At 44.5% G+C, this 121,896-nt stretch overlaps 2 protein-coding genes across 2 annotated transcripts; both read right to left on the bottom strand.

The window, feature by feature from the left end:
* Positions 1-22,764: 22,764 nt before the first annotated feature.
* LOC141050955 (uncharacterized) lies at positions 22,765-34,806 on the bottom strand. Its single transcript, XM_073547680.1, has 6 exons — positions 34,513-34,806; positions 34,204-34,383; positions 34,007-34,130; positions 33,826-33,923; positions 28,172-28,262; positions 22,765-25,927 (listed from the first exon to the last, which is right to left on the bottom strand). The coding sequence occupies exons 1-6, from the start codon at positions 34,693-34,695 to the stop codon at positions 25,251-25,253; spliced, it is 1,353 nt and encodes a 450-aa protein (XP_073403781.1). The 5' UTR covers positions 34,696-34,806; the 3' UTR covers positions 22,765-25,250.
* Positions 34,807-52,391: 17,585 nt separating this feature from the next.
* Positions 52,392-114,621, bottom strand: LOC141050959 (uncharacterized). Its single transcript, XM_073547686.1, has 7 exons — positions 114,195-114,621; positions 113,886-114,065; positions 113,680-113,803; positions 113,499-113,596; positions 111,295-111,379; positions 100,824-101,919; positions 52,392-58,631 (listed from the first exon to the last, which is right to left on the bottom strand). Exons 1-7 carry the CDS (start codon positions 114,375-114,377, stop codon positions 57,824-57,826), a joined length of 2,574 nt encoding a protein of 857 aa, XP_073403787.1. The 5' UTR covers positions 114,378-114,621; the 3' UTR covers positions 52,392-57,823.
* Positions 114,622-121,896: the final 7,275 nt, after the last annotated feature.

A 121,896-nucleotide genomic window follows, 5' to 3' on the forward strand; every position in this document is an offset into this window, starting at 1 on the left:
GCCATGTGAGCGGATCATGATATGTCCTGCATCGGGAGGCTCAGGTGGGCACTACAATGGGAGCCGGGCTGCTATAGTATCTTTATAGAATCTTTCTTTATTTCTTTCTCTCTTTTTCTTTCTTTCTCTGTTCTTTCTCATTCTCTGTTCTGTCTTTCCCTCATTTTCTTTCTCTCTCTCTCTGTTCTTTCTTTCTTTCTCTCTCTAATCTTTCTTTTTTCTTTCTCTCTCTCTGTTCTTTCTTTCCCCTCTTTCTTTCTTTTTCTTTCCTCTCTGTCTTTCTTTCTGTTCTTTCTTTCTTTTCTTTACTTCTTTCTCTCTATTCTTTCTCTGTCTCTCTCTGTTCTTTCTTTCCCCTCTTTCTTTCTCTCTCTATTCTTTCTCTGTCTCTCTCAGTTCTTTCTTTCCCCTCTTTCTCTCTCTCTCTGTTCTTTCACTGTCTCTCTCTGTTCTTTCTTTCTATTTTCCCTCTTTCTTTCTTTCTCTTTTTTCTTTTTTCTCTCTCTCTCTGTTTTCTCTCTTCCTTAGTGCCAGTCAGTGTGCCCATAATGCCAGCCACTGTGCCCTCAGTACAAGTCAATGTGATCAGCAGTGCTAAATGGGTGCGATTAGGCGTGGTCATGGGTGTGACTAGTTGTGGAATGGGTGTGGCCGGGCATGGCCTAAAATTTACAGCGGCGCGCTGCGCGCGCCGCAGTCTTTGTCCCTCTTACCCTTCCTCAAAAGTTGGGAGGTATGATAGGGGCAGCTATGACCAGGGGGTCTGGTTGCCCAATGGATAGCAGTTCTGCCAGGAATTCTGTCACCGTGCGTACAAAAGGGGACAGAGCTTTGGGAGGAGTACTGTACCTAAAAGCAATAAATAGGACTGAGCTGAAATACTGGATACAGCTGTGACTACATGGTATATAGTCATGTTAATCTCTCACTGCTTGTAACCTACAACTGTACAAAAATATTATATAGTCACCATGTGACTAGTGGGCCTGTGTAACTTCAAATGCCAGGGCTGAATTTTAGTCCCAGTCCAGCCCTGGTCCTCGGGCCACACAGTCATTTTTGTGGTCGTGGACCGCTTTTCCAAAATGGCCCACTTCATCCCTCTGTCCGGATTACCTTCCGCTCCTGAGCTGGCGAGAATTTTTATATCTCATATCGTCCGAATTCATGGCTTTCCAAGCATATTGTCTCAGACAGAGGGTTTCAGTTTACCTCGCGATTCTGGAGGGCTCTATGCAAGCTGATGGAAGTAACGTTGGACTTTTCCTCCGCTTATCATCCTCAATCTAATGGACAAGCGGAATGTACGAACCAAATTCTCGTAGCGTATCTCCGACATTTTTCCAACGCCCACCAGAACAATTGGTCCAGCTTGCTCCCTTGGGCCGAATTCGCCTACAACAATCATACCAGCGAGTCCTCCGCCAAGTCACCTTTCTTTATTGTTTACAGGCAACATCCTGGTGTACCTCTGCTGGTACTCCCGGCCTCGGTTGTGCCGGTGGCCGATCTTCTGACCGAGGAGTTCTCCAGGGTCTGGCAGGAGACCAAAACCGCACTTGAACGAGCACGTGACGGATTCAAAAGACACGCCGATAAGAGACGCCTGGATTCCCCGTTGTACCATCCCGGGGATAAGGTTTGGCTGTCTTCAAAATTTGTCCACCTCAAAATTCCCTCTTATAAACTAGGTCCCCGGTACATCGGACCCTTTGAGGTTTTAGCTCGCATTAATGACGTTGCCTACAAACTTAAACTCCCCGCTTCGCTACGGATTCTTAACTCATTCCATGTTTCCCTCTTGAAACCGGTCATACTTAAGCAGTTCCACGCTTCCGCTAGCCGTGCCCCCGTGCCCGTTTCCGCACAGGATGTCTTTGAGGTTAAGGAGATTCTTGCCATGAAAAGGTCTAGAGGTAAAACCTTTTTTTTAATTGACTGGAAAAGTTTTGGCCCAGAGGAGAGGTCTTGGGAACCCTGGGAGAACAGTCAAGCCCTTCAAATTTTAGCTAAGTTTCTTTCCGGCCTTAAGAGGAGGGGGCATAAAAGAGGGGGTACTGTCACGCTTACCGCTCCCGCTGGCCCCACGCCCGCCGCCTCCACCGTGCTCTCTGCTCCTACCGCTGCTTCCATTTCAGGCTCCCCGTTGCCCGTGGCCTTTGGGCGCGCACGCCGCTCTCAGCACGCTCCTGCAGCAGGTGCGCGTTCACCTGTACTCCTGCCCTCCACCCCGTGGTCAGTCTCAGTGCTCTACCCGGGGCGCATGCGCACCTCGCGCCCCAGATCCCAGTGCAGGCTAAGCCATGCCGTCTCCCCGCCTCCATGACCCTGCTGACCTGACCTGGAACTCCTGTTTCTATAAGAGGCAGCCTCTCCCTCTGATCACTGCCTGATCATCACTCGTGTGTAGCTAGTGACCCTGGTCCCTTGTCTGCCTGCCTTCTCTGTTCTTCCTACTGCGTCACTCCTTCCCCTATCTTGTTTATCCTGTTTAACCTGCTCCTTGTGTTTTTCTCAGTGCCTGCCATCTCGTGTCCTCTCCCAGCCTGTGTCTTCGTTCAGCCCGTGTCTCATCGTTCCTGCCGTGCTTGCCCGAATCCTCTGGCCCGCAACCCAGTGTTCCAGTCCTGCTAACCAGTGTCTTCGTCCCCTCTGTTTGCCTTGGTTCCAGTCCTGCACATCTGTCCGCCTGCCTATCTCCAGCTGTGTCTCCTCTGTCCTCCTCGGGTACCAGCTGCCGTGGTGAGTAGTTTCCCCTGGGCCTGTTCCTAACGCTCACTGTATAGGGGGCAGTCCACCTGGTCGCTCGCCCAGGGGAGGTTCGCTTACCACAGTCCAGTGGGTTCACCCTTGGGAACCATCACAAAATGTAACAATAATTGATGATTCAGAATATAGCGGTATGCCTCGTTTTGACCTAATCCTGAGTCTTTTTCAAGCATCACAATAAGAAAGGTACAGAGATATGTACATGCTACAGCTCTTTTGTGAGGACTGGCTAGTTGATCATAAGGTGAGCACAGCAGTACAACCAACGCTAAATGAGGCAACGGTGCGTAAATAATACACTGGTGTGTGTAAGAGGGTACTTATTTCGGAGTTCTGTAGTGGTTGGGCAGACTTGCATGGTAGGGTGCTAAAATACATGCCACATGACTGATTTAGATAAGGACTATAGTGTCATAGCTGCATATGATGGGGTGTATACAAGGAGAAGAAAGGAGAAGGGATTAAGGGTTAGTAATAGTATTTAGGGTAATACCAACCTATGAATAAGTGCTCTCTAGATATTATATTACTAACCATTGATTTTCTTTAATCAGCCATTTCAGAGACCTAACAGAAAATCACAGCTATCGAGAACCAACCTTCTTCCATAATATCTCCTGCTGACTGAGAAAACTTGAAATCTAAAGTTAACAGAAGCATTGATGAACATAGTACCATCCTCCAGGAAAGAAAGAAGAAGTCTAAGTTGAAAAGATATTATGAGGACTATCATCAAGAACGAGTCTACAGGTGGCACGAACCCCAACATGGCGATCCAACTACAGAAGAAGACAAGGTTCTTTCAGTTCTGTCAGCAATGGTTCTACAGGATCACAATACCAAGGCCATTTTTATCGAAGCGCCAGCCAAGGGGGGCCACGCGACCGCCAGGAGGAGACTGACACGGAGGGGCACCCGCAAATACAGGAGAACACATGACAACGAAATCAAAGGTAATGCCACCAACAAAGTCATTAACATTTTGTCATACACCCTATGTCCCAACAAACTGACTGTACTTCAACGTGGACTCTCCTTTTGACCAACCCCACCATGTGATAAATTTAAACTTGACTAAGATCTTCAAACACTTCCACCGCAGTATAAGAAACCATGGTGAACAGAACCCCTCCAGTATGGGGTGTTTCTGTTCCGGACTTTACGAACACCAAAATGCGATATCGATATGTAAGCACTTTTAGTCCACCACGGATTTACCATGCTACAGAGGCATGGATATATTTAATTCAGAAAGAGGACAATAACATATTGAGAGAACAGAACAGAGGAGCATTCCCCACTCACAACAATTTACCCAAAATTGAAAGGAAAGCCACTGAGTCTCTTAAACCAATAAAAACATCATTATAAAACCCGCAGATAAAGAAGGGCCTATTATAGCTATGGATTGTACCCACTGCCTTAATGAAATTTCATGCCAATTCTCAGACAGCTCAGCTTACAAACCTATCTCCAATGATCCATCATTTTCCATTAGAAATAAAATCAAGGTGCAGCCAGGTGCCGGCGATGTAATGTACAGTTATTTTTTTTATGATACAACAAAAGGACTTCGCTATACTTTATCTTTTGTTTTGCTGTTTTGCCATAAAGACCATGTTTATTTTGTTAAACCGTGCCGTGGTTTATGCTGTCTTATAATAAACCAGCAGGTGACTTACACAAGAAGCGTTCCTGTGTCTACCTTTGCAAACAGTGAGTCTACCCCTCACAGTGTATACTAATAAAATTTATTTTAGGAGAATTCTCACATATTTGCTATAATAGTTTCCCCGAGTCAAACTGTGGATCATTGATTCAGCAACAGCAACTTTATCGGGATCGTCATAAATGAGCCTCAAATAAGAAAAAAAGTCAAGTGAGGAAAGCACTGGATAATCCTCAGACATGGAAAATGCCCAAGCCTGAGTATTTCCATGGAGCAATGACAGAAAAATTCCCACATGTTGACTCCGTACTCAAGATGAGGCAGGACGGAAGCGAAAAATCAACATACATAAAGAAAAATGGAAAATGTACTTCGGTTCCCATTTAAAGAATCTGGCAAATCTACCTTAGGCTCAGAGAGTGGTTTAAGGTGTAGTATAACCTGCGTATCAGCAGTTAACACATACTGTTGTTGCTGCTTGATATCTGCCACCTCCGACGACAAAGACCACAATTGCGTGGTCAAGGTATCCACAGCATTCATGATGACTTCTGAGCACACAAAAAATGGAGTGGGCTGGTGATAAATGCTATGCTAGAGTAGCAACTCATTTGGGAAACTAGGTAAGAAACAAAAAAACTGCAACTGATCCTGCCAGTTCCTGTACAAGCTAGATATCCTGACCCACAATCCCTAATGGTTCCTGTGTGAGCAGAGAAAGCCCTATCCACAGCCTAGAAAATTCTAGCTTGGACCTAAACTGTCTGAAAGGCTGTTGAGTGCCTCACATTCCTGTTAAAGAATTGGAGGGAAGTGCAGTGTAAATTAACCTCAAAAGTGAAAGTGGTCTGAAAAAAAAATAAAAGATCCCAGAGTGAGTAAAGAAAACCATGAAATACAAAATAAAGTATAAAGTATGTTCTGTTAGATAACGTGCTGCCTACTTCCTAAAAAGAAACAGAAGGTACATGCAGAAAAAAACAAACGGCAAGCAGAAAAACTCTAGAAGGAATTTCACTGACTGGCCTTAAACTATAGCCGAACATCCAAAAGAAACTATCAACAGCAGGAAATGCCAGCACAGGGACAGAATATAAAGCAGCACCAGATTGTCCCCTACCTGGTTACTTCCTGATTGTGGGGAGGTTGGAGAAACATTGAAAAGCACAACTGGAAGAGGTCAGGAACATCTTAAGGAAGCTGGGCTGGATTTTGAATACACAAACATCAAGACTAAGGCCAGTAAAAATCCAGTCATTTTAAGGCCTTATACTAAACTCCGAGAACCAGGGTTGCCTTCTTCCCAAGGGAAAAAGACAAAGTAGTATCCCTGGTGTCAGTGGTAATGGACAATCCAGTAATGACATTGAGGGAAGCAATGTCACTAGTGGGTACTCTGACTCCCTGTATCCTGGCAGTGTTATGGGCCAAGTTACATACAAGACAGCTTCAATTCGAGATAATGTCAGCATAAAAGTGATTAGGAGGGTGTTTCTAAGGAAGGTTAAATCTTTCTTCTGTAACTAGAAATTCCCTCTCTTGGTGATTAGACATGCGAAATATGTAAGCAGGAGTTCCATGGATGCCCAGACTCGGCAATATCTTTACCACAGATGCAAGCAAGACAGGTTGGGGGGCATATTTGAAAGATCATGCACTACAGGGTCTCTGGTCAGTTTACGAGAGGGAAAACCTGAAGGAGCTATGGGCAGCACGGAAAGCAGTGAAGGGTTCCTTACCTCTCTCCACAGCCGACATGTCCATATTATATCAGAAATTCGGTCTACAGTTGGGTATATGAATCATCGGGGGAACAAGAGCTCACTTTCTGATGAAAGTGATAAAAGGTCTTATCCAACTGTCAGAACACCTTCTCTCCCTGACAGCGTTACACATAAAGGGGATAGAGAACAACAGGGCAGATTTCCTATCTCGAAACCGGCTAAGCCAAGGGTAATGGGCCCTCAATTCAAAAGTGTTTTTAGCAGATAATACATGTATGGGAACTTCCAGAGATAGATCTGTTCACAAACAAACAAAACAGGAAGGTGGAGAATTTATGCTCTCTGAATCCAAAAGAAAGCTATCATAATGTATACACCCTTCAGATTCCTTTGGATTTCGGGATGGCGTATGCATGTACTCCAATAGTAATGATTCCAACGGTTTTGCGGAAGATCAGGGAGGATCGTGCGAGGGGGATTGTTCTGTCCAGCAATATAATTGCTGTCTGAATTTTAGTCATATTTTTATGTCTCTGTTAATACAGACATTGTATTTTTTGTGCCTATTAATCCTTCCTATATTTTATATTGTAAGGTAACAGCACCATCTGATGGCGGTTTAGTGTATAGATTCTAGTTTAATTTGCAATGTATTATGGGAAGTTCCTAGGGCATTGTGGGATTGTTCCTGTTGCATTGTGGTTTTATTATGACACTGTGAAGGGAACAGCAGCCATTGTTCCTCCATGCTTCTGAGGAGAAAACACACCACTCATTTTTCTTCATGCTCCTTAAACAGCCTGCTCTAAGCAAAGTTGGTAAGCCACTAGGTGTTACAGTCCTGTGTTTATCAATACGTTTGCTGTACTAAGCAGGTAATCATTAGTTTTTATTACCTCGTTACCTGTGTATTATGTTATGAATGAGTCACCGAAGGAGGAAAAAACAAAAATACAAGCTAAGTCCAGAAAACCGGAGAGGTTGGTAGCTATCGGATTGCAGACCCCTGATCCTATCCACAACAACTAACAGTAGCCGTGGGGGGTTCCTACGATGCCCTAGACCCCTCGATCACAGCCGGAGAACTAAATAGGCCTAAAGAAAGGGGAAATCTAAACTGCCCCAGAGCAGACCCCAAAGCAATAGGCAGCCCCCAACATATAATGACGGGGAAGCAAGATGAAAACACTAACACAGATAGAAAGATAGGTTGAGCAAACGATGGGGCCCAAGCTAACTAAAAGGACAGGATAGAAAAGCTGCTGTCTGCAATCCGTAAAAAACCCTACCAAAAAATGTCCCAACCATCTGATAGGAAAAACAGGCCCTGAAGTCGCTAGGACTTCAAAAAGACTATATCAGCACTCAGGTAAATTCTGAAGACAGAGCAAAGAGACAAACTGATCAGAGACAAAAATGGAACTCAGCACACCCCCGACCGGGGATGGCTGAACTCCAAAAAACAAGGTAAACAAAACAAAACTAATAAGTTCACTAGCAGAGCAAAAACTTATCTTTGGGAAGCAGGAATCAGACTGGTCTCCAAGAATCCAGCAGAGAAATCACCAGCGACTCAGAAGGGCGTCGGCTGCCTTATATCCAGTCAGAATTTCCTGTTACCCAGTCATCATCTACCAGATCAGGTGTTTGGTAATCAGCCTCACTACCTTCCTTCACCAGAAGAGGGAGTTCATCAGACATCGACGGTGAAGGGGAAAATGAACTCACAACAGTATTACCTCATGTTACCTGTATATTACCTCATATTACTATGTATTGCAGACTATCTGTATTTTATGAACTGTGCAGTTATGTATTCTGAAATGCTTCTGTTATTGCATCCTATAGTTTCACCTTTTCCTGTCACATCTACAATCAATAAAGAAGGTTACAACTTACAGCCTCTTTTTCTTAAAGAAGACAGGGGGTTTAGCTACATGTCTCATTACACACCGTGCGAACATGTATGAGGACAATATAGTGATACTGATAGTTCCATTATGGCCAAAAAAAAAATTGGTTTTCCTTGATCAGTCTAACGTCAGTGTCCAATCCATGGATCTTGCCGGAGATCCTGGATCTACTCATTCAAGGTCCAATCTGTCATTCCCAATTGAAATGTTTCCATCTGACAGCATGGAATTTAAAAAAAGCACAATTGAGGCAAAAAGATTTTCCCCAGGGTTAATTTCCACTTTATTAAAAGTAGGAAACACGAAACAACAAAGATATATGGCAGGACTTGGAAAAAGTTTTCTGACTTTTCAGGAGAAAAACTAGAGGGTAAAGTTCCAATTAAAGCCATTTTGGATTTTTTACAGAAAGGGCTAGGGTTAGGTACTAGTACCATTAAGATTCAGATTTCAGACCTGGGAGCCTTACATGATTATATTCTGGCAGCTAACAGGTGGATATGTAGAATCATAAGATCCTGTGACAGATCTACACAAGTCTTTGATCCAAGAATTCCTCCTTAGGATCTAAATTTGGTTCTTGAAGCATTAACCTAGGGTCTGTTCAAACCATTACAGGAGTCATCGACTAAGTATCGTACCCTGAAAGCAATAATATTAGTAGTATTGACCTCGGCTTGTAGAGTTAGTGATATGATATACAGGCCCTATCAGTTAGCTCTTCTATACTCAGGTTTATTATGATAGACTTTTGTTGAGACCAGATCCAACCTACAGTTGTGGCCAAAAGTATTGACACCCCTGCAATTCTGTCAGGTAATACTCAGTTTCTTCCTGAAAATGATTGCAAACACAAATTCTTTGGTATTATTATCTTCATTAAATTTGTCTTAAATGAAAAAACACAAAAGAGAATGAAGCAAAAAGTAAAACATTGATCATTTCACACAAAACTCCAAAAATGGGCCAGACAAAAGTATTGGCACCCTCAGCCTAATACTTGGTTGCACAACCTTTAGCCAAAATAACTGCGACCAACCGCTTCCGGTAACCATCAATAAGTTTCTTACAATGCTCTGCTGGAATTTTAGACCATTCTTCTTTGGCAAACTGCTCCAGGTCCCTGATATTTGAAGGGTGCCTTCTCCAAACTGCCATTTTTAGATCTCTCCACAGGTGTTCTATGGGATTCAGGTCTGGACTCATTGCTGGCCATCTTAGAAGTCTCCAGTGCTTTCTCTCAAACCATTTTCTAGTGCTTTTTGAAGTGTGTTTTGGGTCATTGTCCTGCTGGAAGACCCATGACCTCTGAGGGAGACCCAGCTTTCTCACACTGGGCCCTACATTATGCTGCAAAATTTGTTGGTAGTCTTCAGACTTCATAATGCCATGCACACGGTCAAGCAGTCCAGTTCCAGAGGCAGCAAAGCAACCCCAAAATATCAGGGAACCTCCGCCATGTTTGACTGTAGGGACCGTGTTCTTTTCTTTGAATGCCTCTTTTTTTCTCCTGTAAACTCTATGTTTATGCCTTTGCCCAAAAAGCTCTACTTTTGTCTCATCTGACCAGAGAACATTCTTCCAAAACGTTTTAGGCTTTTTCAGGTAAGTTTTGGCAAACTCCAGCCTGGCTTTTTTAATGTCTCGAGGTAAGAAGTGGGGTCTTCCTGGGTCTCCTACCATACGGTCCCTTTTCATTCAGACGCCGACGGATAGTACGGGTTAACACTGTTGTACCCTCGGACTGCAGGGCAGCTTGAACTTGTTTGGATATTAGTCGAGGTTCTTTATCCAACATCCGCACAATCTTGCGTTGAAATCTCTTGTCAATTTTTCTTTTCCGTCCACATCTAGGGAGATTAGCCACAGTGCCATGGGTTTTAAACTTCTTGATGACACTGCGCACGGTAGACACAGGAACATTCAGGTCTTTGGAGATGGACTTGTAGCCTTGAGATTGCTCATGCTTCCTCACAATTTGGTTTCTCAAGTCCTCAGACAATTCTTTGGTCTTCTTTCTTTTCGCCATGCTCAATGTGGTACACACAAGGACACAGGACAGAGGTTGAGTCAACTTTAATCCATGTCAACTGGCTGCAAGTGTGATTTAGTTATTGCCAACACCTGTTAGGTGCCACAGGTAAGTTACAGGTGCTGTTAATTACACAAATTAGAGAAACATCACATGATTTTTCAAACAGTGCCAATACTTTTGTCCATCCTCTTTTTTATGTTTGGTGTGGAATTATATCCAATTTGGCTTTAGGACAATTCTTCTTGTGTTTTTTCATTTAAGATAAATTAAACGAAGATAATACCAAAGAATTTGTGTTTGCAATGATTTTCAGGAAGAAACTGAGTATTGTCTGACAGAATTGCAGGGGTGTCAATACTTTTGGCCACTACTGTATCTCCTAAAAGTAGTTATGAGGTTTCATAGGAGTAAGAAGATCATACTACCTTCCTTTAATAATAATCCTAGGAACCTTAAAGACAAGTTTCACAGTCTAGATGTCAAAAGGACATCTCCTGCTCTCCTGCTGTCTGTCTATGAAGGACACACAGTGCGTCACCCAGCTTTGCACATAGACTTGCCTCTGCACCTAGCATTCACATGGTATGTCCATCCACCCAGCTCTCCTGCTGTCTGTCTATGAAGGACACACAGTGCGTCACCCAGCTTTGCACATAGACTTGCCTCTGCACCTAGCATTCACATGGTATGTCCATCCACCCAGCTCTCCTGCTCTCCTGCTGTCTGTCTATGAAGGACACACAGTGCGTCACCCAGCTTTGCACATAGACTTGCCTCTGCACCTAGCATTCACATGGTATGCCTTTCAGCTAACCCCAGCTTACCCCAGTGTTATTTATGACCTTGTTTACTCTGGCTTGATCATATACATCTGGTCCACTCTTAATTGTCTGGCCAAGATGAGCAGAGACCACTCCTCTCTGCTTCACACCTGACTGCACTTAGTTGTACATATATTGCAGAGTACAAGTCTGCATAGACTTCAGTCTGCATTGTGATTGCTATAAGTGTGTGCTAGAAGTGTGAAGATTAATTTAAGAATTAAAACCAGAAGGATGAATACAGACTGTGCCCTGCTACCTGCCACCATCGCACTCTAACAAGCATCTCTATTCTTCCGACAGGTATGTCCATCCACCCAGCTCTCCTGCTCTCCTGCTGTCTGTCTATGAAGGACACACAGTGCGTCACCCAGCTTTGCACATAGACTTGCCTCTGCACCTAGCATTCACATGGTATGTCCATCCACCCAGCTCTCCTGCTCTCCTGCTGTCTGTCTATGAAGGACACACAGTGCGTCACCCAGCTTTGCACATAGACTTGCCTCTGCACCTAGCATTCACATGGTATGTCCATCCACCCAGCTCTCCTGCTGTCTGTCTATGAAGGACACACAGTGCGTCACCCAGCTTTGCACATAGACTTGCCTCTGCACCTAGCATTCACATGGTATGTCCATCCACCCAGCTCTCCTGCTCTCCTGCTGTCTGTCTATGAAGGACACACAGTGCGTCACCCAGCTTTGCACATAGACTTGCCTCTGCACCTAGCATTCACATGGTATGCCTTTCAGCTAACCCCAGCTTACCCCAGTGTTATTTATGACCTTGTTTACTCTGGCTTGATCATATACATCTGGTCCACTCTTAATTGTCTGGCCAAGATGAGCAGAGACCACTCCTCTCTGCTTCACACCTGACTGCACTTAGTTGTACATATATTGCAGAGTACAAGTCTGCATAGACTTCAGTCTGCATTGTGATTGCTATAAGTGTGTGCTAGAAGTGTGAAGATTAATTTAAGAATTAAAACCAGAATTGAACCAGAAGGGAACTGAAGGTAACTGTACACAGTCACTGTAAACAATGTTTCTGTTTGTTGTCACTTTCACCCCAATAATCCTTCACTTTCTGCTAATTCCCCTAATCCCTACTCCTAGTAAGGAACTGTTCATCTCTTCTTCAATCCTCCCCATCCACCTCACCTCCGCCTCAAAACTGTTCCTTAACATACAATCCTCTGTCTCCAAACACAGACAGCCCCCTCATGCCCTCTCCTGCTCCCACCTGGTAACACTTTCTCTGCTCCTTCTCACTGCTGGTGATATCTCTCCAAATCCTGGTCCTCCTCACCACATTCCCACAGTCATTTCTACCTCCCATCCACGCTCTATCACAACCTTCCGTAACCTCTCCAACCTTATACCCATTCACCCAGCCCCCGCTTCCCCAGTCCCACTAACAGGAGCTCTGTGGAACGCTCGCTCTGTCTGCAACAAGCTTTCCTACATCCATGATCTTTTTGTTACTACCAAACTCTCCTTCCTCGCCATCACCGAAACCTGGCTCACCCCTTCTGACACAGCCTCTCCTGCTGCACTTTCGTATGGCGGCTTCCACCTTTCTCACACCCCCCGCCCCAGCAGCAAACATGGTGGAGGAGTTGGTTTTCTCCTGTCAGATACCTGCTCCTTCACCCCAATCCCACTGCCACCCTCTGTTACCCTCCCTTCCTTTGAGGTGCACTCTGTGCGCATCTACTCCCCCTCCAACCTCCAACTGGCTGTCATCTACCGGCCCCCAGGGCCAGCCACCACCTTCTTTGACCACTTCACCACCTGGTTACTTCATTTCCTTTCCGCGGACATCCCTACTATCATCATGGGCGACTTCAACATCCCCATTGACACTTCCCTCTCAGCTGCCACTAAACTTCTATCTCTCACTTCCTCCTTCGGCCTCACTCAATGGTCTTCTACAGCCACCCACAAAGATGGCCACACACTGGACCTCATCTTCACCCGCCTCTGCTCCCTATCTAACCTCTCTAACTCACCTCTTCCTCTCTCTGACCACAACCTGCTCACATTCTCTTCCCTCTTCACTCCATGTCTACAATCCCCACCCCACAAACTTTCACACCCTCGCAGGAATCTTAAACACCTTGACCTACACTCATTCTCCGAATCCCTCCTCCCTCTTACAGATATAAGTTCCTTACACAATGCGGATGACGCTGCCGCTCTATATAACACCACAATAGCTGTAGCTTTGGAATCCGCTGCCCCACTTACACATACCAAAACTCGCAAAATCAACAGACAGCCCTGGCACACCAGCCTGACCAAAGAGCTGAGGCGAGCTTCCAGGGCTGCTGAGCGCAGATGGAAAAGATCCCACTCCAACGAGCATTTCATCGCATTCAAACAGTCCCTCACTACTTTCAAGACCACACTCGCCACAGCTAAACAAACCTACTTCTCATCTCTCATATCCTCCCTGTCTCACAACCCTAAACAGTTATTCAACACCTTCAATTCTCTCCTCCGCCCCCCAGCACCTCCTCCCTCCCCACTCATCTCAGCTGAAGACTTTGCCTCATTTTTCAAGCAGAAAATTGATAACATCAGGGACAGTTTTGGTCAACAACCCCCAGAGCCCTTCCTCCCGACTTCCCAGCCCTCCACCTTCAAAACCAACTTCTCCACCATTACAGAAGATCGACTCTCCACTCTACTCTCAAGATCACATCTCACCACCTGTGCACTCGACCCGATCCCATCCCACTTCATCCCAAACCTCACCACAGTCTTCATCCCAACCCTAACCCATCTCTTCAACCTATCACTAACAACTGGTGTTTTCCCCTCAAGCTTTAAACATGCCTCCATCACACCTATCCTCAAAAAACCCTCTCTTGACCCATCCTCTGCATCTAGCTATCGCCCTATATCACTTCTCCCATACGCCTCCAAGCTACTGGAACAACACGTCTACCTTGAACTGTCCTCCCATCTCTCTTCTTGCTCCCTCTTCGACCGCTTACAATCTGGCTTCCGGTCACACCACTCCACTGAAACTGCCCTTACTAAGGTCACCAATGACCTCTTAACTGCCAAGAGCAAGCGACACTACTCTGTCCTCCTCCTCCTGGACCTGTCGGCTGCCTTTGACACAGTGGACCATTCCCTATTATTACAGACCCTCTCATCCCTCGGCATCACAGACTTGGCCCTCTCCTGGATCTCATCATACCTAACAGACCGGACATTCAGCGTCTCCCACTCACACACCACCTCCTCACCTCGCCCCCTATCTGTCGGAGTCCCACAAGGTTCAGTCCTAGGGCCCCTGCTGTTCTCTATTTACACCTTTGGCCTGGGACAGCTCATAGAATCTCATGGCTTTCAGTATCATCTTTATGCTGATGACACACAGATCTACATCTCTGGACCAGATATCACCTCCCTACTAACCAGAATCCCTCAATGTCTGTCCACTATTTCATCCTTCTTCTCCACTAGATATCTGAAACTCAACATGGACAAAACAGAATTCATCATCTTTCCCCCATCTCACGTGACCCCCCCTACGAACCTATCAATTACAGTAAATGACTGCCCACTCTCCCCAGTCCCACAAGCTCGCTGCCTCGGAGTAATCCTTGATGCTGATCTCTCCTTCAAACCACATATCCAAACCCTTTCCACTTCCTGCCGACTTCAACTCAAAAATATTTCACGCATCCGTTCATTCCTCACCCAAGAATCTGCAAAAACCCTAGTCCATGCCCTCATCATCTCTCGCCTTGACTACTGCAACCTCATGCTCTGCGGCCTCCCCTCAAACACTCTCGCACCCCTCCAATCTATTCTAAACTCTGCTGCCCGGCTAATCCACCTGTCCCCCCGCTATTCCCCAGCTTCTCCCCTCTGTCAATCCCTTCACTGGCTCCCAATTGCCCAGAGACTCCATTACAAAACCCTAACCATGACATACAAAGCCATCCACAACGTGTCTCCTCCATACATCTGTGACCTCGTCTCCCGGTACTTTCCTGCACGCAACCTCCGATCCTCACAAGATCTCCTTCTCTACTCCCCTCTTATCTCCTCTTCCCACAATCGCATACAAGATTTCTCTCGCGCATCACCCCTACTCTGGAACTCTCTACCACAACATATCAGACTCTCACCTACCATCGAAACCTTCAAAAAGAGCCTGAAGACCCACCTCTTCCGACAAGCCTATAACCTGCAGTAACCACCGATCGACCAAACCGCTGCACGACCAGCTCTACCCTCGCCTACTGTATTATCACCCATCCCTCGAAGATTGTGAGCCCTCGCGGGCAGGGTCCTCTCTCCTCCTGTACCAGTTATGACTTGTATTGTTTAAGATTATTGTACTTGTTTTTATGTATACCCCCCTCACATGTAAAGCGCCATGGAATAAATGGCGCTATAACAATAAATAATAATAATAATAATAATAATAATAATATGTCAGTAATGAGTCAGTGGCGGAAGAGTCAGTGTTTGTTCATAGCCTTTCAGGGCTCTAGGAAGGTGTGTAACGAGTCAAAACATACCATTGCAAGATGGATTAGAGAAGCCATTAGGTTAGCTTACTCTGACAATGATGTTACAGTTCAAGAGGGCATTAAGGATCATTACACCAGAGCTGTTGCGACCTCTTGGGCAGAGGTATCCATTGACCAGATATGTAAGGCAGCCACATGGTCCTCATCTTCAACATTCTTTAGGCATTATAGATTGGATCCAGGCTCGGTCTGGCCTGGTGGGGTACCGGGTAAATGCCCGGTGGGCCCCAAGGGTCGCGGGGGGCCCTTTAAATTTGCTGCCCCTTTAAGTGTTTTGGCCCTTTAAGAGCCGCAGGGACACGCCGCGTGCGTGCACATACCTTAGCGTGGCCGCAGCGCACGGTCGGGCGGCGACCCCCTGGCTGGCTGGTTGGCTCCAGCTCCTGACAGTCTGTGATAAGACTGATGATGAGTCACTCACCGCTCCTCTCACCCTGGCTGCCGCGTGACCTTGCTGCTGCAGACAGTTGGTTCACAACAGCGGAGTGGCCTGTTCTTGATGGGCAGTGACAACCGCCCCGCGCTCTTATTTCCTCTTCTGTAGCTGGCTGCGGCCTGGCTAATAGCAGCGCCAGCACACAGAGAAGAGGACCCTGCCGGCCCGCCGCGCTCTGCAGTGCTCGTCCTGCTGCTCCCGCTACGTCTGCGCCTCATTGTGTACACAGCCCTCGGGTCCGGTGAGTAGAAAATAGTAGGGGAAGGGCAGAGTCAGGGTCTGTGCCGCGTCCAGTGTCCTCGGCTGTGTGGTGGTGGTGGTGGAGCCCATAATATACTGTATGGAGGCGCATGGGGGCCCATAATATACTGTATGGAGGAGCAGGAGGCCCATAATATACTGTATGGAGGTGCATGGGGGCCCATAATATACTGTATGGGGGTGCATGGGGGCCATAATATACTGTATGGAGGAGCAGGGGGCCCATAATATACTGTATGGAGGTGCATGGGGGCCCATAATATACTGTATGGTGGAGCATAGGACCCATAATATACTGTATGGAGGTGCATGGGGGCCATAATATACTGTATGGATGAGCAGGGGGCCCATAATATACTGTATGGAGGTGCATGGGGGCCATAATATACTGTATGGAGGCGCATGGGGGCCATAATATACTGTATGGAGGTGCATGGGGCTGCACTCTGCAGTGCTCATCCTGCTGCTCCTGCTCCCTCTGCGCCTCAGTGTGTATACAGCCCTCCAGTCCGGTGAGTAGAAAATAGTAGGGGAAGGGGAGAGTCAGGGTCTGTGCCGCGTCCAGTGTCCTCGGCTGTGTGGTGGTGGTGGAGCCCATAATATACTGTATGGAGGCCATGGGGGCCCATAATATACTGTATGGAGGAGCAGGAGGCCCATAATATACTGTATGGAGGAGCAGGGGCCCATAATATACTGTATGGAGGTGCATGGGGGCCCATAATATACTGTATGGAGGTGCATGGGGGCCATAATATACTATTTGGAGGTGCATGGGGGCCATAATATACTGTATGGAGGAGCAGGGGGTCCATAATATACCGCATGGATGTGCATGGGGGCCATAATATACTGTATGGAGGAGCAGGGGGCCCATAATATACTGTATGGAGGAGGGGAGGCCATAATGTGCTGCATGGAGGAGCAGGGGGGCCATAGAATGCTGCATGGAGGAGCAAGGGGGCCCATAATGTGCTGCATGGAGGAGCAGGGGAGGCGATAATGTGCTGCATGGAGGAGCAGGGGGGCCATAGTATGCTGGAGGAGCAAGGGGGGCTGGGGGCCCATATTGTGCTGCATGGAGGAGCAGGGAAGGTCATAGTATGCTGCATGGAGGAGCAGGGGAGGCCATAATGTGCTGCATGGAGGAGCAGGGGAGGCCATAATGTGCTGCATGGAGGAGCAGGGGAGGCCATGTGCTGCATGGAGGAGCAGGGGGCCATAATATGCTGCATGGAGGAGCAGGGGAGGCCATAATATGCTGCATGGAGGAGCAAGGGGGCCATAGTATGCTGCATGGAGGAGCAGGGGGGCTGGGGCCCCATAATGTGCTGCATGGAGGAGCAGGGGAGGCCATAATGTGCTGCATGGAGGAGCAGCGGAGCCATAATGTGCTGCATGGAGGAGCAGGGGGGGCCATAATGTGCTGCATGGAGGAGCAGGGGGGGCCATAATGTGCTGCAATGAGGAGCAGGGGAGCCATAATGTGCTGCATGGAGGAGCAGGGGGCCAATAATACTGTATGACAGAGCAGGAGCCCCATAATACTGTGTGGAGGAGGATTATATGGTGACCATAATATTGTATGGCGGACTATGTGGTTGCACATAATACTGTATGGCAGACAATGTAGTTGCCCATAATACTGTATGGCGAACTACAGTATGTGGTTGCCCATAATATTGTATGGTAGACTATGTGGGTGCTCATAATACTGTATTGCAGACTATGTGGTTGCCCATAATACTGTATGGTGGACTATGTGGTTGCCCATAATACTGTATTTCGGACTATGTGGTTGCCCATAATACTGTATGGCGGACTATGTGGTTGTCCATAATACTGTATGGCGGACTATGTGGTTGCCCATAATACTGTATGGCGGACTATGTGGTTGTCCATAATACTGTATGGTTGACTATGTGGTTGCCCATAATACTGTATGGCGGACTATGTGGTTGCCCATAATAATGTATGGCGGACGATGTGGTTGCCCATAATATTGTATGGTGGACTATGTGGTTGTCCATAATATTGTATGGCGGACTATGTTGACCCAATCGGCAGAATGTGGAGCTTTTATCCCCATTAGACTGGAGTGGCATGTCTGACTTGATCACTGATCCATTCATTCCCTCAGTGGCTGCACTTGTTTTTTTATAGAAGCCCCAAAGAGAATGAATGGAGCTTCGGTCAGATATCCCACCTGCCGCTGCATTTTAAAATGGGGATAAGTGTCCTATCAGAGATAAAACTTCCTCATTCTTCCAATCGGTGCAGTTTATAATTGTCGGACCTAAGTGATCACCTATCCTGTGGAGCCCATGGATCGGTGATAACTTGTGTTAACCAAAGAACCCCATTTGTTGTGAGTTAATTTTCTCCTTCACCATTGAGGTCTGATGAACTCCCTCTTCTGGTGAAGGAAGGTAGTGAGGCTGATTACCAAGCATCTGGGCAGGATGATGATGACTGGGTGACGGGAATTGCTGACTGGATATAAGGCAGCCGACGCCCTTCTGCCTTGCTAGTGATCTCTCTCAGGGATTCTAGGAGACCAGTCTGATTCCTGCTCCTCAAAAGCTAAGTTTTCTGCTGTGCTTTTTGCATTTGTGTTTTGGTTTTTTGTTTTGCCTTGTTTTTCTGGATTTCTGCCATTCCCTGCTGGAGTGAGCTGAATTCCTTTTTGCTCTGTCTTCAGAAAATACCTGAGTACTGATATAGTCTTTTTGAAGCCTAGCGTCTTCAGGGCTTTTTTCCCTATCAGCTGTTGGCTCTTGTTTTGATAGGGTTTTGGCGGATTACAGACAGCAGCTTTTCTATCCTGTCCTATGTAGTTAGCTTGGGCCCCATCGTTTGCTCTGCCTATCTTTCTATCTGTGTGAGTGTTTTTTCATCTTGCTTCACTGTCATTATATGTTGGGGGCTGCCTATTGCTTTGGGGTCTGCTCTGGGGCAGTTTAGATTTCCCTTTCTGTCTTTAGGCTATGTAGTTCTCCGGCTGTGATCGAGGGGTCTAGGGCTCCGTAGGAACCCCCCACGGCTACTGCTAGTTGTTGTTGATAGGTTCAGGGGTCTGTAATCCGATAGCTGCCAACTTCTCTGGTTTTCTGGACTTAGCTAGTATTTCTGTTTTTGCCTCCTACGGTGACTCATTCATAACACCCATTAATGTAAGCTACTGTAATTATACATCCCAGTTATGGGGGCGCACAGTAGATGTGCAGGAGCGGCCTGTGTTTTACAGCCAATGCTCCTCTATAATGGGGATAACGACTGACAGATATTTGCATATAACTGTAGGGTGGGCCCCTAGAGTCCATTCCCCTGGTGGGCCACAGATACCCCAGTCCGACCCTGATTGGATCTATCCTCCTCTGCTAACCTAACCTTTGGTAGAAGGGTGCTGTAAGCCGTGGTCCCTCAATAAGGTGGATGAATTTCTCTATAAATCTCTCAGGTTTACTGTCATGGGTTTTTTTTTATAATCGTTTTTTCCCAAAGCCCATGACAGCACCCTTCCCCACCTCTATAACTGTGTTTAGTGCTCACTATAGTTTGTGTTGGGTGAAACAATAATTATATATACAATCAACACCAAATTATTTGAAGGTCCTTTCATGCTCTGTAACCCACCTGATGCAGGGGAGAGGTACCGCCATTTTATTTCATTAGGTTTAATATCCTTGGCGGGAGTATCTCTCTCTCAAGTGTGTTGTCATGGGCTCTGGAAAAACCAATTGCCTGTAAGTAATTTTAGTATTTTCTGTTCAAGAAATATCGTTCCTGGGGTTCAATGTATTGGTTGTATTGCTTAAGATGGATCCTGGGAAGGTGCAGGCCATAACTGAATGGGTTTAACCTCGTGACCTTAAAGCATTGCAACGTTTTCTAGGATTCACCAATTACTATAGAAAGTTTCTTATAGGTTTTTTGTAGATCATTAAAACTCTTACTGCTCTAGTCAGTATGGTGATTGACAACTCAGCCATCCAATCAGATGCTGGGGCGTTCTGAGCTGTCAGTGTCTTGAATGACAGTTCAGCTGTCTAATCAAGGAGTTCCGGGGCTTCACCCATGTGTCTTCCGTTCAGAGTAATTACCAGACTATTTAGCCAGCTCTCTGCCTTAGATTGCTGCCAATTGTAAAGCAAAACACAAAACAAATATCCTAAAATAAAAAAGTAAAAAATAAATTGCAAAAATTGCATGAAAGTAGTAATAATAATAAGGGTATTTAGTTAACATAATTTTGATAAAATAATGTACAAGCCATCCCACCACGTCATGGCAACCCTTGTGGGACAGTCCTAACTCTTGTATTTAAATGGAATCTGTCACCTGGATTTGGCGGGCTATTTAAATGAGGTCTGTCCGGTCCGATGGGCTGTGTTTCGGATCTTTGCCGCCTCCCCATCCTTGGATGCCGTCCGCAGTTTTTTCATGAATAGGAGTAGGTGTCCGCCATCTTTCGCGCGTGCGCTAAGCACTCTTGGCTTGCGCACGCGCAGTATGCTTTGCCCAACTGCTGGCAAAGTCAAAAAGCCTTACTGCGCATGCGCCAGTTAACTAAGCCCCAGAAGTATTTTGCTTTGTTCTGGGGCCTAGTTAACCGGCGCATGCGCAGTAAGGCTTTTTGGCTTTGCCTGCAGTTGGGCAAGCATACTGCGCGTGTGCGAGCCAAGAATGCTTAGCGCACGCGCGAAAGATGGCAGACACCTACTCCTATTCATGAAAAAACTGCGGACGGCGGCCAAGGATGGGGAGGCGGCAAAGATCCGAAACACCGCCCATCGGACCGGACAGACCTCATTTAAATAGCCCGCCAAAACCAGGTGACAGATTCCCTTTAAAACCTTTCCACTTGTCAAGTGACGTAAATGTCAACAAGGACAAAAGGACTGAACCACCAGTAATAGCATAGGCCAGACAGGATGGATTTTCCAACTCAGAAACAGGGCGGTCACACCCTTATATGCACTGAATGCACACTGAACTAAATGAGAAATTGGGTCTGAGCTGAAAAAGTAAATTAATGTGTATGCATATGAACACATTATTTTGATCAAAATTATGCTAACTAAATACCATTATTATTATTACTACTGGGAATCCATGCAAAGAGAAAAGGTCGCACTCATCGAGATGAAAGTTTCACTGATTTATTGACATATCATGAACATGTCAAGTTGGGGGAGTGACATAAGGAGTGCAAGGAAGGCTGACAACGGCCGTTTCGCGCTGCTCGAGCGCTTCAACGGGTCAACTTTCATCTCGATGAGTGCGACCTTTTCTCTTTGCATGGATTCCCAGGATTGACTGTTTCCAGGTCTGGCACCCGAGATTCCCAGCTGCTGGGCTTCTGTACGCCGCTCATCATTTGAAGTCACACGGTAACAGCGGTGCCGTCCGCTTTTTATCTTGAGTTTTGTGATTATTATTACTACCTTCATGAAATTTTTGCAATTTATTTTTTACTTTATTTTAGGACATTTGTTTTGTGTTTTGTTTTTGGTTTTCTCTGTGTATAGGTCATGTGTTCATATGCATTTACATTTTGCATACACATTAATTTACTTTTTCAGCTCAGACCCAGTTTCTCATGCTGCCAATTGTGGCCTTGCTCAAAAAGTGTGTGTTTGCTCTGTATTCCTAGTATTTTATTCTGATCTTTGCTTCTCGACCTTGGATTTGCCTTAACCATTCGTTTGCTAAACCCTTTTGTCTTCATCCACTACCTTCTTGGAATTCTGACCTTGGACTGTTACCTGACTATGCCTTTATCTCACCCCTCTGCCTATGACATATCCCCCTGGCTTTTGACCACTTGAGGGGAGTGGTCTTTGTTTTTAATAGGATTTCCTGTCTGCATTGTTCTTGGTATGACTAAGCAGGTTAAATAGTCATAACGTGACATTTGTTACTGCTTTTCCCGACATGTATATGGAATTTTAATTAAGATTAAATAAAGAATTCAATTTTTCTTTATATATAAATCCAGCAGCCATTTTTCTATATTTATATTCACTTCCTGACGCTCACATGTTTTCTATGCAGATTTCAGGACTGTTGAACACACAAAAGGAATTGGTAACGGTGAGCATATTTTTAGAAGTTTTGCACTAGTCATGTCAAAATATTTACACTATTAGTCGCGTTGGGGTCATGGGGTCCCAGTTTTCATATTGAAAAATAAACAATATATTAAAGAATTTTTACTTTTTTTTTAAGAACCTAAGGTACAGCATCTTAGCTAAACGAAAATATAACATTTTTACTAATCAACAAGATTTAAACCTCTACTTTTATACTAAGAAAAAACAAGTAATTATTTGGTACAAGAATCACATATCTTCTTATGGAGCTCATTGCACATACATTTCTTACAATTATCGCATTTGGTTTTGGTTTTTTTCAGTCACTAGATCTCACATATAAATGACATTGAGCTACTTACAGAAAAGAAGTCTCTGTGTCATTATAGAACTTTCTTTTCAGGAAACATGGCAATTTCGAAATTTCTGCTTTGATATTATGAGCTCTTACGAATTCCATCAAAAAAAAACTTTCAGAAATTCTCTTAGGCTAATTTTAGTCTTGTCAGTCATATTATAAATAACAAACATTTATTACTGATACATTGAAGAGATGAAAAAATATGACCAATGGCCATCTCTTACTGTTCAAAGCGACGGTTTATGTTTTGCAGTTTTGTCTGTATCAACGCCACCCTTTGTTTTGTTGTAAAAGTCTATTATTTCCTGCTTCTTGTCATCATCTTCATATGTAACTTTATCATGATGTATAGGGGAGAGTACTAGAAATGCCTTGGATTTTCCTTGCTGTGGCACGTATAGTTGATGTAGCGTCACTAAAGACGGAGGAGTGCCCAAACTAGGAATCTACCAAAACGGAAATTACCTACCTTCCATACTTGTGAAAATATGACAAAAACAAACTTGATTAGGGTCCAATGGACTCCACGCAACTAATTAAAGTCTAACTAATACATACAAATGTTAAATATTTTATAGAAATCACGATTGCAATTGCTTTTTTAGAACAAATGGTTATTGGTAATTATATACACTGCTAAAAAAAATAAAGGGAACACGTAAACAACATAATGTAACTCCAAGTCAATCACACTTCTGTGAAATCAACCTGTCTAGTTATGAAGCAACACTGATTGTGAATCAAATTCTCCGACTGTTGTGCAAATGGAACAGACAAAGGGCAGAAATGATAGGCAATTAGCAAGACATCCAATATAAAGGAGTGGTTCTACAGGTTGTGACCACAGACCATTTCTCTGTTTTCATACATGTTGGCTGTCGTTTTGGTCTTTTTTGCATTTTGTCAATGCTCTCAACCCTAGAGGTACAGTAATCTAAGGCGGTGTCTATGACCAACAGAAGTTGCTCAGGTAGTACACCTAATCCAGGATGGCACATCAATGCGAGCTGTGGCAAGAAGGGTAAAGCCCCCGTCTCAAATAGCGAGATCGCTAGCTAGATCGCTGTTGCGTCACCGATTTGTGACGCAACAGCGATCTCGCTGTGTGTGAAACATAGCGGCAATCGGGCCCCTGCTGCGATGTCGCTGATCGTGCTCGAATGTCCTGGGCCATTTTTTGATCGCTGGTGTCCCGCTAGCCAGCATGCATCGCTGTGTTTGACAGGATCAACGACAAACGACCTCAATACTACAGGTGTGAGAGACAGGGTCGCAACGACCATCGTATTGTTCCATATCGTTGCTGCGTCGCTGTTGAGATCTGACTGTTTGACATCTCACCAGCGACCTCGTAGTGACGCACCAGCGATCCCTACCAGGTCGCATAGATGTCGGCATCACTGGTGCGTCGCCAAGTGTGACGGTACCCCATCTGTTTCTGTCAGTACAGTGTCCAGAGCATGGAGCAGATACTAGGAGACAGGCCAGTACATCAGGAGATGTGGAGGGGGCCGTAGGAGGGCAACAACCCAGCAGCAGGACTGCTACCTCCTCCTCTGTGCAAGAGTCCTGCAAAATGATCTCCAGCAGGCCACCAACATCTATGTGTCTGCTCAAATTGTCAGAAACAGACTCGATGACGGTGGCATGAGGGTAGATTTGACATTGGTGCCCTGTGCACTTCACAGATGAGACAGGTTCACACTAAGCACATGCGACAGACGTGACGTAGTCTGCAGGTGCCGTGGAGAACATTCTGCTGCCTGCAACATCCTCCAGCATGACCAGTATGGCAGTGGGTCAGTAATGGTGTGGGGAGGCATTTCTTTGGAGAGCCACACAGCCCTTCATATGTTAGTCAGAGGTACCCTGCCTGCCATTAGGTACCAGGTTGAGATCCTTAGACCCATTGTGAGACCATATGCAGGTGCAGTGGGCCCTGGGTTCCTTCTGATGCATGACAATGCTAGGTCTCATGTGCCTGAAGTGTGTCAGTAGTACATGCATGATGAAGGCATTGATGCTATAAACTGGCCTGCCCATTGCCCAGACTTGAATTCAATGGAGCACATCATGACTCATTCTATCCACCAACGCCATATTGCATCTCAGACTGTGCAGGAGTTGACTGATCCTTTAATTCAAGTCTGGGAGGAGATCCCTTAGAACATACGCCACATCATCAGGAGCATGCACAGGCATTATAGGGAGCTCATGCAGGCACGTGGAGGACACACACACACTACTGATCATCATTTATTTGTCTTGAAGCATTTCCACTGAAGTTGGATCAGCCTGTAATTGCTTTTCCACTTTGATTTTGAGTATCATTCCAAATCCAGAAATTAATTTGGATTTACATTGATCATTTCTATGTTTCACTGATCCCAATGCATTCCATTATGTAATAAATAAAGATTTGCAACTGGAACATTTCATAGATATCTAGGATGTGGTATGTTAGTGTTCCTTTTATTTTTTGAGCAGTGTACATGTTCTAATAATCATTTAGTTCTCTAAATTGTTTTCCCTTTCTCTTGTAGAAAAGAAACCTTACTTGATTATAACTTGTAATATTTCTTTAACATGTTGACAATGTAATGATTTATAACAAAAGTAGCTTCTCTACTGTGTGAGTTCTTTCATGTTTAACAAGATCGTATTTCCGGGTAAAACATTTCCCACATTCTAAACATGAAAATTGCATCTCCAATATGTGAGTTCTCTGATGCCTAACAAGTTGTGATTTATCTAGAAAACATTTCTCACATTCTGAACATGAAAATGGTTTCTCCCCTGTGTGAATTCTCTGATGTCTAACAAGATGTGCTTTATCAATAAAACATTTCCCACACTCCGAACATGAAAATGGCTTTTCCCCTGTGTGAGTTCTATGATGTGTAAGAAGATGGGATTTATCTATAAAACATTTCCCACATTCCGAACATGAAAATGGCTTTTCTCCAGTGTGAGCTCTCTGATGTCTAAGAAGATTTGATCTTTGATTAAAACAATCCCCACATTCTGAACATAAAAATGGTTTCTCCCCTGTGTGAGTTCTTTGATGTGTAAGAAGAATTTTTTTCTCACTAAAACACTTCCCACATTCTGAGCATGAAAATGGCTTCTCCCCTGTGTGAATTTTTTCATGTGAAACAAGATGTGCTTTCCTTTTAAAAGACTTTCCACATTTTAAACATGAAAATAGTTTCTTCCCTGAGTGACTTCTCGTATGTGAAAGAAATCTTGAATTAATACTGTGACATTTCCTGGTCCCGTCATCTGCCAAGAATAACATTTATAATTTGTCAATAACAATGCATTAAAATTATATTAATATGTATATTATTCTATATGATTTCCATACAATCTATAGTAGAATTCAGCTTTAAACTGATTAAGACAGTATTTCTGCCCAGTTACGATTAAGACAGTAGACTACTACTGAAGGACTAGTAGATTATGATGTTAGGCCACCAGAGGTTGCGCTTTTTCAATATTTTCTCTTCTCTGTTGAAGCCGTCTTCTCTATAGGTTCTGGTTTCATTTCACCTGTCACCAATCAGTTGCAGTTTTATGCTCAGTGGACCCTCATTTAGTTAACTGTAAGTCAGTGCTATTAGGTGGTGTCCATCTCTTATACACTTCATGATCGGTATATACATTCATCTAGCATAGAGTATAGCAGTATGGTCATGTAAAAAAAGCCATCATTTTGGTGTAAATGTAGGTGTTATAAAAAAAAAAAAAGGAACTAAGCGATAGAAGTTGTTTATACTATCTTTTATCTGTTTTATATGTAACGGAAGTCAGCAGAAAGCAGTGTCTTCTGTCATCTATGGTAACGACATATGTGACTAAGATTCTGTGGTAAGAAAGTATTTTAGCATTGAGCTATCCTGCTCATCAGAAACCCTCATAGATTTTTTTTACCTCTTTCACATTCAAGCTTTTTCCCCTCGGGATGTTTCTCCAGCGCTGCTCACATGATATGTTTTGATTTCTCATAAACTAGCACAGCTGAAGTTACGTTACCCCCCCACCTTCTTCAATTTCTGTGGCCGTTTACCACAACCAAGCAAACGCACTGCCAAGCAGGTATATGATTTCTCCATCATCCTTCCCCTCTCCATGGGACATATTCACACTATGAAGTTCTGCGTCATAAAAATATTGGTGTCTGGTGGTTCTCGACCAAAAAAAATGGTAACATACACAATTCTGATTCAGTTAATGAACCAGGATATTTCGTGTAATAGAAGGTGGCTTCTGTACCTGTCTGAAATGTAAATCTAAAGCTGCACAAAGAGCCAAACAAGTCTGCAATGGACACATCAGGTGCATGTCCATACACCATTTTTGTAAATGAAGGCGTGGAATTAAAGAGTGAATTAAAAACAATAATTTTTTATCACATATGTAACCTATAAAGTAATAAAAATGAATCAAGTGCAAAATTTCTTGCAGAATATAATAACATGATTGTACAAACATGAGAAAGGGAACCAAAATCTTTAAAAGGTCAAAAAAAACAAAAAAACAGGCACCTAAAGTCTTTAATAAGGTGAAAAATATACTATGTGATATGATCAGAGAGGATGGTAGTAGGTTTACAAAAAGCAGAGTAATACGGGAAATTGCAGACGTCTGCAGTAGATCACCATATACCGTATTTTCCGGCGTATAAGACGACCAGGCGTATAAGACGACCCGCCAACTTTTCCAGTTAAAATAGTAAATCTTCTTAAAAGTCGGGGGATCTTCTTATACGATTGTGTCATCTTATATGGCGGGTGCGGAGCAATCTTCATATGGCGGGGGAGTGGTCCCGGTGAAGAAAGGAGGGTGTAAGTGGAGTTAACATCCTCCTTTTACCTCATTGGTGGCAGCGGTGCTGCGGGTCTCTGTGCTCTGGGGATCGGGATGAGATCTGAATCTGAGCTCGCGCGGGCTCTGGCGGCCATTTTCCCGGAGGCCACCGCATCGCAGCAATGGAGCTGCCTGGGCCTCCGGGCTATGGGGAAATGCCGGAGAAGCCCCAACGCTGGACAGAGAGCCACCGCAGCCGCCCCCCAGCACAGCGCCCCCACGCTGGACAAACAGGAGCTGCCGCCGCCAACCCCCAGCACAGGGCCGCAACACTGCTGAAGGAGGAGCCGCCGCACCGCTGCCACCAATGAGGTAAAAGGGGATGATAACACCATCTACACCCTCCCTTCTTCATCGGGACCACTCCCTCGCCATATGCACTCGGCGTATAAGACGACACCCGGCTATAAGACGACCCCCGACTTTTAAGCAGATTTTCAGGGGTTAAAAAGTCATCTTATACGCCGGAAAATACGGTACTGTAATATAATAATTATCATGTGCCGCAAGACAGATAATGTAAACTGACCAGATATGTGCAAGAGATGAAATGTCAGAATATGTCACAAGAATAAGCATATATCATTATGTGCACAAACATGGAGCCAACCCCGTCGTGCGTTTCCAGCGCTGATTGTTTTTAGGTGTTATACTCACCTGTGCGGTTATCTGTAGGAATCTCCTCCTTACGCCGCTCATCACCCCTCAGATATGTCTCTGTGGTATTAATATTGGTCAGATCTTTGCTCTGAATCAGATGGAGAAGTAGTAAGAAAAGATTCAGAAGAACAGAAAAGCCCATAAATTATCATGACGATGATAAAATGACAGCAGTAGTCATCACATAGCTGCAGGTTTCCTGTATAAATCCGACCTGTCAGCTCCTAATTCTAACCTCCAGTCTCCATAACTAGAAAACTCTGAGAAGATCCAGACACCATCTAATGTCTATGATCAGCTTTATCCTGTCATCTCCACCAAGTATAAAACATACACTGAATGGCCACAATACTAGAGACACCAATCTAGTGATGTTTTGTCTTCAGATCTTCAGCAACTCAGATTGTAATAGATTCTACTAGATAAAGAATTAGCTCTGCAGGAGTATTGGCCTATCCACAAATAAGATGGAGATAATGACATGTTGTGAACAGTCTCTTTTACCTCATCTTGGAGGTGCTCTATAGGATTAATACAAAAAATGTGTCTGGGCCCTCCTTTTATGGCGACAAAGCTATATATATTATATATACAGCTCTGGCAAAAATGAATAGACCACTGCAAAATTTTCAGTTTGTCTGATTTTTCACTTTATAGGTATATTTTTGAGTAAAATGTAAATAGATCTTTTATTCTATAAACTACTGACAACATGTCTCCGAATTTCTAAATTTTGTATTTATTTTCAGAAAATCAGAAATGGGTCAAAATAATAAAAAAATGCAGTGCTTGCCGACCTCACATAATGCTAAGAAAACAAGTTCATAATCATTGAGAAACAACAATACTAATGTTTTAACTCAGGAAGAGTTCTAAAATCAATATTTTGTGGAATAACCATGATTTTTAATCACAGCTTTCATGCGTCTTGGCATGCCTTCCACCAGTCTTTCACACTGCTTTTGGGTGACCTTATGCCACTCCTGGTGCAAAAATTTAAGCAGCTCTTCTTTGTTTGATGGCTTGTGACTATCCATCTTCCTCTTGATTACATTCCAGAGGTTTTCAATGGGGTTCAGGTCTGGAGATTGGGCTGGCCAAGACAGGGATTTGATGTGGTGGGCCTTCATCCACACATTGGTTGACCTAGCTATGTGGTATGGCGCATTGTCCTGCTTGAAAAATCAGTCCTCAGAGTTGGGGAACATTGCCTGAGCAGAAGGAATCAACTGTTTTTCCAGGATAACCTTGTATGTGGCTTGATTCATACATACTTCACAAAGATTAACCTGCCCAATTCCAGCCTTGCTGAAGCATCCCCAAATCATCACAGATCCTAAACCAAATTTCACAGTGGGTGCAAGACACTGTGGCTTGTACGCCTCTTCAGGTCTCCGTCTAACCATTAGATAACCAGGGCAAAGCTGAAAATTAGACTCATCACAGAAGATTACCTTACTCCAGTCTTCTATGGTCCAATCCTTGTGGTCTTTGGCAAACTTCAGCCTGGCTCTCCTTTGCTTCTCATTGATGAAAGGCTTTTTTCCACCTTTACATGACTTGAGCCCTGCCTCTAGGAACCTGTTACGAACTGTTCTTGCCGTGCACTTCACTCCAGCTGCCATTTGCCATTCATTTTGTAGGTCACTTGATGTCATCCTGCAGTTGTTGAGTGACATTCGAATTTGATGACGGTCATCCCGATCAGTGGAGAGTCGTTTTCACCCTCTGCCGGTCTGTAGTTTTGTTGTCCCCAATATCTGCTGTAATGGACTGCCGTCTTAGAAATTTTAAGGATGGAGGCAACATGACGCTCACTGTATCCCTCTGCTAGTAAAACCAGAATTAAGCCCTTCTTTTCCTCACTCAAGACTTTTCAACTCCTTTTGCATGGTTAAAAGTTATTTTTTCATTCCTTTTACTTTTGGGATATTGCTAGCACTTGTTTTGCCATCCAGCTTGTCCTATTGCAAGAGGATTGTGAACACCACAGCAGGGTTTTTTTTATACTTTCCGTCATTAAATAAGATTTGGTTCAGGTGATCACCTAATCAGAAGCACATTAAGTAGAATGAGGTGTACTCTGGTTGGAATTCAACTGACACTGGAATGGAATGGCTGTCAGACACGTAGAGAAGCTGATTTTTATAAAACTGTGCAGTGGTCTCTTAACTTTTGCCAGAGCTGTATATATATATATAAATATATATATATATATATATATATATATACACACACAATATATATAGCCACGCACACATACATACATATACACTGCTCGAAAAAATAAAGGAAGCACTTAAACAGCAAAATATAACTCCAAGTAAATCAAACTTCTGTGAAATCAAACTGTCCACTTAGGAAGCAACACTAATTGACTATCAATTTCACACGCTGTCTTGCAAATGGAATAGACAACAGACGGAAATTATTGGCAATTATCAAGACACCCTCATTGGTTCTGCAGGTGGGGACCACAGACCACATCTCAGTACCAAGGCTTTCTGGCTGATGTTTTGATCACTTTTGAAATTTGATTGTGCTTTCACACTCGTGGTAGCATGAGACGGACTCTACAACCCACACAAGTGGCTCAGGTAGTGCAGCTCATCCAGGATAGCACATCAATGCGAGCTGTGACAAGAAGGTTTGCTGTTATGAGTTCAGTTTCCCCTTCACCATTGAGGTCTGATGAACTCCCTCTTCTGGTGAAGGAAGGTAGTGAGGCTGATTACCAAGCACCTGAGCTGGGAGAGGATGACTGGGCGACGGGGATCTCTGACTGGATATAAGGCAGCCGACGCCCTTCTGCCTCGCTGGTGATTTCTCTGTGGAATTCTAGGAGACCAGTCTGATTCCTGCTCCTCAAAAGCTAAGTTTTCTGCTTTGCCTTTTTGCATTTGTGTTTTGGTTTTAGTTTGCCTTGCTTTTCTGGATTCTGCCATTCCCTGCTGGGGTGAGCTGAATTCCTTTTTGTCGGTTTGCTCTGTCTTCAGAAAATACCTGAGTACTGACATAGTCTTTTTGAAGCCTAGCGTCTTCAGGGCCTTTTTCCCTGTCAGTCTGTTGGCTCTAATTTTGATAGGGTTTTTCGTGGATTGCAGACAGCAGCTTTCCTATCCTGTCCTATCTAGTTAGCTTTGGCCCCATCATTTGCTCAGTCTATCTTTCTATCTGTGTTAGTGTTTTTTCATCTTGCTTCACCATCATTATATGTTGGGGGCTGCCTATTGCTTTGGGGTCTGCTCTGGGGCAGTTTAGATTTCCCTTTCTGTCTTTAGGCTAGGCAGTTCTCTGGCTGTGATCGAGGGGTCTAGGGCATCGTAGGAACCCCCCACGGCTACTGCTAGTTGTTGTTGATAGGTTCAGGGGTCTGCAATCCGATAGCTGCCAACTTCTCTGGTTTTCTGGACTTAGCTAGCATTTCTGTTTTTGCCTCCTACGGTGACTCATTCATAACAGTTTGCTGTGTCTGTCAGCATAGTGTCCAGAGGCTGGAGGCGCTACCAGGAGACAAGCCAGTACACAGCTAATCCAGGATGGCACATCAATGCTAGCTGTGGCAAGAAGGTTAACTGTTTCTGTTAGCACAGTGTCCAGAGCATAGAGCAGATACAAGGAGACAGGCCAATACACCAGGAGTCATGGATGGGGCTGTAGGAGGGCAACAACCCAGCAGCAGCACCGCTACCTTCTCCTTTTTGCAAGGAGGAACATTAGGAGCACTGCCAGAGCCCTGCAAAATGACCTCCAGCAGGCCACAAATGTGCAGGTGTCTGCACAAACGGTTACAAACCGACTCCAAGAGGATGATCTGAAGGCCCGACGTCCACAGATGGGGGTTGTGCTCACAGCCCAACACTGTGCAGGACGTTTGGCATTTGCCTCAGAACACTAGGATTGGCAAATTCACCACTGGCGTCCTGTGCTGTTCATAGATGAAAGCAGGTTCACACTGAGCACATGTGACAGACGTGACAGAGTCTGGAAAAGACATGGAGAGCGATCTGCTGCCTGCAACATCATTCAGCATGACCGGTTTGGCAGTGGGTCAGTAATGGTGTGGGGTGGCATTTCTTTGGAGGGCCGCACAGCCCTCCATGTGTTTGTCAGAGGTAGCCTGACTGCTATTAGGTACCGAGATGAGATCCTCAGACCCCTTGTGAGACCATATGCTGGTGCAGTTGGCCCTGGGTTCCTCCTAATGCAGGACAATGCCAGACCTCATGTGGCTGGAGTGTGTCAGCAGTTCCTGCAAAATGAAGGCATTGGAGCTATGGACTGGCCTGCCCCTTACCCAGACTTGAATCCGATTAAGCACACCTGGGACATCATGTCTCACTCCATCCACCAATGTCACGTTGCACCACAGACTGTCTAGGAGTTGAAGGGTGCATTAGTCGAGGTCTGGGAGGAGATCCCTCAGGAGACCATCCGTCGCCTCATCAGGAGCATGCCCAGGCGTTGTACGGTAGGGAGGTCATACAGGCACGTGGAGGCCACACACAATACGGAGTATCATTTTGACTTGTTTTAAGGACATTACATTCCACTTTATTTTTGTGTGTGACAACAAATCCAGGCCTCCATTAGTTAATAAATTTGATTTCCATTGATGATTTTTGTGTGATTTTGCTGTCAGCACATTCAACTTTGTACAGAACAAAGTTTTTCAATGAAAATATTTCATTCATTCAGAGCTAGGATGTGTTATTTGAGTGTTCCCTTTATTTTTTTGAGCAGTGTATATTACATAGTCTCCTTTATTATGTATATTGTCGTGCCTTGTACAGTGCCCTCTCTTGCTATGTACAGCACCGTCCCTTACATACTGGATTATGTAGAGCCTTGTTTTTTTATTACATGCCATCCTCTCTTGTTAGATATATAATGCAATGATGGTTGATGGAGCATGGGAAAGCTTCTTTTCTAATGGAGGAGTTAATGAACTGGTAGTCTGGCCATCGGCTCCTCCATCAGCAGTCATTTTATATCTAACAAGAGAGCAGACTATGTAATAAAAGAGGGCGCTGTGAATAACAAAAATAACAATAATACACTATGTAAGAGACAGCACTGTACATATTAGCAGACGAAGCTATATAATAGGAGATGGAATATATAACTAGAGAGGATGGTACAGTACGTATTAAGGGACAGTGTTATACATAACAAAAGAGGAAACTATGTAACTAAGGATGGTGTTACACATAATAAGTGAGTACACTATATACTAATGGACTGTGCTATACATATAAAGTGGCTACACCATATACTGAGGGATAGTGCTATAAATAATAAGCGAGTACACTACATACTAAGGGACTGTGCTATACAGAAGTGAGTACACTATATACTAAGGGACTGTGTTAAGCATAATAAGTGGGATAGGAAAAAAGTGGTCAGACAATCCGCGCTGCGAAACACTATGAACAATTATTATTACAGTGGTCTTTGTTCGACGTGTTTCAAAGTTTCACAGAACTCCTTCCTCAGGAAAAAAATACCTTAATGGTAAAAAAGTGTTGGTGTCTCTAATAAATTGGCCATTCAGTGTATAATACTGATGGATAAAACTAGACTGAACATAAGACCTTCACAGCAACCTAAACATCATAGGGAATATCTCACAACACTTTCTCTGCATCTACCTGATGAGCCTGAGGAACATTGGGATCTTCTTGTTTACAGTCCCATGGAAGAAGAGGACGGTGACATCTCTTTGGTGTTGTCCTCTCACTGGATAGAACTGGAGGAAACACATACAGGGACTAAATTAATTTGTAACATACAGATAATTATAGGCCGTGTGTATTTAGTCCTGTCTATTACCTGGTGATGTGAGGGGCTGGGGAACCTCCATCATGACGTCCTTGTACAGATCTTTGTGTCCTTCTAAATACTCCCACTCCTCCATGGAGAAATAGACGGTGACATCCTGACACCTTATAGGAACCTGACACATACAATGATACCGTCATCCCCCGATCCCTTCATAGCATTACTGTATAATGTCCCAGCAGTGTCACCTCTCCAGTCAGCAGCTCAATCATCTTGTAGGTGAGTTCTAGGATCTTCTGCTCATTGATGTCCTCATGTATCAGGGGGTGAGGAGGAGGCCCCGTGATTGGGCTCAGGGGTCTTCCCCATCCCTCAGACACAGGGGCCTGACAGCGCTCCCTAGAGGTCTTCTTCACTACTGTGTAATCCTGGTTATGGAGAGACACATTAATAAACCTCACTACAGACATTTCCAGAGTCCTCACCTCTCCAGTTCTCTCCATCTGTTATTCCCATAGATAAGAATGATGTAATGTGACGTCATCAGAATCTCTCACCTCTCCAGTAAGCCGGAAGAGGATCTCTAGGGTGAGGTGTAATATCCTCTCCGCCATCTTGTCCCTGTCCCTCTCCATCCTTGTAGGGTCAATCAGGAGAATTCTCTTATATAGAAGATCTCCACTGAAAGGATCCGATATTGTAAGGACCTGAATGGGGAGAAGATGACGATGTAACATCATAAAGATCCCATGTAAGAAATCTCCGGAGCTGTTACCGGCTTCACATGATCACTACATCCAGTCATGGCCCCGTCCTGCCCCCGGTATAACACACAGTCCCATTATAGTCACATACAGAGATTTATCCCAGGCTCAGCACTGAGGGGGTTACTGCTGCCTGCCCAGTAATGGGGAATCTCCAGCACCTACCTCCACCTGCAGAGCCGCACACCACATATATGGCTGCTCTGTGCGCACAGGACCTGGGATGAGGTCACAGGAGGGGAGGAGTCAGGGGTCGCATGATCAGGGGCCTCAGTGTATGGCCGGGGTTACACATGCGAGTGCAATGAGAGAAACTCGCATTAATACCCGGTATTGCCACCGCCGGTTCGGACCGGAGCATTTAGTTGCGTAGAAATACATGCAGCCGCACACTCTGGTCCCATTTGCAGGCGGCAGTGCCGGGTATTGATGTGAGAGACTCGCACGAGTTTCTTGCATTGCCCTCGCAAGTGTGACGCCAGCCTATGCTGGACTCTGCTGTGCTGGTTGTCATGGTGCTGGATGAAGGGAAGTTTATGTGTGGAGTCAGGAGGGGTTTACAGAGGGTGGATGTAACAGAGCCGTGTGTGTGCGAGGTGTACGGAGCGGAAGCGTGTGTGTACGAGGTGAACTGAGAGGAGCTGTGCATGTACGATGTGTATGGAGTGGAGCCATGTGTGTATGACGTGTCCGGAGCTGTGTGTGTATGACGTGTATGGAGCAGAGCCATGTGTGTACGACGTGTATGGAGCGGAGCCGTGTGTGTACGATGTATACAGAGCGGAGCCGTGTGTGTACGATGTATACAGAGCGGAGCCGTGTGTGTATGACGTTTACGGAGTGTTTGACATGATAAGTCAGACATAAGTTGTACAGTGACATCTTGGTAAAGATTAGAGTCCATCTTCTGAGCCTTATTTAGAATGCTCTCTTTCTGTTTATATCTGTGAACCCAGCCTACTACATAATGTGGCTTTCAGGCATCTGTGGGATGAGAACCTTGACCTATGAGCTCTGTCCAGTTCCAACATGGAGTCAAGGGGTAAACCATTAAGGAAATGTTCCTCTACAGCAGACCTGGTCAAAGTGCGGACCACAGGCCACATCCGGCCCTCTAGCTGTCTCAGTCTGGCCAGCGTACCGAGACAGCCGTGGGGTTGGAAATCAGAGGTCCACGGGCCGCACGATGCCTGCCTGGCCGCTCGCTATTTCCATGTGCACCGTGGCTCTGCGCGGCGCTGCTGACTCTAGCGGAGACGGGGCCTCCGGCCACTTCCTCCACCAATCAGCGTGTGAAACAGCTGATGCGATGAAATGATGTCATTGTGTCAGCTGTTTACTCCGGAGAGTCCGCACACTGGAGGCAGGAAGTGAGGGAGAGAAGCACAGCACCAGGGAATGGGACGAGGTTAGTATGTGGTGTTTTTTTTTCATTATATGTATGGGCTATTTGGGTGGGCATGGGGAGACTATAGGGGTGACATGGTGCTGCGCACATGGAGGGGGTGATATGGCGCTGCACACATGGAGTTCAGTTGTGCAAGAAAGATGGAAGTCCAGAGGTTAATCGGCAAATAGAAGAGATTGAAACAAGAGTTCGCACAATCTTAGGTGAATTTCCCCAATCCTGGACGCAAATCAACAATGCAGTAGTCGTGCCAGTTCTAACGTTCCCGCAGTTGACAATGCCAGAAACATCAGAGACATTGAATTCTCCTGAAGAAGAGCAGTTAACCCTAGCTGCAGATGCTTTGCCTGCTTCGGATCAAGAGGACTCACCCCCTGCCATCAGTGAGCTAGTCGTACCCCTGGTAGGTTCAAACAGTCACAGAAAATCATCCAGTAATCCTGTATTGCATAAATCCTACCGCAGTACTGTCAGCAATGAGCCAGTCACACATGAAGTAAATGTACAAGGTCACATAATGTCAGCAGGTGGCCCAGTATTGTGTAGATCCCAGCGTAGTACACGGGACAGACCCCTAGATGCTATAAATTCAACTTATAAAGTACTTCCCTAGAGTTTGAAACTGTACATATGTGAAAGTATGCCTCAATGTAACATTGTTTAAAATAGTTGGAAAGGTTTGCCCCTACATGGACTAATGTGAGACCCAGTAACCACTACGCTTAATTGCCTACAAAAGCTATTGTAAGAACTGACTGACTGGAGTTGAATCAAAGTGTGCACTTCCAGGAGACCTCAAGAACCGCTGGCATGGATGAAGAGAATATAGTTAGGTCCATATATATTTGGACAGAGACAACATTTTTCTAATTTTGGTTCTAGACATTACCACAATGAATTTTAAACAAACCAATTCAGATGCAGTTAAAGTTCAGACTTTCAGCTTTCATTTAAGGGTATCCACATTAAAACTGGATGAAGGTTTTAGGAGTTTCAGCTCCTTAACATGTGCCACCCTGTTTTTAAAGGGACCAAAAGTAATTGGACAATTGACTCCGAGGCTATTTCATGGACAATCCCTTCGTTATGTCATTCTCAATTAAGCAGATAAAAGGCCTGGAGTTGATTTGAGGTGTGGTGCTTGCATTTGGAAGGTTTTGCTGTGAAGGAAACGTGGTCAAAGGAGCTCTCCATGCAGGTGAAACAAGCCATCCTTAAGCTGCAAAAACAGAAAAAAACCCATCCAAGAAATTGCTACAACATTAGGAGTGGCAAAATCTACAGTTTGGTACATCCTGAGAAAGAAAGAAAGCACTGGTGAACTCATCAATGTAAAAAGACCTGGGCGCCCACGGAAGACAACAGTGGTGGATGATCGCAGAATAATCTCCAGGGTGAAGAGAAACCCCTTCACAACAGCCAACCAAGTGAACAACACTCTCCAGTAGGTAGGCGTATCAATATCTAAATCTACCATAAAGATAAGACTGCATGAAAGTAAATACAGAGGGTTCACTGCACGGTGCAAGCCACTTATAAGCATCAAGAATCAAAAGGCTAGACTGGACTTTGCTAAAAAAAATCTAAAAAAGCCAGCACAGTTCTGGAAGAACATTCTTTGCAGATGAAACCAAGATCAACTTCTACCAGAATGATGGAAAGAGAAAAGTATGGCGAAGGCGTGGTACAGCTCATGATCCAAAGCATACCACATCATCTGTAAAAGACGGCGGAGGCAGTGTGATGGCTTGGGCATGCATGGCTGCCAGTAGCACTCAGTCACTAGTGTTTATTGATGATGTGACTGTTAGGAGTCAGGTTCCTGCGTCTGCTCTGCAGGAATCCAGACCCTTACATTTTGCAGTCTCTTGCTCTTTATCTACCGCAGAGGAGATAGCCTTGCAGCAAATCTCTCCAGGGGCTAAGTCCCTCTGTCCTCCTACTGAGCATGCTCATGAGACGGTTTCCCATTGGAGATCGGGAGTCATGTGCTCAGGTCCTGCTCCAGATCTCATTGGTCCATCTCGGAGATCTGGAAGCTTCCGAAAGGTCCCGGCTGCTATAAAAAAGGCACGTGGCCGTTCCGCCATGCGCTAGTATAGACTATACTGCTATGTTTGAATGGTGACGGATGTATGATTCTGGTGACTGACTTATTATGAAACCCCTTTCTTCTGATATTACGCATTTGGTTACGGAATCAGTTCAGTAGTCTGCGCCAGTCTGTGGCAAGCCTTAGGCCACTGTGCACACCGCACCTCTGTGCTAGCGTCCAACATAGCGCCTGCTTTGTAGCTGTGTCGTCTAGCGGCAGTGTCCTGCACCGCGCTGCAGTTGCAGCCCTTCTTGGCGTTCGCAGTAGCGACGCCACACACACGGTAGGTCTAGACGGACGCAGCCCCTCTGTCTTGGTTCCTGCTCCTGTGACCTTATACCGCGTGTGCATTTACCTGAGGCCTGTGACTCTAACGGTTCAGCCTTTTGTATGTTTTTGTTGCGGCGCCTCTGTGTGTGAACAGAGCCCGCTCTGCACACTTCAGGTGAAGTTGAACCCGTGCCCAATACATCACCATATTGCTCGTCTGCCATTACTCAGCAGCGGTTGTAACTCCTACTGCACGGTGGACCCCGAGTGGCGAACACACTTTATTATTTTTATTTAGTGCGTTCCGCCGTTCCTAACATTATACTAGCGCCAGGGTCTGGCTAGTGATGGCAGATCAGCAGCAACTCCTTCAGTGCATTCGCCAGCTAGAGGGCCGGTTGGCTACTCTTGAGTGTTATCGCAGCGGCGAAGTCGTTGGAGGCTGCTGTACAGGCCATCGCAGAGGCGTTTTCTTGCATGTCCACGTCCTCCCACGCACCGACAGTTACCCGCCTCCCGTTGCACGATAAATTTTCTGGCGATGGCGCCTCCTGTAGGGGTTTCGTCAGCCAGTGCTCTATCCAGCTGGAGTTACTGGCTGCGTGATTTCCTACTGAGCAGGCCAAGGTGGGGTTTATTGTTTCCCTTCTGTCGGGCAAGGCGTTGGAGTGGGCTATGCCACTATGGGAGCGTGGTGACCCAGAGGTTCGGACCGCTGCTCAGTTTTTAACAGCTATTAAGCAGGTCTTCCTGGGACCATGGGTCACGCAAGACACCTTTCTACAGCTACTGGCTTTGACTCAGGGATCCCTCTCGGTTAGTCAGTGTGCCGTTCGTTTTTGGACACTGGCTTCCGAGCTGGAGTGGTCTGACAAAGCCCTCATCCCTGTGTTTTGGAGAGGTTTAGCTGAGCATGTTAAGGATGCTCTTTCTATCAGAGAGATTCCTGCAAGTCTGGAGGAGCTGATTGCCATTGCCACCCGTATTGATCTCTGTTTTTCGGAGCGCGGGCTGGAGCATGCTCAATCCAGACGGAAGGTTACTCCGGCTCCCAACCTCTTTGAACCTCTGGAATCACCCGAGCCAGAGTGTTCACTCCCAAAGCCCATGGAGGTGTCTCGTGCCAGTCTCGAGGCGCGTCGGATACTAAGTTCCACTTGTGGCTGCCACTGTCAGCACTCTGTTCACCAGGATAACGGGGCCCCGCAATGGCCAAACTCTGTGCCGCCGGGCAAGACCTTTGTCCCCCCTCGCCTTCGGCCGAAGGTCCTCGCGTGGGCACACGCGTCCAGGACGGGTGGTCAATGTGGCTACATGCAGATCACAAAACTCCTGGCAGGGTCGTATTGGTGGCCGCACAGGGCTCGGGACATTAAGAAATATAGTCAGGCATGCGCCTAGTGTGCTCTGGCAAGCTTCCTTAAACAGAAAGTGGAGACGTTCGCTGACACACAGCGGCATCCCACTTCAACTTATGCTCTGGGCGGTTTTGCAGCTCCCGTTGTCTCCCACGTGTCCCTTCTTAAACCTGGCGATCTTGCCGCCTCTCATACCTTCCATGTGTCCCGGTTTTCCGTGTCACCTACCGGGACATCAGACTTGCCTTCGGACGAGTCTGAGGCCTATGCCTCTGATGGGCACAGGGTGGTGGATTGGAAGGCTCAGAGAGGAGGGGGCCCTAGGAGGGGGGGTAATGTTAGGAGTCAGGTTCCTGCGTCTGCTCTGCAGGAATCCAGACCCTTACATTCTGCGGTCTCTTGCTCTTTATCTACCGCAGAGGAGATTGCCTTGCAGCAAATCTCTCCAGGGGCTAAGTCCCTCTGTCCTCCTACTGAGCATGCTCATGAGACGGTTTCCCATTGGAGATCGGGAGTCATGTGCTCAGGTCCTGCTCCAGATCTCATTGGTCCATCTCGGAGATCTGTTAGCTTCCGGGAAGGTCCCGACTGCTATAAAAAGCGCGCATGGCCGTTCTGCAATACGCTAGTGTAGACTATACTGCTATGTGTGAATGGTGACGGATGTATGATTCTGGTGACTGACTTATTATGAAACCCCTTCACTCTGATATTACACATGTGGTTAGGGAATTAGTTCAGTAGTCTGCACCAGTCTGTGGCAAGTCTTAGGCCACTGTGCACACCGCACCTCTGCGCTATCGTCTGACATAGCGCCTGCTTTGTAGCTGTGTCGTCCAGCGGCAGTGTCCTGCGCCGCGCTGCAGTTACAGCCCTTCTTGGCGTTCGCAGTAGCAGCGCTACACAGAAGGTAGGTCTAGACGGACGCAGCCGCTCTGTCTTAGTTCCTGCTCCTGTGACCTTGTACCATGTGTGCATTTACCTGAGGCCTGTGACTCTAACAGGCTCAGCCTTTTTGTATGTTTTTGTTGCAGCGCCTCTGGGAGAAGTTGAACCCGTGTGCATTATATCGCCATATTGCTCGTCTGCCATTACTCAGCAGCGCTTGTAACTCCTACTGCACGGTGGACCCCGAGCGCCAAACGCACTTTATTATTATTTTTATTTAGTGCGTTCCACCGTTCCTAACAGTGACACAGGACAGAAGCAGCCGAATGAATTCTGAGGTATTCAGAGCCATACTGTGTGCTCAGATCCAGCCAAACTGATTGGTTGTTGTTTCATACTACAGATGGATAATGACCCAAAACATAAAGCCAAAGCAACCCAGGAGTTTGTTAAATCAAAGATGTGGAATATTCTTGAATGTCCAAGTCAGTCACCTGATCTCAACCCACTTGAGCATGCATTTCACTTGTTAAAGACTAAACTTCAGACAGAAAGGCCCACAAACAAACAGCAACTGAAAACCACCGCAGTGAAGGCCTGGCAGAGCATCAAAAAGGAGGAAACACAGCGTTTGGTGATGTCCATGAGTTCAAGATTTCAGGCAGTCATTGCCAACAAAGGGTTTTCAACCAAGTACTGGAAATGAACATTTTATTTACAATTATTTAATCTGTCCAATTACTTTTGGTCCCTTTAAAAATAGGGTGGCACTTGTTAAGGAGCTGAAACTACTAAACCCTTCATCCAATTTTAATGTGGATACCCTCAAATGAAAGCTGAAAGTCTGAACTTCAACTGCATCTGAATTGTTTTGTTTAAAATACATTGTGGTAATGTCTAGAACCAAAATTAGAAAAATGTTGTCTCTGTCCAAATATATATGGACCTAACTGTACAAATATGGTCTGTGTGCCTTGTAGCCACACACAAGGATGATAACTCAAACTAAAAATTGGTTTAGGGCGGTGATCCACCAACGCACTGTTCAACGTTTTTATGTTTTAATTTTTTTATGCAATGTTTGTTATTATGAACATGTGTTAATTGTTAATAACTTGCCTTGTATGTCTTTACAGTCCAGGGCATACTGTGATTTACTAGGGGGGAATGTGGCGCCCTGGCATTCTGGCTGCCACAATAGTATTGCCTTCCTAGCCGATAGTGGTATCATGTTTGGAAGTAAATGGAGCTCCCTACACTAGGCAAACAATGCATCCACACCCAAGCCCATCCCTGACCAGAAGGGGGAGCACAAGCACCTAGTTTGTAAGGTCATTGCCCCTTCTGGCTGAGGGGAGGAGCAAGAGAAAGTGTAAGGATTCCAGATTTCCCTTTTGAACCTGTTGGCCCTTATCCAAGATGGAGTCTTGTATCTCGCCCTGTCATGGAACTTCCTGTCTGTCCTGTTATTTAAGACTGGGTCGTGTGTTACTCCTTGCCTGAGTATCTTGTTCTGTTGGCTCCTGAGCTCCTGCCCATTGTGCTGGTGAAGTCCCTGCTACTGCTGCTCATTACTTGGTAGTTTGTCTCGCCTCATTCAGCTGCCTTCCATTCTCTGTGTGCTCTTGGATCCTAACCGGGGTTGCCTATTGACCAGAATACTTGGGTGCTGTCTCTCGCCTCAGAAGCTGCTGCGGTTAGTAAGAAATGTAACTTTTTTATATCTTCTGGACTACGTCTGTTGGGCTGTGTGTGCGGTACTTGTCAGCCCTGAAAGGTACCTTTAGAGACCTTCCCCTGTCTACGCTTCTACGTATTATTGGACTCCCACAAACAAGTGCCATATGCACGTGTGATCAAGTTATTGCTGGACTCCCTTGTCTAAGTACTGTGAACATTTCCACCACCTCCTTGCTGGATAACCATGTTTAAGTACTGTATATTCATACCCACTGATATCTCTAATGTACTTCCTCGTTTAAGTGTCTCGCGCACTCCTGGGTCTTATCCTTGCTGGACTGGTTTGTTTTAGCAGTCGCGTCCAGCTATTCAGTTTTCTGTGATTTACTACTGTATATTGTGCTGAGCACCTCGTTTCAATTGCAGGAATATCGGTGTTAGTTCTGTTTGCATTTCTGTTTTGTTTAAATACATCTTTTTGCTGCATCTTTGTTCTCAGACTGGTTTTATCCCATACAAAAACCTACAAAAGACAAAATGAAAAAAACCCTGCTATAATTAAATAAGTAAAAAGCAAAAGTGCATTTGGATCATACAGAGTTCTTAGTAATACTGTATTTGATCAAACATAGCATAAAAGCTGTCCCATCATCGACAAGGTGACTCTGTGGTCGGGGCAGTCCTACACTGTCTAGTATTAATAACCTTATCATGTGTCAAAGTTGACGTCTGTGTGAATAAGGGCAGACAAGGACCGGGTCCCAACCACTAGGACACCAGTCAGGGGAAGCCTTTAAATACAATTTCCAAGCTCAATTTTTGTGCTTTTTCTTTGTATTTTTGCATTCTGTGCAAGCTGGGGTTTGGCCTCCCTCTCCTGAGCTGGAAATTGTATTTAAAGGCTTCCCCTGACTGGTGTCCTAGTGGTTGGGACCTGGTCCTTGTCTGCCCTTATTCACACAGACGTCAACTTTGACACATGATAAGGTTATTAATACCAGACAGTGTAGGACCGCCCCGACCACAGAGTCACCTTGTCAATGGTGGGACGGCTTTTATGCTATGTTTGATCAAATATAGTAATACTAAGAACTCTGTATGATTCAAATGCACGTTTGCTTTTTACTTATTTAATTATAGCAGGGTTTTTTTCATTTTGTCTTTTGTAGGTTTTTGTATGCTTTTTGGCCATGTGAACATGCAATTATATGCTGCATGTGTACCAACTCAAACCAAGCTCAATTTTTGTGCTTTTTCTTGGTTTTAGCCCATGTTATCAAATTCCTTATTACCTACATAATTATTACAGAGAGAAGAGTGTAGTGTGGAGGAAGGAAAGGGAAGAAAGAGAGCACATTGAGTTTCCAGGGGTGAGAGCGATGGACGGCTCACCCTAGAATTACAAAGAGGACCAGACTCCTGGGCTACCAGCGATTACAGATCCTGGGAGCAGAATCTGGAGCTGCTGCAGAATAGACAAGCAGGGAGTATATCAGCTCATAAGCTGTTGAATCTTCAAACAGACGGACATAGAAAGGAAGGTTCATTCTACCCACTTAGTGGAGTGGACTCCAGCTGCTTCCAGACTAGCTGGATCCTCGACCTAGTCACCAGAACCCCTGGATTCAACCTGCGTCTACCATCAGTAAAGGTAAAGTCTGAATTCCTTCGCCTCCTTGCTTCTTTCTGCAGCACTGCTATCTACAACTCCCATCATCACCCCAGGGACATGCTCTTGCTGTGGAGAGTGATCCATCTTGCTGCATTACCATCTATCCCATGGGGACCCAACCTCATCTGGCGCTACGATACAACCATAAACTATTATCCCTTGTAAATACTCCCCTTTCATTTGTCTGGTCAAGGCCACGGTGTTGGGCAATTGCCACTGTGATATCCCCAATAGACTGCCTGCCAGCTAGCTAGGCAGTTGTATATCAGTCCACACAGGGAGAGAAATGTGACAGTAAAGAACAGTCATGTAACACAATGGAACAGTAGAGTGAAATAAGACAGTTATGCAGGCATTGAAGCGGTTAAAACTCAGGTAATTGTAACTTTTCTGTCCAGGGAAAGATTGATTAAAGGGTCTACTCCCACATTGGCACCGACAACAGCGGCGCTTGCAGTCTCTACAGTCTCTCCTCTGAATGAAGTTGGGACCTCAGGTGTTAAAGCAAGGAGCAGGGAGATGCTGCGAACTTGAGTCTCCCCTGCTCTGAGTCTCTGTAAGATACACTGTCTGTCTCTCTGCAGGAACGATGGGAAGTCTCTTTACCACACTCAGGTGCCCCGGCTTGTCACTGCACTGTCAGGGGGAAGTCTCCTCTAGTCACGGAGGCTACCGGGTCCACGTACTCACATGCAGTGCTCTCAACGCCTCGTTCTTCAGACTCAGTCCCTAGATCCGGGGATCTCTCTCTCTCTGGGAGCGCGGTGCCGCAGCCTGCTCTGTCTGGCGTGCCCTGCTGTCCCAGGCGCGCTCTGCTTTCGCGCCCTTTCCCTGCACAGCTTCCTGTCCAGCACCCCTCCTCTCTTGTCACAGCCCCCCACGGACACATGGTTCAGTCGGTCCGGGCCCGAATGTCTTTTCCTCGGCAACCCTGCTGTCTGGCTAGGCGGTTCTGGATACGGAGCAGGAAAGGCAACCTCTTTTAGACTTTTCTTCCTCTTCACCCCCTTACATAGCTAGCTAGTGTCCGGTGTGGCTGTTAAATTTAGCTTCCAGCATGTTTTTGGTCATTACTGATGTCCACAGACAAAGCCAGCAGGGCACATGTCCTACAAGTGTGTTGTGCACTACTGCTACTGTGCTCCATGCACGAGTATAGCATTCTAAATCTTATTTTTTCACTAGCTAAATGTGAAACAGCCTGATGTATACCACCTTGTCATATAGAGCTGTGGTGATATGAAACTGTCTGCAAACCAAAGGCACATTAAAAAACATTATAATTTCTGTTTCTGAATATGATAAAGCCTGTCATATTCCATGTTGTCATTTTGTGGCGGTGATATGAACCTTTCTGCAGACCTAACAAGTATTAAAAAAACGTACAATTTTTTCTGTTGCTAAATCGGAAACAGCCTGCTGTATTACACTTTGTAATTTTATGGCAGTGATATGAAGCTGTCTGCAGACCTCAAGCACATTAAAATATATATAATTTTTGATGATAAACGTGATACAGCCCGCTATATCCAACTTTTTTATTTAGTGGCATTGAAATTGTTCTGTGTGCAGAGCTGTTGCAAATTAAAATTAATTTTTTTTACAAACATGATACAGCAGCTGAGATCTCAGTTTGAAATTGTTTTGAACCTATCTTCTAGATTATATGCATCTTTGGCATCCAATTTCTCACTGTCATCTTTTATACCTATCTTCTGACGAGCATCAAATGCTCTCTGGTAATTGGTGTTAGGTAAATGAGTAATCGTTGTAGGCTGGATCCTGGATCTCGTACTTCCCATAGCCGCCCTGTTATTGATCTTGTATGTTCCCATTCCCGCCGTCATCATGGCCCTTTTCCTGATCAGTTCATCTAACGACACGTCGGACCATATTTCTCCAGTAAACTTGCACCTTACCAGCAGCCACTGCAGGAAAGAGGGCGTTCCAATGCCACGGACAATCTTCTAGATTATACAGACCTCACCCACACTAAAAATATTTTTTTTATGTTACTAACCTTATGCAGAAGGGGAGATCTCAGTTTCAAATTGTTGTAAGCATCTAGCCAATGTTATAAACAATAGAAATCCCATATAGGCTGCTACAATACCAGAAGGTAGAAACAAAAGAGTTTGTCCACCCCTGGCAGAGGCCACATCAGCTCCAACAATTAAATGAGAACCAGAGAAAAAAAGGAGCAAATGATGGAATACAAAAAATATCAATCAATTTTATTAAATAACATGTAAAGTGCACAAAGTCATAATAAGGTGCCAATTAATATGCAGATGAAAACACACCCATGACAGCCCACTCCTCCAACCAAGATGGAAAAAAAACCCCTCATATGTATGGTAGACGCCATAATTGTAATTACATACCCAGGATATATGTATCCCTATCAAAATATAATGCCTTGTGGCCGGAAGTAAAGTTTATCAGATCCCAAAGCCAGGTCAATAAGGGAAAGAGCCACAATATGCCCTAAGGGTAAGTCAGCCTGCACATTGGATAATTATCTGTGTTTATTGCTAGCCCCAAAGTGTATGCAAAGTATAGGAGCTTACCGGAGGGTGCAGAAGGAGGAGGGGCACCTGGCAGTGAATCCCCCGTTTCGCGGCACACAAGACCGCTTTGCCAAGAGGAGATGGTGAAAGGTCTCCACAGGACCTTCAAATACCCCATGACCCTGGTCACGTCACCAGGATCCACCAATGAGTGTGGCGCCATCGGCGCATGCGCCCTGAGGACGGCAGGTCCTGCTGCACAGAACGGGCGTCATGCAGCACACACAACCACCGGTCAAAAGACCAGCGCACAGGTCGTGGTGGAAGGGGGATTAGGCTTGGTGCTCAAGGTGTTTGGGTAAGTCTTTAGGCTGCAGGGGTCCATCCTGCCGCACTGCGCCAAGTGTAACAATGGTAACCGGGGGGGGGGTAGTTGTGGCCGGGCTATTTAAAGGTAAAGTACAGAGTCCACTGAACACACAGCAAGTACCCTTGTCCCTTGTACATGTAATACGGGATTGATGCTGTTTTTTCCCACAGGTTACCTTCTCTTCTTCTGGTAACAGCAGTCCAGGCAAATAAGGGTCCAGAAGGCATCTGTATTCCAACAGGGAAAAGAATTCTTTAATAAACAGTAGTAACAAGAAGAATAAGGGCACAAGTACACCACTGGTTTTCCTACTCTCTCCGTCACGCTCTCCAACCGCAACAGCTGCTGCAGCCGAAGATTAGAGGAATTTCACGCACCAGGATAACCCCTTCAGAATCGGGGACCCTTCCAGAGTCCTGGGATCGTGTTGCAGTCCTTAGCCCTTTTTGTCCAGTCCTTGGTTAGGAGCAACAGACCTCCCTCGTCTAGGGGGTCTGGTAGTGCCCCGTCCTGAAAACACGTCTGCACGGGTCAACGTGCCTGGGCAGTTCTAAGTAAGCATCATCTTCTCCGCAGCTCTTGTGGAATATGAACTCATATGCAGAGGGACTGAGAAGTTGAGGCTGTGTTATAATAAATAATGATGACGATATGACAAGTGTTGAGTGCAAGTGCTCATTACTTGAGTTTGCATCGGGTGCTCTGGTATGCAAAGAGTATCACGGATACCTGCATGTTTTTTTTGGGTGTCTAACAGCCACAAAACATGTGGGGCAAGGACTCGAGTATGTCACATATACACCGAATATCACGGGTGCTCACCAGAGCACCTGATGCAAACTAGAGTAGTGATCACTTGTGTTCAACACTAATGACAACCTAATGTTATCAATTTCTGTGTCGTATCTGTAGGTTCAAAATGCTCACTATACCCCTGGATAAAGTCCTTGAGGGATGTGGTTTCTAAATTGTTGTCTTTTGTGGAGGTTTCCACTGTTTAGGCACATCAGGGGCTCTCCAAACGCAACATGGTGTCCGCTTACTATTCCAGACAATTTTGTGTTCAAAAAGTCAAACTGTGCTCCTTCTCTTCTGAGCCCTGCCTTGCATACTCAGGAGAAACTGGGACTAAAATAACATTTTTGTGAGGAAAATGTGATTTTTTTTTATTTTCATGGCTCAACTATATAAACTTCAAGGTGCTCACCGCACATCTAAATACATTCCTTGAGGGGTCTAGTTTCTAAAATAGGGTCTCTTGTGTGGGGTTTTCCACTATTTAGGCACATGGCATCAGCTAATTTTGCCAGCAAATTTTATATTTAAAAAGTCAAATTATGCTGCTTCCCTTCCAAGCCCTGTGGGGTGTCCAAATAGTACTTTTCTCCCACATATGGGGTAGCTGCATACTCAGGATAAATTGAACAACATATTTTGAGGTCCATTTTTTCCTCTTACCCTTGAAAAAATAAAAAATAAAAAATTGGGTCCAAAGTAAAATTTTGATGAACAAAAAGTTAAATGTTCATTTTTTTTTCCACATTTCAAAAATTCTCACTTGAGGGGTTAATAAACTTCTTGAATGTGATTTTGAGCAACTTGTGGGGGTACAGTTTTTAGAATGAATGGTCTATATGACAGAAAATACCTCAAATTGACACTAAAGTAACTTCAAATGTGCTGCAGTCCCTAAAAAAATGGTTTTGCAAATTTTGTTGGAAACATGAGAAATCGCTGGTCAACTATTAACCCTTATAACTTCCTAAGAAAAAAAATTTGTTTAAAAAATTGTGCTGATGTAAAGTAGACATGTGAGAAATGTTATTCATTAACTATTTTGTATGACATTTCTCTGATTTAAGTACATAAGAATTCAAAGTTTGAAAATTGCTAAATTTTCACCAAATTTCTGGGTTTTTTTTTCACAAATAAACTCAAGTCATATCAAAGAAATTTTACCACTATCATGAAGTATAATATGTCACGAAAAAACAGTCTCAGAATCAGTGGGATCCGTTGAAGCATTCCAGAGTTATCTCATAAAGTGACAGTGGTCAGAATTGTCAAAATTGGCCTGGCTATTAACATGCAAACCACCCTGGGGGGTAAAGGGGTTAAATATCACAGAAATATACCCAGACCACGTAATATGTATGCCTGAGAAATGTAATCCTACCAAATTTTTAAATGCTTTTTTTTCAGTTTTATAGATCACAGGAAATGTACCCCTGACAATTGAATAGTGTATGGATGAGAACTCTAATCCAGCTACATTTTTACACTTTACTGGAGTGTTAGATACCACAGAACACCTGAAACTGTATGGCTGAGAAATGTAACCCTGCAAAATAATCGCTTTTTTGGAGTGCTGTACAGAAAAAAATTAATCTATAACACAAAATAATGTATGGGTAACAAATTTAACCCAGGCAAAAAAATAATTTTTATATAACAAAATTGATAACAAGTGTTATATAACACAAAAAAGTAACATAAATCAAGTAATACTCGATGGATCAAAAATTATAATTTTTTTCATCCCCCCCGCCAAAAAAATGTAGCTATATATTTGACAACATACTGCACCGCCCTAATCCCTGTCTACTGATCGTATTCAGCCACTCTCCCAGCTCCTGCGAATCTCTCCCCCTTCTTAGGCTAAATGAAGATCGTATGTGATACAAACAAACAGCAAATCAAATGATAAAACTGGTGAAGGGCAGTTAGTACGATAGCTCAGCTTCAGCACCAGTATCAACACTACAGGCCTCTAATCCATTATACTGTGCACACAGGCCTGGACAAGCACTCGATTTCTCCAATACAAAAAGAGTCACAGAGCTGTGCAATGGCATCAGTTTGCTGTTCCGGGTGGCGCGTGTTCTTTTATAACCCTTGATTATGTCACACGGCCAGCCACTCACAGTAATGCCACAAACAAGCTGACTACGACATTGCAGTGACGTGCAGGCAATCCCTGCATGCTTATTGGCTGTGTAACAGGTGCTAAAAATGTGGAGCGGGAATTTGAGTTTTACTTAGAGCACCACCCATTACTCGCCGCGTAACGAGTACATCCGAGCAAGGTGATAATCGAGCGATAACTAAGTATAATTGAGCATATTTTCTCATTCGTAGTTATTATCCATAAACATTAAGATTAAAGCAACATCAGCAAAGTTGGGTCTGATATTTATTGGTGCGAATGGGATTCTAGAGGTAGCCTTTAGATTAAGACTTCTTCGGACGCATCACATCCCAAATGTATTCCGCAAATCCTTCATTGTCTAGTCACTGGTATCTGACTTGGCTTTGCGTCCTTTGGTTTCTGTCAATTGTGGTTTGGAGAACGAGGTGTAGAGGATCGTGGATTATCAGAAGGTTTGAAATTCACTCCAATATCTTGTTCATTATCCTGGGTTTCAGCTTGTTCCATGAAGGCTGATCATCTAGTCAGAGCCTTCCATCATTGGTGTCCTGGGAAACCTAGGTTGCAGTGCTCCCTCCCAGAAGAGGGGGTACTGTCACAATTTCTCCTATCAGTGTGTCTCTACACAGTGAATGAAAATTCTGCCATCCAGTCTAGGACAGGGGCGTACTGAGCGGTCAGTGTCAAGTGATAGCTTAGCTGTCCAGTCAGGACTAGGGTGTGCTGAGGCTTCATCCATGTGTTTCCTGTTTGCAGCAGGGCTGCCACTAGGAATTTTGGTGCCCCATACTGGCAACATTTATTGGGTCCCCCTTGAGACCCAGGCTTCACCCCCAGTTCCGCCTCCACCCTAGCTCCTCCTCCACCACGCGAACCTTCCAAAATCCCTCCACCCTTTCTTGGAAACGGCTGAGCTGCAGGTGGAGACAGTCAGCATACTGGTACTGTGCAGCACAGTCTGATGACAAAAAGGATAGGACAATGACTGAGCTGCAGGTGGAGACAGTCATCAGCATGCTGGTACTGTGCAGCACAATCTGTGCTGCCTAAAAGGATAGGACAACGGCTGAGCTGCAGGTGGAGACTGTGGAGAGTCAACAATGTGCCTACTGGAGATTTGTCCCCCTGGCTCCATCATCAGCACAGCCACCACACCACCAGAGACGTCGGAGAGCGAGAGACAGACACAGACTACTTACCTTAACTTGCTCGCTCGCCTCCACCTCGTGACTCTGCCTGCCGTCTGCACCTTGCCGTCCCGCCGCCATCTTCTGCGACTGCTCCCAGTCCCACGTGGTGCGCACACACAGCTCTGCTCTGGAATGAGGAAGTGGAGCAGAGCAGCATCGGGGGGGAGGGGCCCGGCAAGCACTGGGTCATGATTTAATATAAAGCAGCAGCCGGGCTGCCAGCGTGCTCGGGCGCCGGGCGGGCCCCCCCTAATCACCGGGCACCACACACTTGTAAAGGCTGTCATGCCCTGATGGCGGCCCTGGTTTGGAGTGATACATTTCCCACATTCTGAACATTTCCCACATTTTCTTCTCATTAAAACATTTTTCACATTCTTAGCATGAAACTGGCTTCTCCTCTGAGGTTTTTCATGTGAAACAAAATGTGATTTCCTTTTTTAAAAAAATCCCATTGTAAACATGAAAATAACTACTTCCCTGAGTGACTTTGCCGATGTGAAAGAAATCTTGATTTAACACTGTAACATTTCCCAGATTCTGAATATAAAAATGGTTTCTCCCCTGTGTGAGCTACTTCATGTTCATCAGTACTTTTGTGGTTTTGCTTTTCAAATTTTCCTTTAATGAAGCAGAAAAAAGGATCTGTTGAAAAGGATCAGATGGTAGATTTTGCCTAAGAGCTTAAGGTGAATCTGGGATAATTACATGTTCTTCATATGTATCTGATGTGATACCATGATCACCTGCTGCAAAATCTGAAAATATCATATGTCCCTCTGAGCTCCTGGTACAGTCACCTGTCAAGAATAAAATTATTTCTCAATAACACTGCATTGAAATTATATTAATATTTATATTATACTACATTTTAGAACATTTTCATACAAACTGTAATTCAATTCAGCTTCAGCCAACTGAGGACTAGTAGATGTTAGGCCACGTGGTTGTGCATATTGTCTCTTCTCTGTTGAAGCCGTCTTCTCTGTAGGTGCTAGTTTCACTTCACCTGTCACAAATCATTTGCAGCTTCAATTTTTATTTTCACAACAAATAGGTAACCACATAGGTGTCTAAGATTCTGTGGTGGTAATAAAGTTGCACTTTATCCATTTTTATATTCAATTTCTGAAGCTGACAAGTTTTCTCTGCAGATTTCTAGACTGCTGAACATATATATGGAACTGGAAATGCTGAGCACATTTTTGCACCCTATTAACCTTCAGTTAGTCGGTCAAAACATTTATACTATTAGTTGCATTGGTTTCATAGGTCCCCAGTTTTTATATTGAAAAATAAACATTAAAGAAGATTTTTTTACTTTATTTAGCAACTTAAGGTACAGAATCTTAGTGAAACGAAAATAAAATTTTTAGTAATCAACAAACTTTACATCTACTTATATACTAAGAAAAACTATTATTCGGCACAAGAATCACACTATGTTGCACATTGCACATAAATTTCTTGCAATTATCACATCTGCAATTTCTTTTCCCCATCGCTACATCTGATACAAATGACATCGACCAACTTTTAGAAAAGAAGTCTCAGTGTCATCATTGAGTCGTCTTTTCAGGAACCATGGTAATTTCGAAATTTCGGCTTTTTTAATTTTATGAGCTGTTATGAATTACTTAGAGAAACAGTTTCAAAAATTCTCTTTTAGTCTTATTAATCATGTTATAAATAACATAAGTATTTATTGCTGATACATTGAAGAGATGAAAAGATTTGACCATTGGCCATCTCTTACCATGCCGAGCAACGTTTTAAGTTTCGCACAGGATTTTTTTTTGCCGTGGCGCGTATAGTCGACGCAGCATCTTGTGATGCACAGAGTATGGAGGGGCGCCTAAGCTAGAAAGATACCAATATGGACAGTCACTCACTGTCCATACTTTGGGAAATATGATAAAAACAAACCCAATTGGGGTCCAATGGACTCTATGTGACTAATTGAAGGTTTAATAGTACATACAAATGTTAAATATTTTCTAGACATCAGGATTGTAATTGCTTTTTAGAACAAATGGTCATTGATATTATACAAACATATATATATATATATATATATATATACACACAGCTCTGGCAAAAATAAAGAGACCACTGCACAGTTTTATTAAAAAAATCAGCTTCTCTACATGTCTGACAGCCATTCCATTGCAGTGTCAGTTGAATTCCAACCAGAGTACACCTCATTCTACTTAATGTGCTTCTGATTATTTAACAAAGGAAAGTATAAAAGACTGCTGTGGTGTTCACAATCCTCTTGCAATAGGACAAGCTGGATGGCAAAACAAGTGCTAGTAATATCCCAGTAAAAGTAATAGGCAGGGCTGTGGAGTCGGAGTCAGAGTCGTAGTTAGTTTTGGTCGGAGTCGGAGTCGGTAGAAATGTACCGACTCCAGCTTTAAAAAAAAATGTATTAATATTTCAGAATTGAACTTTCATATGAATTTTATAAATGTTACTCAAATATATATGTTCTATCAAACTATGAACAACAGTGATAAGCAGTTCTGCTGGAGATAGAGACATTTCTTACTTCTTGTGTGTCACTGTTCTCCACTGCCCTTATCTAATCTTATACTTGGTTAACCTCATGCTGCCCCAACCCCCCTACTTACAATGTATGAAACTGAAAGTGAAAATGTGTTGCAAATTCTTAGTAGTAACGCTCCTCCTCTAGACTAGATCATACTAGGTGTGCGTCTTCCAAGCATCTCACAGCTGCCTGCTACTCAGAAGAGGAAAACTGTAAGAAGTATTATCCTTTCAACAAACTTTGCATCAGTTAACTGTGAGTACATGAGGAATAATAACAGTATTACTGACCACTATATCAGTTGTACGACCTGGCAATAATTTTGTACAATTGTTTTTAGGAAAAACAATTGTCATTTGGATTGTGAATGCAGAATTAAAAACCTGAGAATGTCAAAGAAGCATCACATTAAATCAGCTGTATTTGAACATTTCACCATCACTCAAGATAGAAAACATTATGTCTGTCAGTGTATGACAAATGATCCAGACGAAAACAAATGCTGTGAAGCCAAGATGAGTGCATATTCAGGCAAAGATAAAAATGCTCCTACCAGAGCTTCTAATCTAAAGAGACATTTACAGCGCTTTCATCCAGAAGTACTGAAAGCAGTGGATGAGAAAGACTGCATCCAAACCAATGAACCAGTGCCCAGCTCTTCCAGCCAAACAAAGGAGCAGAGAACTTTGCAGCCATCAGTTGCAAGATATTTTGTCAGTGACAAAGTTACTGTGACAATGACAGTAGATACATTTAAAAAACAGATCATAGAGCTTGTTGTAAAGGATAGTGTGCCTATTTCATTATTTTCACGACCAGATTTTATGTGTCTGAATGGGGAAATGGACCGCAAGCTTGGCGTTTCTCTGGAGAGAGAGAGTATTAGAAAATTAGTAATCGAAGAAGCTTTTAAACAAAAGGAAGAACTTAAAAAAGCTCTCAAGGGACGCTTTCTGCTTCTTAAAATGGATGCCTGCACACGTCACAGAGTGAACTATTTTGCCATCAATGTCCGATTTGTTTGTGACAAAAATGAAATAGTTACCAAGACATTGGCAATAAAAGACACCAAAGCTCATCACACCAGTGAATTTCTCCAGGTCTTGGTGGAAAAGGTTCTGCAAGACTATGAACTTAAAAAAGAGCAATTTCTTTCTGTCGTAACTGACAATGCTTCAAATATGATAAGTACTATTAAGCTAATGAATGAGAGTAATGATGGTGACCAGCAGCTAGAAGAACATTCTGGGTCCACAGACACAGAAATGTTTGAAATAGAGGAACACAGTATTGTAACTGAGGAGCAAACTGAAGTTGCTTCAGATGAACAGCAACATGATAGTTTAGATGATCTTGTTGAAACTGTGTCAATATGTTCTTTCATTCATCACATGCGCTGTGTTGTGCATACGCTACAGATGGCTGTAAGAGACAGTCTGCAAGAAGGACATGCTGCTGCACTGATTGGCAAGGTGAGAAAATTGGCTACTGTTGCCAGAACCCCTAAAGTTGACTCAATTTTGAAGAGACGTGCTGGAAAAGGGGCAATTATTGATCAAGCCACACGATGGGGCAGTACTTACTTAATGATTCAGCGCTTGGTTGAACTGAAAACCTTTCTTGTAGACATGGCTAACCCTCAACTAACGCTAAATGAAAGTCAGTGGAATCAGGTGACTTAGCTGGAAAAATTGCTAGAGCACCCATTTACAGTGACTAAAAAATTACAAGCAGAGGACTTAACTCCAGGTATTTTCTTAAAGGAGTGGAAGAACCTGATGTTTCGCCTGTCCCAAAGAGGAGGGTTAATTGCAAGTGGCATTGCTACATCAATGAAACGGAGAGAGGAGCTACTATTACAAAATAACATTCTTTTGGCAGCTGTTTATGTAGACCCAATGCATCGGATTCTTCTAGATGATCAACAGCTAAGTAAAGGAAAAGAAGCTCTGTTTGAAATAGCAGTAAGGATGAAAGGGTTGCAGAACAGTCAGGAGGAACAAGAAGAATTTGGTCGTCCTGCCACATCTTCACCCTCATCATCAACTGATGAAGAATTTAATTTCGAAAAATATTTGGATCACAAGGACCGTGCAAAGCGTTCCCGCATAGAAGAGTCATCCCCATCAAGGAACAAAGCCAGTACATTTCAGCAGAATTTTTCATGTGCACTAAAAGAAATTGAGAAATTTGACCGTTCATCAAAAATAACAGTGCAACAAGCGATTCCTCTGTATCCTGACATTGTCAGAGATTTTGCTTGAGTGGTTACTGCTTTGCGACCAACACAAGTTAGTGTAGAGAGGTTGTTCTCTGCTCTCTAAATAATTAGATCAGATTTGAGGGCATCCATGAAGGAGGATCTGACAGAGGCAATACTTTTTCTGAGGACAAATTTATAGATTTATTCTTATTAACTGCATAAAAGTGTTTATTGCATATTTACTTACAGTTTAGAAAAGTTTATAAAAGTTATTTGCTATATTCTAATTGTATTCTAATAAATGTAGTTTTTGCTCTAAGTGGTCTGATTACTTATATGATGGTGAGAAACTGAATAAGCACGATGTTTAATATTTTACAACAGTAAATTTGTTGTTATGAATTGGCCATTTATGAAGGAGTCGGAGTCGGAGCCTGATAAAATCCAGTAGTCGGAGTCGCAACTGTGGCTTACCGACTCCACAGCCCTGGTAATAGGAATGAAAAAAATAACATAACCATGCCAAAGGAGTTGAAAAGTCTTGATTGAGGAAAAGATGGGCTCAATTATGGCTTTACTAGCAGAGGGATAGAGTGAGTGTCATGTTGCCTCCATCCTTCAAATTTCTTAGACGGCAGTCCATTACAACAAGGTGAAGTAGCAGACATTGGGGACAACAAAGCTACAGACCGGCAGAGGGTGAAAACGACTCTCCACTGACCGGGATGATCATCATCTTATTCGAATGTCTCTCAACAACCGCAGGATGACATCAAGTGACCTACAGAAGGAATGGCAAATGGCAGCTGGGGTGAAGTTCACGGCAAGAACAGTTCGTAACAGGCTCCTAGAGGCAGGGCTCAATTCATGTAAAGGTAGAAAAAAGCCTTTCATCAATGAGAAGCAAAGAAGAGCCAGGCTGAAGTTTGCCATAGACCATAAGGATTGGACCATACAGGACTGGAGTAAGGTAAGCTTCTCTGATGAGTCTAATTTTCAGCTTTGCCCAACACCTGGTCGTCAAATGGTTAGACGAAGACCTGGAGAGGCGTACAAGCCACAGTGTCTTGCACACACTGTAAAATTTGATGGAGGACTGGTGATAATCTGGGGATGCTTCAGCAAGACTGGAATTGAGCAGGTTAATGTTTGTGAAGGACATATGAATGAAGCCGCATATAAGGTTATCCTGGAAAAACAGTTGATTCTTTCTGCTCAGGCAATCTTTGGAAAACTCTGAGGACTGTTTTTTTTCCAGCAGGACAATGAACCATGCAACACAGCTAGGTCAATCAGTGTGTGGATGATGGACCACCACATCAAATCCCTGTCATGGCCAGCCCAATCTCCAGACTTGAACCCAACTGAAAACCTCTGGAATGTAATCAAGAGGAAGATGGATAGTCACAAGCCATCAAACAAAGAAGAACTGCTTACATTTTTGTACCAGGAGTGGCATAAGGTCACCCAAAAGCAGTGTGAAAGACTGGTGGAAGGCATGCCAAGGCGCATGAAAGCTGTGATTAAAAATCATGGTTATTCAACAAAATATTGATTTCTGTACTCTTAAACAGGAATTCCTAACAAACAGGCAATCCCCACATGTACACAGCATGTCTATCAGCCGCAAATCATGCAGCAGCGTTGACAAACACTAAATCTCAGAGCACGCGAAAATACTTGGAGATCACCTGAGGATGCTCAGGAAAACCAGGGCAATGAATATACTCGCTCATCACTATTTCTGAACCCTTCCCGAGTTAAAACATTAGTATTGTTGTTTCTAAATAATTATGAAAAAACTGAAAATTTTGCAGTGGCCTCTTAATTTTTGCCAGAGCAGTGTGTGTGTGTGTATATATATATATATACACATACATACACACACATATACACACACACACACATGTATATACAGGTTGTTTTCCCTTTCTCTTGTAGACAAATGAGTTTACTTGATTATGACTTGTAACTTTTCTCTTACATGGTGACAATGTAATGATTTAAAACAAAACTGGATTCTCTTTTGTGAGTTCTGCGATGCCGAGAAAGCTGTGATGTATCTGTAAAACATTTCCCACATTCTGAACATGAAAATGGCTTCTCCCCTGTGTGTGTTCTGTGATGTTTAACAAGATAAGATTTACCTATAAAACATTTCCCACATTCTGAACATGAAAATGGCTTTTCCCCTGTGTGAATTCTCTGATGTGTAACAAGAAGAGATTTACACATAAAACTTTTCCCACATTCTGAACATGAAAACGGCTTCTCCCCTGTGTGAGTTCTCTGATGTTTTACAAGATAAGATTTACTTATAAAACATTTCAAACATTCTGAACATGAAAATGGCTTATCTCCAGTGTGATTTTTCTGATGTTTAACAAGTTGTGATTTAGCTATAAAACATTTTCCACATTCTGAACAAGAAAATGGTTTTTCCCCTGTGTGAGTTCTCTGATGTGTAACAAGATGAGATTTACGTATAAAACATTTCCCACAATCTAAACATGAAAATGGCTTTTCTCCACTGTGAGTTCTCTGATGTCCAACAAGTTGTGATTTATCTACAAAACATTTCCCACATTCAGAACATAAAAATGGTTTCTCCCCTGTGTGAGTTCTTTGATGTCTAACAAGATTTTTTTTCTCATTAAAACATTTCCCACATTCTGAGCATGAAAATGGCTTCTCCCCTGTGTGAGTTTTTTGATGTGAAGCAACATGTGCTTTCCTTTTAAAAAATTTCCCACATTGTAAACATGAAAATAGCTTCTTCCCCGAGTGACTTCGCCGATGTGAAAGAAATCTTGATTTAACAAGGTAACCTTTCCCAGATTCTGATTTTAAAAATGGTTTCTCCCCTGTGTGAGCTACTCCATGTTCATCAGTACTTTTGTAGTTTTGGTTTTCCATATTACCCTTTAATGAAGCAGAAGAAAGGATCTGTTGAAAAGGATCAGATGATGGATTTTGCCTAAGGGCTTGAGATGTATCTGGGATAACTACATGTTCTTCATATGTATCTGATCTGAAACCATGATCACCTGCTGCAAAATCTGAAAATATCACATGTCCCTCTGAGCTCCTGGTACTGTCATCTGTCAAGAATAAAATTATTATTTCTCAATAACACCGCATTGAAAACATACTAATATTTATATTATTCTATATTTTAGAACATTTTCATACAAACTGTAATAAGAATTCAGCTTCAGCAAAACAAGGAATAGTAGATTATGATGTTAGGCCAGATAGTGGTTTTTCAATATTTCAATATTATAGGTTTTGGTTAAACTTCACCAGTCACCAATCATTTGCAGTTTCATGTTCAGTGGACCCTCATAAAGTTAACTGCAAGTCAGTGCTTTAAGACAGTGTTCATCTAACACTTCATGACAGGTATATACATGCATCTAGCATAGAGCATAGTAGTATGGTCGTGTAAAAATAAGCATTTGTGCAAGTGTAGATTTTGCATTTTTTTTATAAAAAGAAACTAAGCAATAGTTACAAGAAAGGAGAAGTTTTTTTTAAACTATTTTATATGTATTGGAAGTCAACAGAAAGGATTAGACTCCATCATGAACATGGCAGCACTGGGGGATCTGAAAATGAAGTTGCACCAGTGTCCTCTGTCATCCATGGTTGACAGTTGTTGGTTCTTTCAGAGGTCACCTAGTTTAAAGGCTACAGACACCTTTGTGCACAACAAATAGGTAACCACATATGTGACTAAGCATCTGTGGTAATAAAGTTGCACATATCTGTTTTTTTGTATTGAGCTACCAGCTCATAGATGTTTTTTCGCCTCTTCCACATTCAAACTTTTTGCTCTCGGGACATTTCTATAGCGCTGCTCACATGATATGTTTTGCTTTCTCATGAACTAGCACAGCTGAAGTTCAGTTACCCACCACCACTTTCTTCAATTTCTGTGGCTGATCACCACAACGAAGAACACTCACTGCCAGGCAAGCAAATGATTTCTCTGTCATTCTCCCCCTCTCTATGGGACATATTCACACTTTAAAGTTTCTTCAACGTAAAAATATTGGTGTCTGGTGGCCACAAATGCCTCCTGCTGCCTCGTACTCCTATACGTCTGTGCACCACCACAGGTTTAACCTCCAAATCGCAACTAATTGCTCTTCAGTTTCAACAGCAACTTGAACATTTATATGATGACACCTCTTGAATAAATACACAAAAAAATAGAACCTTTCCAAAACTCTACCCCTCTCCCAACCCTTGGTCCATACAGGATTGAACTTTTAAATCAAGCCATCTCTCACTTTGAAAGAGAAAATGCAATTCAACATCTAAAAATTAACCAAAAAACAGGTCCTGATGGGTTCACAGCCCTTTACTACATAAAATACACACTTGCCCTACTCCCACATCTCTCCAGCTTTTTCTAATTCACTAAGAGATGGTCATAGGCCAGGGGCAACCTCTTTAATGGCAGCAAAATTCATGATACCTAAACGAAACTCAGATCACACGTTATGGTCTAATTACAGACCAATATCCCTGAACAATGTAGAACTCAAACTCTTAGCAAAAATTGTACCTCAACGTCTAAATTCAAGTCTGGGATCTCTCATACACAATGATCAGGTTGGTTTTGTGCCCATAGGCAAGCATCAGATACTATCCGGGAGTTTCTCATTTTCTGCATCAATGGAAACAACGTAAAATTGAAAGTATGCTACTATCACTCGATATTAAAAAAGCCTTTGATTGTATCTCATGGCCATATCTGTTTCCAGTTTTGCGGGAATGGAAATTCCCAGATCAATTTCTTTCATGGATCTATGCCTTGTATAGCTCCCTTTCGGCCTATGTCCACTACAACAGTTTTTCCTCTGCATATTTTCCTATCAAAAGAGGTACTCTTCAGGGATTCCACCTATTACCACTACTATTTCTCCATGCAATCGAACCATTAACATGCACACATAGTACCGAAAAAGTGCCATGATTACAGAACTAGAACCTCAAAACAATTTACTAGATAGTTACTTATCTATATCTTTTATCACATAAGTCAGAATATAAAATCATGATTGTACAGAAATGAGGAAGGGAACCAAAATCGATGGTAGGAGGTTTACAAAAAAACGGTAATACCGGACACTGAAAATATTTTCAGCAGATCATCATATAATGTAATATAATAATCATGTGCTGCAAGACAGATAATGTAAACTGACCAAATACAGTGGGTATGGAAAGTGTTCAGACCCCTTTAAATTTTTCACTCTGTTTCATTGCAGCCTTTTGGTAAATTCAAAAAACTTCATTTTTTTCTCATTAATGTACACTCTGCACCACATCTTGACTGAAAAAAAACAGAAATGTAGACATTTTTGTAAATTTAATGAAAAAAAGAAAAACAAAAATATCACATGGTCATAACTATTCAGACCCTTTGCTCAGACACTCATATTTAAGTCACTTGCTGTCCATTTCCTTGTGATCGTTCTACTCCTTCATTGGAGTCCAGCTGTGTTTAATTAAACTGATAGGATTTGACTTGTAAAGGCACACACCTGTCTATATAAGACCTCACCTGCTCACAGTGGCCTCCATGATCCTTAAGTAGAAGAAGTTTGGGACCACCAGAAGTCTTCCTAGTCCTGGCCGTCTAGCCAAACTGACCAATTGTGGGAGAAAAGCCTTGGTGAGAGAGATAAAGAAGAACCCCAAGATCACTGTGGCTGAGCTCCAGAGATGCAGTAGGGAGATGGGAGAAAGTTCCACAAAGTCAACTACCACTTCAGCCCTCCACCAGTCGGGCCTTTATGGCAGAGTGGCCCGACGGAAGCCTCTCTTCAGTGCCAGACATATGAAAGCCCACATGGAGTTTGCTAAAAAAAAAAAAAACACATCAAGGACTCCCAGACTATGAGAAATAAGATTCTCTGGTCTGATGAGATGAAGATAGAACTTTTTGGTGATAATTCTAAGTGGTATGTGTGGAGAAAACCACTGCTCATCACCTGCCCAATACAATCCCAACAGTGAAACATGGTGGTGGCAGCAACATGCTATGGGGGTGTTTTTCAGCTGCAGGGACAGGATGATTGGTTGCAATTGAAGGAAACAAGAATGCAGCCAAGTACAGAGCTATCCTGGATAAAAACATCTTCCAGAATGCTCTGGACCTCAGACTTGACTGAAGGTTCACCTTCCAACAAGACAATGACCCTAAGCACACAGCTAAAACAAAGGAGTGGCTTCAGAACAACTCTGTGACCATTCTTGACTGGCCCAGCCAGAGCCCTGACCTAAACCCAATTGAGCATCTCTGGAGAGACCTGAAAATGGCTGTCCACCAACGTTCACCATGCAACCTGACGGAACTGGAGAGGATCTGCAAGGAAGAGTGGCAGAGGATCCCCAAATCCAGGCGTGAAAAACTTGTTGCATGATTTCCAAGAAGACTCATGGCTGTACTATCTCAAAAGGGTGCTTCTACTCAATACTGAGCAAAGGGTCAGAATATTTATGACCATGTGATATTTCAGATTTTCTTTAATAAATTTGCAAAAATTTCTACATTTCTGTTTTTTTTTCAGTGAAGATGGGGTGCAGAGTGTATATTAATGAGAAAAAAAAGAACTTTTTTGAATTTACCAAATGGCTGCAATGAAACAAAGAGTGAAAAATTTAAAGGGGTCTGAATACTTTCCGTACCCACTGTATGTGCAAGAGATTAAATATCCAAACAGGTTACAAGAATAATCATATATAATGTGCACAATCATGGAGCATAAATAAGAAATGCCCATAATGGAGATGTTAATGGAGCCAACCACGACGTGTGTTCGTGGCGCTGATTGTTTATTAGGTTATACTCACCTGTGTTGTTATCTGTAGGAATCTCCTCTTTACACCACTCATCACCCCTCACATATGTCTCTGTGATATGGGTCATATAACCTAAAAGCAATCGATACTAGATAAAGAAAATGTAAACTGACCAGATATGTGCGAGAGATGAAATGTCAGAACACGTCACAAGAATAATCATATATTATTATGTGCACAATCATCTATATATAAAATTAAATGTGTGTGTGTGTGTGTGTATCACCAACCAATCACGAAGCATCTTTCATTTCACCAGCGCTGTTTAAAAGAAGCTGAGTTGTGATTGGTTGCTATGAGCAGCAGTTTTCTTTGCAACTAATCACTAAGCATCTTTCATTTCACCAGAACTGTTTAAAAGAAGCTGAGCTGTGATTGGTTTCTATGAGCAACAGATTTCTCACTCGACAACACCTCAGCAGACACTGACTGGGTGAGAGAAATCTAGCATCCCCGGGAACAGGAGCAGAGAGCACATGACAGAAATGAATCCCCCCTCCTGTGCCCATATCCCCATTACACATCCTCCATCCCATAGGCACATCTTCCCTCTTAAAGGGATCTCTGGTATGGAAGTTAAGGCAAATCCCTCAGCGCTCTGATACTGACCCCAGGCCCCTCTTAAAAGGGATCATTGGTATGGAAGTCAGGGCAAATCCTTCCAGCACTTTGGTTTTGACCCCAGGCCTCTCTTAAAGGGATCCCTGGTATGGAAGTTAGGACCGTTCCACTCAGCGCTGTGGTTCTGACCCCAGTGCCTCTTAACCCCTTCACGACCTTTGACGCCACGTAGGCGTCATGAAAAGTCGTGCCAGAACGACCCATGACGCCTATGTGGCGTCATGACTTTAAAGCCCCCCTGCGGGTCGGGTGACCTAGGTCACTGAAAGGTCACCCGACCCGTAGATACAGGGGGCTTTGTTCTTCACCACAGGGGGCGTGGCTTCGCCCCCACGTGGCTACGATCTTTCTGATTGGCTGTTAAAAGTGAAACAGCCAATCAGAGCGATAGTAATATTTCATCATCGGCTCCCCTCCCCCTTCTCTGTGCTCCCCCCACCTTCCGACCCCCCCCCGGACCATGGGCGCCGCCATCTTGAAAATGGCGGGCGCATGCGCAGTCCGCCCGCCGGCTGCAATTTCCCTTCATTCTATTATGGTCACTGTGATAAACTCTCACAGTGATCAAAATAGAATGAAAAGTAAATAAACCCCCCGTTTATCGCTCCCATAGGCAGGATCAACTAATAAAATAAAGAAATTATTTTTATTTTTCCATTAGGGTTAGGGTTAGGCTGAGTTCACACGTGGCGTTTTTTTCGCATTTCCGCGGCGGTTTTAACCGCTCGATTTTGCTGCGAAAACGCGAAAAATAAGCATCCCATGCATTCCTATGGGATTCCGCAATGCTGTGCTAATGCTGCGGTTTTTACCGCGGCGGAATCGCTTCGCGGTAAAAACCGCAGCATGCTCATTAATTTGCTGAATCGCGGCGATCCCGCACCCATAGGAATGCATTGTTCCGCTTATTTCCCGCATGTGGCTGTGCACACCATGCGGAAAGTAAGCAGAACAATTGCGGATGGTACCCATGGTCCGGAGGAGAGAAGACTGTCCTCCGGGCTTTGGGTACCATATCCCTGTAAAAAATAGAATTTAAAATAAAAAACGGTGTTATTCTCACCCTCCGACGTCCCGCGCAGCCGTTCCCAGTAATCCTTTGCGAAAATGCCCGCGATGACGTCCCTTCTCGCGGGATCGCGAAGTCTCGCGAATTACCGCGAGACGTCGCGATCCCGCGAGAACTGACGTCATTGCGGGCATTTTCGCAAAGGATTACTGGGAACGGCTGCGCGGGACGTCGGAGGGTGAGAATAACACCGTTTTTTATATTCTATCTTTTACTACTGATGCAGCATAGGCGGCCTCAGTAGTAAAAAGTTGGTCACACTCGTCAAACACTATGTTTGACGAGTGTGACCAACCTGTCAATCAGTTCTCCAAGCGATGCTACAGATCGCTTGGAAAACGCTAGCATTTTGCAAGCTAATTACGCTTGCAAAATGCTAGTTTTTCCGCGGGAAAATCGCGGGAATTTAAAATGCGATTTTCCCGCGGACTGGAATTCCGGAATTCTCGCGGTAATTTCCGCGAGAGTTCCGGTACGTGTGCACTTAGCCTTAGGGTTGGAAAGAGGGTTAGGGTTGGAAAGAGGGTTAGGGTTGGAAAGAGGGTTAGGGTTGGAAAGAGGGTTAGGGTTGGAATTAGGGTTAGGGTTGGAATTAGGGTTAGGGTTGGAATTAGGGTTAGGGTTGGAATTAGGGTTAGGGTTGGAATTAGGGTTAGGGTTGGAATTAGGGTTAGGGTTGGAATTAGGGTTAGGGTTGGAATTAGGGTTAGGGTTGGAATTAGGGTTAGAGTGGAATTAGGGTTACGGATAGGGTTAGGGGATTAGGGTTAGGGATGTGTTGGGGTTAGGGTTGGAGTTAGAATTATGGGGTTTCCACTGTTTAGGCACATCAGGGGGTCTCTAAACGCGACATGGTGCAACCATTGATACCAGCCAATTATGCATTCAAAAAGTCAAACGGTGCTCCCTCCTTTCCAAGCCCCGACGTGTGCCCAAACAGTGGTTTACCCCAACATATGGGGTATCAGCGTACTCAGGAAAAATTGCACAACAACTTTGATGGTCTAATTTCTCCTGTTACCCTTGGGAAAATAAAAAATTGAGGGCTAAAAAATTTTTTTTTTTGGAAAAGAAATGATTTTTTATTTTCACGTCTCTGCGTTATAAACGTCTGTGAAGCACTTGGGGGTTCCAAGTGCTCACCAGACATCTAGATAAGTTCCTTGGAAGGTCTAGTTTCCAAAATGGGGTCACTTGTGGGGGTTTCTACTGTTTAGGCACATCAGGGGCTCTGCAAACGTAACGACGACCGCAGACCTTTCCATCAAAGTCTGCATTTCAAAATGTCACTACTTCCATTCTCAGCCCTTACGTGTGCCCAAACAATGGTTCCTCCCCACATATGGGGTATCAGCCTACTCAGGAAAAACTGGACAACAACTTTTGGGGTCCAATTTCTCCTGTTACCCTTGGGAAAATGAAAATTTGCGAGCTAAAAAATCATTTTTTGAGGAAAAAAAATGATTTTTTATTTTCACAGCTTTGCGTTATAAACTTCTGTGAAGCACTTGGGGGTTCAAAGTGCTCACCACACATCTAGATAAGTTCCGTGGGGGGTCTAGTGTCCAAAATGAGGTCACTTGTGGGGGGGGGGGTTCCACAGTTTAGGCACACCAGGGGCTCTGCAAATGCAACATGACGCCCGCAGACCATTCCATCAAAGTCAGCATTTCATAATGCCACTACTTCCCTTCCGAGTCACGACGTGTGCCCAAACAGTGGTCCCCACCCACATATGGGGCATCAGCGTACTCAGGACAAACTGGACAAGAACTTTAGGGGTCCAATTTATCCTGTTACCCTTGTGAAAAAAAAATTGCTGGCTAAAAATCATTTTTTTTAGCAAAAAAAATGATTTTTTGTTTTCACGGCTCTGCGTTATAAACTTCTGTGAAGCACTTGGGGGTTCAAAGTGCTCACCACACATCTAGATAAGTTCCGTGGGGGGTCTAGTTTCCAAAATGGGGTCATTTGTGGGGAGTTTCCACAGTTTAGGTACATCAGGGGCTCTGCAAATGTAACATGATGCCTGCAGACCATTCCATCAAAGTCTGCATTCCAAAACGTCACTACTTCCCTTCCGAGCCCGACGTGTGTCCAAACAGTGGCCCCCACCCACATATGGGGTACCAGCGTCCTCAGGACAAACTGGACAACAACTTTTGGGGTCCAGTTTCTCCTGGTACCCTTGTGGAAATAAAAAATTGTGCACTAAAAAATAAATTTTTGAGTTAAAAAAAATATTTTTTATTTTCACGGCACTGCGTTATAAACTTTTGTGAATCACTTGGGGGTTCTAAGTGCTCACTATGCATCTAGAAAAGTTCCTTAGGGGGTCTAGTTTCCAAAATGGGGTTATTTGTGGGGGAGCTCCAATGTTTAGGCACACAGGGGCTCTCCAAACACGACATGGTGTCCGCTAACGATTAGAGGTAATTTTAATTTCAAAAAGTCAAATGGCGCTCCTTCCCTTCTGAGCCCTGCCGTGCGCCCAAAAAGTGGTTCCCCCCCACATATGGGGTATCGGTGTACTCAGAACACATTGCACAACAACTTTTGTGGTCCAATTTCTCCTGTTACCCTTGCGAAAATAAAAAATAGCGTGCTAAAAAATCATTTTTGAGGAAAAAAAAATATTTTTTTATTTTCACTGCTCTGCGTTATAAACTTCTGTGAAGCACCTGGAGGTTCAAAGTGCTCACTACTAGAGTTGAGCGACTTTGGTTGGATCGGGTTTCGTGAAACCTGAATGAAACAAAATAAGTTTCAGATGAAACTCGTCCGACTAGAGCAAAACAAAGTCGGAGTTTCGTCCGAAACCCGACCCCAATGCAAGTCAATGGGAAATAAAAGTCGGACGAAACTCCGACTTTTTTTGCTCTAGTCGGACGAGTTTCATCTGAAACTTATTTTGTTTCATTCGGGTTTCACGAAACCCGATCCGACCAAAGTCGCTCAACTCTACTCACTACACATCTAGGTAAGATCCATAAGGGGTCTAGTTTCCAAAATGGGGTCACTTGTGGGGGTTTTCACTGTTTAGGCACACAGGGGCTCTCCAAATGCGACATGGTGTCCGATAACGATTGGAGCTAATTTTCCATTCAAAAAGTCAAATAGCGCTCCTTCACTTACGGACCCTGTCGTGCGCCCAAACAGTGGTTTATGATGACATATGAGGTATTGATGTATTCAGGAGAAATTGCCCAACAAATTTTAGGATCCATTTTATCCTGTTGCCCATGTGAAAATGAAAAAACTGAGGCTAAAAGAAAATTTTTGTGAAAAAAAAGTACTTTTTTTTTTACCGATCAATTTGTGAAGCACCTGGGGGTTCAAAGTGATCACTATGCATGTAGATAAGTTCCTTGGGGGGTCAAGTTTCCAAAATGGGGTCACTTGTGGGGGAGCTCCAATGTTTAGGCACACAGCGGCTCTCCAAACGCGACATGGTGTCCGCTAAATATTCCAGCATGTTTTCCATTCAAAAGTCAAATGGCGCTCCTTCCCTTCTGAGCCCTGCCGTGCGCCCAAACAGTGGTTTATGACCACCTATGAGGTATCGGTGTACTCAGGATAAATTGTCCAACAAATTTTAGGATCCATTTTATCCTGTTGCCCATGTGAAAATGAAAAAAATGATGCTAAAAGAAAATTTTTGTTGTAAAAATTAAAATGTCTATTTTTTCTTTCCACGTTGCTTTAGTTCCTGTGAAACACCTGAAGGGTTAATAATCTTCTAGAATGTAGTTTTGAGTAGCTTGAGGGGTGCAGTTTTTAGAATGGTGTCACTTTTGGGTATTTTCTGCCATATAGACCCTCAAAGTGACTTCAAATGTTGAGGTGGTCCCTAAAAAAAATGGTTTTGTAAATTTTGTTGTAAAAATGAGAAATCGCTGGTCAACTTTTAACCCTTATAACTTCCTAACAAAAAAAAATGTTGTTTCCAAAATTGTGCTGATGTAAAGTAGACATGTGGGAAATATTATTTAGTAACCACTTGTGTCACATAGCTCTCTGGTTTAACAGAATAAAAATTCAAAATGTGAAAATTACGAAATTTTCTAAATTTTTACCAAATTTCTGATTTTTTCACAAATAAACGCAAAAATTATCGACCTAAATTTACCACTAACATGAAGCCCAATATGTCACGAAAAAACAATCTCAGAATCGCTAGGATCCGTTGAAGTGTTCCTGAGTTATTACCTCATAAAGGGACACTGGTCAGAATTGCAAAAAATGGCCAGGTCATTAAGGTCAAAATAGGCTGGGTCATGAAGGGGTTAAAGGGATCCCCTGTATGGAAGTGAGGGCAAATCCACTCTGCGCTTTGTTACTGACCCCAGACTTCTCCTAAAGGGATCTCCAGTATGGAAGTTAGGGTAAATTTCTCAGCGCTTTGATTGTCACCCCAGGCTTTTATTAAAGGGATCATTGGTATGGAAGTTAGGGCCATTCCACTCAGTGCTGATGGGAGGATGTGGGATATTAGAGGTAGTAGTCCGGTGGCTCTGGCTGACGGGATGATGTGGGATATTAGGGGTAGTAGTCCGGTGGCTCTGGCTGACGGGATGATGTGGGATATTAGGGGTAGTAGTCCGACAGCTCTGGCTGATGGGATGATGTGGGATATTATGGGTAGTAGTCCGGTAGCTCTGGCTGATGAGATGATGTGGGATATTAGGGGTAGTTGTCTGGTGGCTTTGGCTGACGGGATGATGTGGGATATTAGGGGTAGTAGTCCGGTGGCTCTGGCTGACGGGATGATGTGGGATATTAGGGGTAGTAGTCCGGTGGCTCTGGCTGACGGGATGATGTGGGATATTAGGGGTAGTAGTCCGGTGGCTCTGGCTGACTGGATGATGTGGGATATTAGGGGTAGTTGTCTGGTGGCTTTGGCTGACGGGAAGGGATGATGTGGGATATTAGGGGTAGTAGTCCGATGGCTCTGGCTGACGGGATGATGTGGGATATTATAGTGAATGTGGCTATGCGGAGTGGGCTCTACACTCAGCTTTACATAAATATAGATATAATCATTATAGTTTGTTATGACTAACCGTAGTTAGTTACTATGCCCGTGCAGCGCCGGGCTCTTCCGCTAGTAAAGCATAAATAAGAAATACCCATAATGGAGGTGTGTTCCCTCTGGGATGGTGCCAACCGAAAAGTGCATTTCTTGCGCTGATTGTTTTTTTAGGTTATACCCACCTGTGCTGTTATCTGTAGGAATCTCCTCTTTACACCGCTCATCACCCCTCACATATGTCTCTGTAGTATTACTATGGGGCAGATCTTCACCCTGAAACAAATGGAGAAGTCGTAACAAATTATTCGTAAGGGAAACAGCTGCCATGAAGTGATGAACTTGGTTGGCCAAAATGCTTATGTAAGCCCTAGTGTCAAAACATCCATCCACAGATAAAGGATCCAGGATGAGCCAAGAAAACATCTTCTGCCATTACTACACCTGACAGAAAGGACACATGGATTCATGCTGCTTGCATTAAATTCTGACCCACTAATCAGCATGGTGCAACAGAAATCTGGATTCATCTGACTAGACACTGTTTTTCAATGCTCAGTGATATAATTTTCACTCAATTAAGTTTTTTCTTTCTATTTCCCTCAGATAATGGTGACACTGGAACTGTTCATCTGGTGTTATAGCCCATCTGTGCTAAGGACCAATGATTGTATTCTAAAACGTTAGTTGGACACCAGTTCTGTATTCAGTTGAAATTTACAACACTGTGCACTATCTGCTCCTTACCACAATTACTGATATCTTCCTCGAAGAGCCGTTTACGTCCACAGGATCCACTTTTATTGTATTTTCTTCCTCGATCACAATATTCTCTAAGCACTTTTGACAAAAAACATCTTGAGGTTGGGAGTTTTTCAAAATTTGGGCCTTAGCTGTTGAAGTGCTCAATATTCCCAGTCTAATGGTTTCACACTTAAAAATGATCACTGCATTTTAGATTATACTCCGGGGTTACAGGTCTAATCTCTCTATACAGGAAAGTTTCAAACAAGTATGTGCCGGTGTCTTTAATAAATTGGCCGTTCAGTGTATAATACTGGTGGAAATAACAACACTGAACACAAGACCTTCACAGCCTTCTATACATCATAGGGAAGATCTCATGACACCTTCTCTCCATCTACCTGATGATCCTGAGGAACATCGGGATCTTCTTCTTTAAAGTCCTGTGGAAGAAGAAGATGGGGACATCTCTCTGGTGTTGTCCTCTCACTGGATAGATCTGGAGGAAACACATACAGGTACTGAATTCAATCTTTCCATACAGATAATTATAGGCCGTGTGTATTTAGTCCTGTCTATTACCTGGTGATGTGAGGGGCTGGGGAACCTCCATCATGACATCCTTGTACAGATTTTTGTGTCCTTCTAAATATTCCCACTCCTCCATGGAGAAATAGACGGTGACATCCTGACACCTTATAGGAACCTGACACATACAATGACACCGTTACCCCCCGATCCCTCCATAGTGTTACTGTATAATGTCCCAGCATTCCCCGCAGTGTCACCTCTCCAGTCAGCAGCTCAATCATCTTGTAGGTGAGTTCTAGGATCTTCTGGTCATTGATGTTCTCATGTAACAGGGGGTGAGGTGGAGGCTCCGTGATTGGGCTCAGGGGAAATCCCCATCCTTCAGACACAGGGACCTGACAGCGCTCCCTAGAGGTCCTCTTCACTACTGTGTAATCCTGGTTATGGAGAGACACATGAATAAACCTCACTACAGACATTTCCAGAGTCCTCACCTCTCCAGTTCTGTCCATCTGTTATTCCCATAGATAAGAATGATGTAATGTGACGTCATCAGAATCTCTCACCTCTCCAGTAAGCCGGAAGAGGATCTCTAGGGTGAGGTGTAATATCCTCTCCGCCATCTTGTCCTCCCTGTTCTTATCCATCCTTGACAGGAAACTCAGGAAAATTCTCTCATACAGAAAATCTCTGCTTAGAAGATCCAATATTGTAGGGACCTGAAAGGGGAAAAGATGACATGTAAGAAATCTCTGGAGCTGTTACTGACTGCACCTGATCACTACATCCAGTCACGGCCAAGTCCTGCCCCCGGTATAACACATAATACAATTATAGTCACATACAGAGCTTTATCACAGAATATCTCCAATCCAGCACCAATAATATAGAACCCTAATAGAAAAAAATCTAATATAATAGCTGAATCTTCATTAAATATTTCATAAAAACAATACAAAAAAGTTATAAAGTGCTGTGCGAAGGTCACTAGTAAAATACAAGCGTAATGGAGGGAGATATGTGTAACTCAGTATGTTAGCCTCAGTGATATGAACCTGGGAAAATGCTCTAGCATACTATGTGCTTAGAGGGGTTAGTCGGCCATATTAAGGACTGGGTTTTGGTGTACAGCTGAAGAGTGGGTGGGAGGATGTTCACCATATCTCCACCCCAAGGGGTGGTCCAGAAGATAAAGGTGTAGCCTTTCGACTTATTCAGTGTTCGGTATCTCCGGAGATGAGAGCTGCAGAGCTGTGCTCATGTTAAAGAGAGCTAAACCTTGTGTTTTTACCCTGAGTGGGTGGATCCCCACAGCCACACAGACTGTACCGTATGCCATTTTGTTTTTCCCGTTATGCCAGAAGGACCATGTTTGTTTGCTTAATATTGAACTGGTTTATGCAGCACCTTTTTAATAAACCAGTTGAAGACAAACAGAAAGCGTTCCTGTGTCTACCTCTGTGAGCAACTGATCTACCACAGTTGGTGTTAGAAGTGTGGACAACGTTCATAGGGAGCACGTGTGACTACTTCAGGGGTACTACATGTCCTACAAGGGTATTGCATGTCCTGGTTGAAGGCGGACATAAGCCAACAAGCAACCTCAGACAGCATGGAGGACCTGATTAAAGGTACTGTCACACTTAGCGATGTACCAGTGATCCCGACCAGCGATATGACGCGGTCAGGAACGCTGGTACATCGCTAGGTGGTCGCTAGCGAGCTGCCACTCAGGCAGATCTCACCAGCGACATCGCTGGGGATGGGGGTCGCTACTTACCTGTCACACCAGGCGATCCTGCGTCCTCCCGCCTGGCTCCACGCGTCGCTCGTCATCACAGCAGGAAGCGGACGACGAGAAACGGTCCAGGATGTTCTCGCGCGATCAGCGATAACCAGCGGGGGAGCACAGCGATATCGCTTAGTGTGACAGTACCTTAAGCACCTGGTGCAACCCAGCAGCAACAACAGCCTGCACATCAGGAGACAAGCAAGTTGCTTATACAACAGATCCAGCAACAGCAACACTTCCAGCAGCAACAAGTTCTGTACTGACAACAGCAGCAGATTGAGTTGCTCACAGAGGCGGTTTGTGGGAGGCCGGCAGCCCATCTCTCATGTCCAGGAGATGAATCATAAGTCCGAAAAACAGTAAGCCCTGCCATGCAAAAGATAACCAAGGGTGATGATGTTGAGGCATTTTTAACAATATTTGAAAGGGTAGCTGAGTGAGAGAAGCTGCTGCCGGAGTAGTGAGTGGAGGTGCTGGCCCCCTATCTAACTGGTGAGCCTCAAAAGGCTTATTATGACATGGCCTTTCAGGACGCACAGTGATATGCCAAATTAAAAATTGAAATATCAGTACTCTCAGGAGTGACTATGTTGGTCAGAGCACAAAGGATACTGGTGTCTGGAGTCTTGAGCTCGGTGACCCTGGAAAGGGCCCACTCCCCCATCCACAGGACCAGTTTTAGGGAAAATGGGGCCCTAAGCAAAAGTTTAACATGGGGCCCCAAATACTAACATATTGCACTATTGTATTTACGTGCGCTGAGTTCAGGCTGCTAAACGAGTGTGATTGACTATATCGAAGTTGTTCAACACTTGTTTCCTGGCCTCTTTTCACTGGTTGAGGAATAATGATGGGACAGAACAATCCCTAATAGATCAATCTGTCCCAATACAGCATCATGTTATCAGCAGCAATATCTGTAGTTTTCACAGGGCGATGTGCTGCTGAGAACAATTATTTTTGTTCCAGCATAAACAATCCAATCATTCAATGAATATGCAGCATTTTGCTTGTTTAGTATAATACACCTATAGGCCTCCATATAGTATAATGTGCACCACAGTCCTCCATATTGTATAATGCACACCCCGTAGTCCTACATCTAGTATAATACACTCTCTATAGTCCTCCATATAGTATAACATACTTCCCATAGTCCTCCTTATAGTAAAATACACTAATCAGTCTTCCATATAGTATTATACACTCCCCATAGTCCTCTATATAGTATAATGCACTTCTCAGTCCTCCATATAGTATAATACACTCCTCATAGTGTTCCATATAGTATAATACACCCCCATAGTCCTCCATGCAGCCCAATTCACTTCCCATTGTACTGTATAATGCACCCCAGTTCATATAGTATAATGTATTCCCCATAGTCCTCGATACAGTATAATGCAGCCACCCCATAGAGCATAATGCAGCCACTCCACAGAGTATAATGCAGCCACCCCACAGAGAAAAATATAGCCCCCTCAGAGTATAATGTATCCCCCCATAGAATATAATGCAACCCCCCTCACATAGTAAAATGTAGACTCTCCATAGAATATAATGCAGCCTCCCATAGAATATAATGTAGCCCCCTCATAAGGTAAAATGCAGACCCCTACAGAATATAATGTAGCCATTTTATATACTATAATGTGGCTCCTCCATAGAATATAATGTAGCCCCATCATAGAGTATAATGAAGCCCCCCCAGACAATATAATCTATCCCCCATAGAATATAATGCAGCCCCCCATAGAATACAATGTAGCCCCCTCATATAGTATAATGTTGCCACTTCCTGTATCCAGTATCATGCAACTTCCCTCATATAATATAATACAGCCTCCCATAGAATGTAGCCCCCATAGAAGATAATACAGCTCACCTACCCATAAAAAATAATGTAGCCCCCTCATAAAGTATGATGCAATCCCTTCAGGATATAATACAGCACCCCCATAGAATATAATGTAGCCCCCCCCCCCGCAGAGAATATAATTCAGACCCACAGTCCAGTACTCACTCACTGATATATTTAAAAAAAAAAAAAAACACAATCCTCACCCTTCCTTGTTTCCCATGCTGCTCCCGACTCGGCTCTGGTCTCAGCGGCTGCACTGCCCGGCACACAGTGGCTGCGCGATGAAGTGATGTCGTCGTGCACCAGCAGTGTCAGAGGCAGAGGGGAATGATGGGAGAGGGAGCCTTATCTGACGCTCTCTCTCCTCCATCATAGCTTTCAACTGTATTGGCGTAATGACACTGATATAGTTGAATGCGGAGTGGGGGGGAGCAGCGCTGACACCGGGCAGGCCTCCCTGACTCACGGGCCCCATAGCGGCTGCGTGGTGTGACGCTATTAGCCCCTGAGGGTGTGAGGGTCCTCGGCAGCTGCCGACGCCGGCCCTGCCCATCCGTTGTATTCACAGGGACGCTAAGTTTGACTATAGAAACGAACTGATGCAGAGGCCCATGGGAGGGGTGTAGTTAAAGATCTGCTACGCCTAGTTATAATAAGGCGGGATTTTAGCTTGTTCTGGGATATCTGGCAGAAAGTGGGGGTGCCAAGTTACTCAGATAGGGCAGAGACACACTGGCATATTTCTTGTGCGACGCACTGAACGGACTGGTCGGCACCTCTCCTGAGCATGATGGATTACTATGCAGCTGTCAAGCTCAGGTCAGGAGAGCAGACAGCCAGTGTTTTACAATGCGATTCTCGGACGAAAAATACGCCAGTGTGTCTCTGCCCTTAAGAGCAGTTTCAACCATGAAAAATCCCCAGTGATAAACAGATAAGTTTACTTTCTGGCCACGACGACACGGTGACCCATTAGGCATTCCCGAGTTGCAGGTTTCTGGGGGGAATTTTGGGATTGCTCAAATGAAGGACCTTACATACAGAGATTTATCACCAAATATCTACAATCCAGCACCAAAAAGACAGAATAAATCTAAGGGGAAAAATGGGAAACATCTGAATCTTCATGAAATATTCCATAAAAACAGACAGTTATAAAGTGCCGGGAACATCCACCGAGATCGGGACGGCAGAACCGGAGACGTCAGTGACAGATAATGACAGAACATTAGGGGGTATGTGCAGACGTTGCAGATTCTTCCTCTCTTGACAGAAAACACAGTTAAAAATCTGCACGTTTTTGATACGGATTTTCATGCACTTTTGTAAGCTAAATTAAGATCTATTATTTAACAAAAAAAAAAATTGTGTTGTCATTTCTCCGTCCAACCTCTTCTTTCACATTCTCCACTGAAGACCATAAGATCATCACATACCATGTTCTAATATAGTATATTAAACCCACAAAACAAATATAAGTGAATAGCTATAGATAGATATATTCACCAATTCTGGATTTCCCATTGACTAACATTGGTTGTGCACTACACTGCGGATTTGATGCAATTCTGTCCGTCCAAAAACGCTGCGGATCTGCATCAAAATCTGCAACGTGTGCACACAGCCTAATATCTCCTGACAGTGACAACATGGAGCGGGCGACGGCCATTATGGAGACTGTACAGTAACAGAGCAGCGAGCGACGTCAGGAGGGAAGTGACCCAATGTAATCCAATACAGACAGAGACCCTGATAGAGCGACACAGACGGGAACACGTTCTGTCTCCTGGAATGGGACCGCAGCACTGAGGGGGTTAATGTCCCCTGCCCCCTGTAATGGGGAATCTCCAGCACCTACCTCCACCTGCAGAGCCGCACACCACATATATGGCTGCTCTGTGCGCACAGGACCTGTGATGAGGTCACAGGAGGGGAGGAGTCAGGGGTCACATGATCAGGGGCCTCAGTGTATGCAGGACTCTGCTGTGCTGGTTGTCATGGTGCTGGATGAGGGGAAGTTTCTGTGTGGGGTCAGGAGGGGTTTACAGGGTGGATGTAGCAGAGCCGTGTGTGTACGGAGCGGAGCCGTGTGTGTACGAGGTGTACGGAACAGAGCCGTGTGTGTACGAGGTGTACAGAGCAGAGCTGTGTGTGTACGAGGTGTACGGAACAGAGCCGTAGGTGTACGGAGCGGAGCCGCGTGTGTACGAGGTGTACGGAGAGGAGCCGTGTGCGTACGAGGTGTATGGAACAGAGCCCTGTGTATGGAGCGGAGCCTCGTGTGTAGGGCATGTACAGGGTGGAGCCGTGTGTGGACAAGATGTCACATACATTATCATACTTTCCAGACAGGTGGTAATAATAATTTACAGGATCAGACCTCTCTAGCCAGCTCCTCAAAAACCACAGCTACACATCTAATCCAGTCTCCCCATACTTTACCAAATACACCAACCCCCCCCTCTCTTGATGTAAACCTTTTTTCCCATTAAGATAGTAGAGTTGAGTGATTGGACCACTTATAGACAGGGAGGTCTGGTTGCCAGCCAGTGTGTGGCTATAGATTTTCATTTTCAAATAATTTTATTGGTTTTTTAGAAATAAACAGGGTAGGGAAAGGGAGGGAGGGAAGGGAGTGGGGAATAAACAACCTTGTACAGGTACGGAAAAAAAATGTAAAAACTAGAGAACCCACAAATAGGCATAGAATAACATATATCGAATAACAATATAAAAGAAAAAAATCGAGACTCCTTATTATGGGGTAACATTCTTGGAAGCAGATACAGCATCCCAGTACTAAAGTGCCCAGGTTTAAACTTCAAAATATAATGCCTCTTGGTAAGTCTATTTGGTAAGAAATTTGTTGTTCCAGGTCTTCTATTTTTTTGTACATTTGTGGACGTGATTGTTAATCGTATATCTGCGTTTTAAATCGCTATGTTGGCATATCTTGTCAAGTATGTCTGAAAACTTGGGAACCTCTGCTTTCTTCCACCATTGTGCTAACATGGTCTTGGTCACTAAGAGGATGTGTACGATAATGTGTCTTACCGAATCATCAAATTGTTCCATGTCTAATGAAAGAAGTGCTCTTTCGGGTGTAATTGTGAAGTCCTTAGCAATGAGGTTAATGTGCTGTGTGACTTGAAGCCAGAGGTTTTTGATTTTTGAACAACCCCAGAAAATATGGTAGAGGTTCCCCTGGTGTCCACAATCTCTCCAGCACAAGGAAGATAGCTCTGTGTTAAAATGCGATAACCTCGTCGGGGTATAGTACCACCTATTTAACAATTTGAAATAACTCTAATGAAGACCCATTGATATGTTGGAGTTGTAAGTGTTTTTGATGGCATCGTTCCAGTTCTCGAGACGGATATCAGCACCAAAATTGGACTCCCATCTCTTCATGTATATGTTTTTGTGGCTCGTTAGGTCCTTGACGACAGATCTATACAAATTACGCAGACTCCAGAGGTTTTTATTTTTAAGGTTGCACAATAGTGAAGTTTGCATTTCATAATTCAAAGTCTTCCCTTTTATGAATTTCCAAATTCTGTCTTTCAACATGGTGTAAAAGACTAGCTCAGATGACGGTAAATTATATTTAACCCTGATCTCACCGAATTTCAGGAACTCCACTCCACTAAAAACATCCCCCACCCTTTTAATTCCAGATTTCCCCCAAACCTCCGGTATCAGGAGATCATCCATCAGTGCCAATGAAGATAGAGGCAACTTTAAGATTTGCTCTGCTTTTTTGATATTTTTAGTCGGCTTAATGAGATCCCTCCAGGCTGAGATTATCGGCTGGAATATAGGATGAGATGAGTTCGCACTGGGCTTTTGCAGAAGGAAGTGAAAGAAAAGCTTTTGCATGGAATCTCTATCACTAGTATCTCTCTCCAAGCCATACCAAGCTGGATGCGTCATGTTTTCAGTAAACCAGTGCCAGCTCTGTTTGATGAGCGAGGCCTGATAATTAGCGTATATGTTGGGCAGTCCTGCACCCCCATGTTTTTTATTTTTGTACATCAAGTCTGCAGATATTCTTGCTTTCTTACCTTTCCAAATAAATAGTCGGATGAGCTCTTGAGCTCTATCAATGGTTTGGCGCGGAAAGCTAACTGGTAAAGTCCTAAATATGTATAACATTTTGGGAAGGATAAAAGTTTTGACTGCCAGAATCTTCCCAAAGATGGAAGTCTCTAGCTGAAAAAGGATAGATCGCCTGTAATAGTCTTTATAATGCTGTCTAAATTGGCCCTAACTGTGGCTTGGATTGATCCAGCTATTCTAATCCCTAGATAGACAATCTCTTTCTCCTCCCAAATGAACTGGGTTTGGGCCTTTATTTTGTTAATTTCAGATTGTTTCATGTTTAGAGTTATAAATTTTGATTTGTTTGGGTTTATCTTAAAATAGGATGCTCTAGAGAATTTTTCTAGTTCAACTGAAAGGGCTATAATGGAGTTTGCAGGATCCAGTAGCGTGAGGAATAGATCATCTGCGAATAATCCAATTTTAAAATTTCGTGATGGCAGTTCAAAGCCTTTGATATCATTGTTTATTTTTTCGGCTAGGGGCTCTATGGCAAGCACAAATAGAAGGGGGGACAGGGGGCACCCCTGTCTCGTGCCATTGGTAATGTCAAATGGGTCGGAGAGGAAATTGCATAAATCCTGGCACTAGGACCCGAGTACAAGGCGAAGACTGTTGATAGAAACTTCTCATCAAAGCCAAATCTAGCAAGAGTTGCTTTTAAGTAAAGCCAGTTTAGCCTATCAAACGCCTTCTCGGCGTCCAGTGCCAGAAAAGCAGTTTGGGTTCTCAGGTTGTTCGCTAAATTTATCAGATTCAAAGCCCTTCTAGTTCCGTCTGAGGCCTGGCGGCCCTCTGTAAAGCCTATTTGATCATCCGCCAACAGACGTGGAAGGATGTTTTTTAATCGGTTTGCAATGATCTTTGAGTAGATTTTAATATCGCTATTTATGAGCGATATTGGCCTATAGCTCTGTATCCTCTCGGGGTTGCCCCCTCCTTTGGAATCATGATAATTGTTGCCTCTAGCATCTCCTTTGGGAAGGAACCCCGAGAGGACGCCAGATCAAAGATGGAAGCCAGCTGTGGAGCCAGAACTTTTGAAAAGGATTTATAGTAGTCTCCAGAGAAGCCATCCAGCCCTGGTGGTGGCTATAGATTTTCTAGTTGGTTAGAGTATGTTAGCTATAGCTACAGTAACTGCACCTGGGGAGATCCTTCCACCTGCCCCATTAATACTAACACACAGGATTTCGCGCTAAGCGTGATTTGAATATTAAACACTTCTGCTATTAAGCTACTAACACCACTGTCCCCAAAGGCCCCACCAGTCTCGGGCATGCCCAAAACATGTGCATCAGGTCCGCGTTTTCTTCCCTGCAATACAGACAACAGTCATCGGTCTTTAGGCCCATGCTATACAATACCGTGGGTGTCCTATAAACTCTATGAACTAGAAACAGTTGAGACCTTCCCTGCATTGTGTTTATTAAAAGCAACCTTTGAGATTCCAGCCCCTCATCCCATTTCTCTGTAGTAATGCTACCCACATCCTCCTCCCACTTACCCCGTACCTGGGCCATTGGGCCACCCAAAATCTTTAGCAACAATGAGTTGTAAACCAGAGAGATGATTCCCTTCGTTGATTTTGCCTGTACTACGAAGTCTAACAGCCCATAAGAGGATATAGAAAGATCAGAGATGGCTTCCTGAGCCCGTGTTGTATGTCTAAGGCCTGTTTCACACTTCAGTCTTTTGACGTCAGTCGAAATCCACCGTTTTTAGAAAAAAACGGATCTGTCTTTTTTTGGCGGAATCTTTTTTTTCCTCATAGACTTGCATTAGCGACGGATTGCGACGGATAGCCGTCCGTTTCGTCTGTCATTTGACGGATCTGTCGGAATTTCAGCGTCCGTCATTTGGAGTAGACAGTCTCTCTCTCGCTCTCTCCCGATCCCGGTCTTAAAGTTATTCCAGATAGTTTGTTCCCATACTTGAAACCCTCTATCCCTGAGGGGTCTTCTAATAATACAAGCTAACAATTCTACTGCAAGTGCAAAGAGAAGTGACAATAGCGGACAGCCTTGTCTTGACAGCCTTGAATATTTTGGGGTGATTTGAACCTGTTGATCTCCTTTTATTAATCCCACATCAGCTGCACCATTTGATCAGAGAGCGTTGGGTAGGGTGGGGACACAATTTGAGGAGCATCTGAAGATAAATCAATGGATGCCTTCATGGCACCGAGTATAGTTGTGCTCAAAAGTTTACATACTGTCAAGAGAAAACACAGTAATTTGACAATAAATGGCTCCACCCAACCACTAACCATGAGTGGAGAAAAAGTTTTGGTGTTATCATTCATATACTCTGATAAAAGGCCAAGAAAGAAAAAATTCTGTCGGGGTATGTAAACTTTTGAGCACAACTGTATATCAGTACCCAACAAATTATATGGACATTCAGAGCTCACTAAGGCTCTTATAGCATCATGAATATTCAATATTATAATCTTGGTAACTGGAAGTTTGACATTTGTACCCTCTACCCCTTGATAACAGGAACAGTCTGAGGACATAATCTCATCAGGCATATTTGTCCTTTATATTTACAGGTAGGGATAATTTTTCCCTATGCATTTGACTGTTAGCCCCTCTTACACATATGCCTCTAGATTTTTGCACATGGGGTATGTCTTGAGCAAGCACCATTGTTCTTGATGACCCTCAGTCACACAGGAGTACAACCTTATTCCCATCAATGGTCACTTCTATCGGGGATTTTGAAAACCCACTATGTATCCACTATGTCTCCAACCACCAGAAAACACAAACTTTTTTTTATTAGCGATTCCAGGGAAATTCTTGACACTCAGGTCACAGAGAGGACCAGTTAGCCATCCTTGGTGTTTCAGAAACCTATTTTGTTTTGAAAAACCTTTTTTAGTTTCCTTTTTTAACTCCTTTCCAACATTGGGCGTAATAGTACGCCCTTGTCGGAATCCCTTCCTTTGATGTGGGCTTCGGCGCTGAGACCATATCTTTCACGGCACATATCAGCTGTTTTGAACAGCTGACATGTGCTTCTAACAGCCGCTGGTGGAATTACAATTCAACCGCAGCTGTTAACTAGTTAAGTGCCGCTAATCATCTCTGACAATTTGATGCAAATATGTGTTCAGATGGACCTTTAACTAATATCACATGTGAGAATCATGTGGGAATAGTGGATGAGGGCAGCTATATCTCGCCCAGATTCCTTTCCTATGTGGCCTAGTCTGGTCAGTATCGCAACTGCTTGCTAATGAATAATGGGAGGTGGATATAAAATGATGCAGGGTGGTTGTGTGAGTGTCTCAGCCTGGGAACACAGAGAGCCTGTCTGTGTGAGAGACACACGTGAGTGAAAGCAGTGCCCACTGCAACTGTGGTTTGGCTGGACGGGAGAAGCCCGCCAGTTGGTAGTTAGGTTGTCCATTGTTTAGTTAGTGCCGGACAGGCAAGGATTTGTTTTATGTTTTGTTTCCTTTTGCATTGCTTTCACCATTAATAAACCTGACCCAGGGTCAGTTACACCCGAATCCCAGCTCTGCGCCTGAGTTTCATGCTGAACGCACGTGACCTTTGACCCCAGCAAAGCCAATCCCGGAGTGTTTTATCACATTGTGGTGGAGAACGCGGGCGTCACATTGCAAGCATGAGCATGGAGGACGTGGTGAAAGCGCTGGTACAGTCCCCCGCCGTCCAGCAAGAAGCTAATCGGGTGATGATGGCCCAGGTGAAGGAGTTGGTGGACATGACAGCTACCGATCGTTCGCTTCTCCAGCAGGTGGCGCAGCGCCTGGCAAGCTTACCTGAGGTTAACCTGGAAGCAGAGTCGAGAGTGATTCACGTGAGTCGGTACTGGCAGAAGATGACGACCGAAGATGACGTCGAGGCATACCTGACCACGTTTGAACGGACGGCAGTGCGAGAAAAATGGCCGAAGGCACGATGGGCCGGCCTGATTGCCCCGTTTCTTTCCGGTGAGGCCCAAAAGGCGTATTATGACTTGGAACCTGAAGCTGCGCAGGACTTTGACAAATTGAAAGCCGAGATCTTGGCCCGGATGGGAGTGACGACCGCTGGCCGTGCACAGAGAGTGCATCAATGGACTTATCAGCCAGATAAACCACCGCGGTCACAGATGTTCGACCTGATCCACGTGACGAAGAAGTGGCTACAACCCGAGGTGTTGACAGCGCCAGAGATAATCCAGAGAGTCGTCATGGACAAGTACCTGAGAGCTCTACCGCCAGCCCTGAGGAAGTGGGTAAGCCATGGAAATCCTACGACGGCAGATCAACTGGTGGATCTGGTTGAACGTTACTCCGTGGCGGAAGGACTCCGAGACGACGCTACCCCACCTCGTTCTTCATCATCTCCATGTGGAACCGGTAAGACTGTTCCAGGGAGTAGGGGAGATGGAAAAATCCCTAAGACAGTGGGGGAGGAAAACGGGACTGCCCGCACTGCGAGGCCGAGAGTAACGAACTATGGTCTAAGCAAGGGGCCCGTTAGGTGTTTCCGCTGCCAAGAGATGGGACATATTGCTGCGAACTGTCCGGTCACTACTGAACCCATGCAGTGCGACGTCACAGACTCTAAAAACCGCATGTCTATGGTTGCACGGGTAGTGAGTGTGAATGCCGGTCAAAAGGATGTGGAAAAACACTTGTGTGATTTAACTGTTGATGGCAAAAATGTGGTGGCATTGTTAGACTCAGGAAGTGTGGTGACTCTGGTGAAGGCCAGTCTGGTGTCAGCCCCGACTGGACCATCAGACAAATTTTCTGTAACGTGTGTGCATGGAGACACCTGTTCGTACCTCACCACGGTCATATGCATTACTACTTCCTATGGGTCTGTGCAACATAAAGTGGGACTTGTCCCGGCGTTATTGCATGATGTTATCCTGGGCCGGGATTTTCCCCACTTCTGGCAATTGTGGGAGAAGCAGTTGATGCCCTCGGGTAATAGTGTACATGATTCTTCTCCCAGGGCGTGTGTGGGTCCCGAACCCCTGGAAGAGGTCTCCCCGGAAGATTTGGGGGAAGAGTCTGCGGGAAATGACCTGCAGTTCCCGTTTTCAGTCATGGCGGGTGATACGGAGGAGACCGGGGAAGCGGAGGAGGCCGACAGCCGTCCACCTCCCCGTTTGCCGGATTTAGAAGTTCAGAAAGATGACTTCCAAAGCGAGCAAATAAAGGATCCTACCCTTTCTCAGGCTAGGACAAATGTAAAAGTCATAAATGGGGTACCCGTAGAACCTTGCTCTAGGCTGGCATATCCTTACATGGTTCTGGAGAATGATTTACTCTATCAGATAGAAAAAAAGGGGGAAGATATGGTGCAACTATTAGTCGTGCCAAAACCCTACCGGCGGCAGGTGCTGGACCTGGCCCACGGACATGTGATGGGAGGTCACCTGGGAGTCCAGAAAACCACCGAAAGGATATTACACTGTTTTGTTTGGCCAGGCATGCATCATGATATTCGTGTATATTGTGAGTCTTGTCCTGACTGCCAAGCCTCTGCACCTAAGCCCCGGTTCTGTAGCCCTTTGGTACCCCTACCTATTATTGAAGTCCCGTTTGAGAGGATTGGGATGGATTTAGTTGGACCCCTTCCACGGTCTGCACGTGGACACCAACATATCCTGGTCATCTTGGATTATGCCACTCGTTACCCGGAGGCCATCCCTTTGCGTAACACGGCCACCAAGACGATTGCCAAGGAACTGGTGCATGTGTTTAGTCGGGTCGGTATACCGAAACAGATACTCACCGACCAGGGGACCCCCTTTATCTCCAGGGTAATGAAGGAGCTCTGCCAATTGTTACAAATCGAACCGTTACGCACATCCGTGTATCATCCTCAAACAGACGGGTTGGTCGAACGGTTCAATAAAACTCTGAAGCAGATGCTAAGAAAGGTGATAGACAAGGATGGGAAGAACTGGGACTATTTACTTCCGTATTTGCTTTTTTGCCATCAGGGAAGTACCCCAATCTTCCACGGGATTCTCGCCTTTCGAGTTATTGTACGCCCGACGTCCTCGCGGACTGTTAGACGTTGCAAAAGAAACCTGGGAGGGTCAGGTCACTCCGTTTAAAACAGTGATAGATCACGTCACACAAATGCTGGACCGTATTGTGGCTGTTATGCCTATCGTCAAAGAACACATGATACAGGCTCAAGGAGCCCAAAAAAGAATATATGATAGGGGCGCCAAGATCCGTACGTTTGCACCCGGAGATAGGGTGTTGATCCTGGTCCCAACGGTGGACAGTAAGTTCCTGGCAAAGTGGCAGGGCCCCTTTGAGATTAAGGAAAGAGTTGGTGAAGTAAACTACAAAGTATACCAGGCAGGTAAGCGGAAACCTGAACAGATTTATCATGTAAATCTGATAAAACCCTGGAAAGATCGGTCTGCTTTGTCAGCGGAGCTGGCCCGTCCTGTCTGCTCGCATACCGTACCGGAGGTACGGGTTGCAGAGACACTCTCGGAGCGGCAAAAGACTGAGGTCAGGCAGTTTCTACTTCACAACCAAAAGTTTTTCTCAGAAAAACCCGGGCAGACTACGCTAATGAAACATGACATCATAACGGAACCTGGTGTCACAGTTCACGTAAAGCCCTACCGAATCCTGGAAGCGCGCCGTGAAGCTGTTTCCCGAGAAGTGAAGGCAATGTTAGAGTTAGGTGTCATTGAGGAATCGCACAGTGCTTGGTCCAGCCCGATTGTGCTAATTCCTAAACCGGACGGCACCATCCGGTTCTGCAATGACTTCAGGAAACTGTATGCGGTCTCAAAATTTGATGCCTACCCTATGCCCTGGGTCGACGAGTTGATAGATCGGTTAGGAAAAGCCCGGTATATTACGACCCTAGACCTAACAAAGGGGTATTGGCAGATCCCTCTTGCGGAGGCTGCCAGAGAAAAGACGGCATTTGCTACCCCAGAAGGTCTATTTCAGTATGTGTATATGCCGTTTGGACTGCACGGAGCACCGGCGACCTTCCAGAGACTGATGGATCGAGTCCTGAGGCCACATAGGCAGTACGCTTCGGCCTATTTGGATGACATTGTAATTTACAGCTTGGACTGGGAGACTCATCTCCAGAAAGTACAAGCTGTGATTGACGACCTGTGGGAGGCAGGTCTAACCGCGAACCCCAAGAAATGTCACATCGGGCTAGAAGAAGCCCGGTATTTGGGGTATGTAATTGGGAGGGGTGTTGTTAAACCCCAGGTTGATAAGATTCAGGCGGTTCAGGACTGGCCACAACCTGTCAACAAGAAGCAGGTGCAAGCCTTCCTGGGGATCGCCGGCTATTATCGCCGGTTCATACCCAATTTTGCAGCCATTGCTACCCCCCTGACCGATCTTACAAAAGGGAAAGACTCCGTCATGATTAAATGGAGTTTAGCGGGTCAAGAGGAGTCTTTGCCACCTAGAAAGGCCTCTCCTACCGATTCTAGATGCTGGAGTTTTCCAGCCTCACCGGACAGGCTCCAATGAAGTGACCTGTGTCACCACAACACAGACACTGGCCTTTAGCACGGTGATCCTTCTGTCGCTGACTGACAAGAGCAAAGCGGTCAACCTGCATGGGTTCTGGTGAGGCCTTGACAAGGGAGGGTGGAGTAACAAGCAGTCTCTGAAAGGACGGGGCCATACACCGCAATCTTCTTTCACTTGCCAACTCACGGGTGTGCTCCTGGAAACTAAGGTCTATGAGTGACAAGGGAGACCAGGTTGTCAAAGGTAAGTTGGTAGGTTGCGACCTGTTAGCTCATCTTTTATGTTTCCAGAGAGCCCCTCCCAGAATGTTGCCACCAACGCTTCGTTATTCCAGCCGGGTTTGGAAGCCAGAGTACGGAAGTATACCACATACTGTCCCACAAATGAGTTGGACTGGCGTAAGCGAAGAAGAGCGGAAGCTGACGAGGTGGCTCACCCGGGTTCATCGAATACTTTGCGAAAGGCCTCTATAAATATGGAGAAAGTGGAGATGATAGGGTCCTCTCTCTCCCATAATCGATTCAACCACGCCAGGGCCTCACCTCAAAGATGTGACATAAGAAACGCTACCTTTGTACGGTTTGACGGGAAGTGACGAGGAAGGAGTTCAAAATGTAGCTGGCACTGATTGATGAACCCATGGCAGATCTTAGGATTGCCGTCAAAGCATGGTGGAGCTGCGAGTCGAGGACCTGAAGCTCGAACTAAGCAGACTGACTGAGAGATCTCCGGAAAAGGCCCAGCTGCATGATGGTGAGGAGACTCTGGAGATATGTTTAAGGCCTCCATATTGGTATTCAGGGACTGCAACTGCATAGACAACTTCTCTTGTATGCTTTTCTGTCGACAGAGCTCTTGGTACATGGTCTGATTAGACAGGATCCAGTGGGGTCTGAGCAAACTCATGGATGTGGTTTGTGGAACCACTGTGCCACGGACAGCGGAACGCCTGGGGGGCGTAACTATGCGAACACCAGACTGTTCACTAGAGCCTCTGATGGTGAGGTTAGACTTGGCTCCCGATGAAAGCCAGGTGCCACTCCAGGACAGATCAACGGTCGCACAGCAGCTGGACCCAGAAGGATAGACTGGATGAAGCAGCAGGCAGAGCTTGTATCAGAGTGCAGCAGCCCAAGTTCATATCCGAGTGCAGGAGATAGAGTTTGTGTCAGAGTGCAGCAGACAGGGTCTACATCAGAGTGCAGCAAGCAGGATTTGCTCTTAAAGTGCAGCAGGCAGGAATTGCACTTGAGTGTAGCAGGCAGGATTTGTATCAGAGTGCAGCAGGCAGGAATTGCACTAGAGTGCAGCAGGCAGGATTTGCATCAGAGTGCAGCAGGCAGGAATCGCACTAGAGTGCAGCAGGCAGGAATCGCACTAGAGTGCAGCAGGCAGGAATTGCACTAGAGTGCAACAGGCAGGCTTTGCATCAGAGTGCAGCAGGCAGGATTTGCACTAGAGTGCAGCAGGTAGTATTTGCACAGGTATGCGACCTTACACAACATAGACTGTAAACAAGAAGGTTGCTCAGGCACCTCCCCAGTGCAGAGGAAGCAATATATAATGTCCCACAGCCATTGGCTGGGGAGGAAATAGCAAGTGCACGCTCTGAACCTTTAAAAGGGCGTGAGCGCACGAGTGCATGCCCTAAGGACATGGCTAGAGGACCGGCTGGAAGCATGCAGAGCATGGGGAAGGGAAGAACTGTCTGCAGCACGGGTGAGTGAAGTGACACGCCAGAGACCCTGCCTGTCAGAGCAGGGATCCGGCATGGTGCTAACAAATTGTTACCAAGACACTGGCGGTAAAAGATACTAAGGTTCATCACACCAGCCACTTTCTCCAGGCCTTAGTGGAAAAAGTTCAGCAAGGTTATGAACTCAAAAAAGAACAGGCTCTTGCTATTGTAACTGACAATGCTTCAAACATGATAAGTAGAAATAAACTGATTAATGAGAATAATGAAGGTCAACAGACAATAGAAGAAAAAAGAAAACTTCAGATTCAGTATGTTTGAGATGGTAGGTCATAGTCCAGTATCTGAGGAGCAAACAGATACTACTACAGCTTCAAAGCTTTCTGATATTCATCACATGCACTGTGTTGTGTATGTTCTGCAGCTGGCAATAAGAGATAGTCTGCAAGAGGGGCATACTGGAACTCTGATCGTCAAAATGGGGAAATTGGCTATTGCTGCCAGAACCCCTAAAATTGATTCCATCTTGAAGAGACAAGCTGGAAAAGGGGCAATTGTAGATCAAGCCACTCGGGGGGGGGGCAGCATCTATTTAATGATTGAGCAATCGCTTGAGCTGAAACCCTTTCTTGTTGATATGGACAACCCTCAGGTAACACTAAATGAAGGTCAATGGACACAGGTGGTTGAATTGAAGGAATTGCTTCATCATCCATTTATAGTGACTACAAAATTAGGAGCTGAGGATTTAACTTCTGGAATTTACTGTTTTGCTTGTCCCAAAGAGGAGGTTTACGCGCAGTTGGCATTGCTGCTTCAATGAAATGGAGAGACACTTATATTAGAAAATATAATTCTTCTGGCAGCTGTTTATCTGGACCCAAGTCATCATATATTGCTGGATGATCAACAGCTTACTAAAGGAAAACAAGATATGACTGAAGTAGCAGTTAGGATGAGTGGGCTACAGGACGGCCAAAAGCAAAAGGACTTGGGTCTTGCCAGTACTGCTGCTACCATATCTTCAGCTTCATCAGATGAGTTTAATTTTGAAAAGTATTTGGATGACATGGCGCATGCAAAGTGTTGCCGAAGGGAAAAGATTCTATAGCAAACAGATTGACCATATTTTAGGAAAATTTTCCACTTGCTCTCAAAGAAGTAGAAGACTTCAACTGTTCATCGAAACTAATTGCATTAGGCATTTCCTTAATACCCTGAAATTGTTAGATGTTGCCCATGTGCTTACCGCTTTGTCACCAACCCAAGTTAGTGTAGAGAGATTGTTCTTTAGCCTTAAAATAATTAAATCAGATTTGAGGTCATCCATGAAAGAGGATCTGATGGAGGCGATACTATTTATCAGAATAAATTTATAGACTGCACAAATGTTATTCAGTATGTTTTTGTTAGAAACTGTTTTCCCCCACTTACTGCATAGTGTATTGCATATTTACAATTTATTAAAAATTGTTGTGTTCTGAAATTGAATTCCAGTAAATACATGTTATGTTCTATCTAAATAGCTTGATTATTGTATCATAATGGTAACTAAAAGCCTAATGTTACCATTTTACTACAGTAAATGTATCACTTAAACATGAGCCATGTGTGAGGGAGTCAGAGGTTTGGCTTACTGACTCAACAGCCCTGCATTCTCAGCACACATAAAATTAAGTGGGCTGATGTTAGTGTTATCCTAGAGTAACAACTCACTTGGGAAAATAGGTAAGATATTAAAAAACTTGCAACTGTCCCTACCAGTTCCTGAACAGAATAGAGATCCTGACCTGCAGTCCCTAATGGTTCCTGCATGAGCAGATAAAGCCTTAATCACAGCCTAGAAAATGTCAGCTTGGACCTAAACTGCCTAAAAGACCGTTGTGCGCTTCACGTTCCTCCTAAAGAGCTGGAGGGCAGTGCAGAGTGTAAATTGCCTACAAAAGGGAAAGTGTGCTGAAAAAAGGAAAGATTCCAAAGTGAGTAAAGAAAACCACGAAATACAAAATAAAGTATAAAGTACGTACTGTTAGATTATATGCCGTCTACTTCCTAAAAAGAAACAGAAGGTAAGTGCAGAGAAAAGAAAAGAAACAGCAAGAATAACTTTAGCTGGAGTTTCACTGCTATAGCATGATGGTTCAACATTCAAAAGAAACTAAGACCAGCAGGAAATGCCAGCAGGTGGAAAGAATATAAAGTTGCACCGGAAAGGTGATCGGGCAGACAAATGAAAAACATCTGTTTATGAACATGTCCGCTTTGTTTTACAAAAGCTTAGGAAAAATTCTTTGTTTGCTAAATTAGAGAAATATTGTTTCTGGGGTTCATTGTATCAGCTATAGGTAATCTTAATTAATTCTGGGAAGATGCAGGCCATAATTGATTAGGTTCAACCTCGTGATCTTAAAGCATTGCAACATTTTCTAGGATTCACCAATTACTACAGAAAGTTTATTGGAGGTGTTTTGCAGATTGTTAAACCTCTTACTGATCTCAGAAGGAGATGGATCTTTAGGTTTGGTTGTCGGATGCTATTGGGACCTTTAATAAATTGCAAGACTTTTTACGTCAGCTCCAGTTTAATTCAATCAGATCTCCAGAAACTGTTCATTGTGGAGGTGAAAGCTTCGGAAGTTGGAGTAGGGCTGTATTATCTCAAGGTTCCAATACTCTGACCAACTTGGGGTAATGTGCATTTTTTTTTCGTAAATTTTTGAACGCTGAGAGAAATTATGATGTTGGGAATCACGAGCTGCTCACTGTCAAATTAGTTTTTGAAGAATGGAGACTTTTTTTGGGGGGGGCTATTTATCAGGTCTGTAACGTCGCTGTGTTTGTACTCTGTTTACCTGGCATTACTCTGCATATCTCTACTTTAACCCTTTGCTCCTTTCACTCTATTGAGCTGGAATGCTGTTGTCAGTTACCTGTGTGGATGCTGCTCAGTTCCCGACTCCGCTCCGTATGTGTGGTCCCTGGCTGATGCTGTGGAAGCTACCCGCGGGTTGCAAAGTCCTCTGCAGTTGTGCATGACTTACCAGGTGTGTTCAGGCTTGCAGTCGCTGCCAGGTGTCCTTTGCTATGCTGATTTGTGTCTGGCTGTTCTTAGGGTGTGCGTGGCCACACCTCCCCTGCTTTTATGAGGAATGGGTGTGTTCTAGAATTGCTGCTCCAGCCTAACACCATGAGGCAGCTCCTGTTTAAAGTTCCCCTGCCCTGTGGGGCATTGCCAGAGCTTCGCATCAAATTTCTGAGTCTTGCTATGTCTGAACACCAACCTATCCTGCCTGTCTGCAGTTCTATGTGAGCTGATGCCTGTCTTTCGCCTGCTTTGGGGGCAGAGTACCCAGATCTGTTTCTGTTCACTCTGTTATCAGCTTTGGGACAGCTGATGTCTGAGTTCCTGGACTTATCCTGTTTATGTGCTGGTACCAAAGTCCTTGTCCTGGTTCCTGCTGTGTCATGAAGTCATAGTCCTGATTCCTGCTGTTATGTTCCTGAAGTCCTTCTGTGTCCTGAACCCTGTGCCCAGTGACTGTGACTCTTTGCTAACTGACTTTCTGTGATCTAACCTGGGTTCATCTTGGAACTAGGAGTCCGATGTGTCCACTGATTTCTGCTACTCTGTGCTCAGCTTGTTATTCGGTGCAATCCCCGGCCGGCTCCAGTTCAACCTGGCGGGGCTTGCACCAGACCGCTTGAGTTCCTTTTTAGGTCGCTGCCAGATGTTCGGAGCCTAACGACCGTGGCCTCTTGTCCAGAGCCTGATGACCGCAGCCTGATGTCCGGTGTCTGATGACCACTTCCAGATGTCCGGTGCCTGATGTCTTCTGCCAGATCCTATCCTTCCCTGCTCGATGCCTGGAGCCTGCCGATTGCTGCCAGATGTCCGGAGCCTGATGACTGTGGCCTCGTGTCTGGAGCCTGATGTCCGCAGCCTGATGTCCGGAGCCTGTCGATTGCTGTCAGATGTCCGGAGTCCAATGCCAGTGTTCTGATGTTCTATCTCAAATCTGAGCCAATTTTCTGAGGTCCGCCTGGTGCCCTGATGTCCGCCTGGTGCCCTGATGTCCTGATGTCTAGATGTCCTGCCTGAGACCTGATGTCCAGATGTCCGACATCTGCCCTGATGTCCGGCTCGAGTCCCCATGTCCTACCTGAGTCCTGATGTCCTGCCTGAGTTCGGATGTCTGTCCATGTTCCGATGTCCTATCCGAGTTCCGATGTCCAGTCCGTGTTCCAATGTCCCGCCTGTGTCCAGAGGTCCTGCTTGAGTCCGGATGTCTGTCAGTGTTCCGATGTACAGCCTGTGTCCAGATGTCCAGTCCATGGTTCTGGTGGTCCAAGTTGTGCTTTTGAGCCGGTCCCGCTCGTGTTCCAGGATAGATTCCTCCACTATGGTTTCTGGGAGACTTCAGCTCTGTTCCCCAGTGACAGTCCCCCCCAGTGAGTCCTGGACCTGACCAGCCAATGCCCGGTGCTGTAGTGCCAACATTCCTGGACCTGTGCTATCTGAGTCTTGCTTATGTTCTGATGCTTTGCCAGTTCCCTGGGGTCTTACCCGTGATGGCTCCTGCCATTGTCTGAAGGCTGCCTGAGGTCAGTGTCTGATGTTCTCCTGCTGAGCCTGTGCTACGCCCAAGGCCTGAGAGAGAGGCCATCCTAGTATGCCCATGCCAGATAAACCTGGACTGCATCAACCCGTGATGCCCTCTTGCCATCGTCTGAAGCTAGTCTGAGGTCGGTGTCTGATGTTCTCCTGCTGTGGCTGTGCTATGCCTGAGTGGCCATCCTAGTATGCCCATGCCAGACGATCCTGGACTGCGTCAACCCGTGATGACCTCTTGCTTCGCCTGTCAACCTGAGATGTGTTTACTTTGTGATGTGCTTAATCCGGAACCTGGTGTTTTGATGTCATTTGCTTTATTTAAGTAAACTTTAAGTTTCTTCATACCTGAAGTTGTGTGGTGTCTTTTAGTCCTGCATATGGCCATCTTGTCCACAAGCTCAGCTGCAACAGAACCCGGTTGCTACCCTCTCCCTAGTCCAGGAAGGCCCGGGTCCCCCCTGTGGTCCAGTGGGTCCACATTCCACGATCACCTAGGATGCATACCCTGTCGTCGTTATGGTTCGGAGACATGGGAGCGTTCGCTGGGTAAGCCACGCTGCATCCACGATCGTAACAGGGTTACTGTACCATTAAAATCTGTCTTACATTGAATCAGCTAAACCGTTAACCCCAAGACAGGCCAGATAGTCCTTTTTTTCTGGATTCAATTTTTCTGTGACGTTCAGGCTGGAGTACAAAAATGTGAGGGCTGTTGCCTTATCACATATCCTTGATTTAGTTTCTCCTCTAGAATTTCCATCCTCCACGCAGAAAGCTATTGCTAGCCTCTTTTGGTTGCCATCTAGGATTAATGATATTGAAGATTTTATACCCACTTGTGAAGTTTGCGCACGGGCTAAAGTCTGTGATAACCGGTCGGCCAGGGAATTGGCTCCATTGCCAATTCCAGCAAGACTGTGGGCTCATTTGTCCAAGGATTTCATCACGCATTTGCCTTTGTCTGGAGGGAAAACTGTTATTTGGGTCGTAATTGACCCATTCAGTAAACAGGCTCACTTTCTTCCGTTATGGTTCCCAAATGCTGAAACTCTTTTCAGATTGTGTATCAATCATGTGGAGATTGGATGGAATCCACATGAACATTGTATCTGATAATGGGGTGCAATTTGTGTCCAAATTCCGGAGAGCATTTTGTAGGAAACTAAATATCAATTTGTTAATTCCATCTAATTACTACCCTGATATCAAAAGGAAAGAGAGAGGGCAAATCAGTTGTTGGAACAAATTTTAAGGTGTTTCGTTTCAGATCAGCAAGTAGACTGGCCCTTGATTTTACTTCTTGCTGAGTTCGCCGTTAACAGTTGGTTTATTCATTCCATTGGAACCTCACTTTTTTTGCAATTAAGGTCTTCATCCCCATTTTGGTGAATTTTCTACGATGAGTTCTTGATATCCTGGGGTGGACGTTGCCATGCGGAAACTTGGGGATGTCCGGAGGAAGGTTCAGAAGAACAATGAAGTGGCTCAGTTTTGCAAAAAATGGAAGGCCGATAGGAAAAGTTCTACAGGTCCCATCAAAGTAGGTGATAAGGTTTGGTTGTCACTCCAAAACATTAAGTTGAAAGTAACGTTATCGAAGTTGGGTCCTAAATTTGTTGGCCCGCATGGGATTCGGGAGGTACTTAATCCAGTGACCTTTAGATTAAGACTTCCTTCGAAGCATCGCATTCCAAATGTATTAAACAAATCCCTGTCAAAGAGATTGTCCTGTCAGTGTATCTGGACTTAGTGAATGACAGTTCTGCCGTCCTACGTAGATCAGGGGCGTGCTAAGCTGTAAGTATTATTAAAATAGCACCATTTATTCCACGGCGCTTTACATGTGAAAAAGGGTATACATACTAAAAACAAGTACAGTAATCTTAAACAATAAAAGTCATGACTGGTACAGGAGATCGGACCCTGCCCGCGAGGGCTCACAATCTACAAAGTATGGTGACTGACAACTAACCCAACCAATCGGATGCTGGGGAGTACTGGGTGGTCACTGTCTTGAGTGACAGTTTAGCTATCAAATCAGGAACAGGGTGGGCCAAGGCTTCATCCATGTGTTTCCTGTTCAAAACAATTACCTGGCTATTTAGCCAACTCTCTGCCTTAGATTGCTGCCAATTGTAGCTTGCTCAAGAGGTGTGTATTTGCTCTGTGCTACTAGTCTTTTATTCTTATCTTTGCTTCTTGACTTTGGATTTGTCTGGAACATCTGTTTGCTAAACCCTTTTGCCATGATCCACTACGTTCTTGGAATTCCGACCTTGGACTATTAACTTGACTACGCCTTTGTTTCAACCCTCTATCACATACTCCCATGGCTTTTGACCACTTGAGGGGAGTGGTCTTTTAAATCGGATTTCCTGTCTGCATTGTTCATGGTGTGACCAAGTAGGCTAAATGGTCAAAACTTACCTCTTTTCCCTGACATGTATGTCAAATTTTAATTAAGATTAAATAAAGGATTCTTATTTTTTATATCAATCCTCTCTTTTCATCATTTTTATATTCACTTGCTGAAGCTGATAAGTTTTCTCTGCAGATTTCAGGACTGCTGAACTTACATATGATACAGTTGTGGCCAAAAGTATTGACACCCCTGCAATTCTGGCAGATAATACTCAGTTTCTTCCTGAAAATGATTGCAAACACAAATTCTTTGTTATTATTATCTTCATTTAATTTGTCTTAAATGGAAAAACACAAAAAGAATTGTCCTAAAGCCAAATTGGATATAATTCCACACCAAGCATAAAAAAGAGGGTGGACAAAAGTTTGAAAAATCATGTGATGCTTCTCTAATTTGTGTAATTAACAGCACCTGTAACTTACCTGTGGCACCTAACAGGTGTTGACAATAACTAAATCACACTTGCAGCCAGTTGACATGGATTAAAGTTGACTCAACCTCTGTCCTGTGTCCTTGTGTGTACCACATTGAGAATGGAGAAAAGAAAGAAGACCAAAGATCTGTCTGAGGACTTGAGAAACCAAATTGTGAGGAAGCATGAGCAATCTCAAGGCTACAAGTCCATCTCTAAAGACCTGAATGTTCCTGTGTCTACCGTGCACAGTGTCATCAAGAAGTTTAAAGCCCATGGCACTGTGGCTAACCTCCCTAGATGTGGACGGAAAAGAAAAATTGACGAGAGATTTCAACGCAAGATTGTGCGGATGTTGGATAAAGAACCTCGACTACCATCCAAACAAGTTCAAGCTGCCCTGCAGTCCGAGGGTACAACAGTGTCAACCCGTACTATCCGTCGGCGTCTGAATGAAAAGGGACTGTATGGTAGGAGACCCAGGAAGACCCCACTTCTTACCCCGAGACATAAAAAAGCCAGGCTGGAGTTTGCCAAAACTTACCTGAAAAAGCCTAAAACGTTTTGGAAGAATGTTCTCTGGTCAGATGAGACAAAAGTAGAGCTTTTTGGGCAAAGGCATCAACATAGAGTTTACAGGAGAAAAAAAGAGGCATTCAAAGAAAAAAACTTGGTCCCTACAGTCAAACATGGCGGAGGTTCCCTGATGTTTTGGGGTTGCTTTGCTGCCTCTGGCACTGGACTGCTTGACCGTGTGCATGGCATTATGAAGTCTGAAGACTACCAACAAATTTTGCAGCATAATGTAGGGCCCAGTGTGAGAAAGCTGGGTCTCCCTCAGAGGTCATGGATCTTCCAGCAGGACAATGACCCAAAACACACTTCAAAAAGCACTAGAAAATGGTTTGAGAGAAAGCACTGGAGACTTCTAAGGTGGCCAGCAATGAGTCCAGACCTGAATCCCATAGAACACCTGTGGAGAGATCTAAAAATGGCAGTTTGGAGAAGGCACCCTTCAAATATCAGGGACCTGGAGCAGTTTGCCAAAGAAGAATGGTCTAAAATTCCAACAGAGCATTGTAAGAAACTCATTGATGGTTACCGGAAGCGGTTGGTCGCAGTTATTTTGGCTAAAGGTTGTGCAACCAAGTATTAGGCTGAGGTTGACAATACTTTTGTCTGGCCCATTTTTGGAGTTTTGTGTGAAATGATCAATGTTTTGCTTTTTGCTTCATTCTCTTTTGTGTTTTTTTAATTTAAGACAAATTAAATGAAGATAATAATACCAAAGAATTTGTGATGGCAATCATTTTCAGGAAGAAACTGAGTATTATCTGACAAAATTGCAGGGGTGTCAATACTTTTGGCCACAACTGTATACTGAACTGGCGATGAGTAACATATTTTTCAAAGTTTTGCAGGTAGTTGCATCAAAATATTTATACTATTAGTCACGTTGGGTACTTGGGGCCCCAGTTTTCATATAGAAAAATAAATAATATATTAAAGGAGAATGTTTACTTTATTTAGGAACTTAAGGTACAACATCTTATCTAAACGAAAATATAACATTTTTAGTAATCAACAAAATTTAAACCGCTACTTATACAGTGGGTACGGAAACTATTCAGACCCCTTTAAATTTTTCACTGTTTCATTGCAGCCATTTGGTAAATTCAAAAAAGTTCATTTTCATCTCATTATTGTACACTCTGCGCCCCATCTTCACTAAAAAAAGAAATGTAAAAATTTTTGCAAATTTATTAAAAATGAAAAACTGAAATATCACTTGATCAGAAGTATTCAGACCCTTTGCTCAGTATTGAGCAGAAGCACCCTTTTGAGCTAGTACAGCCATGAGACTTCTTGGGAATGATACAAGTTTTTCACACCTGGATTTGGAGATCCTCTGCCATTCTTCCTTGCAGATCCTCTTCAATTCCATCAGGTTGGATGGTGAACGTTGGGATTGTATTGGGCAAGTGATGAGCAGTGCCTGGTTTTGTCCACACATACCTCTTAGAATTATCACCAGAAAGTTCTATCTTTGGCTCATCAGATCAGAGAATATTATTTCTCATAGTCTGGGAGTCCTTCATGTGTTTTTTTTTTAGCAAACTCCATGTGGGCTTTCATATATCTGGCACTGAGGAGAGGCTTCTGTCGGGTCACTCTGCCATAAAGGCTCGACTGGTGGAGGGCTGCAGTGATAGTTGACTTTGGGGAACATTCTCCCATCTCCCTACTGCATCTGTGGAGCTCAGCCACAGTGATCTTGGGGTTCTTCTTTACCTCTCTCACCAAGGTTCTTCTCCCACAATTGCTCAGTTTGGTCTAGGAAGACTTCTGTTGGTCCCAAACTTCTTCCATTCAAGTATTATAGAGGCCACTGTGCTCTTAGGAACCTTGAGTACTGCACAAATTCTTTTGTAACCTTGGCTAGATCCGTGCCTTGCCACAATTCTGTCTCTGAGCTCCTTGTCCAGTTCCTTTGACCTCATGATTCTCATTTGGTCTGAAATGCTCTGTGAGCTGTGAGGTCTTATATAGACAGGTGTGTGCCTTTACAAATCAAGTCCTATCAGTTTAATTAAACACAGCTGGACTCCAATGAAGGAGTAGAACTATCTCAAGGAGGGTCACAAGGAAATGGACAACATGTGACTTAAATATGAGTGTCTGAGCAAAGGGTCTGAATAGTTATGACCATGTGTTATTTCAGTTGTTCTTTTTTCAATAAATTGGCAAAACTTTCTACATTTTTGGTTTTTTTCAGTCAAGATTGGGTACAGAATGTACATTAATGAGAAAAAAAATCAACTTTTTTGAATTTACCAAATGGCTGCAATGAAACAAAGAGTGAAAAATTTAAAGGGGTCTGAATACTTTACGTACCCACAGTATAATAATATAATAATAAATTTTATTTTTATAGCGCCGACATATTCCGCAGCACTTTACATTTCAGAGGGGATTTGTACAGACAATAGACATTACAGCATAACAATAATCACATACAGTAGATTATAACAAATACCAAGAGGAGTGAGGGCCCTGCTCGCAAGCTTACAGTCTATGAGGAAAGAGGTAGACATGAAAGGTGGGTGGTAACAGTTGCCCTGATTGTATGGACCAGCCATAATGTTAAGTGTGTAACAGTACAGACACAGAGGGCTAATGGATGCATAAAGCATGTGGGAACATGATGCTGGGAACCTGGTTATGGTAAAACTTTTGGCTCTGCCACACAGGGATAGGTTAGGTTAATGTGTTGAGGCGATAGGCCAGTCTGAATAAATGCGTTTTCAGGACACGCTTAAAATTGTGGGGATTGGGGACTAATCGTATTGACCTGGGAAGTGCATTCCAAAGAATTGGCGCGGCACGTGTAAAGTCTTGGAGACGGGAGTGGGAGGTTCTGACTATTGAGGATACTAACCTCAGGTCATCAGCAGAACGGAGGGCGCGGGTAGGGTGGTATACTGAAACAAGGGAGGAGATGTAGGGTGGTGCTGAGCCATGGAGGGCTTTGTGGGTGAGGGTAATAAGTTTATACTGAATTCTGGAGTGGATGGGTAGCCAGTGTAATGACTGGCACAAGGTAGAGGCATCGGTGTAACGATTGGTGAGGAATATGATCCTGGCTGCAGCATTCAAGACAGATTGGAGAGGGGAGAGTTTTGTAAGAGGGAGACCGATTAGAAGAGAGTTACAATAGTCGAGACGAGAATGAATAAGAGAAACAGTAAGAGTTTTTGCAGAGTCAAAAGTAAGAAAAGGTCGAATTCTAGAAATGTTTTTGAGGTGCAGATGACAAGAGCGAGCCAGTGATCGAATGTGGGGGGCAAAGGAAAGCTCGGAATCAAGTATGACCCCAAGACAGCGGGCATGTTGCTGGGGAGTAATAGTGGAACCACAGACGGAAATGGCAATGTCGGGTGTAGGTACATTAGTAGCGGGAGGAAACACAAGGAGTTCAGTCTTTGACAGGTTCAGTTTCAGATATAGTGAGGACATGATATTAGACACAGCGTTTAGACAATCGCCAGTGTTTTCTAGAAAGGCTGGCGTGATGTCAGGAGAAGAAGCGTATAATTGGGTGTCATCAGCATAGAGATGGTACTGGAAACCAAATCTACTGATTGTTTGACCAATAGGGGCAGTGTACAAGGAGAAGAGGAGGGGGCCTAGAACCGATCCTTGAGGAACCCCAACAGTAAGGGGAAGGTGAGAGGAGGAGGAACCGGCAAAAGAAACAGTAAAGGAGCGGTCGGAGAGATAGGAGGAGAACCAGGAGAGAACGGTGTCCTTGAGGCCAATGGAATGGAGCATGGTGAGGAGGAGCTGATGATCCACAGTGTCGAATGCTGCAGAGAGATCCAAGAGAATTAGCATGGAGTAATGACCATTTGATTTAGCTGTTAGCAGATCATTAGAGACTTTAGTGAGGGCAGTTTCAGTGGAGTGTAAAGAGCGGAAACCGGATTGGAGAGGGTCGAGAACAGAGTTTTCTGAGAGATAGCGGATAAGACGGGAGTGGACCAGGCGTTCCAGGAGTTTAGAGATGAAGGGAAGATTAGAGACAGGTCTATAGTTAGCGGCACAGTTTTGGTCGAGGGATGGTTTTTTAAGTAGTGGATGTATGATGGCATGCTTAAATGAGGAGGGAAAAATACCAGAAGAGAGAGAGAGGTTAAATATTTTAGTTAGGTGAGGGGTGACAGCAGGGGAAAGGGACTGGAGGAGATGTGACGGAAATGGGTCACTGGTGCAAGTAGTTGGGCGAGAAGATGCAAGGAGCCTGCTTACTTCTTCTTCTGTGACTGGTTTAAAATCAGAGAGTGAGTTAGATGCAGTGGGGGAGGGAGGACAGTGCATGGTATGAGGGGACAGTATACTATGGAGCTCATTGTACACAAATTTCTTGCAATTTTCCCCTTCTAGTTTTGTTTTTATCAGTCACTAAATCTCACATACAATTGACATCGATCGACATAAAAAAGCTCAATTTCATAAATGAGTTATCTTTTCAGGAAACTTGGCAATTAAGAAAATTCTGCTTTCATACTTTTATCAGCTCCTACGAATTCCATTGGAAAAAAGTTTCAGAAATTCTCTTAGGGTAATTTTAGTCTTATTAGTCATCTTATAAATAACATAAGCACTTATTGTGGATATGACCATTGGCCATCTCTTACTGTGCCGAGCGACGTTTTAAGTTTTGCACAGTTTGACATTTGTATCAACGACACCCTTGGTTTTATTGTAAAAGTCTATTATTTCCATCTTCTTCTTGTTATCAACTTCACATATATGTATATACCATGATGCATAGTGGACAGTACTAGAAATTCCTTGGATTTTTTTGCCATTGCACGTGTAGTCAATGCAGGAAGAAAAGGCGCCCGGAACATTCTAAAACGGACGGTTAATCACTTGCGGAAATATGATGAAAACAAACTTGATTGGGGTCCAATGGACTCCACTCAACTAAATAAAGGTTAAATAGTACATACAAATTATAAATATTTTATAGACATTATTATGTAATTGCTTTTAGAACAAATGGTCATTGGTAATTATATACATTTTCTAATAGTGATTTAGTGCTCTGAGTTGTTTTCCCTTTCTCTTGTAGACAAGTGACTTTACTTGATTACAGCTTGTAATTTTTCTTTTAAATGATGACAATGTAATGATTTAAAACAAACCCAGCTTCTCTCCTGTGTGAGTTCTGCGATGCCTAACAAGTTGTGATGTATCTGTAAAACATTTCCCACATTCTGAACATGAAAATGGCTTCTCCCCTGTGTGAGTTCTCTGATGTCTAACAAGATAAGATTTGCCTAGAAAACATTTCCCACATTTTGAACATGAAAATGGCTTCTCCCCTGTGTGAGTTCTCTGATGTGTAACAAGATGTGATTTAGCTAAAAAACATTTCCCACATTCTGAACATGGAAATGGCTTTTCCCCTGTGTGAGTTCTCTGATGTGTAACAAGATAATATTTATGCATAAAATATTTCCCACATTCTGAACAAGAAAATGTTTTTTCTCCAGTGTGAGTTTTCTGATGTCTAAGAAGTTGTGATTTATCTGTAAAACATTTCCCACATTCGGAACATAAAAATGGTTTCTCCCCTGTGTGAGTTCTCTGATGTCTAACAAGATTGTGCTTCTCACTAAAACTTTTCCCACATTCTGAGCATGAAAATGGCTTCTCCCCTGTGTGAGTTTTTTGATGTGAAACAAAATGTGCTTTTGTTTTAAAAAATTTCCCACAATTTAAACATGAAAATGGTTTCACCCCTGTGTGAGTTTTTTGATGTGAAAGAAGATTTTTTTTTTCACTGAAACATTTCCCACATTCTGAGCATGAAAATGGCTTCTCCCCTGTGTGAGTTTTTTGATGTGAAACAAGATATGATTTCTTTTTAAAATATTTCCCACATTTTAAACATGAAAATAGCTTATTCCCTGAGTGACTTTGCTGATGTGAAAAAAATTTTGATTTAATACTATAACATTTCCCAGATTCTGAATAAAAAAATTTTTTTTCCCCTGTGTGAGCTACTTCATGTTCATCAGTACTTTTGTGGTTTTGCTTTTTCATATTTTCCTTTAATGATGCAGAAGAAAGGACCTGTAGAAAATGATCAGATGATAGATTTTTGCTAAGAAGGGCTTGAGGTGTATCTGGGATAATTACATGTTCTTCATATGTATCTGATGTGATACCATGATCACCTGCTGCAAATTCTGAAAATATCAGAAATCCCTCTGAGCTCCTGGTACCATCATCTGCCAAGAATAAAATTATTTGTAAATAACACTGCATTTAAATTATATTCATATTTATATTATTCTATATTTTATAACATTTTCATACAAATTGTAATAAAATTCAGGTTTACACTGACTAAGGCTAGTTTCACACTTGCTTTTTTTTGCAGCGCGTTTTTCCCGCAAAAAAACGCATTGAAAAAACGCATACAAAAGCATACAACTGCTGCGTTTTTTTCAAGCATTTTTATGAGCATGCATGAAAAAAACGCAGCGTTTTTATGCGTTTGTATGCGTTTTTAGTGCGTTTTTACCGCGTTTGCGTTTTTTTCCAACATTTTTAGGTGGCCCCTCACACTAACCCAAACCATGACTTTACTAACCCTAACCCTGACCCTAACCCTAACCCTGACCCTAACCCTAACCCTGACCCTAACCCTTAACCAAATCATACTTAACCCTAACCCAAACCCTAAACCCTAACTAACCCTAACCCTAACCCTGACCCTAACCCTGACCCTAACCCTAACCCTAACCCTGACCCTAACCCTAACCCTGACCCTAACCCTTAACAAAACCATACTTAACCCTAACCCTGACCCTAACCCTAACCCTGACCCTAACCCTTAACCAAACCATACTTAACCCTAATCCTGACCCTAACCCTGACCCTAACCCTAACCCTGACCCTAACCCTTAACAAAACCATACTTAACCCTAACCCAAACCCTAAACCCTAACTAACCCTAACCCTAACTCTGACCCCAACCCTAACCCTGACCCTAACCCTAACCCTGACCCTAACCCTTAACCAAACCATACTTAACCCTAATCCTGACACTAACCCTGACCCTAATCCTTAACAAAACCATACTTAACCCTAACCCTGACCCTAACCCTAACCCTGACCCTAACCCTGACCCTAACCCTAACCCTGACCCTAACCCTTAACCAAACCATACTTAACCCTAATCCTGACCCTAACCCTGACCCTAACCCTTAACCAAACCATACTTAACCCTAACCCTGACCCAAACCCCAACCCTGACCCTGACCCTAACCCTAAACCCCCTTAACTAACCCTAACTCTAACCCAAACCCCTAAATTCCATGGTTAAAAAAAAAAACGCATATGCAAAAAAACGCATACATGAGCATGCCAGTGCGCACATATGCGCATCCATAGGCTATAATGGCCATTTTTAGCGCAAAACGTGCGCATATGTGCACATGCGCTTTTTTGCAGGGCCAAAAAATGCAACATGCTGCGTCTGGAAAATACAAACGCACACCCCAAAAAAACGCAGCGCATGAAAATCGCATACATGCGCTTACAAGCGCGCAGGTATGCGCACCCATGTTAAATATAGGGGAAAAAAGGCATGCGCACATATGCGGTTTTTTCCAGCGCTAAAAAACGCAAATGTGAAACCAGCCTAAGACAGTAGACTGCTTCCCAAGGACTAGTAGTTTATGATATTAGGCCACCAGGTTGTATTTTTTTCAATATATCTTTTCTCTGTTAACTGTAAGCCAGTACTAGTGATCATCTCATGCACTTTTTGACAAGTATATACATGCATCTAGCATAAATCACAGCAGTATGGTCATGTAAAACTAAGACATGGCTTTGGTTCAAGTGTAGGTTTTGTATTTTTTTTTTTTTTTACAAAAAGGAACTATGCGATAGATACAAGATACAAGAAGTTCATTGTACTATTTTATATGTATTGGAAGTCAACAGAAAGCTTTGGTCTCCATGATGAATATGGGAGCAATGGGAGATCTGAAAAAAAATTTGCAGTTGTGTCCTCTGTAATCCATGGATGACAATCGCTGGTTCTATCAAAGATCACCTAACTTAAAGGGAAGGTGCCATCAAAAAATTTTTTTTTTCAACAATTCAACAAATGTAAAGAATTAATGTTTAAATGTTCTTAAAAAATATTATCATTTGTTTATAATTTAATAAAATATGAAAAATAATTATAAAAAGGTTTGGTATTTCCACTTTTAAACACTAGGAGGATCAACTACTGAATTTTGTCAAAAACCTAGTGTACACCTAGCTCACATTACTGCACTAATTATGGGCTGAATCTGCAGACATGTGTGATGTGACTCCTCTCCTCCTCTTCTGGGTGTTTGCGGATAAGAGAGGATGGCATTTAGGAACACAGTGAGGAGTCATTTTTTTGGTGACTCCAAAGGTATATTGACAAGTAGACAGCCACCGAGGATAGCAGGCAGCAACGATTCTGTTAGTTGGTGCTGCTCGCTGTATCATGCAGACATGCAGGGGGGAGAGGAGTGCATAGGAGGGAGAGTGACCCATAGGGAGAGAGATATGCAGGGGGGAGAGGAGTGCATAGGAGGGAGAGCGACCAGGCACATGGGGAGAGAGACCAGGCACAGGGGGATAGAGAGATGTGCTGTTCTATGGTGGGTCACAAATGGAAATATGTGGTGGAAGAAGCAGAGTGAAAGCAGCACAGAGTATTTCAGGAGAGCAGTGTGCTGGTCTATGGGAGGTCACAGATGGAGATATATGGTGAAGGGAGCAGGGTGACAGCAGCACAGAGTATTTTAGGAGAGCAGTGTGCTGGTCTATGGGGGTGTCACAGAGGGAGATATATGGTGGAAGGAACAGTGTGACAGCAACGCAGCGTATTTCAGGCGTTCAGTGGGCTGGTCTATGGGGAGTCAGAGAGGGAGATATATGGGGGGATGGAGCAGGGTGACAGCAGCACAGAGTATTTCAGGAGAGCAGTGTGCTGGTATATGGGCGGAGCACACTCACGCCGACGCTCACATGCTGATGCACAAGCACACGCTCACACGCTGACTCACGCTCACAATCATGGTGACGCTCACACGCTGATGCTCACACGCTATATACAGCACTGGGGCTTATGCACATCACAGGCGGGGGTATATACAGCACTGTGGCCATATACAGTACTCAGTGGGATACACAGCACTTCTGGGGCAAAAGTATAAATGGGGAATATACATATCACTTGGGGCACATACAGCCATGGGAGGGATATACAGCACTTGGGGAGGGGGGATATACAGCACTGGGTGGGACAGGCATCACCGGGGAGGCACATAGATTACCGGGTGGGGCTCATAGATCACCGGGGGGCACAAAGATCACAAGGGGAGCACAAAGATTGCAGGGGAAGCAGAAAGATCGCAGGGGAGCAGAAAGATCGCAGGGGGCACAAAGATCACCGGGAGGTGGCACGAAGATCACAAGGGGGGTACAGAGATCACAAAGGGGCATATAGCTGGAGGGCACAGAAATCACAGAGGGGCATATAGCTGGGGGGGCATAGAAATCACAGGGGAACAGAGATCACAGGGGGCACATAGCTGCGGCCACAGAGATCACAGGGGGGCACATACATCACATGGGGGCACACAGCTGGGAGGCACAGAGATCATATTGGGGCACACAGCTGGGGGGCACAGAGATCACAGGGGGCATATAGTTTGGGATCACAGAGATCACATTGGGGCACATAGCTGAGGGGCAGAGAGATCACAAGGGGGCACATAGCTGAGGGGCACAGATCACCAGAAAAAAAGCACAGAGCTGCGGGCATAGAAATCACCAGCAAACAGGCACAGAGCTGCCAGCACAGAGATCGCTCTTGATTCTATGGCAGCAGTTCCTCTTCTGGGACAGGAGGACAGGAGAGCATTGGGCACTAACTCCGCCCACCCTGATGACAACATCATTCATGTGCAGGCAGGCAGCATTCTCTAATGAACACTGCATACCGTGCACTTGGGAGTTAAAGGGCCGGCAGCTGACAGGATAAGGCTGGTGCCCGAGGATTGCGGACTACTGGGACCTGCCCGTGGGCCGCATGTGGCCTGCGGGGCAGAGGTTTCCCACCCCTGTTTTAGCCCCTCGCTCTCCCAGGAAGTGTTTCATCCTGTTCAGGGCACAGCAGTGTGACCATCTCCCTGAACAGGTCGGAAGTGAGCGGTGCTCTCAACAGGTCGGAAGTGAGCGGTGCTCTCAACAGGTCGGAAGTGAGCGGTGATCACAGCCTGCACTGTAATAATAATTGCAGGCTGCGATCACTGCTCTCCGCTGCAGATACTTACCCCGGACCCTCACTTCCCGGCAGCTTCTCCGCTGCAGCTCGTGTCATCACACACATTGAGCAGGGTGAGCGATGACAGGGGTAAAACAAAGCCCACAGCATACGCTGCGAGCTACAACAAAATGGCCACAATCTCCTCCCACAGCTGTGACCTGAACAGCCCATGAGGTGTGCACAAGTCACAGCAAAGAGGCAGGGGGAGCGGAATCAATGTAAGAGATGCGGTCGGTGTCCAACTGCAGTCTCTTATGCCCATGGCTGTTGTAAGTGAGGAGTACAAGTGTCGTGCCCAGACACTTACGCCCACACTAATGAAAATGGCAGGCCCCAGTGGCAAACATTAAAGTTAATAAAAAACAAACAAACAATTAAAGTAGTTCATTTAATTTTTTATTAAAAATAATTGATTATATGAGGCGCATGCGCGTGGCTCGATGTCAGCGGTCATGTGACACTGAGCTCTGCTCACAACAGAGCTAAAAATAGCCCCTTACCGTGCACCAGCGACACCGGAACTCCTGCCCACCTGCTTCTTATCCGCCCGGGGACCCGGCGATCCGCAATGCCTAAGAGAGGAGGCTCTGCAGAGCCGACAAGCCGCTCGATTGCAGAGCTCCTCACAGACAGCAGCAATTCTAAGATGGCCGCCTCCTCCACAGTCGTCCTGTCTTCTGCAGCACCGATGGACACTGCTGCTGGGGGAGACGCTCACTCCTTGCAGGCGGATGCTATTGTGCCCACAGCAATGCTGATAAAGACTCTCGAAGAAACTTTCAGGTCAGAACTCTCTAGCGCTATGCAAAGTGTCACTTCACAATTGCAGGATATTATACAGCGTACATCCTCACTAGAGGAAAAGATGGATGCAGTGGCTGATGCACTTGGGGATGATCATGAGATGATTAAGCAACACATAGACCGCATTAATGATCTGGAGCTGAAATGTGAGGACTATGAAAATAGGTCGCGTAGGGGTCATTTACGCTTACGTGGCCTCTCTGAAAACATTCTTGCCCTCAAGGATACAGCAACCGCTCTTTTTAAAGCACTGCTCCCTCAGATAGACCCGGCTCTGCTACATATAACCAGAATCCATAGAGCTCTGGGAAAGCCGAGATCTGATGACACCCCTAGGGATGTGGTACTTAAGCTGAACTATGAAGACACCACAGATTTAATTCTGTCTGCTGCCCGAACCTCTTCAACCTTGCCTGGATTGCCAGAGTCTGTCTACCTTTTTGCGGACATAGCTCCAGCTACTTTTGCTAGAAGGAGAGTACTGAGACCTATCACCATGGCCCAGCAGGCAAATAAAATATCGCTGGGGATTTCCCTTCGCCCTGTTCTTTTCTTATAACAATAAAAACATTGTGTGCTGCTCACTGGAAGAAGGCAAACACGTTCTGGACCAGGCTGGAATTTCCATCCCGGATTCCGCCCTCCCCCTACCACAGCGAAAACCGAGACCAACTAGAGAATGGAAGAAGGTCCCCAGAATAACAAGAAGCCAGCGTGCGAATGTTACCTGAACAAATTCTGACTCGATAGTTATCATCTCAAATTTCACACTAGAACTTATAGTCTGTTACGTTAAGATTTTTAAGTTTGAGGCTGTCAACGCCAGATCTTACTGCAGGACGTTGGTCCCTGTATGGTGGTCCGCAGAGGGACACTGTTGCTTATTATGCCACCTAGTTGGGTGGGATTAACGGGGTGGGATCTACTAAGCTATGTAATCTTCTAGAATATTGCATCGTCACACCAATAGTGCGGTTTCTGCACTCTTCTGCACTCTTCCTATGATGCCTTATACTATACCAATTTCTTTCGACCCCTATGCATCATAGATACTTATGGTATTATAAGCTGGGGTTTAGCTCTCGGGGCTAATGCTTAATAATAAAAATAAACATTTCTTACATTCAAAAACAAAACAAAAAAAATCAGTGACCAATATAGCCACCTTTCTTTACGATGACACTCAAAAGCCTTCTATCCATAGATTCTGTCAGTTGCTTGATCTGTTTACGATCAACATTGCGTGCTGCAGCCACCATAGCCTCCCAGACACTGTACGGAGAGGTGTAATGTTTTCACTCCCTGTAGATCTCACATTTTATGAGGGACCACAGGTTCTCTATGGGGTTCAGATCAGGTGAACAAGGGGGCCATGTCATTATTTTTTCTTCTTTTAGACCTTCACTGGGCAGCCACGCTGTGGAGTATTTGGATGCATGTGATGGACCATTGTCCTGCATGAAAATCATGTTTTTCTTGAACGATACAGACTTCTTCCTGTACCACTGCTTGAAGAAGGCGTCTTCCAGAAACTGCCAGTAGGTCTGGGAGTTGAGCATCACTCCATCCTCAACCCGAAAAGGTCCCACAAGTTCATCTTTGATGATACCAGCCCATACCAGTACCCCACCTCCACCTTGCTGGTGTCTGAGTCGGAGTGGAGCTCTCTGCCCTTTACTGATCCAGCCTTGGGCCCATCCATTTGGCCAATCAAGAGTCACTCTCATTTCATCAGTCCATAAAACCTTAGAAAAATCAGTCTTAAGATATTTCTTGGCCCAGTCTTGACGTTTCATCTTATGTTTCTTGTTGAAAGGTGGTCGTTTTCCAGCCTTCCTTACCTTGGCCATGTCCCTGAGTATGGCACACCTTGAGCTTTTTGATACTCCAGTAACGTTGCAGCTATGAAATATAGCAAAACTGGTGGCAAATGGCATCTTGGCAGCTTCACGCTTGATTTTCCTCAATTCATGGGCAGTTATTTTGCGCCTTTTTTTATCAACACGTTTCTTGCGACCCTGTTGGATATTCGCCATGAAACGCTTGATTGTTTGGTGATCACGCTTCAAAAGTTTGGCAATTTCAAGACTGCTGCATCCCTCTGCAAGACATCTCACAATTTTTTACTTTTCAGAGTCCGTCAAATCTTTCTTCGGACCCATTTTGCCAAAGGAAAGGAAGTTGCCTAATAATTAAGCACACCTTATATAGGGTGTTGATGTCATTAGACCACACCCCTCCTCATTACAGAGATGCAAATCACCTGATTTACATAATTGGCAGTTGGCTTTCAAGCCTATACAGCTTGGTGTAGGACAACATGTATAAAAAGGATGATGTGATCAAAATACTCATTTGCCTAATAATTCTGCACCCAGTGTAATTGATTATATAATCAATAATTATTAATACAAAAATTAAAATCCTTCCTTTTAAAGGCTACGGACACCTTTGTGTGCAACAAATACACAAGTGGTCAAAATTGTTGGTACCCCTCGTTTAATGACAGAAAAACCCACAATGGTCACAGAAATAACTTGAATCTGACAAAGTAATAATAAATCAAAAATCTATTAAAAGGAACAAATGAAAGTTAGACATTGCTTTTCAATCATGCTTCCATAGAATAAAAAAAAAAATAAAACTCATGAAATAGGCCTGGACAGAAATGATGGAACCCCTGAAAATAATGCGACAAAAGGGACATGTTAAATCAAGGTGTGTCCGCTAATTAGCAACACAGGCGTCTACAATTTTGGAATCAGTGAGTGGGCCTGTATAGAGGGCTTCAGATACTCACTGTGCTGTTTGGTGACATGGTGTGTATCACACTCAACATGGAGCAGAGGAAGCGAAGGAAAGAGTTGTATCAGGAGATTAGAAAGAAATTTATAGACAAACATGTTAAAGGTAAAAGTTATAAGACTATCTTCGAGCACCTTGATGTTCCTGTGACTACAGCTGCACATATTATTCAGAAACTTAAGCTCCATGGGACTGTAGCCGACCTCCCTGGATGTGGCTTCAGGAGGAAAATTGATGACAAATCAAAGAGACGGATCATACGAATGGTAACAAAAGAGTCCAAAAAAACTTCTAAACGGACTAAAGGTGAACTTCAAGCTCAAGGAACATCAGTGTCAGTCAGATCACACCATCTGTTGTTGTATGAGACAAAGTGTACTTCATGGGAGATGACCAAGGAGGAATTTGCCAAACTACATGTTGACAAACCACAAAGCTTCTGGGAGAAGGTCCTAAGGACAGATGAGAAAAAAATGGTGGAACTTTTTGGCAAGGCACATCATCTCTATGTTCACAGACGAAAAAATTAAACACATCAATAAAAGAACACTGTCCCTATTGTGAAACATGGAGGAGGCTCTGTTATGTTCTGGGGCTGTTTTGCTGCATCTGGCAAAGGGTGACTAGAATCTGTGCAGGGTACAATGAAATCTCAAGACTTTCAAGGGATTCTAGAGAGAAATGTGCTGCCCAGTGTCAGAAAGCTTGGTCTCAATCGTAGGTCATGGGTCTTGCAAAAAAATAATGACCCAAAACACCCAACTAAAATCACCCAAGAATGGCTAAGAGGAAAATATTGGACAATTCTGAAGTGGCCTTCTATGAGCCCTGACCTAAATCCTATTGAGCATCTTTTGAAAGAGCTGAAACATGCCTTCTGGAAAAGGCAACCTTCAAACACGAGACAACTGGAGCAGTTTGCTCTCGAGGAGTGGGCCAAAATACCTGTCGAGTGGTACAGAAGTCTCATTGACAGTTACAGGAATCGCTTGATTGCAGTGATTGCCTCAAAAGGTTGTGCAACAAAATATTAAGTTAAGGGTACCATCATTTCTGTCCAGGCCTATTTCATGAGTTTTATTTTTTTTTTTAAATTCTGTGGAAGCATGGTTGAAAAGCAATGTCTGACTTTGATTTGTTAATTTTCATAGCTTTTTTTAGTTATTATTACTTTTGTCAGATTCAAGTTATTTCTGTCATTAAACGAGGGGTACCAACAATTTTGACCACATGTGTATATCTTTTGTCACACATGTAAAATATTGAGTAATAAAATTTGATGACGTGGATGGAAAAGTAATCACCAGAGACAAGAGGGAAGATGTCAGAATATAAGAACATAATTGTACAAAAATGAGGAAGGGAACCAAAATCGATGGTAGAAGGTTTAAAAAAAAAATGGTAATAACGGACATTACAAAGATCTTCAGTAGATCATCATAAAATGCAATATAATAATTATCATGTGCCGCAAAACAAATAATGTAAACTGACCAAATATGTGCAAAAGATGAATTTGAGAATATGTCATAGGAATAATCATATATTAGTAGGTGCACAATCATGGCACATTAATAAGAAATACCCATAATTGTGGTGTGTTCCCTCTGGGATTGAGCCAACCCCAACGTGCGTTTCTGGCGCTGATTGTTTATTAGGTTATACTCACCTGTGTGGTTATCTGTAGGAATCTCTTCTTTACACCACTCATCACCCCTCATATATGTTTCTGTAATATGGGTCAGATCTTTACCCTGAAACAGATGGAGATGTTGTATGAAATGATTCAGAATAACAGAAAAGATCATAAATTATCCTAAGCATCAAAATTAACAGCAGTAGTCACCACATAACTGCATAACTCCCATATAAATCCGACCTGTCGGCTCCCAATTGTAACCAGAAGTCTCCATAACCTAGACAATTTTGAGAAGATCCAGACAACATCTAATGTCCATGATCAGCTTTATCCTGCAATCTCCATCAAGTAATAAACATACATTGAATAGCCAATAGACAATCTATAGGATTAAAATATGGGGACTATGAAGGCCGGGGAAGCAACAAAATCTCTCTAATGTTCCTGAAATCAATCTATGACTAGTGGACCATTGCGTCATGGTGTGTTGTCCTTCTACCATTGTGGAAATAGCTGCCATGAAGTGATGAACTTGGTTGACCAAAATTCGTATGTAAACCCTAATGTCCAAACATCTATCCAGAGATAAGAAAGGACTGAGAGTGAGCCAAGAAAACATCCCCTGCCATTATTCCACATGCACCAGCCTGAAATGATGACACATGACAGAAAGGACACATGAATTCATGCTGCTTGCATGAAATTTTGATCCACTAATCAGCATGGTGCAACAGAAATCTGGAATCATCTGACTAGACAATATTTTCCACTGATCAGTGATATAATTTTTACTCAATTAAGTTTTTTCTTTCTACTTCCCTCACATAATGGTGGCACTAGAATTATTCATCTGGTGTTATAGCCCATTTGTTGTGAGTTCATTCTCTGGTTCACCAGTTGTGAGTTCTCCTTCCAGACTCCCTCTGGTGGTAACAGGAGGTAGAGAGGCTGATTTGATCGGTGGAGATCTGCCACCTGAGAATGAGGATGACGATTGGATCTCAGGAGTCTCAGATTGGATTTAAGACAGCCGACGCCCCAATTCAGTTGCTGGTTATCCCTTCTGGCTTGTCAGCTCTTGGTTTTCAGCTCTGTTCCAGTCATCTAAAGCTAAGTTTTTCTGCTAATGTTCACACTTGATTTTGTTGGTCTATTCAGTTTTTTGGTGTGGTCAGCCAGCCCCTGCTGGGGGCTGTGCTGAATTTCCACTCTTGTTTATCAGTATTTTGCCAATTGGCTTTTTGTCCCTTACTAGTTCGGTCTCTTTTTGCTCTGTCTCAGAATATTTCAGAGTGCTGATATAATGGGAGAAGTCTAGTGACTTCAGGGTTACTTTTGCTATCAGAAGTGTTGGACATTATTTTTGTAGGGTTTTTTGCAGGTTGCAGACAGTGTCTCTCCTTTCCTTTCCTGTCTAGTTAGTTTGGGCCCCATCATTTGCTCAGCCTGGCTGTGTTTGTGCCTTCATCTTGTTTCACCATCAATACATGTGTGGGGGCTATCTATTCCTTTGGGGTCTGCTCCGGGGCAGTTAGTTTTCCCTTTTCTTGCTTTAGGCTTATTTAGTCCTCCGTCCGTGACGAGGCATCTAGGAACATCGTAGGCACGCTCCACGGCTACTGCTAGTTGTGTGGTAAGATCAGGGATCTGCAATCTGCATAGTTACCAACCTCTCTGGTTTTCTGTGACTTAGCTTGTTTTGCATTTTTCTCCTCGGTGACCCATTCATAACACCTTTCTGTGCGAAGGACCAATGATTGTACTCTAACACATTAGTTGGACACCACTGCTCCATTTATGTGAAATTTACAAGACTGTGCACTACCTGCTCCTCAGCACAATTATTGATAACCTCCTCGACGGGTCGTTTACAATCACAGGATCCACTTTCATTGTATTTTCTTCCTCGTTCACAATATTCTCAGTACTTTTAACAAAAAACCTCTTGAAGTTGGGAGTTTTTAAAAATTTGTGCCTTACCTAGTTGAAGTGCTCAGTATTCCCAGTCTAATGGTTCCACACTGAAAAATGATCACTTCATTTTATATTACTCTCCGGGGTTACAGGTCTAATCTCTCTATACAGCAAAGTTTCAAATAAAGTGTGTGCCGGTGTCTCTAATAAATTGGCCATTCAGTGTATAATATTGGTAGATGAAACAAGACTGAACACAAGACCCTCACAGTCTTCTACACAACATAGGGGAGATCTCATGACACCTTCTCTCCATCTACCTGATGATCCTGAGGAACATCAGGATCTTCTTGTTTACAGTCCTGTGGAAGAAGAGGACGGGGACATCTCTCTGGTGTTGTCTTCTCACTGGATAGAACTGGAGGAAACACATATAGTCACTGAATTCATTCTTTGCATACAGATAATTATAGGCCGTGTGCATTTAGTCCTGTCTATTACCTGGTGATGTGAGGGGCTGGGGAACCTCCATCATGACATCCTTGTATAGATCTTTGTGTCGTTCTAAATACTCCCACTCCTCCATGGAGAAATAGACGGTGACATCCTGACACCTTATAGGAACCTGACACATACAATGATACCGTCATCCCCCGATCCCTCCATAGCGTTACTGTATAATGTCCCAGCATTCCCAGCAGTGTCACCTCTCCAGTCAGCAGCTCAATCATCTTGTAGGTGAGTTCTAGGATCTTCTGGTCATTGATGTCCTCATGTATCAGGGGGTGAGGTGGAGGCCCCGTGATTGGGCTCAGGGGTCTTCCCCATCCCTCAGACACAGGGTCCTGACAGTGCTCCCTAGAGGTCTTCTTCACTACTGTGTAATCCTGGTTATGGAGAGACACATTAATAAATCTCACTACAGACATTTCCAGAGTCCTCACCTCTCCAGCTCTGTCCATCTGTTATTCTCATAGATAAGAATGATGTAATGTGACGTCATCAGAATCTCTCACCTCTCCAGTAAGCCGGAAGAGGATCTCTAGGGTGAGGTGTAATATCCTCTCCGCCATCTTGTCCCTGTCCCTATCCATCCTTGTAGGGTCACTCAGGAGAATTCTCTTATATAGAAGATCTCCACTGAGAGGATCCGATATTGTAGGGACCTGAATGGGGAGAAGATGACAATGTAACATCATAAAGATCCCGTGTAAGAAATCTCCGGAGCTGTTACCGGCTTCACATGATCACTACATCCAGTCATGGCCCCGTCCTGCCCCCGGTATAACACACAATCCCACTATAGTCACATACAGAGATTTATCACAGGCTCAGCACTGAGAGGGTTAATGTCCCCTGCCCCCTGTGCAGCCCAGTAATGTGGAATCCCCAGCACCTACCTCCACCTGCAGAGCCGCACACCACATATATGGCTGTTCTGTGCGCACAGGACCTGGGATGAGGTCACAGGAGGGGAGGAGTCAGGGGTCACATGATGAGGGGCCTATGGTAGTGATGGGAAGTCCAACTCTTTTTTTGGTGATCTGGCTCTTTTAATAGGAATCCGCTTTCCTCAGTCCTCTCTCCGGTCTCTCCTGTACAGTGAGGCCTCATTATACCCCTGTATAAGGATCTAGTGACGCAGTGTAGACTGTTATTCAGCATTACTGTTTCCTCAGATTGTCAGCTCTTGTGATCAGGCCCCTGTTCCTCGCTCCGGTCTCTCCTGTACAGTGAGGCCTCATTATGCACCTGTATAAGGATCTAGTGACGCAGTGTAGACTGTTATTCAGCATTGCTGTTTCCTCAGATTGTCAGCTCTTGTGATCAGGCCCCTGCTCCTCACTCCGGTCTCTCCTGTACAGTGAGGCCTCATTATACCCCTGTATAAGGATCTAGTGACGCAGTGTAGACTGTTATTCAGCATTACTGTTTCCTCAGATTGTCAGCTCTTGTGATCAGGCCCCTGCTCCTTGCTCTGGTCTCTCCTGTACAGTGAGGCCTCATTATACCCCTGTATAAGGATCTAGTGACGCAGTGTAGACTGTTATTCAGCATTACTGTTTCCTCAGATTGTCAGCTCTTGTGATCAGGCCCCTGCTCCTCACTCCGGTCTCTCCTGTACAGTGAGGCCTCATTATACCCCTGTATAAGGATCTAGTGACGCAGTGTAGACTGTTATTCAGCATTACTGTTTCCTCAGATTGTCAGCTCTTGTGATCAGGCCCCTGCTCCTTGCTCTGGTCTCTCCTGTACAGTGAGGCCTCATTATACCCCTGTATAAGGATCTAGTGACGCAGTGTAGACTGTTATTCAGCATTGCTGTTTCCACAGATTGTCAGCTCTTGTGATCAGGCCCCTGCGCTCCTCGCTCCGGTCTCTCCTGTACAGTGAGGCCTCATTATACCCCTGTATAAGGATCTAGTGACGCAGTGTAGACTGTTATTCAGCATTGCTGTTTCCTCAGATTGTCAGCTCTTGTGATCAGGCCCCGGCTCCTCGCTCCGGTCTCTCCTGTACAGTGAGGCCTCATTATACCCCTGTATAAGGATCTAGTGACGCAGTGTAGACTGTTATTCAGCATTGCTGTTTCCTCAGATTGTCAGCTCTTGTGATCAGGCCCCTGCTCCTCACTCCGGTCTCTCCTGTACAGTGAGGCCTCATTATACCCCTGTATAAGGATCTAGTGACGCAGTGTAGACTGTTATTCAGCATTACTGTTTCCTCAGATTGTCAGCTCTTGTGATCAGGCCCCTGCTCCTTGCTCTGGTCTCTCCTGTACAGTGAGGCCTCATTATACCCCTGTATAAGGATCTAGTGACGCAGTGTAGACTGTTATTCAGCATTACTGTTTCCTCAGATTGTCAGCTCTTGTGATCAGGCCCCTGCTCCTTGCTCTGGTCTCTCCTGTACAGTGAGGCCTCATTATACCCCTGTATAAGGATCTAGTGACGCAGTGTAGACTGTTATTCAGCATTGCTGTTTCCACAGATTGTCAGCTCTTGTGATCAGGCCCCTGCGCTCCTCGCTCCGGTCTCTCCTGTACAGTGAGGCCTCATTATACCCCTGTATAAGGATCTAGTGACGCAGTGTAGACTGTTATTCAGCATTGCTGTCTCCTCAGATTGTCAACTCTTGTGATCAGGCCCCTGCTCCTTGCTCCGGTCTCTCCTGTACAGTGAGGCCTCATTATACCCCTGTATAAGGATCTAGTGACGCAGTACAGACTGTTATTCAGCATTGCTGTCTCCTCAGATTGTCAGCTCTTGTGATCAGGTCTCTGCTCCTCGCTCCGGTCTCTCCTGTACAGTGAGGCCTCATTATACTCCTGTATAAGGATCTAGTGACGCAGTGTAGACTGTTATTCAGCATTGCTGTCTCCTCAGATTGTCAGCTCTTGTGATCAGGCCCCGGCTCCTCGCTCCGGTCTCTCCTGTACAGTGAGGCCTCATTATACCCCTGTATAAGGATCTAGTGACGCAGTATAGACGGTTATTCAGCATTGCTGCTTCCTCAGATTGTCAGCTCTTGTGATCAGGCCCCTGCTCCTTGCTCCGGTCTCTCCTGTACAGTGAGGCTTCATTATACCCCTGTATAAGGATCTAGTGACGCACTACAGACTGTTATTCAGCATTGCTGTCTCCTCAGATTGTCAGCTCTTGTGATCAGGCCTCTGCTCCTCGCTCCGGTCTCTCCTGTACAGTGAGGCCTCATTATACCCCTGTATAAGGATCTATTGACGCAGTGTAGACTGTTATTCAGCATTGCTGCTTCCTCAGATTGTCCGCTTTTGTGATCAGGCCCTGGCTCCTCGCTCCAGTCTCTCCTGTACAGTGAGGCCTCATTATACACCTGTATAAGGATCTAGTGGCGCAGTGTAGACTGTTATTCAGCTTTGCTGTCTCCTCAGATTGTCAGCTCTTGTGATCAGGCCCCGGCTCCTCGCTCCGGTATCTCCTGTACAGTGAGGCCTCATTATACACCTGTATAAGGATCTAGTGACGCAGTACAGACTGTTATTCAGCATTGCTGTTTCCTCAGATTGTCAGCTCTTGTTGTCAGGCCTCTGCTCCTCGCTCCGCTCTCTCCTGTACAGTGAGGCCTCATTATACTCCTGTATAAGGATCTAGTGACGCAGTGTAGACTGTTATTCAGCTTTGCTGTCTCCTCAGATTGTCAGCTCTTGTGATCAGGCCCTGGCTCCTCGCTCCAGTCTCTCCTGTACAGTGAGGCCTCATTATACACCTGTATAAGGATCTAGTGACACAGTGTAGACTGTTATTCAGCATTGCTGTTTCCTCAGATTGTCAGCTCTTGTGATCAGACCCCTGCTCCTCGCTCCGGTCTCTCCTGTACAGTGAGGCCTCATTATACCCCTGTATAAGGATCTAGTGACGCAGTGTAGACTTTTATTCAGCATTGCTGTTTCCTCAGATTGTCAGCTCTTGTGATCAGGCCCCGGCTCCTCGCTCCGGTCTCTCCTGTACAGTGAGGCCTCATTATACCCCTGTATAAGGATCTAGTGATGCAGTGTAGACTGTTATTCAGCATTGCTGTCTCCTCAGATTGTCAGCTCTTGTGATCAGACCCCGGCTCCTCGCTCCAGTCTCTACTGTACAGTGAGGCCTCATTATACTCCTGTATAAGGATCTAGTGACGCAGTGTAGACTGTTATTCAGCATTGCTGCTTCCTCAGATTGTCAGCTCTTGTGATCAGGCCCCTGCTCCTCGCTCCGGTCTCTCCTGTACAGTGAGGCCTCATTATACTCCTGTATAAGGATCTAGTGACGCAGTGTAGACTGTTATTCAGTATTGCTGCTTCCTCAGATTGTCAGCTCTTGTGATCAGGCCCCTGTTCCTTGCTCTGGTCTCTCCTGTACAGTGAGGCCTCATTATACACCTGTATAAGGATCTAGTGACGCAGTGTAGACTGTTTTTCAGCATTGCTGTTTCCTCAGATTGTCAGCTCTTGTGATTAGGCCCCTGCTCCTTGCTCCGGTCTGTTCTGTACAGTGAGGCCTCATTATACCCCTGTATAAGGATCTAGTGACGCAGTGTAGACTGTTATTCAGCATTGCTGTTTCCTCAGATTGTCAGCTCTTGTGATCAGGCCCCTGTTCCTCGCTCCGGTCTCTCCTGTACAGTGAGGCCTCATTATACCCCTGTATAAGGATCTAGTGATGCAGTGTAGACTGTTATTCAGCATTGCTGTCTCCTCAGATTGTCAGCTCTTGTGATCAGGCCCCCGCTCTGGTCTCTCCTGTACAGTGAGACCTCATTATACCCCTGTATAAGGATCTAGTGACGCAGTGTAGACTGTTATTCAGCATTGCTGCTTCCTCAGATTGTCAGCTCTTGTGATCAGGCCCCCGCTCCTCGCTCCGGTCTCTCCTGTACAGTGAGGCCTCATTATACCCCTGTATAAGGATCTAGTGACGCAGTGTAGACTGTTTTTCAGCATTGCTGTTTCCTCAGATTGTCAGCTCTTGTGATCAGGCCCCTGCTCCTTGCTCCGGTCTCTTCTGTACAGTGAGACCTCATTATACACCTGTATAAGGATCTAGTGACGCAGTGTAGACTGTTTTTCAGCATTGCTGTTTCCTCAGATTGTCAGCTCTTGTGATCAGGCCCCTGCTCCTTGCTCTGGTCTCTCCTGTACAGTGAGGCCTCATTATACCCCTGTATAAGGATCTAGTGACGCAGTGTAGACTGTTATTCAGCATTGCTGTTTCCTCAGATTGTCAGCTCTTGTGATCAGGCCCCTGCTCCTCGCTCCAGTCTCTCCTGTGCAGTGAGGCTTCATTATACACCTGTATAAGGATCTAATGACGCAGTGTAGACTGTTATTCAGCATTGCTGTTTCCTCAGATTGTCAGCTCTTGTGATCAGGCCCCTGCTCCTCGCTCCAGTCTCTCCTGTACAGTGAGGCCTCATTATACACCTGTATAAGGATTTATTGATGCAGTGTAGACTGTTATTCAGCATTGCTGTCTCCTCAGATTGTCAGCTCTTGTGATCAGGCCCCTGCTCTTTGCTCCGGTCTCTCCTGTACAGTGAGGCCTCATTATACCCCTGTATAAGGATCTAGTGACGCAGTGTAGACTGTTATTCAGCATTGCTGCTTCCTCAGATTGTCAGCTCTTGTGATCAGGCCCCTGCTCCTCGCTCCGGTCTCTCCTGTACAGTGAGGCCTCATTATACTCCTGTATAAGGATCTAGTGACGCAGTGTAGACTGTTATTCAGTATTGCTGCTTCCTCAGATTGTCAGCTCTTGTGATCAGGCCCCTGTTCCTTGCTCTGGTCTCTCCTGTACAGTGAGGCCTCATTATACTCCTGTATAAGGATCTAGTGACGCAGTGTAGACTGTTATTCAGCATTGCTGCTTCCTCAGATTGTCAGCTCTTGTGATCAGGCCCCTGCTCCTCGCTCCGGTCTCTCCTGTACAGTGAGGCCTCATTATACTCCTGTATAAGGATCTAGTGACGCAGTGTAGACTGTTATTCAGTATTGCTGCTTCCTCAGATTGTCAGCTCTTGTGATCAGGCCCCTGTTCCTTGCTCTGGTCTCTCCTGTACAGTGAGGCCTCATTATACACCTGTATAAGGATTTATTGATGCAGTGTAGACTGTTATTCAGCATTGCTGTCTCCTCAGATTGTCAGCTCTTGTGATCAGGCCCCTGCTCTTTGCTCCGGTCTCTCCTGTACAGTGAGGCCTCATTATACCCCTGTATAAGGATCTAGTGACGCAGTGTAGACTGTATTCAGCATTGCTGTCTCCTCAGATTGTCAGCTCTTGTGATCAGGCCCCTGCTCTTTGCTCCGGTCTCTCCTGTACAGTGAGGCCTCATTATACCCCTGTATAAGGATCTAGTGACGCAGTGTAGACTGTTATTCAGCATTGCTGCTTCCTCAGATTGTCAGCTCTTGTGATCAGGCCCCTGCTCCTTGCTCTGGTCTCTCCTGTACAGTGAGGCCTCATTATACCCCTGTATAAGGATCTAGTGACGCAGTGTAGACTGTTTTTCAGCATTGCTGTTTCCTCAGATTGTCAGCTCTTGTGATCAGGCCCCTGCTCCTTGCTCCGGTCTCTTCTGTACAGTGAGGCCTCATTATACCCCTGTATAAGGATCTAGTGACGCAGTGTAGACTGTTATTCAGCATTGCTGTTTCCTCAGATTGTCAGCTCTTGTGATCATGCCCTGGCTCCTCGCTCCGGTCTCTCCTGTACAGTGAGGCCTCATTATACCCCTGTATAAGGATCTAGTGACGCAGTGTAGACTGTTATTCAGCATTGCTGTTTCCTCAGATTGTCAGCTCTTGTGATCAGGCCCCGGCTCCTCGCTCCGGTCTCTCCTGTACAGTGAGGCCTCATTATACACCTGTATAAGGATTTATTGATGCAGTGTAGACTGTTATTCAGCATTGCTGTCTCCTCAGATTGTCAGCTCTTGTGATCAGGCCCCTGCTCTTTGCTCCGGTCTCTCCTGTACAGTGAGGCCTCATTATACCGCTGTATAAGGATCTAGTGACGCAGTGTAGACTGTTATTCAGCATTGCTGCTTCCTCAGATTGTCAGCTCTTGTGATCAGGCCCCTGCTCCTTGCTCTGGTCTCTCCTGTACAGTGAGGTCTCATTATACCCCTGTATAAGGATCTAGTGACGCAGTGTAGACTGTTTTTCAGCATTGCTGTTTCCTCAGATTGTCAGCTCTTGTGATCAGGCCCCTGCTCCTTGCTCCGGTCTCTTCTGTACAGTGAGGCCTCATTATACCCCTGTATAAGGATCTAGTGACGCAGTGTAGACTGTTATTCAGCATTGCTGTTTCCTCAGATTGTCAGCTCTTGTGATCATGCCCTGGCTCCTCGCTCCGGTCTCTCCTGTACAGTGAGGCCTCATTATACACCTGTATAAGGATTTATTGATGCAGTGTAGACTGTTATTCAGCATTGCTGTCTCCTCAGATTGTCAGCTCTTGTGATCAGGCCCCTGCTCTTTGCTCCGGTCTCTCCTGTACAGTGAGGCCTCATTATACCCCTGTATAAGGATCTAGTGACGCAGTGTAGACTGTTATTCAGCATTGCTGCTTCCTCAGATTGTCAGCTCTTGTGATCAGGCCCCTGCTCCTTGCTCTGGTCTCTCCTGTACAGTGAGGCCTCATTATACCCCTGTATAAGGATCTAGTGACGCAGTGTAGACTGTTTTTCAGCATTGCTGTTTCCTCAGATTGTCAGCTCTTGTGATCAGGCCCCTGCTCCTTGCTCCGGTCTCTTCTGTACAGTGAGGCCTCATTATACCCCTGTATAAGGATCTAGTGACGCAGTGTAGACTGTTATTCAGCATTGCTGTTTCCTCAGATTGTCAGCTCTTGTGATCATGCCCTGGCTCCTCGCTCCGGTCTCTCCTGTACAGTGAGGCCTCATTATACACCTGTATAAGGATTTATTGATGCAGTGTAGACTGTTATTCAGCATTGCTGTCTCCTCAGATTGTCAGCTCTTGTGATCAGGCCCCTGCTCTTCGCTCCGGTCTCTCCTGTACAGTGAGGCCTCATTATACCCCTGTATAAGGATCTAGTGACGCAGTGTAGACTTTTATTCAGCACTGCTGCTTCCTCAGATTGTCAGCTCTTGTGATCAGGCCCCTGCTCCTCGCTACGGTCTCTCCTGTACAGTGAGGCCTCATTATACCCCTGTATAAGGATCTAGTGATGCAGTGT

The sequence above is a fragment of the Dendrobates tinctorius genome, unplaced genomic scaffold (genome assembly GCF_039654945.1).
Source record: "Dendrobates tinctorius isolate UK_male_01 unplaced genomic scaffold, ASM3965494v1 ptg000155l, whole genome shotgun sequence".
Lineage (NCBI taxonomy): Eukaryota > Metazoa > Chordata > Amphibia > Anura > Dendrobatidae > Dendrobates > Dendrobates tinctorius.

Excerpts from the sequence above, each read along its gene's own strand:
- LOC141050959 (XM_073547686.1), bottom strand. The coding sequence starts at position 114,377 with ATGATGTTACATTGTCATCTTCTCCCCATTCAGGTCCCTACAATATCG. Across the intron at positions 101,920-111,294 it reads TCCTACAGATAACCACACAG|ATGATGGTACCAGGAGCTCA; the intron begins GTGAGTATAACC and ends TATTCTTGGCAG. Across the intron at positions 58,632-100,823 it reads ACAGGAGAGAAGCTGGGTTT|TCACTCGGGGAAGAAGCTAT; the intron begins GTTTTAAATCAT and ends ACATCGGCGAAG.
- LOC141050955 (XM_073547680.1), bottom strand. The coding sequence starts at position 34,695 with ATGATGTTACATCGTCATCTTCTCCCCATTCAGGTCCTTACAATATCG. Across the intron at positions 33,924-34,006 it reads CCAGCCCCTCACATCACCAG|TTCTATCCAGTGAGAGGACA; the intron begins GTAATAGACAGG and ends TGTTTCCTCCAG. Across the intron at positions 25,928-28,171 it reads TCCTACAGATAACCGCACAG|ATGACGGGACCAGGAAATGT; the intron begins GTGAGTATAACA and ends TATTCTTGGCAG.